The 144,179-nt window shown below is 41.0% G+C and overlaps 1 protein-coding gene and 1 long non-coding RNA gene across 2 annotated transcripts; one reads left to right on the forward strand and one right to left on the reverse strand.

Annotated features, from left to right (window-relative positions):
- Positions 1–49,270: 49,270 nt before the first annotated feature.
- LOC140075334 (uncharacterized) lies at positions 49,271–114,617 on the reverse strand. Its single transcript, XR_011849395.1, has 3 exons — positions 114,562–114,617; positions 87,242–87,328; positions 49,271–49,606 (listed from the first exon to the last, which is right to left on the reverse strand). It is a non-coding gene; the product is annotated as an uncharacterized lncRNA (long non-coding RNA).
- SFRP2 (secreted frizzled related protein 2) lies at positions 112,149–117,334 on the forward strand. Its single transcript, XM_072121043.1, has 3 exons — positions 112,149–112,812; positions 113,400–113,480; positions 116,621–117,334. Exons 1-3 carry the CDS (start codon positions 112,311–112,313, stop codon positions 116,923–116,925), a joined length of 888 nt encoding a protein of 295 aa, XP_071977144.1. The 5' UTR covers positions 112,149–112,310; the 3' UTR covers positions 116,926–117,334.
- Positions 117,335–144,179: the final 26,845 nt, after the last annotated feature.

Consider the following 144,179-nt stretch of genomic DNA (forward strand, 5'->3'; position numbering starts at 1 on the left):
TTCAAATACTATTGCGGAGAACACCGTTCTGCACGTGTGTCTCCGGGACATCTTCGATCTGCTCCGGAGACACGCGTGCAGAACGGTGTTCTCCGCAATAGTATTTGAAGAACAATATGTGTAGAGAACAACTTGCAGATGTTGCCAAACATCTTCAATGTGTTCTTCACACATATTGTTCTTCAAATACTATTGCGGAGAACAATGGACTCTAAGGGCTGCAATTAACTCTGAAGGCGTCTCCCTCAGGGCCGATTCTAGCATATTTGCTGCCTGAGGCGAATATTAAAATGCTGCCCCCCCCCCCCGGCTCCCTGTTAAGTAAATGCTAAAAACGTTAGTAGCAATTAACAACCCTACAGACAGCTCCCTGACACTGTGTGACTGACTACAGGATCTGAGAGGCATTAGTGGCATCTAGTACCTTATAGATGACAATCTCTTTTATGAGTAGAACTTTATTCCGGGTTCTCCAATCCATGACGTATCAAGGATGAATTCATGGCCAGATATCTTCAGCACCGTGCAGCATCTCCACCCGGCGTCCCTAAAAATACCACAGTCACTTACAGTATAAAGTCTCCTGGATAACAACACTGTGCTCCTAAATAATATATACCCCTCACAACACAACTGACCGCACTCTCCCCACATATAACACATCCCTTCATTATACAGGCGGTCCCCTACTTAAGGATACCCGACTTACAGACAACCCATAGTTACAGACAGACCCCTCTGACCTTTGGTGAAGCTTTCTGAATGCTTTATAGTCCCAGACTGCAATAATCAGCTGCAAGATGTCTGTAATGAAGCTTTATTGATAATCCTTGGTCCAATTACAGCAAAAAAATTTTAAACTCCAATTGTCACTGGGGCCAAAATTTTTTTTATCTGGATCTACAATTATAAAATATACTGTTTTGACTTACATACAAATTCAACGTAAGAACAAATCTCCGGACCCTATCTTGTACGTAACCCGGGGACTGCCTGTATATATATATTAGTCTACTGGAATTATAGCATGCTAAGCACCAATCAATATACAACACCCCCAATGTATTAATACAGCCCCTCCCCCCACCAACATTTGGTTTACATGATGCAAAGTAATCTGTATCCTATAACTAATAAATATATAGCACCCCCTAATGAATATATATATATATATATATATATATATATATATATATATATATATATATATATATATAATAAATTTATTTTTATATATCCCTGCTCTCATATTTAAAGGCCTTGTTATTCACCCCCCAATTAAATTATATACAGCTCCCATATACAGATCCCCTACAGCTTAAATAAAATCTTGCCCCACATATACAGTCCCCTCCCAGCTTAGTAATATACTGTATCCCATATACAGCCCCCAAGCTTAGTAATATACTGTACCCCATATACAGCCCCCCAGCTTAGTAATATACTGTATCCCATATACATCCCCCAGCTTAGTAATATACTGTATCCCATATACATCCCCCCCAGCTTAGTAATATACTGTATCCCATATACATCCCCCCAGCTTAGTAATATACTGTATCCCATATACATCCCCCCAGCTTAGTAATATACTGTATCCCATATACATCCCCCCAGCTTAGTAATATACTGTATCCCATATACAGCCCCCCAGCTTAGTAATATACTGTATCCCATATACAGCCCCCCAGCTTAGTAATATACTGTATCCCATATACAGCCTCCCAGCTTAGTAATATACTGTATCCCATATACATCCCCCCAGCTTAGTAATATACTGTACCCCATATACATCCCCCCAGCTTAGTAATATACTGTATCCCATATACATCCCCCCCAGTATAAAATAATTATGGCCCCATATAATATATATTGAATCCTTCCCCAGTATAAAATAATTATGGCCCCATATAATATATACAGCATCCCCCCAGTATAAAATAATTATAGCCCCAAATAATATATATAGCATCACCCCCCCCCCAGTATAAAATAATTATAGCCCCAAATAATATATATAGCATCCCCCCAGTATAAAATAATTATAGCCCCAAATAATATATATAGCATCCCCCCAGTATAAAATAATTATAGCCCCAAACCCCAAATAAAATATACAGAACCCCCCCCCCTAGTATAAAATAATTATGGCCCCATATAATATATATACAGCACCTCCCCCATGTATAAAATAATTATAGCCCCAAATAATATCTATAGCACCCCCCCCCCAGTATTAAAACAATCATAGCCCCAAATAGTATATATATAGCATCCCCCCCCCCCAGTATAAAATAATTACGGTATAGCCCCAAATAATATATATATATATATATAGCATCCCCCCCAGTATAAAATAATTATAGCCCCAAATAATATATATATATATATATGTATATATATATATATATATATATATATAGCATCCCCCCAGTATAAAATAATTATAGCCCCAAATAATATATATATATATTTATATAGCATCCCCCCCAGTATAAAATAATTATAGCCCCAAATAATATATATATATATATATATAGCATCCCCCCAGTATAAAATAATTATAGCCCCAAATAATATATATATATATAGCATCCCCCCAGTATAAAATAATTATAGCCCCAAATAATATATATATAGCATCCCCCTCAGTATAAAATAATTATAGCCCCAAATAATATATATATAGCATCCCCCTCAGTATAAAATAATTATAGCCCCAAATAATAAATATATAGCATCCCACCCCAGTATAAAATAATTATAGCCCCAAATAAAATACATAGCATTCCATCATCCCCCCCCAGTATAAAATAATTATGGCCCCATATGATATATATAGCATCCCCTCCCCAGTATAAAATAATTATAGCCCCAAATAATACATATATAGCATCCCCCCCCCCAGTATAAAATAATTATAGCCCCAAATAATAAATATATAGCATCCCACCCCAGTATAAAATAATTATAGCCCCAAATAAAATACATAGCATTCCATCATCCCCCTCCCCCCAGTATAAAATAATTATGGCCCCATATGATATATATAGCATCCCCCCCCTAGTATAAAATAATTATGGCCCCAAATAATATCTATAGCATCCCCCCCCCTAGTATAAAATAATTATGGCCCCATATGATATCTATAGCGTTTCCCCCCCCCCCCAGTATTAAATGTTTTCTAGCCCCATATAGTACCCTCCCTCCCAGTATAACATGAAACCTCCCCACATTTAATTAAAATACATGAAAAATAATAAAATACATACTCACCTGCAGGCAGCTGCTCCCTCGGCGCGCGGCTCCGGTCTTCACGCGGCTCTCCTGTGAGCCGCGGCTCCGCACAGTGACACAGGCGCCGTGACGTCATGACGCCTGTGTCACTGTCTAGAACGGAGCGACGCAGCTGCCGGAAAGGCGCTGCGTCGCTCCGCATATAAATCGCGCCTGTGTCTTAAAGAGACAGGCACGATTTATTTAGCTGATGGGCGATTCGGGCGTTAATGGACGCCTGAATCGCCCACTTTAGAGCGGTAAATTTCGCCGCCCTTTACAGGGACCCGCATTCTGCCGCCTGAAGTGAGATTTTCATCTCGCCTCATGGCAGATGCGGCCCTGGTCTCCCTCGTTAACCTGTAATCAATGAAGTATTTAAAAGGTCCTGAGGCTGAAAAAAAAGAAAAAATCCATCAGAGAGATGGCAGACATGTTTGGAGTAGCAAAATCAACAGTCGGCTACATTCTGAGAAAAAAGGAATTGACTGGTGAGCTTGGGAACTCAAAAAGGCCTTGGCGTCCACGGATGACAACAGTGGTGGATGATCGCCGCATACTTTCTTTGGTGAAGAAGAACCCGTTCACAACATCAACTGAAGTCCACAACACTCTCAGTGAAGTAGGTGTATCTGTCTCTAAGTCAACAGTTAAGAGAAGACTCCATGAAAGTAAATACAAAGGGTTCACATCTAGATGCAAACCATTCATTAATTCCAAAAATAGACAAGCCAGAGTTAAATTTGCCGAAAAACACCTCAAGAAGCCAGCTCAGTTCTGGAAAAGTATTCTATGGACAGATGAGACAAAGATCAACCTGTACCAGAATGATGGGAAGAAAAAAGTTTGGAGAAGAAAGGTAACGGCACATGATCCAAGGCACACCACATCCTCTGTAAAACATGGTGGAGGCAACGTGATGGCATGGGCATGCATGGCTTTCAATGGCACTGGGTCACTTGTGTTTATTGATGACATAACAGCAGACAAGAGTCGCCGGATGAATTCTGAAGTGTACCGGGATATACTTTAAGCCCAGATTCAGCCAAATGCTGCAAAGTTGATCGGACGGCGCTTCATAGTACAGATGGACAATGACCCCAAGCATACAGCTAAAGCTACCCAGGAGTTCATGAGTGCAAAAAAGTGGAACATTCTGCAATGGCCAAGTCAATCACCAGATCTTAACCCAATTGAGCATGCATTTCACTTGCTCAAATCCAGACTTAAAACGGAAAGACCCACAAACAAGCAAGACCTGAAGGCTGCGGCTGTAAAGGCCTGGCAAAGCATTAAGAAGGAGGAAACCCAGCATTTGGTGATGTCCATGGGTTCCAGACTTAAGGCAGTGATGGCCTCCAAAGGATTCGCAACAAAATATTGAAAATAAAAATATTTTGTTTGGGTTATGTTTATTTATCCAATTACTTTTGAGCTCCTAAAATGTGGAGTGTTTGTAAAGAAATGTGTACAATTCCTACATTTTCTATCAGATATTTGTGTTCAACCCTTCAAATTAAACGTTACAATCTGCACTTGAATTCTGTTGTAGAGGTTTCATTTCAAATCCAATGTGGTGGCATGCAGAGCCCAACTCGCGAAAATTGTGTCACTGTCCAAATATTTCTGGGATTCTGGGAATAAAATATGTAAATATGTTTCCCAGGGTGGGATAAGGAAATTTTACCTCAGTGCTACCTTGTAAGACAGCTCCCTTTACTTTGATTATGACTTTAGGGGCGCCTAGTGACATGGCCTTCATACGCCTGGCAAATCATTCCTAAGCAGTTTGGTTTCTACCTTTATCTGCATCTACGGTCTCTCACCTAGCCAAACTAGCTGTCTATTGGAATCTGTGGTGAGGAGTCTATGAATTCTAGATTGAGGCAACATGTGTCTACATTTTAGGTTATTTAGAAATAGGTTTCTAAACCAGAACACCCCTATAAGCCAACATTGAGAATCACAACGAGCCATAATTCATTTTGGGCACCAGCCATTAAAAGTGCATAAACAACGTGACTTTGGCGCCTTAAAAACAACTTTTTACGGATGGTTTCTGAGACATGATCTGGAGTAACTTTACAATGTTTAATTGAAAATAAACTATAGCAAAAAAAAAAATGCTTACTGGAAAATGATTTAATTCCCTGTCCAAATTCATTCTTTTCCCTTGAAGTAATGGTAATTAGCACTTATCCTTCTTAAAATTACATTCCCGGCTGCCAAAATAATTTGACCATTAAAGAAAAAGCTTTTAGAATTTGAAGGCTCCAAAAGTAAACAATAAAAATACAGCAAAAAAAACTCTAGTTATCTGGCAGTATTTATTTTGCCGATAATGTATTGACATTAAGAAATGTTCATGATGAAGTGTCAAATTGTTCCATTATCCTAAAACTGCCTCAGCTTCAGCAAAATTTACTTCCTTAAACCACACGGGATCAGCTGAACAAGACACACACTGCCACTGCCAGTCCTATTGCCATCTTTCCGAACAAAAATGTCATGAAAAAACAGCAAGTCGTTTCCTCAAGGCTTTTGGAGCTGAACCGTAGTGTCACAGCCAACTTGCTATTGCTGCCCAGTAGACATACTAAAAAAGGTCAGTCAGGCTTGAAGAAATAATACTACCACACACACAACGTAATAATAACCACACGCAGATAATTTATGCATAGTGTGGATATAACATATAAGAAGCACTCATCATTTTAAGAGGCTAATGGGGAAGAAAAACACATTACAGCATAAGAATAACTGAATATGACCTGTATTGGGATACGGAGTAAAGTATTTCAGGGGAAAGTGATGTACTGAGAACATACAAGCAGAGGTTTGTGCGGTGGGACCTCGGAGTTACTGACCTTATAAATCTATTTATGTTTCTTTTTTGCCACATCCTTTACCCACACATTTTTGGCGCATATGGGCAACTATTTGGCACATTTTACACTAAGCAGGGGTAACCACATAATTCGCCTTGAACACAATGACTACAGTAATAACCTACACATAGGCACATTGACACGCTATTACTATTCCACAATTAAACAATAAAAGTTTTTTTCTTGTGTGAACTTGTATGTATTTTTTTTTCTATATTGTTTATTGTTTTCTATGGTTTAACATGATGTTTCACTTACTCATGTCAAAACAGAATGGTAATGTTAACTCACAATTGTTCCTCTGTTAATCCATGTAAGTTGAAAGTGAGACAAGGTTTAATTTATATCTACCATGTCCACCCCAGGCTAAGGCAGTTAAGAGTTAATGGAAAGTTACGGACAATCCACCAGCAATGGCAGGCTATGCCTTAGCAGTGGGCCAAACATGCTCACAGAGATTTATATCACATTGAAGGCCCTGTTCTACTATGAGGTTCTCAGGATTGGTATCAGTAGTGAAGAAGTACTGGTGGAGATCACCATACTGGAGGTCATACCATACTAGCCATAGTGTCACAGATAGGGATGCTGTAATTATGGGTCCATTTACATATATCAGTTGCCATCAGTTTTTTAACTTTAAATCAGAATGAATCATTGTAAAACTGGAACAAAATATTCAGATTTGAGGATAAAAACCCTAACAGACTGTGCCTCCATGCTGCTAAATTGCCAGTTCAGAGGTTCATTCTGACCATCTTGTTGTATAATTCATTTCAAGGAATGAATGACTTGCGATATTGCACATGTAGTGATGTTGATTGCTTCCGGTGCTCCATTGTTTTAGAATTATGCTAAGCGACAGGTTTCTATTCTTGGTAGTTATAGACTTAAATTTCTTAAGGCATCGTTTTTGCCAGACTTTATCGAAGGGACACAGCATTTCCCCTATCATTCATTTGGCCTCCAAATTATACCCCCTCCCCAACAGATGACAGCAAAAAAGGACACTTGCCATTGCTGTTTCATACAACAGCTTCAGTATTTTGGTGCATATGTTAAACAACTTCAGCCTTCTCAAAAGGTACAATCTGCACATTGCTTTCCTGTACACCCTATAGTGCAGTTTGCACTGTTTTTAGTAAATGTGCCCAATCACCGTAAGCACACAGCTAAAATAACAAAGCAGTGGCTTCAGAAAAACTCTGTATCCATTCATGACTGGTCCAGCCATAGCCTTAACCTACACAAAATTGAGCATCTCTGGAGAGACTTAACCCCTTAACAACGCGCGCTGTAATAGTAGCGTCATCCCCCTTTCTCTAGAACTGATATAAATATAAATAAACAGTAAAAATCATAACCACATAAACACATTAGCTATCGCCGTGTCCAAAAATGCCCGATTTATCGAAATATAATAACGGGTTTTCACTGCGTTTAACCCAGTAACGTAAAATAGAGCCCAAAGTTGAAAGTTGAAGTTGAAAATAATGACACCACCCACAGCTCTGTACACTGAAGCCTGAAAAAGTTATTAGCACCGGAAGATGGCAAAATCCCCCCCAAATTTTTTGTAACTGAGGTTTTAATTTTTGTAAATGTATGAAAACATTATAAAACCTACACAAATTTGGCATCCCCGTGATCGCACTGACCCAAATAATAAGGTAAACATGTAATTTCAGTCACACAATGAAAGCTGTAAAATCCAAACCCAAAAGAAAATGGTACAAATGCGTTTTTTCACCGTTTTGGCTGCATTCGGAATTTCTTTCCTGCTTCCCAGTACACGGCATGGAATAATAAATACCGTCACTGTGAAGTGCAATTTGTTATGCAGAAAATAAGCCCAAACAGAGCTCTTTACGTGTAAAAATAAAAAAGTTTTTGAAGATGGGGAGTGAAAAATGGAAATGAAAAAATAATAAAAGGGCCCGGTCCTTAAGAGGTTGTTCACCATCCACCTCAAAGGAACTGGAGAGGATCTGCAAGGAAGATGTTTGCTATTTTTGTGGGCGTGAAGTGCAATAAATACATTAATTAAATTCTTTCTATTACCAAGGACATACATAATGAACTCCACTGTAAGTGCCAAATTTCCACTTTGCTGCAGCAGGATGACATCCCCAGAATCTGCAGAAATAATTAACATACTGTGAATTATAACCTATAGCGAAGATCAGTTTCTGATTACGGACCATGTGTCCTATAGCAGTAAAATGGATATTGGGGATGGGAACATACATACAGTTCATTGCCAGTCAGTTACCTGACCCTGATATCTTTGCCATGCTTAGATAGAAATGAATTGAGTGACAAGTTGCAAAGAGTAGATACAATTCATACACGTACGTTCTTGCTGTTTCAGCTCCGCTGAAGCAAATCCAAATGTTTGGCTTGTTCCTGAGTGTGATATCATTGCAGGAAATTAGAAACATGGGAAAACATTCAAAAACAGCAATGGTATAACTTGAACAAATACACAGAATATACTTTTTATATATGATATGTATTTTTAAAGGGCCTCGAAAAGCATTTAGACTGGAATATGACCTGGAATAGAAAATCTCTGACATGTTTTCAGTACTAGATATGTCCTGAACTGTAGCCAACATCTAACCTGAAAACTGGACCATACCATTATTCAATTTTATTCAGCAAGTATTAGATTCAGCTTCTTGCTTAGCGCTGCATTTTATGTTACACAGTGTAAATAATATTCTGCATAGACAGATAATGTATATAATGTTTGCTTTACAATTATGAGAATCTTGGTATTATAGTAGTAGTTATACATTTTATGAAACAAGGACAGAATGGCATGAGGATCAAAAAGAACAGAGTTAGCTGTAGCCAAAGATAACTCAATGATGTGAGGTATTAACATCCACCCAAGCTTGTCACTCACCGACACCTCTGTCAATATCTGGTGTTAGTGCACCTGTGACTGGGAATTAATTGGTTACATTGTGGAAAAGGAGAACACCACAGCGTATATTGACTCCTAGGGGTTCGCTTAATAAAACGTAGCATACTGTAATAATATACTTTAAGTCATAGCAACCAGTACCCTGTAAATTTGCAAGCAAATGCATCTGAAAATGATCTGTAGTCTGGATGAGTAAATTGATATAATACTAACTGCATAAGCACAAACGAATCCAGATCAAAATGTTCACAAGTAACGGGGCACATTTACTAAGGGTTGCGCACTGCACTTTTGTCGGGTTGTGCACGTTCTTCATGGCTAAAATGGCTTGCACTGGTATTTAAGAAGTCTCTGCGCTGCGATTGTGTTGCACGCGATCCTTGTGTGGCGCAGCTTCGCTTGCTTCCATGCGACACAAATTAGGGGGTGTGCCATGAGACAGTCCGATTGATTCGGACCAAGCACCGTATTTAACTTTCAAATTGTGTCACACTCCCTATGTTACAGGTGCACCACAAAAAAGTGATCTCTGTTGGACCAGTGCGGGGTAGCGACAGAGTCATACTCGTTGTACGGAGCTTTATAGACAGACAATGCACTTTTAGTGAACTGAAGTGACCTTGTAAGTTAATGTACCCGAAGAGACAATAGCACATTCACTTACCGTTTTACAGTAGCCATGAAGAACGTGCACGGTCCGACAAAAGTGCAGCGTGCAACACTTAGTAAATGTGTCCCAAGCACCACAGCTACAAGCATGGCATGCCCTTCAGTGCTCACATTGCGTTATGTTGCTGTTTTCCTAATCAGTTTTTATTTACTGAATGTAGTACATTTTTTAAAAATCTGCCTATGACAGAGGCTGACATTTTCTCTTCTTTTCCTCTATTCTGTTAAGAGCATTTAGGCTACAATAGATTGGAGCCAGCTCATTGCGGTCTATGGAAATATGCTCTTTTCATGGGGGTTATACAATCTGTGACATCATCTATTGTCAGTAGTGATGTAATGATGAGTCAGTGTTATCTTTATATAGGACATTGTACAGGGAGGAGGAGGAGATAAGCTGTGACATCATCTATTGTCAGTAGTGATGTTATGATGGGTCAGTGTTATCTATATAGAGGTCATTGTACAGGGAGAGGGAGGAGATAAGCTGTCGCATCATCTCTTTTCAGTAATGATGTAATGATGGATCAGTGTTATCTATATAGAGGTCATTGTACAGGGAGGGGGAGGAGATAAGTTGTGACCTCATCTATTGTCAGTAGTGATGTAATGATGGGTCAGTGTTATCTATATAGAGGTCATTGTACAGGGAGGGGGAGGAGATAAGTTGTGACCTCATCTATTGTCAGTAATGATGTAATGATGGGTCAGTGTTATCTATATAGAGGTCATTGTACAGGGAGGGGGAGGAGATAAGTTGTGACCTTATCTTTTGTCAGTAGTGATGTAATGATGGGTCAGTGTTATCTATATAGAGGTCCTTGCACAGGGAGGGAGAGGAGATGAGCTGTGACATCATCTATTATCAGTAGTGATGTAATGATGGGTCAGTGTTATCTATATAGAGGTCATTGTACAGGGAGGGGGAGGAGATAAGTTGTGACCTTATCTTTTGTCAGTAGTGATGTAATGATGGGTCAGTGTTATCTATATAGAGGTCCTTGCACAGGGAGGGAGAGGAGATGAGCTGTGACATCATCTATTATCAGTAGTGATGTAATGATGGGTCAGTGTTATCTATATAGAGGACATTGTACAGGGAGGGGGAGATAAGCTGTGACATCATCTATTGTCAGTAGTGAAGTAATGATGGGTCAGTGTTATCTATATAAAGGGTCATTGTACAGAGAGGAGGAGATAAGCTGTGACATCATCTATTGTCAGTAGTGATGTAATGATAGGTCAGTGTTATTTATAGAGAGGTCCTTGTACAGGGAGGGGGAGGAGATAAGCTGTGACATCATCTATTGTTAGTAGTGATGTAATGATAGGTCAGTGCTATCTATATAGAGGTCATTGTACAGGGAGGGGGAGGAGATAAGTTGTGACCTCATCTTTTGTCAGTAGTGATGTAATGATGGGTCAGTGTTATCTATATAGAGGTCATTGTGCAGGAAGGGGGAGGAGATAAGCTGTGGCATCATCTCTTGTCAGTAATGATGTAATGATGGATCAGTGTTATCTATATAGAGGTCACTGTACAGGGAGGGGGAGGAGATAAGTTGTGACCTCATCTATTGTCAGTAATGATGTAATAATGGATCAGTGTTATCTATATAGAGGCCATTGAGCAGGGAGGAGGAGGAGGAGATAAGCTGTGTCATCTCTTGTCAGTGTTATCTATATATTCACCAAAAAACTTTTTATCCCATTACTGGGAAACATTCTACATTATTGATTGACTTGTGGGCAGATTTGCGGGCAGAGCATTGGAAGTGTCCTGTGTGGTCACATCCTAATTAGAGATGAGTGAACATACTCGTCCGAGCTTGATGCTCGTTCGAGCATTAGCGTACTCGAAACTGCTCGTTGCTTGGACGAATACTTCGCCCGCTCGAGAAAATGGCAGCTCCCGCCGTTTTGCTTTTTGGCGGCCAGAAACAGAGCCAATCACAAGCCAGGAGACTCTGCACTCCACCCAGCATGACGTGGTACCCTTACACGTCGATAGCAGTGGTTGGCTGGCCAGATCAGGTGACCCTGGGATAGACTAGCCGCTGCCCGCGCTGCTCGGATCATTCTGTGTCTGGATGCCGCTAGGGAGAGAGCTGCTGCTGGTCAGGGAAAGCGTTAGGGTGTTCTATTAGAATAGTGTTAGGCAGGAGTGATTCAACAAGAACCCAACAGCCCTTCTTAGGGCTACAATAACGTTATACTTTTTTTTTTTTGTTTGCTTGTGGCTGGGCTTGCTGGCACTAGTAGTGCAGCTAGTACCATATTGTGAGGAATTTGCAGGGGGACTTGCTACCGTTGTGTTTAGCTCTTAGTGACACACATATCCACCTCAAACACCAAAGTGGGAAAATTTATTAGGGGTTTGATTTCAATTAGGCACAGTCTGCCATTTCCTTTTTATTTTACGTTTATTTTTTCATATCTCATCAGTGTGCTTTCATACTTGGCTAGAAAATAGCCAAAGGAGAATCCAAACGGCTTACTTACGCCTACAATAGCGTTATATATATTTTATTTCTGGTTGATCTGCTGGTGGCTGTCCTTGCTGCAGTGCATCTACTAGCCAATTGTCAGGAATTTGGAGTGAGACTTGCGACCGCTGTGTTTAGCGCTTAGTGACGCACATATCCATCGCAAAGACCGAAGTGGGAAAATTTATTAGGGGTTGGATTTCAATTAGGCACAGTCTGGCAGTTTCTTTTTATTTTACGTTTATTTTTTCATAACTCAGCGTCATCTCATCAGTGTGCTTTCATACTTGGCTAGAAAATAGCCAAAGGAGAATCCAAACGGCTTACTTACGCCTACAATAGCATTATATATATTTTATTTCTGGTTGATCTGCTGGTGGCTGTCCTTGCTGCAGTGCATATACTAGCCAATTGTCAGGAATTTGGAGTGAGACTTGCGACCGCTGTGTTTAGCGCTTAGTGACGCACATATCCATCGCAAAGACTGAAGTGGGAAAATTTATTAGGGGTTGGATTTCAATTAGGCACAGTCTGGCAGTTTCTTTTTATTTTACGTTTATTTTTTCATAACTCAGCGTCATCTCATCAGTGTGCTTTCATACTTGGCTAGAAAATAGCCAAAGGAGAATCCAAACGGCTTACTTACGCCTACAATAGCGTTATATATATTTTATTTCTGGTTGATCTGCTGGTGGCTGTCCTTGCTGCAGTGCATCTACTAGCCAATTGTCAGGAATTTGGAGTGAGACTTGCGACCGCTGTGTTTAGCGCTTAGTGACGCACATATCCATCGCAAAGACCAAAGTGGAAAAATTTATTAGGGGTTGGATTTCAATTAGGCACAGTCTGCCATTTCCTTTTTATTTTACGTTTATTTTTTCATAACTCAGCGTCATCTCATCTGGCATAGCAGTGTGCTTTCATACTTGGCTAGAAAATAGCCATAGCAATAGGATAGCATTGTTTGGTTTTAAAAACTAAAAAACACAAAAAAAAACTAAAAAACACAAAAAAACACAAAAAAAAGTTAAAAAAAAATTAAAGTTATAACTTTCATTTTCAAAATGTTTAACCCGAGGGCTAGGGGTAGAGGACGAGGGCGGGGACGTGGGCGTCCAACTACTGCAGGGGTCAGAGGACGTGGTCCTGGGCGGGGTGAGACACCACCTGCTGATGAGGGAGCAGGGGAACGCCGCAGAGCTACACTCCCTAGGTTCATGTCTCAAGTTACTTGGACTCGTGGTAGAGCACTGTTGAGGCCAGAACAGTGCGAACAGGTGATGTCGTGGATTGCCGACAATGCTTCGAGCAATTTGTCCACCAGTCAGTCTTCCACGCAGTCCACCCATGTCACCGAAATCGGCACTCCTCCAGCTCCTGCACCTCAGCCTCCCCCCCCCCCAGTCTGCCCCCTCCCATGAAAATTTGGCATTTGAACTGGCATACTCTGAGGAACTGTTTTCTGGACCCTTCCCACAGTCACAAACCACTTGTCCAGTTGCTGCTGAGCAATTTTCCGATGTCCAGGTTTTCCACCAGTCGCAGTCTGTGGGTGATGATGACCTTCTTGACGTAGTGGAAGAAGTGTGTAAAGAGGTGTCCGACGATGAGGAGACACGGTTGTCAGACAGTGGTGAAGTGGTGAAGCTGGGTTGAGAGGCCGGGTGAACACAGTGCTTCTGAGACGGAGGAGAGTCCTCGACCAGAACAGGTTGGAAGAGGCAGTGGTGGGGCCAGACGGAGAGGCAGGGCCAGAGCAGGTGCATCAGCGCCAAATGTGTCACGTAGTGAAGCTCCCGTGGCGAGGGCTCCCGCGGCGAGGGCTAGATTTTCAGAAGTCTGGAGGTTCTTTAAGGAAACACCGGATGACCGACGGACTGTGGTGTGCAACCTTTGCCAAACCAGGATCAGCAGGGGTTCCACCACTAATAGCTTAACTACCACCAGTATGCGCAGGCATATGAATGCTAAACACCCCACTCAGTGGCACCAAGCCCGTTCACCTCCGGCCGTGCACACCACTGCTCCTTCCCCTGTTTCAGCTGATAGTCAGCCCCCTGCCCAGGACCCTGGCACAAAAACCCCATCGTCGCCTCCACGATCCTCCACAGCATCCACCAGCGTTCAGCTCTCTATACCCCAGACGCTGGAGCGGAAACGTAAATATAGTGCAACCCACCCGCACGCCCAAGCCCTTAATGTCCACATCTCCAGATTGCTTAGCCTGGAGATGCTGCCCTATAGGCTAGTAGAGACCGAGGCCTTTCGCAACCTCATGGCGGCGGCCGCCCCTCGGTATTCGGTCCCCAGCCGCCACTACTTTTCCCGATGTGCCGTCCCAGCCCTGCACCAGCACGTGTCAGACAACATCATCCGTGCCCTGACCAACGCCGTTTCTGACAAGGTCCACCTGACCACAGACACGTGGACGAGTGCTGCCGGGCAGGGCCACTATATATCGCTGACGGCACATTGGGTTAACTTGGTGGAGGCTGGGACCGAGTCTGACCCTGCGGCTGGTCATATACTGCCGACGCCGAGGATTGCAGGGCCTACCTCGGTCCAGGTCTTTCAGGCCTACTATGCCTCCTCCTCCTCCCACCCCTCCTCCACCTCCTCCTCCGAACTACCATCCGTGGGCATGCCGCCATCAGTCGGTAGCTCTAGGCACAGCAGCAGTGCCGTCGCTAAGCGACAGCAGGCGGTGCTCAAACTGCTGAGCCTAGGCGATAAAAGGCACACCGCCCAAGAGCTATTACAGGGCATCACGGCGCAGACTGATCTGTGGCTGGCACCACTGAACCTGAAGCCAGGCATGGTTGTGTGTGACAACGGCCGTAACCTGGTGGCGGCTCTGCAACTCGGCAGACTGACACATGTGCCATGCCTGGCCCATGTGTTAAATCTGATAGTTCAGCGTTTCCTCAAGACATACCCCAATCTGTCTGATTTGCTCACGAAGGTGCGCCGCATCTGTGCGCATTTCAGGAAGTCCAGCACAGATGCTGCCACTCTCAGGGCAGCGCAGCGCCGCCTCCAACTGCCCGCTCACCGACTGTTGTGCGACGTGCCCACGAGGTGGAATTCAACATTAACCATGTTATCCAGAGTTTACCAGCAGCGCAGAGCGATTGTAGACTGCCAGATGTCAACTTCCACCAGAACTGGTAGTCAGGTCAGTCATCTTCCTCAAGTCTACAATGAGGAGTGGACGTGGATGTCTGATATCTGTCAGGTGCTGAGTAACTTTGAGGAGTCAACACAGATGGTCTGTGGCGATGCCGCCATCATCAGCCTCACCATCCCGCTGCTTGGCCTGTTGAAAAACTCTCTGATCAGCATGAAGTCGGAAGCTTTGCGCTCGTCACAAGAGACGGGGGAAGAAGATTCCCTTGTTGATAGCCAAAGCACCCTTAGGTCTGTTTCTCAGCGCATATCGGAGGAGGTGGAGGTGGAGGAGGATGAGGAGGAAGAGGAGGAGAATGTTGGTGAGACACAAGAGGGGACCATTGTTGAGTCCTTCACTGTTCAGCGTGTATGGGCAGAAGAAGAGGAGTTGGAGGAGTTGGAGGAGGAGGAAATGGACAGTCAGGCCAGTGAGGGGAGTGAATTCTTACGTGTTGGTACTCTGGCGCATATGGCAGATTTCATGCTAGGCTGCCTATCCCGTGACCCTCGCGTTCAAAGAATTTATTCCAGCACCGATTACTGGGTATTCACTCTCCTGGACCCACGGTACAAGCAAAATCTTTCCACTCTCATCCCTGGAGAGGAAAGGAGTGTGAGAATGCATGAATACCAGCAGGCCCTGGTGCACAAGCTGAAACACTATTTCCCTTCTGACAGCGCTAGCGGCAGAGTGCGTAGTTCTGCGGGACAAGTAGCGAGGGAGAGTAGGCGAGCAGGCAGCTTGTCCAGCACTGGCAAGGGTACGCTTTACAAAGCTTTTGCCAGCTTTATGTCACCCCAGCAAGACACTGTCACCTGTCCCCAGTCTCGGCAGAGTAGCGCTGATCTTTACAGAAAGATGGTGAGGGAGTACGTAGCTGACCATACCATCGTCCTAAATGATCACACAGCTCCCTACAACTACTGGGTTTCAAAGCTGGACATGTGGCACGAACTGGCTCTGTACGCCTTGGAGGTTCTTGCCTGCCCTGCCGCTAGCGTGTTGTCCGAGCGGGTTTTCAGTGCAGCTGGTGGCATCATCACCGATAAGCGTACACGCCTGTCGACTGACAGCGCTGACAGGCTGACACTTATTAAGATGAATAAAGCCTGGATTTCTCATAATTTCCAATCTCCACCAGGTGAAGGAAGCTCAACCTGAATAATTTATGCACTCCTCCTCCTCCTCATTTTCCTCCTTCTCCTCCTCTTTGTACACTAAAGCAGAGGAAACTGGCTATTTTTTGACAGGGCCCACTGGCTCTAGCTATAGTACTTTATGCATTTAATTTTTCTGGAGGGCCACCTACCCGGTCCTCTGTTTTAAACAATTTTTGGGAGTGCCACATACAGGCACTCAATCTATTCAATTTTTCTGGAGGGCCACCTACCTGCTCCTCTGGTTTGAAAACTTTTTTGGACTGCCACATACAGGCACTCAATCTATTTCATTTTTCTGGAGGGCCACCTACCTGCTCCTCTGGTTTGAAAACTTTTTTGGACTGCCACATACAGGCACTCAATCTATTCCTTTTTTCTGGAGGGCCACCTACCTGCTCCTCTGGTTTGAAAACTTTTTTGGACTGCCACATACAGGCACTCAATCTATTCCATTTTACTGGAGGGCCACCTACCTGCTCCTCTGGTTTGAAAAGTTTTTTGGACTGCCACATACAGGCACTCAATCTATTCAATTTTTCTGGAGGGCCACCTACCTGCTCCTCTGGTTTGAAAACTTTTTTGGACTGCCACATACAGGCACTCAATCTATTCAATTTTTCTGGAGGGCCACCTACCTGCTCCTCTGGTTTGAAAACTTTTTTGGACTGCCACATACAGGCACTCAATCTATTTCATTTTTCTGGAGGGCCACCTACCTGCTCCTCTGGTTTGAAAACTTTTTTGGACTGCCACATACAGGCACTCAATCTATTTCATTTTTCTGGAGGGCCACCTACCTGCTCCTCTGGTTTGAAAACTTTTTTGGACTGCCACATACAGGCACTATCCAAATTAAATTGTCTCCATAGCAGCCTCCACACGTTGTCTCCATTGCTACCTCCAAAAGTCGTCCATATAGCTGCCTCCATACATCGTCCCCTTATCAAACGAGGTGTGTCAGGCAGAAATTTGGGTTGTTTTCATGGATTCCACATCAAAGTTGTTAACTTTGTCGCCACCCTGCTGTGTTATCCACAAAATATACAGGCAAACTTTTATCATTTACCAATATTATTTCAGCGCTTCTTGCGCATCTGTTTACATTCCCCTCACCCGCCATATCCTAAACTTATAAGAACGCTACTACACTTGATCTTATACAAAAGGTTCTTAGAAGTGCTGTTTGGGGAGTAGCCTAGAGACAGGGGCTTGGATTGGCGAAAGCTCGCCTGGCAGCGGAGCGCCAGCTCCATGCGCATCATGCGCTTCTTGCGCATCTGTTTACATTCCCCTCACCCGCCATATCCCAAACTTATAAGAACGCTACTACACTTAACTTGGTGCAGGCTGGGACCGAGTCTGACCCTGGGGCTGGTCATATACTGCCGACGCAGAGAATTGCGGGGCCTACCTCGGTCCAGGTCTCAAAGGCCTAGTATACCTCCTCCTCCTCCCACCCCTCCTCCACCTCCTCCGAATTACCATCCGTGGCCATGGCGCCATCAGTCGGTAGCTCTAGGCACAGCAGCAGTGCCGTCGCTAAGCGACAGCAGGCGGTGCTCAAACTGCTGAGCCTAGGCGATAAAAGGCACACCGCCCAAGAGCTATTACAGGGCATTCCACATCAAACTTGTTAACTTTGTCGCCACCCTGCTGTGTAATCCACAAAATATACTGGCAAACTTTTATCATTTACCGATATTATTTCAGCGCTTCTTGCGCATCTGTTTACATTCCCCTCACCCGCCATATCCCAAACTTATAAGAACACTACTACACTTGATCTTATACAAAAGGTTCTTAGAAGTGCTGTTTGGGGAGTAGCCTAGAGACAGGGGCTTGGATTGGCGAAAGCTCACCTGGCAGCGGAGCGCCAGCTCCATGCGCATCATGCGCTTCTTGCGCATCTGTTTACATTCCCCTCACCCGCCATATCCCAAACTTATAAGAACGCTACTACACTTGATCTTATACAAAAGGTTCTTAGAAGTGCTGTTTGGGGAGTAGCCTAGAGACAGGGGCTTGGATTGGCGAAAGCTCGCCTGGCAGCGGAGCGCCAGCTCCATGCCAAGATCCAACTAACATAGTTTTAACTGCAGCACCTTTAATCTACTACTAGTTCACTGCCTCCATACATGGTCCCCTTATCAAACGAGCTGTGTCAAGCATAATTTTGGGTTGTTTTCATGGCTTCCATGTTAACTTTGTCGCCACCCTGCTGTGTAATCCACAAAATATACTGGCAAACTTTTATCATGTACCGATATTATTTGAGCGCTTCTTGCTCACCTCCTTTGGTTCCTCTCTGCCACCCATTGGTTTGAAGCCTGAGTCCATTTAGGGTATGTCGCCATGCCACTCTCTAGCCTGCCGCTGCTGCCGCTGCCTCTGCATGCCGTCCCCTATAGTGTCAGGGTCAATTATTGGATGTTTTACATGCTATCTAGCTTCATTCTGTCACTTTGTCATGGCCATGCTGTTGCCCATAATTTTGGCATAATGGTGCGATTAAGCAGCCTCAGAGGCATCCATGCATGCTGCCCCTGCTGTTTCCTGTCCATTTCCGTGGTGTTTCCATCCTTTTCTGAGGTTCCCAGGTGTTTGGCCAAGCTTCCCTGTGCAGAGCCTTGGTCCCCTTGAAAAATGCTCGAGTCTCCCATTGACTTCAATGGGGCTCGTTATTCGAGACGAGCACTCGAGCATCGGGAAAAGTTCGTCTCGAATAACGAGTACCCGAGCATTTTAGTGCTCGCTCATCTCTAATCCTAATTAATTGTCCCTCTATGACTTTATAATATTTGTCTGTTTCTGTCTTCTGCCAAAAAGAACCAGCGGTGGAGAACTAACAGAAGAAGCCAATCTTTCCTTGCCGCTATCCTGTCCTCTCTGCTTTTGTCACCATATCCGTGCCCTTGCCCCATTATTACAACTGTCCAAGAAAATCCATAGTGGAATGACTGCAAAATTTATGGAGCGATAATTCTGCAGCCGCTACAAAGTGACAATAAGCAGCTGAAATTCTGTTGGGGTTGTATGCTGTGACATGCAAATTGTATAAAAGTCCCTTTTATGGATATCAGAAGCAGAACTGCAGTATAAAAATGTTGTGGGACATTCATTGAGTGACCTTCTTTGGTATTTGTGGCTTGAGGAAGTGAAATGGGCTGACAGGTTCCCTTTAAAGGGTTCCTTGGTGCTATAAAATTTTCAAAATTTTCTGCTAAATTTATATTAATAAGTTAGCAGCAGCCTTGCAATTGGCATTACAATGACACCAGCGCACACAAGAGGGGTCCTGTGAGTTACTCATGGCGGTTTCGGAAGTAAAAAGGAGCTGAAAATGTCCCTTCAAGTGACAAATTCAAATACAAGGTGGCTCAGTAGATGGAACTGCTGCCCTGCATCTGCACAGTCCTGGTAGCATTTGTCTTCTGGCGATTCCTATAAAATTGACATTAATGTGTGAGTGCCCACGAAGACAATGACTTTTACTAGTGATTTTAATACATGCACAGCACTAAGTAGTGTTATTTGCATCATCATTGTATAAAGTGCTACTGTATAATCACAGCCCTTTTATTAATAAAAGTGAATGCAGTGAGTCATTTCATACAATTCTAGCCCTCTCCAAATGACTTTAGACCTTCCACTGACATCATCACAGCAGCTGTTTTTATCTATGTGTGGTCTGTTTTTTTATCATGATATACTTATCCAAAAACATGCAACACTAACCTTTGACCCTCATCAATAGGAAACAACATTTTCTCATTGTGAGCATCTGTTTTTTGCATCTCCTCGTTTTTGTCTTTACTAATTACGCTTCCTTTTGATTTTCTTCCATTTGCTATGATCTTATGCCCCATGTAAAACCCATGGAGTTTATAGAGTTCACTGTTCAAAGCATTATGGTCTTGTGCAACAACATTGTATCTTGTACAAAGATTTAAAACAGAAGTCACCTGCAAGATTTTAATGGCATATCCCTCCTGTGTGACTTGATACTGTATATGGACCAACAAACGAACAAAGCACTTATCCATGTGTCAGCCATACTCTGTAATAAGCTGCTGGCAAAGTTTAGGCCTGCTTCACACACAATTTTTGCATTTTGTTTTAATTGTAAAAAAAAGGTCACATGGGTTTTAATGGCATTTTCAAGTGTTAAAGAAATAGAATAGAAATATAGTAAAAAAAAAGCCAAAGCTAGACTACGCTGCCACAGAAGCTGCCAGCAGTATTCCAATATACAGATGGCAGGAGCTGAGTGTAGACATCAATGTATTTATGAAATCTGATGAAGAACTACACCCCCTGTGTTCCCAACCTTCTTTCTTCAACCCCCATGACCCTATGTGGCACCCTAGACAAGAACCTCCCCTTTCTTACAGTTCTTAGCTATCCATAAGTATAAGGAAGGGACGACAGTAAGAATAAAATTTAGTGATGGAATTTGCATGAATCCAAACTTTCTGGTGATTCGTGGCAGGGAGGTTGTGGAACTGTGACCAACCTCTTGGAGCCCTTTACTGTATGGGATGGTCACTTCTTCCCAGTCTCAGCAGAATTTATTTGAAGACCTGAAGGCTCTCAAAAAGAAGCCACAATCCTTCTGCCGCAACTCAGAAAAGGTGCAAGGCCATGCTGGAAAGGACTCCAGAAGGTAGGGTAGGGCTTCATGTCCAAATATATTTTTTACATTATTTTAGCACATAAGTTAAATCACATGTTTAAGAAATGTTCTTTTCTCTAATAAAATCCAACATACATACAAATGATTTTATTTTGCTTAATTGGAGTTACAATGTTTTTTAGCAGTCATAAAAACCATGTTAAAGTTGGAAATAAATGTATCATGCATGTAAAATTTTATACATTTCTAAGATTTTTCTCTGGTGTAAATCTCTTCATAAATGAGCTACCTGACTGATTTATCTACTTATGTCTAAATTGTGTACATAAAGGAAAAATTATTATCAAAGACCATTTAATCTGTTGTGGTTTTCATGAACATGGTCATGTGACCATGCTTACATCCACCATTATATTACCAACTACAAATAAAACTATGTATGCAGGGTATGGCACAACTTAACATGTAAAAGATACAGATGGGATAGGTCAATTAGCATTTATTTATTCATTCAAAATATGGAAACAGTAGGGATGGAATTACTCATAATTAGAAAATTACCCATTGGAGCAGGAGTCATCTCTTAGCCATTGGTGTTCCACAATAGATATCAACTTCAGCTATTATATACATTTTCAGCTGTAATATACAACATTTTTTGGGCAGTAACCTTGCCTTTTCCAACTCCAGCAGTCATCATGATGACACATAGATAAATAACTATACATTTTCTTTATAGGTGAAATTTGAATTTATACATCATAGTATATAAGGCTGGAAAAAGTCCATCCAGTCCAGTCCAGTCCAAAGAGTCCGCTATAACAACCTCCTGCGGCAGAGAGTTCCATAGTCTCACTGCTCGTACAGTAAAGAACCTTTGTCTATGTTGATGGTAAAATCGCCTCTCCTCTAGGCCACAGAGGATGCCCCCTTGTCCTGATCACAGGCCTAGGTATAAAAATACTGTTTAGGTATACACTCACCGGCCACTTTATTAGGTACACCATGCTAGTAACAGGTTGGACCCCCTTTTGCCTTCAGAACTGCCTCAATTCTTCGTGGCATAGATTCAACAAGGTGCTGGAAGCATTCCTCAGAGATTTTGGTCCATATTGACATGATGGCATCAGTTTGACAGGTGTACCTAATAAAGTGGCCGGTGAGTGTATGTACATTGTAATGAGGTCTCCCCTCAGTTGTCTTTTGTCTAAAAAAATTCAACACAATTAAAGAAGAATTTGGTGGTGAGAAATGGAGCCTAAAAGTCAAACATTCATCAGGCTTTACTTCATTGCAATCTTTATTTTCGCCTATAACTTTTTTAAATAGACATAGGAAGATGTTTTTATTACAATAGCAAAAAAGTAAACAGAACTTTGCATATAAACTATATTCATTATTTACCTTAATGTTTTATTCTAATCTTTAATGTGAAGTATGCAAGAACATATTCCTGGCATTATGATTTGTAAGATTGGAATTTCTTCTCGCTCTGTTCTCCAGTAATCCATGAAATGACTTTCCAGAACAACACCCAGCGAGACTTCTTCAGATTCCCTGACAGCATTTTGTTTTATTATACACATTTACGGCACATGTGTTGCTGGATTTATTTTGTTTCCCTGTCTCTCTTTGAAAAAACATGAATTGTGAAGTTTAGCTACGAATATATTTCCACACATATCAATTTCCAGACTTAGGTATTGTAAATGTTGAAAAGAAGTGTGATGAGAATTAATTTGCACTGAAATATTTCTGTAATTGAATGATTGTTATATGTGTTTGCAATGGAGAAAGTTTCTTACATTTTTTTAGAAATATAACCAGATCCGGCTCCCTTATAATGATGATAATAATAATAATAATAATAATAATAATATTATAAATATAATACATTTATATGGCATCATCAAATTGTGTAGAGCTTTACAAATCAAGGGGTATATATACAAACAAGGAACCACTTAAAACAATAGAAGTGCAAAAGCTTACAATCTATGAGGAGAATGGCCCAGAATGTATATGCTTGTCAATGGTTCAGCCATTCTTAAAGGGGTTCAGAATAGATAAAATAAATAAATTTAAATAAATTTAATAAATAAATGCTGCTTATTAACTGCCATATTATTTACAGAAGTGAAGAGTGAACAGGATTGGTTAGTGAGGAAAGTGTTAAAGTTACTTGCAGTTAGGAAGTGTGAGAGCCCTGCCTGTAAAGATGGCGTTTAAGAGCAGATTTGAAGCTTTAAGTATTAGTCTGATACACTGTGCTAGAGTATTCCAGAGAACTGGTGCAACTCGAGAAAAGTCCTGGAGTCACGCATGCAAGGTTCGAATAAGAGGACAAAGATCAAAGAAAATTGGTTGGACAATAGAGTAAGATAAGGGAGGAGAGTTAGGGAGGTTCCTTACGGTGCAGAGCTTTGTGGGTGAGGATGATTAATTTAAACTTTTTTCAGAAGGAGACGGGCAACCAGGGCAGTACCTGGCACAGACTGGAAGAATCCATGTAGCACCTGCACTGATAGATAAGTCTGGCTGCTGCAAGGAAATCTACCATCAAGTATGTCCCTCATTTATCATGATGGATTTTGAATGTAGATTTTCTTTAAGAACAGATTGTAAAGAAGAAAGTTAAAGGAAATCTACAACCAGGATGAAAGATTGTAAACTAAGCACACTGACATACCAGTGTGGGCCCCCTCTATCAGGATATGTTCTTTGTTTAGCTTTCTTAAGCACTTGTTTTTATGAAAAGAAAGTGTTAAAAATGATGTAAATAAGCCAGAGGGCTCCAGACTCCATTGACATCTATTGAGCCGGAAGCCCCTGAGGCTCAATTGCATAATTTTAAATCCCTTTTTCCATAAAGACAAGCGCTTAAGGAGATAAAGGAAGAACAGATCCTGCCAGAGGGGCTACACACCAGTTTGTCCATGTGCTTGGTTTACAAACCTTAATCCTGGTGTTAGATGTCCTGTAATCTTTGCCATGGCTAATTTAAGAACCACTGTACAGAAATGAAATATTGACATAAAAAACATTAATTGTGTTTGAACATAATAAGTAATTAACAGACTAAATAAATTATTTAATAATTAATGATTTTTCATTAGGTGTTACTCCACTGTTCCACTGCAGTTAAGCTTTTTTTTCTCTATCCTCCACCATTTCTCAACTATCTGTGTTGTTTTTTGCTAGACTTGTGACTATAAGCACCTATGAAAGGATACAACAAGTTGGAATTGGTGAGAGGTCATTTTTAAGGGATAAGACTTTGGGCTGTTGTGTCATGACTTTTATGTAATATTTCTGTCATGCAAGGCATGGAGCAAGTCATTGTTTTGCGACTTTTCATCCCTTTTGTACTACACATGCTACTTTTTTTTTTAAAGGGAACAAAGTCAGCCAGGACAAGCAAATCTTTTTTAACTTGTGTGAGATTTTTGGCACAGATTTCAATTGTTACCTAGATTTCAATACCGCCGTGCCAATGCTGTGAAGGAATTACTAAGAGTTTGGACCTTTTGTGTGCTAGCTGTAAGATTATTAAGACTGGCACAAAGGGGCACATTTACTTATCCTGTTGCGATCCAGCGGCACGTTCTTCAAGAAGGATTCGGGTCTTCCGGCGATTCACTAAGGTCACGCGCCCGATGTCCACCAGGTGTCGCTGCTGCACCAAGGTCCGCCAGAGTTCACCATCCTATTCCTGGTGCATGTAAGTGTGTGTCAAGCAACACTTTTTTTTTTAAATAGCACGATTTTTCCGAATCCGTCACGTTTTCTGACGGCCACACCCCGCGTTTTTTGAAGCGTGAAACCTGGCACCGATGCGACACAATCTGATCGCGTGCGCCAAAAACCCAATTCTTTTTATGCATTCTCTCATTATTTATACACTTTTTATTGCATAGATATTAAATCTCACCAGTGGGACAGATCCTTTTTCCTATTTTGTGTTTTAAAATATAGAATATCAAATTAAACAATAAAGAAAAAAATAACATTATTATTAAGCCTTGAGTCATCTTGCAGATAATCTACTACAGTGAGTGAATAAATTGGTGTCATGGTTGGGTGAGCCACATTTCTGGTAAAATCTTAGCCTTTGAAGTGGAAAAATTCCAATTTAGAACTGAAAGCCAGCTCATTGTGACTAAGTAAAGTCTGTTTTTCAACATGACTTGATCTTATCATAACAGACGACATCTTTGCTTAGTAGGGTAACAAATTGGTTCTGGTGAAAAATGCAGTCACATCCTTCTTTGGAGACATAAACTTATTCTTTGGGTCAATCCATCCCTTCATTAAATAAATTGTTGACAATAGGTTGTTGTATACAATGTATATATAATAGTACCGTATAAACCATACATAGCTATGCATGCTAAATGTTACGTGAATACAAAATCAGTAACATTTATACAATGTATATATAATAGTACCGTATAAACCATACATAGCTATGCATGCTAAATGTTACGTGAATACAAAATCAGTAACGTAAAATCAGTAACATTTAAATTTTGAGTTATATACAAGAAAATGTCCGTAGATGAGTTCTTCTTTACAGAACAGTTAGCAGTCATCATTTTAGACTGTTGAGTACTGGCCATGACAGGATAAAGACTTTGACATCACAGTAATGTATAATAATATACATTATTAAATAAATCTTTCCCTCCTCCTTCTTTGGTCTTTCTTTTTCTTATATAACCCTTTCACAACCTGCCAACATATATTAAGGATAGATGTCATCTAGACCACACTGTGAAAGCCGTACAAACAGAGCCCATCAGAACATGTCACAACTACCATGTATTGCCAATTCCACCACATTTGGAATTTTTTTCCAGCTTACCAGTACATGACACCAAATATTTATTGGTGACAATGAAATGTACAATTAGACTTTCAGACAAAATACCCTCATTTAGCTTTGTAAACTGGAAAACCTTAAAGATATGGCTAGTGGAAAGAGTAGAGTAAAAAATAAGGATGCAAAAAACATGTAAAGTCTTAATTAAGAATTTAAGCAGTTTCTATCAATCAGCTTTCTGTTATGTACTCCACAAACAGCCCAGAGATAAAGAAACCTGAAAGAGTGATGATTTAACACTTGTTCGACAGTCCCTGAAAAGTCTAATATACGCTAGGTATGGATAGAGCTAAGCTTTCACCTTATTTGTCTGACCACTGAATGCTTTCAGATACATTGCTCACTGCATGAGAAAGAACAGAATAAAGGCACAGACTAACCGTATTCCTCAATGAAGTATATTACAACGTATACTATTATCGAAAAGGAATTTTTTTTTTGTACAAAAGATTTACATTTAAAAAAATTTATTAAAATGTAATAAAACCTATATAAATTTGCTATGCCCAAGATTGTATCAATGCACTGAATAGAGAGGAGGTGTCATACAGAGCCCACAAGAGAATGGCACAAATGTGTTTTTTCATCAATTTCACTGCATTTGGATTTTTTTCCGTCTTCCAAGTAAATGGCATAGAATATTGAATACAGACAGTAGGAAGTACAATTTATTTTGTAGAAGGAATTAACCCAAAAAATTATAGTGTACCTAAACTTTAAAAAACTACTTACATTACTAAACATAAAGTTTGATCATTATAAGGAAATGAAAATATATGTTTGTAATATTTTATATAGTCAAGGTTTGTTTTTCTCAAGGGAATATAGAAAAATTACTTTCCAAATGCTAAGCTTGCAAAACTTGGGAGTTTTATGTTTAAGACTGTTAAGAATGTTTAAGACATTATAGATGTTCATAATGTTACACTTCCTCGTGAAAGTATATTATTTTCTGTAAGAATTTGGCTTAAAATCTGGACAATTCTCAAGGGATCCATTAAACTATATTATTTGCCTACTTGTGATGGCTGCTCCAGCTCTTAAACATGGTTAATTGGACTGTACGAGATGACTTACAAATGCGCCCTTTGCTGCATGTAAATTGCAAGATTACTTAAAGAATTAGTAGACAATAAAACTATTTTAAATAGATAACAGACATTTAATTGTTAACATATGAACACAGTAAAACATCTATAATGTTTCCTATATAATAGTACATCTTCAAAAGGTTGTCGGTGCTGTAAGTCCAGTTTTCAAATTACTTACTTGGCCATTATTAGTTGTTAGAGAGGAGCTGTTCGGGACCCTAATCTTTGATCACAAACTATACCTCACTCTGAAGGACCAAGGACAACAGACTACCCTTTCATCTTGATGGGGAAGTGTGTATTTATTTATTTCACCCATGGTGGCACTGTAGGAAGTGTTCAAAATGATTCTTTTTCATATTTTTTATTACGGTAACTTGATAGTTACAATAGAGTTTCAATATTTGCTGATGATACTAAGCTCTGTAAAGCAATTAATACCAAGGACGATAGTTAACTATGGAGGATTTTATGAAAACTGAAGGAATGGGCGGAGACTTTCTGGAGACCAAAAATATCACGGGTTATGGGGAAAAAACATTTGTTTATTTCTTATAGGTTGGACCTGATGGACCTGCTTCTTAATATATTATAATAATATCTTACGTGTGGTTAGCTGACTGCTGGGGTCCAGTATGTGGCAAAAAAGTGGACCACAACTTCCACAAGATGCTCTATACAGACTGGGACTTCCAAAATTACATAATTACTGTAAGAAGTTCTAAAAAGACTTTCAGGACAGATTATAGGAAGAGCCATTCTAGAAAGTCTTATCCAGTGGAAACATTTATAAATGTCTTAAAAAGTATAATGGATAATTCAATCGGATCAGAAGCAAAGTATAATAAAGTGACTATCTCTTTGGAAATTACATGTATGTCATTTAAATGTTACCAAACAACAACCAGATTAATCACTGTGACAGACGAGAACCAGCACTGTTCACATCCTCTGAACTGGAACGCCAAATAGTTTTCGTGTTAATGAAGATGATGACAGCCAGGCCTTCATTTTGAAAGCCCCTGTTTATACCTTCTGTTTTTATAGGCTACATTGTCCTGCACTTTCCAATCCAAAGAGCCCTGCATTAAACATGAGCCAGTTCCACATGGAATTTCAGGAAACTGTGTGTTCTTGACAGACAAGCTGTAATGATGATGAATGGTGGATGAGAAAGCAACCATGACATGACTCAGTGCTACAGTGGTTTTCTTTACTTTCACTAGCCTGAACCATTGTGTATATCTAACTAAAGGAAATGAAAGTCAACCATTAAACAACATGTAATTGGATTAATAAGGTAAGCCGTTAGATATATTCTATTATTCAAAACTTGTAGTCAAGGGGATATGTTGTTTCCAAGAAAGAGAAGTAAAGATAAAGGTTAAAAGTTTTCTGCAAATAGATTTACTATACTATACTTTACTATATTGCTCTGAAGCCTTTCATATGCTTGACACATTTAATGTCAAGTCATTCCCAAAATAGTATATTTTGACTTTTAAGAGTTCTAGGAAATGTTAAAGATCTCTGGGAAAAGGCTCATTGCATAGATATGTCAAGGTGCAACATCTTGTAGGATGAGCTGATCTACTGACACATTTTTACTCCTCAAGGAAATGGCCATTTTCATTTAAACAAGCGTCTATAAACCTGGTCTGGTTAATAACATGGATTTTTTTTATTGACTCATGACCATTTAATAATTGCAAAGGTATTCACTAATGCATATTATGACCAGAAAAGGAAAGAATCTGCTCATTGTCTTACAGTGATTTCCCAGCTATGTAATGCATTCATAGAGCCAATGTAAACTGTGTGGGGGCCAATTGGGGACATTTCAAGGTGATGGAGCCATGCTAGGGGTTGTTAAAAAGTGTAGGTTTCAATATAAGGGGCATTAGAAAGTGTGGGAGCAGCATTATGGGGGCATTAGAAAGTGTGGGAGCATTATACTGTGGCCACAATGTCATCATAATGTGGGGGCAACAATGGGGTCTTATAATGTTTGGGGTCTACAATATGAGGATCATGATACTGTGTGGGGACAACAATGAAGGCATTTTAGAATGTCGTGTAGAATGGGGGCATTTGACACTGTGGGGGAACAATATACCATGTAGGGCCAAGATGGAACATCAAACAGTATTCACTGTAAGCGCATTACACTGTGTACAGAAGTAGGGGTTAGGTAGGTAGTTAAGGTAGGGGTTAAGGCCATCATTTAATACATGTTAATGTTTGGAAGACTTTGGTGTTTTCTGTAGCCGTTGTGTTTGCTCTGGTCTGAGATGTTTAGTGGTGGCTACAGATTACTACAGATGACTACAGATTTTTTCTGCAAGATAGATTGTAGTTCCTAATGGTGGCATACAATGTTCCATTCAATGTACTGGGAATCTGGAAAAAAATTCCAAATGCAGTTTGCGCCATTATCTCATGGGCTCTAGTTTTACATCTTTCAATGTTTTGTTCAAATGACACATTCCTTTTATTCTTTGGTCAGTACAATCACAGATACCAATTTTATATAGTTTTTTTTTAATGTTTTACTAAATTAAAAACTATGCAGACATTTGAATATTTTCTTTTTCATTACAGAATTCACTGGATGGGGTTATCATTTTCATATTTTGATAGTATTGGAGACACTTCCTGAATGTTGCTCCCTTAGGGATAGGTAATCAATATATAAAAACTGGAAGTCAATCAGTTAGGCTTTTTCCCTATAAATACCAAGAACATGGTAAGTCTACAGCCTACTTACATACAATACAAAATAATACATTTTCGAAAGTTGACCAAACACTTGCATAGTTGCACAAGTACATGCATGGCTTATCCCAAGTAAGTAAGCTGCCAGATTCCACTAGTGGTATTGTAGGTTTCTCCCCTATGCATAAAGTAAATGTGTGTATCAAATGCAACAGACCGTCCATGACCATTCATTACCTCAACCTCATCTATTAGGAAAGAGTTGGGACAACACCATATAAATTGGTGAGCTAGCCTTGAACTATTGACTCATGTTACCTTCACTTTCCACCCCAATGTGAAATTATATAACAGTTAAATAAAGGGGAAAATACTAGTGGTCACACTACTAAGATTAGCACCTGCTGACAATTAACCATATGGCCAAAGATCCTTTACTACTTGTAAAACACAGAGATCAAAGTAACAGTAGAAGAGCAGTGGGCAAGCTAATAGTACACAGTGTTTGCCTACATGATGTCTTGGGTATAAGCATATAAACTGTAAGATTTTAACCAAAAATTTTCCATCTGCAGCCTCCGATGAGGTAAAAGACAGAAGACTTCACTTTACATGTTATGAAAGCGGTGCTAAACATTTACCGGTAATAGATGTATGTTAGTAAATTACCTAATATTTTGCCCCCTATATTTACGCACACATTACAAAAAACATGAAGTAAAGTAACAACCTCCTTTAAAGGGGATGTCCATAATGTAATAACACAGTTGGAGCATGTACTGTTATCTACACAGACTCACATACTTAGACTCACTTGTTTCAGCCATTGTAAGTTTTTTTTACATTTGTATTTACATTCTAAAAGAAGTAATCTAAAAAAAAAAAATCCATCATTTCTCCTAATCTGTGATAAATGAAAACTATTAAAAAGTGTAGTTTGTAGAGATACAAGAATCATGAAAATCATAAAATCCTATATTAATAATTATTAGCAAGGTTCCAGCAACTGACACTTTTATCATGGAACGAAACCAGATTGCCCCAGCATAGGCAGTGCACTGCTGGGAATATGTGTTCTAGCTCTGCCAGACAGCATTTTACTCTACAATACTCAATAAACCAGGCAGGTGTCCAATCTGTAGGTGTTTCCACGTTGTTGAAAATATGGAAAATCTTTCAATTCACACAGCCACTTCCAGCACAAAGACCAACTATAGCAAAGAGGTGACAGTGAACAGCAGTGGCTCATGTCAAGTCGCTCGCTGGACATGCTTTATAAAGCAAGGCCTGCGTTCAATTAATGTTCGCTTGCCAAGTAGTTTATCTAAATGTGAAAAAAAAGGTCTGAGTAATGCTAACACAGTGCCCGGCTTTATTTCTTGCAGGTCCTGAACTGAGGGACTAATTAGTTTGGTTACTAAACAACTTTTAGAACATTTCCAATAATGGTCGGACATTTTTTAGGATGTTTTATATAAAACTCTCAAGCCTAATATTATAGGGACCTTAAATAAACATGAAACACTTTACTTACTTTCGAGAAACCCTATTTTAATGATGCTGTTCTCATTCACAGCCAGATGTAAAGTTTATTTTTTCCTCTTCTGGAGTTGAGCGCCAAAGTAAAATCACCCAATTCCTTAGAAAATGTCAAACATAGATCAACATTTGAGGCAAAAGTGCAGCAAACATGAAGACTTTAATCAGCGATCAATGTAAATCTGTGTAATTATGAGACTTATTGGCGTAGTCTGGTCCTACAAATCTGTGATGTAAATGAGCCATTTCAGATGACATCCAAGCAACCATGAAATGAGTAAAAGGAGAGGGGGAAGGGGGCGAGCTATAGGTTTAAATATAAAATAGCCGGATATTTTCTTAGCAATGCAGTAATGGACTTTGATGCTTTCTTTAGCTGAACTCTATTTACAATTGACTAACGTAAATAACCAGATAATTATCTTAACTAATAACAAAAGTACACAAGTTATATTTCTGACAAATGCAACCTAAGCATGGAGTCTGGGAATAAAACAATCCGTATGTTATGTGAACAGAGAGCTTCCGCTGACTGATGGGAGGGCAATATAGCTTGGGGACTCCACCGAAGGTAAATATAATAACCAGATTCATTCAATTTATTTTTTGTGTAAAATAGGTTACATAAGTTTCCAGTTACAGGTGGTCCCGTGCTTAAGGACACCCGACCTACAGACAACCCCTAGTTAAAGACGGACCCCTCTGTCCACTGTGACCTCTGGTGAAGCTCTCTGGATGCTTTACTAAAGTCCCAGACTGCAATGATGAGCTGTAAGGTGTCTGTAATGAAGATTTATGTATAATCCTTGGTCCATTTTACAATTTACAATTTCAAAAGATTTTGAAACTCCAATTGTCACTGGGGCCAAAAAAAAATGTCTGGATCTACTTTTATAAAATATACAGTTTTGACTTACATAAAATTCAACTTAAGAACAAACCAAAGGAACCTATCCTGTACGTAACCCAGGGACTGCCTGTACTTACAATCCTTACTTACAATGTTCTCTTTCCTTGTCGTTGTTAAAATGTTTTGGACCTGTTTTACAGCACTTTTTAAGTTTACAAAATACTATAGTTGCTGTGTTGTCCTATAGTTTGGGCACTAGTTACCGAGTGCCCAAACTACAAGCAAAATCCACTTATTTATTGTGAAGTGCCAGCATGGAATTTTAAGCAGTAACTTATTGCTACCTGTTCTTCGACATATTTCAATCCTATGGGCCACCTAAGGTAACCAACACAGTTGAACATGTGGCATTTGGCTTGCATTTTGAAATGCAAGGGCAGCCCTCGTGGGCGGTGCTCAGCCCAATCGCATATGCCTTTTCAAAGAAACATATGCGATCGGTAACCATTCACATTTAAACAAAGCAAAACAGCATGTGCTCAGGCCGAGTACCGAGTACAAGGTAAATGCCACATGTGAACGTAGCCTCAGTGTTTCAATACTTGATAGTCATATCATTCCTGCTTGATCTTTACCTGACCAAAAATTAGCCATGTCTAGTGTTTGTGAGACCAGCTGACCATGACATGTTTCACTTTTATTTTGCTTAATAATTTTAAACTAATTTACGGATATTGCTCCCAAGAGTGTACTAAAAATTGCAAAAGTATTATTACACCCATAATATTATGATATTGCAGTGCATTATGGCTGTCACTTAGGCTGCCAGTAGGCCTAATGTTGGGACAACACTAGCAGGCTTGGGGGCCTTCACTAGGCACCAGGTGTCACGGCAGCACATTGGTGTCCCCCAATTGCAGTACAATAGGGGAGAATTGTTCACAAGCAAGGCGTGACCTCACTCATGTATAAACGTCATATTCTTAGTTGTGTTTTTGAATGAGCTTTTTTGCATGCTTGACTTCTTTATGCAGTGGGTACAGAATGTATTCAAATCCCTTTAAATTTTTCGCTCTTTGTGGTGCTCATTAATGTACACTATGCACCCCATCTTGACAGAAAAAAACTGAAATGTAGACATTTTGCTAATTTATCAAACAAGAAAAACTTAAATATCACATGGTCATTAGTATTCAGAGCCTGTGACACTCATATTTAATCCACTCTGCCATAAAGCCCCGACTGTTGGAGTGCTGCAGGGATAGTTCACCTTCCAACAAGACAAAGGGCTTATTTACTAAGGGTCGCAGATCACACCTTCATCGGACTGTTGACGGTTTCGGGATTTGCACAGCTTTAACAGGTATTTAACAGGGGTTTGTGCTGGGATTGTGTCGCACGCAATCTGATTGTGGCACAGCTGCGATGGCTTTCGTGCAACAGAAATCAGGGGGTGGGTGCCATCGGACGGTCCGACTGATTCAGACTGAGCGCGGGATTTAAGATTCAAATTGTCTCACAAAACAATGCATTTAAATGCACCAGGAAGAAGAAGGTGAACTCAGGCGGACCTGAGCGGGGAAGCGACACAATCGTGGCACAGTGCATTATTGTCGGACAATGCACTCTCTGTGAACTCCTCAGACCGGGTAAGTAAATGTGCCCCAATGTCCCTAGTTCACAGCTAAAATAACAAAGCAGAGGCTTCTCTCTGTGACTATTCTGGCCCAGCCAGAGCCCAGACCTAAACTTAGCATCTTTGGAGAGATTTAAAAATGGCTTCCACCAATGTTTATCATCCAACCTGAGGGAACAGGAGAGGATCTGCAAGGAAGAAGCAGAGGATTCACAAATCCAGGTGTGAGAAACTTGTTGCATCATTCCCAAGAAAACTCCTGGCTGCACTAGCTCAAAATGAGCTTCTACTCAATACTGAGTAAAGGATCTGAATACTTATGACCATGTAATATTTAAGTTTTTCTTGTTTAATAAATTAGCAAAAATATCTATTTGCCTGTTTTCTTCTGTCAAGATGGGGTGCAGAGTGTACATTAATGAGCAAAAAAAACTTTTTTGATCTTATCAATTGGCTGCAATGAAACAAAGGGTAAAAAATTTAAAGGAGTCTGAATACTTTCTGTACCCACTATGGGTTACAAAAATCTGCCCCCAAAAAAATACATGTTAAATAAATGTGAACAAAATATCCACCACAAAAAACACATACATATTTATGGTGCAGTTCCCAAGCCCCCCAAAAAACTGCCAAAGAAAACTATTTGTGAACTATTTGTGAATTTGTGTAAACTAAATCCGGTATCTCACATTTTCTTTTATCTTCCTGATCTTGGTCCAGACATTGTACATTACAGTTAATGGAATTTGTCTGCTACCAGCTAATTATGATCATTAATTTGATCAGAACTTTGGATAAGGTCATTATTTAGCATGCATTCATTTGTTAATTTGTTTTTATATTTTATGAAGCTTACTGAAAATAAAAGACGACTCTAAGAAAAAAACGGGCACAATGGTGTTAGAAACAAGTTCACACACTGATAACATGCATTTAGGTCAAAGAAGAATTACAATACAGTATAGATATTAATTTACTTACCCGGTCCTGTCACGTTCCTGCGGTGCTTTGTCCGACGAGGATTAAGGTCCGGCCTGATTGACTAATGTCGTGCGTCCAATTTCCTGCATCCGTCGCTTCTGCGCTGTAGTTCACCTGCTTCTTCCCGGTGCAGGTGAGAGACACCGCAGTTTGTCCAAATCATTCGGGTTGTCCGGCGGCCACGGCCCCTGATTTCTGTTGCACACATGCTAGCGCCGATGTGCCACAATCCGTTCACGTGCGCCAAGATCCCGTGGCAATTCGGCGCAAAACGGAGATATTCGGGAAACCCGACGAAAGTGCGGCATTCGTGCCCCATAATCTTTCTAATGGTACTGTATGTTACTAATAATACAAGTAATACAAGCTCAGTTGATAAGAGCTTGTAAGTTCTTTTTTTTGCGTAATAATTTACACTCTGCACCCCATATTGACAGAAAATAGTCAAAAATAAAGATATTTTTGCGACTTTATTAAATAGGGTTTTCCCAAGAAAGAAAGTTCTGAAACAAGTGATGTTTATATAATAAAGATAATTTTTAACTCCCTTACTTTACAATTTTATTCAGTTTTGTTGCTGTTTTATCTCATACCACTCAGTGATGGTCAGTGTAAAATTCCAGAGAGTGGGCAGGGACTCTCTAAGCAGACACTTCATGATTCCTCTAGTGCTGTGAGATGCTGTGTGCTGACAATGTGGTTATTGGGTCCAGGTTTATCTACACTCTTATTTAGCTTCTGAACATTCAATATAAAAAGAGAGATGAGACAGATCAGAGATGTTGAGATGCATATTACACATGACATTCTCAGCTCTGCTATAACAGCCATAACATACACATAGCACTGCTATATGCCTCCCTTCCCCTAACCTGGATAAAGACCTTACCTGCCTGTAGTTTGTAGACTTGCTTTCCTCATGATGTGCTGTTTGCAAGCAGGAAGTGTGTGTGTGAGCTCATCTTTGAATGCAAGGGTGGGGGCTGGATGCAGAGAGGAGCTCAGTGCAGCGTCAGACAGGAAAACAATATGTCCTCCCAATCCTAAAGTCGTTAGATTAACGGTTGGAACTGATAATGACAGGTTGGAATTATATCTGTGACTTGCTGTAATTTTTTGTTGATATTGAATATTGAATTAGACAATGGGGCTCATTTACTAAGGGTTGAGTATTGCACTTTTGTCGGACCGTGCACGTTCTGCTAGGCTAAAACTGCTTGTCTGTTGTTAAGAAAAGTCTGTGCTGAGAGTCCCACGCAACTCTTTTCCATGTGACAGAAATTAGGGGCGTGCCGTCAGACTATCCAACTTATTCGGACCGAGTGCCGTATTTAGCTTTCAAATTGTGTTGCATGCCCTATGTTAAAGGTACACCACAAGAAGGATGGTGAACTCTGTTGGACCATTGCGGGGAAGCGCCAGATTAATGATTTCTGGCGCACAATCTTAGTGATTCACCGCACACAGCATTGCAGATAGACAATGCACTTATAGTGCACTGTCCGAATTTGTAAGCAAATGTGCCCCATTGTGTAATTTTGTCATCCTAAGTATATTTAAGACTCTAGTCTTTGTGGGAATACCCCTTTAAGGATTGCTTAAGTATTTCTATGTAGAAGTACTTCAGTTATAGTAACAGACTGATCTTTCCTCTTCCTCCAAAAAGATATAGAAGTATTATGTACTAATGTAATTTTTTATAAAAATCAAAAACTCGATGCTGCACAGTAATCTTGCTTTCATCTCACCGTTATTAGGATGTGTCTTTGCATCCCTACAGGGAAAAAATTAACTGAATCATGACACAGATTACTGCTCTGTGCAAAAGTCTAGCAGATTTCAGTGGTTTTGACCATACAAAACTGCAGACAGTGTCAGGTAGCAGCCCGGGAGATCTATGTAACCATCCCTTTGTGTGTGTTGTCAGTAGCAGCAGTGAAAAATGCCTTCATATTCCAGGGTAGTAGCTGGACTTGGTGCAAAAATGTGTGAGGTCTCTTCACTGAACAAACCCCAGCCCCTCCACTCTTCTCCGAGTAAGAACAGTAGCAGGGTTCTGGTTAAATATTTGAGGGGCTGTGGAGGAATTTGTTTGCAGAGATCAAGTAACAAAGTAGAAGGAGTAGACTACCCTAGTGCTCCAAGTCCTGGAATATCAATACATTTCTCACAGCCCTGCTGCTACTACCATGGCAATTAGGCAAGATTAAGGGTGGTGAAGGAAGCCCCACCTAATCTATTTTGTTTTGTTAAATAAAGTAAATCCTGCCCCCAGAAATAATAATGCTTCTCCTGATATCTACAATAACATTATTTCCTATAAACTAATGCTGAATTTAAAAAAAAATAAGCGAATGTTGAATCACAGAATACATAACTCAGCTGCTGCAGAACCACATAAAATATGCCTCATATATTCTGCAGAGCCTCATAATACCTCAGCTCTGCAAAACATCCTAATACAAACCTCAGCTGCTGTAGAATTTGATAACACCTCAGCTTCTGTAAAACAGGGTGTTTGCCACAGCAAGTACCCAGTGTTTTGCATTGTTGACATGCAAAACACTGGGTGCCCATTACTGATCACATTAGTTTAGCAATTTTACCAAACCCTTCCCCCAGGGGTTTCCAAATGCAATGCAAGCGACACATGTGACTGCACCATGTACACACCTGGCTGCTGCAGAACCTCATATTATACACCACAGCTGCTAAAGACATAATAATACGCACTTCAGCTGCCGAAGATCCTTAACAACTAAACTGCCTTTAGAAACACAATTCAAGAACAGTGGGATGGAGTTTCTTGTGATTAAGAAAAGCTCCTCCCTACTGAGCTTGAATTGTTTTTTTAAACCCAGCGTGTGAACTTCAGAGCACTGTGTGGGATCATATTTAAAATTTTATGGGCCCCAGGTGTGAAAATTACAAATGATTTATACTAACCTAAGGCTGCATTCACACGGCCGTATATACAGCCAACTTATATACGCTGTATACACGCACCCCATAGGCTGGTAATGGGCACATGGTGCCGTACGGAACGGGACAGATTCGATTAAAGGCATTGTCTGACTAATATAAAAATTTACCAGCCGGGCTGGAGGTGGGCTTTTAAAAATATAACGCTTTATTCACCTGCTCCAGGGCTCCCCCGCCCAGCAGCTAAATATTTATATCAAATATAAACTCCTTTTCTGAACCTTTACTCATCATTACTTTTCACAGATCTTATGCAAGGCCATTGTTCTACACGTACATTGTGCACAGACAATTCTATGAATGTGGACTTTTAGGTCGTTTTTATGTATGAGTTTCAAGGAGAAGATTCCTATAAAGTTATTTATTTCACCTCAGCTTGTCTGTTATTCATTAGAGAATAGATTACACAACCTTAAACATGCTGAACTTTACTTCCTAGACAAACATCGCATTGGAATGCGTTACTGTATGTTAAAGACATCAAATTCTCAGATGTTGTATATTATTTGATTTACATTTTTTATATTATATCTTGATTAAATTATATCAGATATGTTCTAATGATGAAGGCAGATGACGGATAAAATAAATGAAATGGCTTCCTAAATATAACACATTAAAAGGATTTTCCTGGAAAACAGCATGGGACCATGGTGCTTGTTTGTCAAGAAAAGTGAAACTGGGCCTGGAATTTGTTGTCTTTATTGTAACCAAATCCATGACCCTAGCGCTGAAAGGAAAATGTATTAGACTTGCTTCACATGGGCGTTTAATTTTGTGGAATGTACCAAAAGAATGATTACGGTACAGGGTGGTAGTCTAGCATGGAGGCAGTGATTATGATGCCTATAAAGCTATGAGGGTTGGTCCCCAGCTTGCATTGAGTCCAGGAACTATGGTCTGTATGGTACAGATGGAATGAACCTGTCAGAAGCCTGAATGGGTTCATTCCAGAATGGGGCTGCTCTATTTAATGCAGAGTTAGTTACTTTTGCTTTGCTGGGTGTATGTTCTGTGGAAAGCCGGGTGATTACATATCATATTTGTTTTTGACCCTGTTATCCTGACTATGCTTGTGTCTGTATATGTGTTTCTCCTTGAAGGGAACGTTGACCAGTTTTCACCTGTGGGTTAGTGCAGGGCCAAGCAAGTAGGCAGGGGAAGAAGTTAGTTCAGTTAGTTCCTGCACAACAAGTGCTACAGTCTTTAGCTAGCCTTTAAAGGGTTTCCCGTGGGCCACTCTGGTACTTCTATTTTATGGAGGCAGGAGGGGGTCACTGGATTTGCTGTGGCCAATGTGTGGCCTCCCCAGACCTGGGATCAAAATAGAAATTAAATCAGGTGGTCAAAGGAAGTGATGTCAGGCGGTTTGAGGAGGCCATTCATTAGTTGAAATGCGTCCCCAGCAGAGAGCATGGTCAAAAACCAGTAATACTCAAGTTATGTGGGAACTGGAAGTTGGAGCAGTGTAAGTATGCTCTTTTTATGCTCTTTTTATTTTAGCACCCCTGCCCTGGCCCTAATGGAATTTTCCAGAATTCATTGAAAACTCCTTTTATTTGTTTTTGATGGTTACCAGCAGTTCTCCTATGAAGTAAACTACCGAACCCCTCCTAAAAAATAGCAAAATTGTGTCTATTTTTTTTCTGAAGTCATTAGAGGGTGGCAAATCGGTTGCCATGGCATCCTACAGTCTTTTAGATATATAGTGATCTCCAATAGCCTGTAAATGACAGGCTATTAGAGATCATCAGTAAAATTACAGTAGCATTGCAGTATATAGTATGAGCAATCAGATCCTGCAGGGTTCAAGTACTGTAGAGGGTCTGAAATAATTGTAAAATTAAGGTAAAAGTTTAACTCACCTCCCTATAAGAACACATATATAAATAAACAGTAAAAAGCATAAATCTGTTAGGTATCACCACGTCCCAAAATGCCCGTTCTATCAAAATATTAAAAAAGATTTTTCCCGGCCGTGAACATCGCAACATAAAATAGGAACCAAATGTTTCCATCCATCAATATTTGAATAAAAAATGATTAAATGGTCAAATGGGTCCCGAATTGATCTAAGTTAAAACACCAGCCTGTACTGCATATACTATTGCAGGGAATAGTTGTATATGAAATTATAAGGCGCACCATCAATAAATGCCTGCTAAAACGTCTAGGTTCATATATAAGGCACAGCGGAGTATAAGGCGCACCTGATTATAAGGATGAATGACCAGCAGGTGGCAGACCTGTATACAGTTCAAGGCAGCTGTTGTCTGTAAATACAGTTAATATATAAGGCGCACTGGACTATAAGGCTCACCTTTGATCTCTGAGAAAATCTAAGGATTTTTTGTGCGCCTTATAGTCTGAAAAATACGGTAAGTCACTACATAATGAGAATGCAACAAGCACCTGCATGGTGCATACTATATAAATGAGTACAGCCATCTCAGTGCCCAGACCATCAAGGAAGGATTATATCTTACTACATATTTCAATCCAATGAAAGAAGATCTATATATTTCTTTAATACACTTATAAAGCCCGGGTGTGTGCCATGTGCCAACACTTTAAAAAAAATAATCTTCAAATTTCTTCCAAACCCGCTGTGTTATGATTTCATCTCATGAAATACAACACCTTTTCATTAAAAGGCATAAAACAAAATCCTAGTGGATCTTTTCCAGGCTCAAATAATAAGCAGCTATACTGGTGATACTTAGAACAGTGAGAGCTGGACAACTGTCAGATGGCAGGTTCTTGGAAGGATGTTACAATACTTTCTTTTATGAGGAAAGGCAAGGTCAAACTGCTGGTTAATTACGTAAGATTGGTACAACATAAGAGCTTTCAACCCAAATGTGTTTTCAGTCTAATTATCCACGTAGTAAAGTTCTGAGGATGTGCAATAAATCACCGTAAATAACACTACAAGTGTGGAACTAGTTACTGCTGTGATGTACTATGCATGTACATGAGTCAGAATCAGCCCAAACGATGATGCAGGTTCATTGATCTGCTTTCTTAAGTATTTCATATTTTTACGTCTCTCGGCATAATGTATTTGGCGCTTATTTCGCTGAAAGATCCTATTTTACTGTATGCATTCACTTGCTGGCATTTGGTTTTATGGCAATCATGTATGTTGGCAACAGATTCAGTAAACTGTGCCAATGTTAAAGGCATCTGGCAAGCTGGTTTTATAGACCTATTGAATAATGCATGCTAATTTTATGTGCCGAACCTACAACCTCTTATTTTATCAACAAATCCGAGTTGTGAATCTACTCAACCACATAAAAGGTGTCATGATAGATATTGGATTTTCATTTCATTTTAAAACCACCTGGGGTAACACTGCACAAATCTTCTGTGTTAAGCTTTGGCCTTGTTCCCATCGATGTTGTAAGAATGAGCTGAATAATGAGATCACCCTTTCCCTGGTTACAGAGAACTAATAATAAGGAATACTTTACATAAGTCATAGAAAGGGGTTTTTTTTTTGTTTTTTTTTAAAGGTGTTGTCCAGTAACAACATTTTAGCCCCTATCCACATGAAAGGGGCTAACTTGCTGATGGGTTGGGGTCTCATTGATGGGACCCCCATGGATCATGAGAGCGGATGTCCGTTGTAACCCAGATGATAGAGATTTCAGAATGCCACACTCAGCTACTGTATCTCTGTCCGTTCCATAAACAATGAATGAGCAGTGAATTAACGACTTGCCACTCCTTTCTATTGACATTCAATAGAGGTGCAATAGAATCTTATTCTCCTGATCCTGTGGACAGGGTTAACTTGTTGTTACTTGAAACTTTAAGTTGATTGTATAACTAAGAGCACCTTGGAAGTCAACTGGTTTTAAAGGCATCTTCCATCGATGGCTAGAGGTCCAACTGCTGAGACTGTGACCCAGGGAGATTGGGGCCATAGGAGTCTACTTTTATCTCATGCAACCTCATAAAGCAATTGGGGTTTCAGTGGCTTATTCTCTATCCTGATAATAAATGACATCAATGGGGCAATCTGTTTTGGCAAAGCTTGGAGACAGTTTGAAATCTGTCCAGCTCGTCTTTGAAACTCCCAGCATTTTGCTGCTATCCCCTATTATTTTTTCTTTTATAGGCAAATTAATATTAGGAAATGATTGACCAACTTTGTAACTCATGAAGGAGACAGTCTGGCCATAGTTAGTGTTTCTTGTTTATGAGACAAAGAGAGTAGGGTATGGAGAACTTTTTTGATGGGCATATGGTCTAATAGGTAGTGCAACAAAGGGACAAGGTTTATGAGACAACCCCTTTCATGTTTCCCAAACATGTTAATGGCCATAGATATTTTAAAGGAAATCAACCACTTGAAAAAACTAAAAACAGATAGAGATACTTAACTCCGCTCCTCTTGATGTTGATCCCGGCGCTGTCCTAAGTTTGACATGCTGGGATCACCTATAAAAGAAACTTATAATTAGCAGCACAAGATGTCACCACTCTTACTTGGCGTTACCTCGAATCTCCTATGCTCCCAGCTTTGGAGAGGGAGGTCCGAGGGTGTGTATAATTAGCAGCCTGGAGTGCTGGACATCTTGTCTCCGCGCTGCTAATTATAAGTTTCTTTTATAGGTGATTCCGGTGTGCCAAAGTTAGCGAAAGACAGCGCTGGGATTAACATCAAGAGGATCGGAGGGGAGTATTTCTAGCGGGATCAACATCAAGAGGAGCGGAATGGAGTATCTCTAGCAGTTTTTTGTTTTTTTAAGTGGTTGAATTCTTTTAATTACCAGTTGCCAACCATAAATAAAAATTTATTTTTAATCTAGATTACAAATAAAACCTTACACCTTTCCACTTTGTTCCACATTTCTTGTATTTTTCACTTTAGGTGGTAAAAATGTTTAATTTAAACATTATAGTTTTAAGTAAAAAAAACATCTTATTCTCAGAAGTAAATCATTGAAAGTTCTACAGAGCAAGGAATATCATAAAGATTTTCTAGTAAACTTCTCCATCTTCTCGTATAATAGATTTGATTCATGTCTATTTCAGTCCATCCATTAGAAAGAGATCAAAGTACCTGTCATTTTCCTTCAGATGCTTATAGCAATGATTTATTGAAAAACTCTATCATCTTAAGAAAAAGTACAAGAGGTTAGAAAGAAAAATATATAGATGTAAAATTCACATTGCAGGAAAACGGTGTCACAATGGTGGTCAGGTTATAGTTGAAATAATTCAGTCAACTATTTTCAGCTGTTCTAGAAGGAATGTACGTAAAATATGAAAAGAAAACAAGGGGAAGACTCATGAAATTGACTGCAAAAGATACTTATCTTACCCATAAAAAATTACTACCCTAAATTTAATAAACCTGTGTTTGAGTTCCACCATTGAACTTATCTCAAGGTAATTATCTTAACTACCTTGGCCTTCTAATCCAGTAGTGGATTATAATAGAGGTGGTTTGGGCAGTAGTTGGGGCCCAAGCCTTCTAGGGGGCCCATGGTACCAAAACCACCCACCAAATTTTATACTGAGAAGGGACTTCACTCATGAAATATGTTCCTACTCTCAATACATATGTACACAAGAGTCATTTCAGGACCAATGAAGGTACTAAAAACGCAGAATGAAAAAACACAAAAAGGACACATCTTCCATTCCCCAAGAAGCTTCATGCTAGTACCATACGTAGGATGTCAATTTCAGACTTGTAGGGGCTGTAATATTCATACAGCCCAGGGCACATTGCAGTCTTATTCTCTCCATGCATACAGTATTAAATTACAGTGTGATTTGTGATTAAAATTAGGTCTTTCATAGCATTGTTTCATTTGTCTTAGCAGTGGCTGCCTGGCACCTGACTTTACTTGTTAATACATAATTGAACTTTGTTATTTCTATCCCGCATGCATAACTTTACATTTTCCCAAATTAGTCACGTGCAAAATAATTGATCTCTGTGGTGACCCATAAGTAACAGAACGGAGGACTGTCCTTTGAGGCTTCACACAGGAGTGCACCTCAGTGCTCCAATCCAGCTACAATTCTGGAATATAGTTGTGCTCTTTACAGTCCTGCTGCTACCAACACATACAAAGTTATGTTTACACTGCTCATGCTTATGATACTTAACATTGTCTGCAGCTTTATATAGCCAAAAATGTTGCTAGTTTCTAGGCTCTTTTTCACCACCTTCTTAAATTGGCAGCACCTTCATTATGGGCAACAGCCTGTTATTATTGAGTCTATACATATCAGATATAATGTTCTATAACAGTACAGACTTTTGGATGTGAGGAGTTGTCTATTTTCACTTTTATATGACAGCTCTGTGGTGCCTTCTGTATTACACAAGTGGCATTTAATCATCATCCATAATCATGTGATCTGTAAGCTAACTAGTAAAAAGTCTAGAGAAGAACATAAACATTTCTATTTTGGATTGCTGCTTCATCAAGGAATTGGTTATCCATTCTTATCAACTATTATACCCCAAAAATATATTTTTTCCTCTGCAAAGGTCACATGTTTCTTTATCACTGCAGCAAGAAATATTAGGGGGATTGGTTATACAAGAATCTATAGCATAAGTCCTCAATATCTGATTGGTGGGAGTCCAAACAATGTGTTGTTGAGCGGCACCGTGCATATAACAGTAATCGGGTGCAGGTCTTCTAAGAGGTCTGGCAGCAACCCCAAAGCATATTGGAATACAATTGAGAAGCAGCACTCCGGTATCTCTGAAGAAAAAGTTTTATTCCACCAAAAATGTGCGACGTCGCACATTTTTGGTGGAATAAAACTTTTTCTTCAGAGATACCGGAGTGCTGCTTCTCAATTGTATTCCAATATGATTGGTGGGAGTAATACCCCAGGCACCCACATTAATCATATGTTCCCCATAGCAGACACACAGGAAATGGAACAGGAAGCGGGCAGTTCTGTTTCCTGTATAGAGGTCAGACCCGATTACTGCAGATCAGCTCCATTTCACTTGTATTGGAGCTTATCTGCAATGACTTGATATCAGCCCCCACAAACCAGCCACAGGAACCTCTCTCAATTGATACTCAATTTCTTTATCCCAGAAAACCTCTTTAAGTTCAATTTGTTTAGCAGTAGGTCAACACTATCATAATTGCCTGATCTGTATGGTGCTTTGAATTTTCCATGGAGATACCCTGATAGTAATGACAGTAAATTAGTTATGGATCTAATCATTAACCAATAATATGGTCCATATTCCTAAGTGTAGAAGAGTGGTGACTGATTATTACATGCTATAGCAGCTGTACCATTAACAGCATGGACTCCCTCTAGATAATGCTGGAAGTACTTCAGTCAGGAATGTATGGATTTCCAGATGTGCAGGTAATATATTCCGAGGTTCCGCTAAGCCTGTCTTTTATGAGGTCTTTAGGTAAGAACAATTTAGTAATCTGCAGTTCATCTCCTGCTCGTCCCTCGTGACCTCCTCATTTTGCACCACTGAGACACATACTACTTTAATAGAAATCTTTTAGTTGGGTTTTATAAGCTCTCCTCTCCAGGAATCCCATACAGCAATGAAATGGAGCTCTGCTAAGGGGAGCTTAAACTAATTGACAACATTCAGATGCATCAAACAAGCTTCAGTTTTAGGCATCCTGCTAGAAATGATTCAAAGTCAAATTCTTGTAACAGATTTACTATTCATTCACAATCAAGGAGCTATTATTTATACACCGCAAGCTAATTTCAGTGATCAAATTCTTGTATACCATCAAAATCCATCATGATAAACCAGGGACACTTACTCATAGATCTAGGCACTGTGGTAATATTCTTATTTGTTAACCATCCTTTGTTGTCCATCCTAATCTCCTTCCTTCTAAAAACAGTCTTTAGAATTATGCTAAGGGCTCTGGGAGGCATTACCAGCAGTACATGTCTAACCCAAGCCCCTGCTCCCTCTCCCTCTGCCTGTGTTATCTAACAGCAGCAGGAAGTAAATGAGGAAGAGAGACATGCTCTGCTCATTGTAACATCCTGTGAAGCTATAGCACTGAGGGTCTCTGGAAACATCTAGTAGTGCCCCTCTGACTTATTGCCATGTTTTTAAAAGTTGATTTTAGAAGAAGGAGGCCATGGGTAACAAATATATGATTACCACAGTCACAGTGCCTGTATCTATGAGTAGCGCACAAAAAATCTTTTGATTCTCTCAGAAATCAAAGGTGCACCTTATAGTCCAGTGCGCCTTATATATGAACCGCACTTACAGACAACAGCTGCCTTGAGCTGTGCACAGGTCTGCCACCTGCTGGTCATTCATCCTTATAATCAGGTGCGCCTTATATATGAACCTAGACGTTTTAGCAGGCATTTATTGAAGGTGCGCCTTATATTCCTGTGCGCCTTATAGTGCGAAAAATACGGTAAGTGTCCCTGGTTTATCATGGTGGATTTTGATGGTAGATTTTCTCTAATGTTAATGTTTTGTTTACATCAGCTGAAAGGACATTGTACCTCTATATTTCCTGTTAGTGAGTATGTTCACTAAAACATGCCAACGTTCCAATTACAGACGGCTGTACTGTAAAACTTATCCATAATCAGAAGTTAGATAGTTACATAGTTAGTGCGGTTGAAAAATACATACATTCACCAGCCACTTTATTAGGTACACCTGTCCAACTGCTCGTTAACACTTAATTTATAATCAGCCAATCACATGGCGGCAACTCAGTGCATTTAGGCATGTAGACATGGTCAAGACAATCTCCTGCAGTTCAAACCCAGCATCAGTATGGGGAAGAAAGGTGATTTGAGTGCCTTTGAACGTGGCATGGTTGTTGGTGCCAGAAGGGCTGGTCTGAGTATTTCAGAAACTGCTGATCTACTGGGATTTTCACGCACAACCATCTCTAGGGTTTACAGAGAATGGTCCGAAAAAGAAAAAACATCCAGTGAGCGGCAGTTTTGTGGGCGGAAATGCCTTGTTGATGCCAGAGGTCAGAGGAGAATGGGCAGACTGGTTCGAGCTGATAGAAAGGCAACAGGGACTCAAATCGCCACCTGTTACAACCAAGGTAGGCAGAAGAGCATCTCTGAACGCACAGTACGTCGAACTTTGAAGCAGATGTGCTACAGCAGCAGAAGACCACACCGGGTGCCACTCCTTTCAGCTAAGAACAGGAAACTGAGGCTACAATTTGCACAAGCTCATCGAAATTGGACAGTAGAAGATTGAAAAAACGTTGCCTGGTCTGATAAGTCTCGATTTCTGCTGCGACATTCGGATGGTAGGGTCAGATTTTGGCGTCAACAACATGAAAGCATGGATCCATCCCGCCTTGTATCAACGGTTCAGGCTGGTGTTGGTGGTGTCATGGTGTGGGGAATATTTTCTTGGCACTCTTTGGGCCCCTTGGTACCAATTGAGCATCGTTGCGATGCCACAGCCTACCTGAGTATTGTTGCTGACCATGTCCATCCCTTTATGACCACAATGTACCCAACATCTGATGGCTACTTTCAGCAGGATAATGCGCCATGTCATAAAGCTGGAATCATCTCAGACTGGTTTCTTGAACATGATAATGAGTTCACTGTTCTCTAATGGCCTCCACAGTCACCAGATCTCAATCCAATAGAGCATCTTTGGGATGTGGTGGAACGGGAGATTCGCATCATGGATGTGCAGCCGACAAATCTGCGGCAACTGTGTGATGCCATCATGTCAATATGGACCAAAATCCCGAGGAATGCTTCCAGCACCTTGTTGAATCTATGCCATGAAGAATTGAGGCAGTTCTGAAGGCAAAAGGGGGTCCAACCCGTTACTAGCATGGTGTACCTAATAAAGTGGCCGGTGAGTGTATGTCCATCAAGTTCAACCAAGAAAGCTAAGGAATGGGATAGGAAAGGCTATTCCACAGATTCACATTCCCATTGGGGGGAATGTATCATACCCCATTGCTTCTGTGCTAGCTTATGATAAAGGCAAAGCCCCCCCATGTCACAACAGATAAATAAAGAGGCATATGCCTCTTGATGTATCCGTTGGGTGGCCGCCAGCAAAACTATGCCAGGTCAGACTTGGCAAAGTTTAATGTTAAAACCTGTGAACAAAAAGTACTCCGCTGGTTTTTAAAAATAGTATTCAGCAGGCAGCCAAGCCGCTCCACCCCCACAAGGCATTAGTGAATTAAGAACTCAACTTAGAGATTCTGCACCTTCATTTTTGTAATAAATGCAGGTCCCCTGTTGGATTTCTGAACTAAGAAGTTGAAACATCATGGAGATATGTAAGATTATACATGGGGAAAAATTTTATGGAACTTCATTAAAAAGTCTGAAGAAATTGCCCATTGAAAGTGGTTAAGGAGAACCTTGTGGTGACCTAAATGCAATCATTTGCCATGCAAGAACATCTTGTACCTCTAGGAGGCAATGTCCTACAGGATGAAGATCAGCAGCCTCACAATCATTTTAAACTACGGCCAGCCACTCTTTATAGGGAGAATATGTCTTCCATGGTGACCTCTGTCATACAACTTGAGTGCCAAATTTTTACTTTAACTAGTCTTTTGCTAACTGTTAACAAAATGTTTCATCCTTGTATAACTGTCATATGAAAAGAAAAGTATAGAGTTGGTCAAGGGGGACAGGTCATGGGAATGAGTTGTGTCTCTGCAATAGTTTTGAAGCTATAGCATACAGCATACAGACTGTTTATATATACTGGGATTTGTCATAACTTAGAAACCGATTAAGATAATTCATATATGTTTGATTATACAGCCGCTAATGACTAATTCTTTGAAGGGGCATAAGTCAGGGATGTCTCTCTGATGACTCCATAATGTCTACTCAATGTTCTTTAACATCTTTATACCTCAAACACAGTACTCGCTGTTTTTCCTGTTATTTTGACCTTTTTCTTCATGTAAATTATAATATTCACAATTGTTATTTTTATCCCAATTTGTGGTTGTTTTAAAGAGAAGTCTTTTGGGAAATGATGATGCGTAGAATGAATGATGAGCATTTCTGCTAAAGTAAACTTATTCTGTAATAAATAAAATATTGTTTCAAATGTCTCAAGTGGTCTGAGCGTAAAAATAAAATGGAATAAGGAAATTATCTACTTATATTTGTACTGTCTAATGCAATAACACATTTAAAACATAAGACACATCGGTCAGAATTTATTTATTATTATTTATTATCATAAAGAATTATAGAGAATAATCTAAACATACACATAAACATTGTTTCCATTCAATCCAATTACTGGTTTCACATGTTATGTTATTTAATCACAATCTACGACACAATTAAAGAGCCATAACCATCTTAAACATTTGAGCTATGTCTACAATAAATGTCATAAAAGAGTGATTTCACTTGAACCATCACTTTTGGGAATACACACCTGCCACAGGATTGATAGAGTTTAGTTGACAAGGGGCTGCCTATGGCTGAGTCTATGAAAGTTGAGAAATTACTTGATTAATACTTGCTAGCTTCTTTCCATTGCTGTCAATGACACTTTATGTAATTGTAGCTCAGTTGACAAGACTATGCAAAAGGATTGCCACATCTCCAATGAATTATGGGAAACCAGCTATGGCTATCCAAACTTTCTCCTGAGGGCCCAAACTTCACTGCAAATTGTTGCGCGGATTCCAGCACGTTCAGGCCTCCATTAATCATTTGAGGTGCCTCATCCACTACACAGGGATAATAAAAAAAATACATTGAATTGTATTTTAATGAGGAGACTAGGGCCAGATAAACAGACAAGGCACTAAAACTTGAATCTGAACCCATCAATCTTACTCCCAACTACTTAATTGAACCACCCTAGATGGTGGCCAGTAACTGGTCAGCGATCCCTCCCAGTGCCCACATGCAAAATGTGAAGACAAAGACAAAACAGTAAAAAATAGATAAGACTAGTCGCCAGAGCCAGGTCACAACAAACAGCAAATTAATTACAAAATCACAAAATGGTATAGTAGTCTGAACAAAAGCCAAAGGTTAGGATACCAAGAAAACATTGATCAGAGAAACAAGCAAAGAATAGAGCCAACTTGAAAGAACGCTATAGACGGCAACCTGGGAAGAGTGGGCAGGACTCTTATGTGATCTCAGAGCCCTAGCCTCAATAGTGGCTCACTATTCTCACTATTCAGAGTTCCAGATAACACAGTGAGCAAGTAACTAGTGTGAGAAGCTGTCAATCATATTGGGTTAAGTAATGATAAACCAGAGCTAATACTGCAACACAGCCAGCTAAAACCTGTGTTCACATTGCAGTTGTTAATAAAGATACAATCAGCACCTTCCCAAACTGCATACCAGAGGATGATGCCAGAAGGTCCATGTCAGGACAATGTTGATGCTTCTTGTAGTGTCCTTCTATGTCAGGAATGGGATAGGAAAGGCTATTCCACAGATTCAAATTCCCATTGGGGGGAATGTATCATACCCCATTGCTTCTGTGCTAGCTTATGATAAAGGCAAAGCCCCCCCATGTCACAACAGATAAATAAAGAGGCATAGGCCTCTTGATGTATCCGTTGGGTGGCCTCCGGCAAAACTATGCCAGGTCAGACTTGGCAAAGTTTAATGTTAAAACCTGTGAATAATACTTATCCCAGCAATAATACACAGTATTCCCCATCTACAGGACTGTCTGCCGCCCACCAGATAACAAAAGAACATACATATATATTTGCATGCAGTTAGAGACAAAGGTGCACATTTACTTAACCGTCCAGAGGAGTTCACCAAAAGTGCATTGCCCTACGATAATGCACTGTGCCCCGCTTTACTATGTTCGTGCGCCCGATATCCTGCATGTTTCGCTTCCCCGCTCCGATCTGCCAAAGTTCGCCTTCTTCTTCCAGGTGTATGTAAGTGCTTGATATTACAGCTTAATTTGAAAGTTAAGCTGTCAGATCGTCTGATGGTCTGCCCCCAGATTTCTGACGCATGAAAGCCAGCGCAGATGCGTCAAAATCCAATCACGTACGATACAATCCCCTGTTAAATACCTGTCACAGCCGTGCAAAACCCGAAAATGGCGGAAAATCCAACGAAAGTGCGGCCGCAGACCCTTAGTAAATGAGCCTGAAAGCCTGAAAATCATTGCAAAAGCATCCATATTTACATGGAAGTAACATAACATGGATAACATACAAGAGGTCTAACAGTAACTCTTCCTTTTACTTCCTTTTCAATTCATGTTGTACAACTGTAATATCTGTATGTAACCTTACCTTAAAGCTCTGGTTCTTTAACCTAAAAAAAATGTTTTCAAATTGAGTGTCAATTTAGCTTAGAAAGTTACAACTATCACCAGGCAGACTATGGGCTTTCCACTCCAAGTGCAGGTTCTCCCTTTATCAGTCCTATTGTGCTATTAGGGTACATGGAAATTGCCTTCTTTAGCAGATATCACTTTATTAGGGACTTGCTGCAAGTCCCTAAATGTAATATGGAAGCAAAATGAAGGTCCAGACTGTCTATTTGAGAGTGATTAAGACTTATTTACTTTATACCAAAAAATTCCATCCATAGGTTTCATACAAATTACACAAAGAAAACAAAGTAATTTACCATCATTTCCAAAAAACTTTGAAAAACATGTAAAATCAGAATCATGGAGATAAAATATGTTGCATGTAGAAAGAAAAAACATTTTTTACGCTTGTTTTTGTTTTTGTTGTCCAAGCTACAGTGGTGGGTCCTTTTCATGTCAATGAAAGTATCTGGCAAACTAAAAAAATAAAGCATCAGAAATATCAGTAATGCTTTCCACCGGTGTGAAAATTCTGAAAATATTCAGTTGTGGCTCCGCGATTTTAAATATGCAAATATCTAAATGCATTGCTAGTGTGTGTGAGAAATGGTATATATTACCTTTTCTGGAGGTTGCTCTGAGCTACCGCCTCTAACTCCTACCAGCTTTATATCTTTGTTCTCCTACTGCGATTTCTGAGTTAAATTTTTTGCACTTCTCCATTTTACTTATGAAGTATCTAAATTGTTTTATGGTATATATTTAATATTTGCAGATATTGTTGCAGGAACCTCTCTTGGCAAATTAACAACCAGAAACTAAATATATTTTCATAAATATCAGTAGTAGTAGTAAATGTCAGTAGAAAGCATTGCCCCTACACTGTCTGTCTACATGCCTCTAAACTTAAACAACTATATGCAAATGACCTGAGATGGGTCCTATGGGTCATTATCATATTCAAGCTGTCCAGTTTATTCATGAGTGGGAGGCACAGCCACACCCCCAATGTTTGACTGACAGCCTGTATAATGGCATGACACTCCTGGTGCTGGCTCCTCTATGTACTTTCTGGTTCTGACTGTCACGTCCTCTGCACCCTATGTATATATGAGATACTCCTATACATATGACTGACAGCCTGTATAATGGTGTGACACTCCTGCGGCGGCTGCCTCTATGTGCTTCCTGGTTCTGACTGTCACGTCCACTGTACCCTATGTATATATGAGATAATCCTATACATATGGCTGACAGCCTGTATAATGGTGTGACACTCCTGGTGCTGCTTTCGCTATGTGCTTTCTGATGCTGGCTGTCACGTTCTCTGTACCCTATGTGTGCATGAGATACTCCTATACATATGACTGACAGCCTGTAACACACCAATCTGCTTTTTATCTTATCTTATGTTGTCATATCAGTCCACTGACAAAAGTACTCAGTGCTCCGAACCGTGCCCTTACTACATGTGCTGGGAGTCAACTGAGACTTACTGGTAACTGCAGTGGTCGGTGCTGGCACTGCTTGTGGGATCCACCATCTTTTAATGCCAATTGGCGCCCCCTGTTACATCATCAGAGGGCAGTTATTGGTTGCAGTGACAGCTCTGGGCCTGTTGAAGGTTTCCATAACTGTTTATAGGCATACTGTATTAAAGTCTTACAGTTGTATTGCGGTATATTGTATAAGTGATCAGACTCCCTAGGTTACTTGAACCCTAGGGGGCCTAAAATAATAATACAAAAAATTAAATAAGTTTAAAATATGGAGAAAAAATGGGGCTCATTTACTAAGGGTCGCGGATCGCACTTTTAGAGGAATGTGCTCAGTTTTTGGGGATTGCATGGCTTGAACAGGTATTTAGCATGTGTCTGCGCCGGGATTTTGGCACATGCAATCGATTTTTGATGCAGCAATTCTGGCTTCCATGCGACACAATTTGGTGGGTGGTGCCGTCGGAAGATACAACTGATTTGGACTGAGCACGGGATTTAACATTCAAATTGTGTCGGAACTCCATGCACTTACATACACCACAAAAAAGATGGTGACCTCTGTCGGACCTGAGCATCACATGCAGGATATCGGGCGCACGATCTTAGTGAATCACGGCACAGTGCATTATCGAGCTCCAGCTGAGTACGAGCTGCCAAAAATTTAAATATATGAATAAAATTTAAAAGCAATTCAAATTCAAATCACCTTCCTTTCCCCAGAAAGCATATAACCAGTTCCATACACTGAAGTATAAAAAAGTTACATGTGTCAGAATATGGTGTTGCAAAGTTTTTTCTTTATTTTAATGTAAGGCTTCTGAATTATTTTATACAAACTGTACAGAAAGTATTCCTTTGTTTCATTTTAGTTAATTGGTAAGCTCAGAATGGTTTTTCTTTAGCTCATTGATATAGACTATGCACCCAATCTTGACAGAAAAGAGTCATATATGTAGATTTTTTGCTAATTTATTAAAAAGGAAAAAGTGAAATATCACATGGTCATGAGAATTCAGAACCTTTGCTGTGAAGCTCATATTTAACTCACATGCTCTCCATTTCCTTCTGATCCTTCTTGAGGTGGTTTTACTCCTTCACTGGAATACAGTTGTGTTATTTAAACTTTAAAACTGATTGGAAATTATTGGGAAAGGCATACACCTGTATACATAAGACCTCTTAGCTCACAGTGCATGTCAGAGGACATGAGAATCATGAGGTCTAAGGAGCTGTCCGAGGAGCTCAGAGACAAAATTATGGTAAGGAACAGATCTGGCCAAGGTTACAAAAGAATTTCTGCAGTACTCAAGGTTCCTAAGAGCACAATGACCTCCATAATACTTAAATTAAAGACGTTTGGCGAGACTACAACTCTTCCTCGACCTGGCCATCCAGCCAACTAAGCAATTGTAGGAAAAGAGCCTGGGTGAGAGAGGTAAAGAAGAACCCCAAGATCAGTGTGGCTAAGCTCCAGAGATGCAGTAGAGAGATGGGAAAAAGTTCCACAAAGTTAAATATTACTGCCACCAGTCGGGCTTGATGGCAGAGATGTAGACTAAACTTTTTGCTGTTTATTTTAAGTGGCATGTCTAGAGAAAACCAGTCACTGGTTTCTTTTCGTTGCAATGAAAAACTCTTTCAGAGTGCTTTGGACCCCAGACAAGACAATGGCCATATGTACAAAGTGGCAGTGGCTTCAGAACAACTATGTGACCCTTTTTGACTGGCCCAGCCATAGCCCTGGCCTAACCCCAATTGAGGGACTTGAAATGGCTTCCACCAATGTTCACCATCCAAGCTGAGGGAACTTGACATGATCTGCAAGAAAGAATGGCAGAGGATCCCCAAATCCAGGTGTAAAAAAACTTATTGCATCATTCCCAAGAAGACTTATGGCTCAAAAGGTGCTTCTACTCAATACTGAGTGATATTTACATACCTAAACCATATAAATTTGGTATTTCCGCAATCGTATTGACCCAAAGAAAAAAGAGGATGTGTAATCTGGACTGCACAGAAAAATCCATAAAAACAAAGCCTATTAGAACACCACATTTTTTTTTTGCCAATTCCACAACAATTAGAATTTATTCTCCAGATTAACATTACATTAGCAAAGAATATTTAACCCCTTAAGGACCAGGCCCTTTTTCGTTTTTGCGTCTTTTTTTTTCACACCCCACCTTCAAAAATCTATAACTTTTTTATTTTTCCATGTAGAGAGCTGTGTCATGGCTTGTTTTCTGCGTAACAAATTGCACTTCATAGTGATGGCATTTAATTGTCTATGCCATATACTGGGAAGCGGGAAAAAAAACCTGAATGCAGTGAAAATGGTGAAAAAACGCATTTGCACCGTTTTCTTGTGGGCGTGGATTTTACGTCTTTCACTGTGCGCTCCAAATGACATGTCTAATTTCTTCATTGGGTCAATACGATCACATGGATACCAAATTTGTACAGGTTTTATAATGTTTTCATACATTTACAAAAATTAAAACCTCCTGTACAAAAAAAAATTCTTCATTTTGCCGTCTTCTTGCGCTAATAACTTTTTCATACTTTGGTGTATGGAGCTGTGGGTGGTGTCATTTTTTGCGACTTTTGATGAAGTTTTCAATGCTTTTATTTTTAGAATTGTACGACCTTTTGATACCTAATGTGTTTATGATTTTTACTGTTTATGATTTTATCTGTGGGGGGGCTATCACAAGGCTCACAACTAATTGGCCATCAAAGAAAGAACCTACATAGTAGCCATCTAGATGGATGTCATTACTATGTCCGTTCTCCAAGAGGGCTGATTCACCAGAACCATTGACACGACTCCGGATCCACTCATTAAGGCGGAGTTTAGCTAGATTGTATCGACACTATTCTGACTCCTTAGCATCAGAAATCAAATCTATCCCCACATGCATCCGAATTTATTTATTCACAGATCACTAGGTATATTTGTGCCCCCCATGTATCACTTCTGTTAACTTCAATTAGGCTAAAGCATTCACCTGAGGACATCACATGGCATATTCTAACCTTCCAGAATGCAGTCAAATATGACATCATGGAATTAGTAAAGAACTATCATAAGTAACTTGGGGAATCAGATAAAACAAGCAAATGGTACATAATCATTGAGGCTTGAAGTTTCATGTTTGCCAGTGTAAAGATCCATCGTAATTCATGCTGACAACCCAATCTATCATGGTCCCCTCCTCTGATAAGGGCTCTTCCTGATAATAGGATTAAAGAATACAATCTGATCCCTGTTGAACTAAAAAGTAAAGTACAGACCTATTTCATTGACATTTAAGTTGAATACAAAGTTCTTATATTCATCCACTGTACCCCTCCACAAAATCAATATGTTATCTATGAAACATAGCCATGATGTTATAAGATTTGTCCACAGTTCCATTCCCTCATAGAAGATGATCTCCTTCTCCCAACAGGCCAGGAAGAGATTGGCATATGTGGGAGCACAAGGGCTCCCCATCGCCACTCCCTTGAGCTGTTGGGAGAATTTGCCATCAAAAACAAATGTATTGTCTTCTAGAACAATGCAAAGGAGTTCCAGGACAAAGTTATTATGTTTTTCACACTGGATGTCTTTGGTATTCAAAAAAGTCTAAGCATCTTGGTATCCTTTCTCATGGGGAATCGAGCTATAGAGCGCCTCCATGTCCAATATATCCAAATGTATATCAGGGTCTACTTGTAGACCCTCAAGACGTCATAGAACGTCCTTTGTATCCTTGAAGTAGAATGTTTTTGTAGGATTTTTAGAGCAAGTCTTGTCATTAAAAAAATGTTTGCACATTTTTATATATTGATCTCTACTCATAATTACATAATTTCCACCTTTATCTGCAGGCTTGATAATTATGGATTTGTCATTCTCCAGATTTTTCAAACACCACCACACATCACGTGTTAAATTTCTATCTATGAGTTGTTACAACTCTTAAAACAGTGTCTATTAGGGTATCATCATTTAGAGTGGGAGTTTTGTGGATAAGGGTTTAAATTCTGTAAATGGACCTTCTCCCGGTGTTCTATGACCCTTCCCAAACAGAGCCATTAGAGCCATTATACATTCAAGGTATGTTATTTCCAGTTTGCTGCAACATGCAGATCCTTGTCCTTTCTGCCAGTGAAACAGTTACTGTGCACTAGCTAATCTCTACTTAGGCCTAGAAAAAAGCATACAGCTGCCTATAGTAAAACCCAAAAGAAAGAGTTCAATAACTCATTGGAAAGGGGCTGCATTTTCTTTCTGTATGACATAAGCCAGAAATGATGAGGGAGGAAGGGTACTCGATTTGTACATATTTTAGAGAAAATATTGAATGTTAATTGCCAAATGCATCGCCTGTTTGTCTGCTTTAAAAATTATCTAGGTTTTACGGGTGCCTTTATTTTTTAATCTGTTTTATTGCTATATTTTGCAGTTTGTGACCGTCTTAAAATTTCTAGCTGAAAAGCAGATATCTAGTTATTACAGTTTAAGTGATATTATATGGATTTATTTTTGTGAACGTGTGAGTGTGGGAGTAAACCGGAGGACCCGGAGGAAACCCACACAAACACAGAGAGAACATACAAAGTCTTTGCAGATGTTGATCAGCGCTGCAAGGCTGTAGTGCTAACCACTGAGCCACCATGCTGCCCATCAATCTCCCTATTATCTATTTATCTCCTATAAAATTCTCCCATATTACAGTTTGTTTTATCATACTACAGGGAGCCTCTTGGTGACTGTGACTGGCCATAAAATAGTTTTATTTTGGGGCCCCACTTTTAGTTTTGCCCAGGGCCCCACTTTGTCTAGAACCGGCCCTGCGTCACTTAAAGGAAACTTGTATAACTGTCATCTGCAATGCTGCCACTGTAGATGGCATTGGGGTGCCTAACCTAATTCAATCCCTCCCTGTGTGTCCCCAGCCTAATAAATCTTCTCAATCACTGATTTGCTTTGTGACAATACCCCAAAGTTTAAAAGACCACAGCAGTCCACAATTTGACCTGCTTGAAGTAATAAAGACATCAATGACAATCCTTAAATTCTTAACATACCCTGTTTGTCAGGTGAAATCATAACAACCTATGTATGTAGAACACATGTTTAAACAATAAGAAAACTGTAGAAACACTGCATACTGTAATAATAAAGGGGGGTTATGTTAGAAACCCTCCATACTGTAAAAATGAGGGGGCAGCTAAATAGAGATATTCTTTACATTTGGCTTTTGGGTATAATCTTTTGTCCAGAGCTCCCCCTGATGTTATCAATCATATATTTTGACTTGCGTTAACTTAAACCTCTTTGATGGACTTCACACCAAAAGTGTTGTTCAAATATATACAGTAATGTTATATCTAATATGCCCAAATGTGGCGCAATGGAACAGTAGGACACATGCTTCACCTGTCACTTCTTTCCTTGACCATAAGTAAGTGGGCAGATTCATCCTAGAAGTTCTATTAGGATCTGTCTGGCTTTACCTGTGTCATATTTGGCTTTCAGGCAACAGGTATTACTTTTAAGATTTTCTACTTCCACAGTTTAGTGTTATAAATATTAGTTTGAAAAAAACTGATTTTGCTGTTGTCGTAATCTATTATGGTAAATGTGTTTGTCTCGTGATTCTAGATTTTCTTTCACATATATCATTTTTAATTTATTAATCAATCAATATAAAATTGACCAAAAGGTTGTTAACAATTTTTCTTTAATTTGTGTTATTGGCAATGATATATTGATCTTCTTAAATACATGTGATTATCTGTCATATTTAGCACCATTGTTTTTGTTGATAATTGCAGCATGAGGCAAGCCTGTTCAGCATAAAATCTTCTTCACTGCGAGGAGTACAGTGTCTTTAGGGAAATTTAACGTGAAATGAACTTAAGTGGTGATGGGAGATGTGTCATGAGTAATGGTAAAATGAGATAAGAATAATACGTTTAAAAAAACCCCACTTTATTGGCTTTTTAAGGCAATCATTAAAGGGTATTCCCATTTCAGTAAATTAATGTTATTGTTTGTATACTACTGTCATGGCCATGTGCCTTACTCTGCCCCCGTCTCCTAGGGTGCGTGCGCTGTCTCTGTAGAATTTAAAGGGCCAGCACGCCGATTGGCTCCTGGCCAGCTGCCTTTCCTGATAAATTCCAGCCCCTTCCTGTGTCCCCTGCCGGATCTTTGTGCCTAGTGAGAGAATGCTGTTTCATGCGTTTTGCCGTGTTTCCGAATTCCCATTGTGACCTTGATTATGTTATTCACTCCGATCCTGTGATGCCTGTCCTGACCTACTGCTATGTCCCCGACTCTGACCCTGTGCTGCCTGTCCTGACCTACTGCTATGTCCCCGACTCTGACCCTGTGCTGCCTGTCTCAACCTACTGTCTGTCCTCAACCAAGAGTTTGCCTGACGAATTTGTACTACGCCTTGGCTGCCACCGCGGACAAAGTCACGCCTGTGAAACGACCTGTTGGTACCACGCCACAACTAGTCCAACCTGCTTTGCGGCAGGCTCTGGTGAAAACTGGGTACCACTTAGACTCCGGTCCCAGGTGTCAGCTTACGTAATTGTCCGCGGTGGTACTGAGGATCCACAACCACCGATCCTGAAAACTACTTTCTAAAATACTTTCTGTATCAATTCCTCACAGTTTTTTTAGATCTCTGCTTGTTGTCATTCTATAGAAAGCTTCTAAGTTTACTGTCAGTGGACAGAAATCTGACCATGGTCACACAGGTGCACGGCTCGTTATAACCCACAGCTCTGATTACTCTCTATAACATAACGAGCCATGCACCTGTGTGACCATGGTGAGATTTCTGTCCACTGGATGTAAACATAGAAGCTTTCTATAGAATGACAGCCACCAGAGATATAGAAAAATATGTGCAATTGATACAGAAAGTATATTGAAAAAATTTATAATTTTTCATCATACAAACAATAACATTAATTTTCTTAAATGAGAATACCCCTTTAAAGGTACTTCTTCTGATGTGATGCAATTGCAGTACAAAGCGGGATCTGAAATGCTCAGAAACAATGGGGCAGATTCTCTGCACTGGATTCTGCAGTTCCTCCGCCGTCCACCAGGTGGCGCTGCTGCGCTGGAGTCCGCTGGAATGCCTCGAAATACACTGGCCTATCCAGGATGAAGGTGAGTGAAATTTTCGCGACACAATTTTTTTTTTAAATGCGGGGCAATTCAGGTACAATCGGCGCAAATCGGAAATATTCGGGTAACACGTCGGGAAAACGCGAATCGGGCCCTTAGTAAATGACCCCCAATGACTGTGTTAAGGGCTGTAGAGGGAGCTGGCTCCCTCTGCCACACATCGGCACCCAGCAGTGATCTCATGGTGCTGATGGTGCTACACAGCAGCTCAGGGTCCACTGAAGGGCTGAATGTTCTAACAGGCCTTATGGCCTATTAGTCCAGGCCGAAAGGGACATAATAATGGACTGCACTACATAGTTAGTGCAATATATAAGATCAAATGATCTCATTTGAGTGTCCTCTTCTTGGACAATGTAAAATGACAAAATGTAATAAAATAAAGTTTTACATTTAAAAAAGTCTAAAATAAAGTGGAAAAATAGACCTTCACACAAAAAAAGTCAAATCACACACATTTTGTACCTCTACGCCTGTACCAACCCAGGGTACAAAACTGTAAATTCATTTATCCTGTATGACAAAAATACACAAAAAACAATGCCCAAATTAACATCATCCACCCATTAATTCATCCATAGCACAAAAAATTATATTTTATTATATTAAAATAAAGAATAAGAGGGGGCGTGGCTAGCTGATGGCGAGTCAAGACACACGATCTCAGTGCTCCACTCTGTAACCCAGATTTACCAAGGCAGCAGGCATCCAGCGTTACTCACCTCAGCTATGACGTGGGCAAGGGCAGCAGGAATTCCGGAGGTAGAACGGAAGAAAAACGGGAGCCTGGGACCCTTGTCATCCAAGATGGCCGCCGACACTGCGAGCTCCAGTGCTTCCCCTCCAAAGACACAGGGGAGCGTGATGTTCTCCCAGCCCGCTCCTACTCCAGGAAGAAGAAGGTGAACTCTGGCGGGCCTCAGCAGGGAAGCGACAAATGCAGGATATCGGGCGCACAATCTTGGTGAATGGCACTAGAGTTCATCCTCGTCAGACAGTCCGGATCGGGGATTGCAACAGAACCGGGTAAGTAAATGTGCCCCATAGTGCTGCTTAGCATTTAGCACTTAAAGGAGACCTACCACTTGAAGTGGTAGGTGTAAGAAGGCAATACCGAGCACCAGCTCAGGGTGAGCTGGTGCCGGAGCTTATTTTTGTTAGTGTTTTAAACCGCTGTATCGCGGAATAGCTTGCGCAGACAGCAGATTCGTCGGACGAGGGACGAGGAGCTGCGCACCGAAGATTTTCAGTAGGAGGAGAAAAGACGCTACCGGGGCGTGGAGTAACTGCCTCGTGTAACCTCAGATGCGGCTACTCCACGCCCCAGTAGCCGCATAAGGAAATTTGAATATTGGGGCAATAAAACTTTTCCAAACATTGCGGGGACGTGAGGATTACCCGTTAAAAGGGCTATCCTCACGTCCTATTGATCCACCTACCACCCGATCTACCTTTATAGGTAAGATTCAAGGTGGTAGGTTCCCTTTAAGTCCATGTCTTGTCCTTGTCTACCCCGTCTCTTTTTCTTTTTTACAAAGCGATTCTACTGCCAATTTATTTTTTGCCGCATTTAACGCTAGGGGCTTAAATAGCCCAGGGAAAAGAGGGCAAATTTTATACGGCTTTAATAAAAAAAAGTGCAAATAGTCGTGATTTAAGAAACCCATTTCAAAGCTTCCTGCGTACCTACGTGTCACAACAAATTCTACAATGTATGGGTCCACGCACCGAACCCAGTACAGAAGTCCAAAGGGGTCTCCGTGGCATCCCACTCCTCCTTCTTCCTGCAGGTCTTGGACCTGCCCTAGGGTAGACCAGGAGGGCAGATTCCTCTGTCCTAAGATCTCTGTAGCAGGTTCTGTATACACTTTGGCTAACGTTTATTTCCCCAATACAGGGCAGATTGCATATGGTATCCAACTCTTGGAGGAACTGTCAGACTTTTCTGGGGGTTTGGCCATCATCCTTGGTGGCGATTTGAATGTACCACTTGACCCAGATCTCGACACCTCTGAAGGTAAGTCCTCAATCTCTTATGCGGCCACCCGTAGACTGAGGCAGGAGATAACTAATTAAATTAAATTAATTAATTAATTCAAATTGATCTTTGGAGGATACTGCACCCAGCACAAAGGGACTATAGTCATTACACTAGTGTCCACAACACATATAGTCATATTGACGTGGTTCTAGTTTCACATTCCCTTCTTGATCTTAGCCCTGCATGCTCCATAGATTCTATTTTATGGTCTGACCACACACCAGTACTGGGAGCTATTAGGCCCTACCTTCAGAAGAGGAAGACATTCTCTTGACGGCTTAACGATCATTTATTAAAAGATCCTATATGCCAGGTCGAGATCAAGATGCCCTTAGAGGGATTTAAGGCTGGCAACTTTATTGACCATAATAACACTCAGCTCATATGGGAGGGACTGAAATGTGACTTACATAAAACCCTATTATCTATTTTGACCTCCCTTGAATCTGCAAACAAACGACAAAGGACTGATGCCTTAAGAGCAGAACTCTCTTCTGTTAGACAACAAATCTTGCAAATCCTAGATCAGAAAACCTTATGTGCAAGGGATGGCTTGCGTTATGGCCTTTTCGAGTATGGCAACAAATGTGGGAAATGGCTCTCCAGGGCCCTTCATCCTAGGCTCCTCTCCACACGGGTTATGTCCATCAACTCCCCCTCCAAGGGTACATTGCATAACCCTTATGGAATCCTTGAGGAATTCAGGGAATTCTATGAATCCCTCTATAATATACCAAAGCATGTAGATGCATACAAGAGGGAGGCCATAGTCCAAATATGCCCAGGGCTTCGAGAACGAATTTTCACCAGAGGAACTCACCCAGGTGATAAAAGACCTAAAAGTGGGCAAGAGTCTGGGCCCTGATGGTTTTTCTCTGCGCCTCTATAAACTGATGAGAATGGATGTCATAGAAACTCTCATAACCTCCTATAATGCGATAGCAAAAGGGGCTACATTCCCCAAAGAATCCCTAATGGCACATATATCCGTGATTACAAAACCTGGGAAAGACACCACCCATTGCGCTAATTTCAGACCCAATTCCCTCATAAATAGAGACATAAAAAATTACTCTAAGCTGTTGGCACAGTGTCTGCAAACACTAATTCCTGGCCTCATACATAAAGAACAGGTAGGCTTTGTCCCAAGGAGGGAGGCCAGAGACAATACAATTATAACGGTGTCTCTGATGCATGCTTTTTGCCAACAAAAGATTCCCTTGTGTTTGGTTTCTGTTGATGCCGAAAAGGCATATATCATATCATCATCCGATATATATATCATCATCAGATGGCAATGGTCAGGGTGAATGGGGACCTTACTGTCCCATTGATATAAGTAATGGAACCCATCAGGGGTGCCCTCTCTCACTACTGTTATACATCTTAGTGATGGAATCTTTGGCAAATGCCATTAGAGCTAAAGAATCTATCAAGGGTATTCAACTTGGCGGGTTCCATCACAAAATGGTCATCTTCGCGGATGATTTACTATTATTCATCACGCAACCACATTCTTCACTTCCAACAGTTATGGCAGAGTTTAAAATCTTTTCCGGACTATATAACTTCAAGGTAAATCTCACCAAGTTCAAACGTCTTAATGTTAGCCATTCTGACACTCTGGTGGGAGACATTAAGGCTGAGTTTCTCTACCGTTGGGCTAAGGCTGCCATTACGTTCCTGGGTATACAAACAGATATGTCTAGTCCTTTTCAGGTTAACTACCAGCCCCTTTTAGCTTCAATTGAAAGGGGACTCCTCGATTGGAAACTCTTACTACTCTCCTGGTTCGGAAGGATTAGTGTAATTAAAATGGCTATCTTGCCAAAAATATTCTCTTTCTTTTAAACAATTCCCCCTACATGTAGATCCACCTTTTTTTAGTAGACTTAAATGGGTGATATCAGGCTTCATATGGGACTCTTCCAGGCCCCTGATGGCACACAACCTCCTCACCAGGTCTAAAGAGTTAGGAGGAGCGGGTCTGCCTGATATGGGCTTGTACTATGAAGCTTCATTGATAGCTTGTCTAACCGATGCAGTCTTAAGTTCTCCCTCCAGGCACTGGTTGATGCTGGAATCTTCTTTAAATCCGGTACCCTTGTTGGCATCCCTCTGGCTCTCCACCACTAATCATGACACATCCTCTTCCCGCAAGTCCTTATATAAAACACTCCTTGGTGGTTGGGACGAGTTGAGGAGACGACATAATTTGACCTCCATACCTGGCCCTATGTCACCAATATTTATGGTCCCAGGTGCCCTTTGCTAGACTTGAACCCTGATCTTTTTGGATTCCCATCGGCCTCGGTGGTGCAGGTGCATCATCCATTGGAGGGTCGTGACATACACTCCCTGGAAGGGTGGTTTCCCACAGCCATGAGAGGTAGTAGCTGGTTTATGGCTAATCAATTGAGTAGTTTCATACAGTCAGGGAATTGACATTTGTAGAGCAGATATTTACTAACACTACCCCTCCTAGACATATGATTTCTGCAGTCTACGGGTGGTTGCTGAGAGAGAGGACCAAGAAAGTGCCAGTCCCATACAGACAAGCATGGGAGAGAACATTGAATAAAACATTCTCTGAGAAAGAGTGGGATAAGGTGGCTGTCTTGATGCATAAACTCTCTGTTTGGACACAAATTCAGGAGACAAATTTCTAAATTGTGGCCAGGTGGTACCAAACCCCATGAAAGTTACATAAGATGTTCCCATTGGAACCTGACAACTCCTGGAGATGTAGCTGGGAACATGGTTCCATGCTGCATATATGGTGGTCCTGCCCTGGGGTTAGAGACCTGTGGGGAGCGGTCTTTGCACTTCACAATAAACTTTGGTCAGATACTATTTCACTACTTCCAGAGCTTGGACTATTGTCTATGATTCCTGGCTCCTTTTCAGCAATAAATAAGGGCTTTTTGAGGCACTGCATTTCTGCCACTTGTCAGATTATTCCCAGACTCTGAAAGTCAAGTGTTTGCCCAACAAGGGCTCAGTGGGCAGAAGCCCTGAATCACATCATGAGAATGGAGGAGATGAGAGTCATGGAGGGACTGGTGGACTCACAAATCGATAGATTCACTAAGATCTGGTCTCCGTGGATCGATTTCCGCAGTTCGACAGAATTTGCCTCCTGGTTAGTGGGAGCTGGTGCAGCCCGTTGATCTCTATTATGTCATCTACATTACAGGTACAACTAAGCAGTAGATAACTTGGAATCAATTTAGATTTTTTTTCATTCTCTTCCGCCCCTCTTCTTCCCTTATGTGCTCTCTCCCATAGTTCTCTCCTTTTTTCATCACCCCTCACTCCCGAGTGTGTTTTCTTATGTCTCTCTGCATCCTATATGTTTAGTGTGATACGTGTTGTTAGTATCAGTTCTTTAGAGGCATATTTGATACTTTTTTTATGCATCCCATAAAGAGAATTAGCCTTTACGTTGACAGTAATCTTGTTTTGTACATTGTGAGGCTATACATATGCAAATTAGCTCTGCTTTTGGATGCCTTTGTTGCTTTAAGAAATGTATATTGATTCAGTTTGTATTTGAAATCCTTGCAAATACTCTTGCGAACTTTGTCATTTACTAATCTCAAAAAAGTTTATGGAATACAAAATAAAGAATAAATAAAGAAAATACTAAATAGTGAACTTGTTTTCTTCCGCTGACAATTATTTGCTTTTTTGTATTTTTAGGACAATAATTATTATATTTGATCATCAGCTTTTCAGTGCTCATATCTTAAAACTTCAGAACTTGTCCACACATTCATCTGTACATAGTACAGATGATAAGAGAACTGTGTTCCCAGACAACACCAGCATAGTGAAGAAAGTTGTCAAGCATTACAAGACAGATGTTAACCAAACAGTTCTCCTGACATCTATGTTCTCTGTCTCCCCCAAGCAGAAACATTATTTCAATAAGGAGTGATAAGCAGCTGCCAGGCACATCTGGCATCACCTATTTTAAGGGGAAAGAAAGGGTCAAACAAGTTAATTTTTAAACTATTTATCCTTAGTTGGCAATTAATTGGAGCCTACCAGCAGTTGTGGCCTTACAAAGCTGCAGACAATGCTTGGAAACATCCCTGGAGAGCTGTGTGTGTTGGTAAAAGCAGAAGAACTGTGATTATACTCCATGATTGTAGATGGACTTGGAATACTCAGGTGCCCTGGTGTGTGACATCTCTTCACTAAACACTGTAGAGTCCCTCCCCTTTCCTATGAGTCCTGATCTTCAAAGTCTTCCAATATTTCTGTTACATACAGGTCAAAGAGGTGGAAACTGAGCCCTAATGAAAATCTGTACTGACACCTAAAACTACAGTATAATGCATAGTTCTGGTTTCTTCGTTTGGAGAAGCAAGAGTCTATAGGCCCCCCTAAGGCTCCTGGGCATAGGTTTAACTACACCCTTTTTATTCCCTCAAGTTAGGCCCCATAGGTTACTGACCAAATAGTAGGTTACATAGGTTTAGACACACTCTTTACATCAATGTTTTGGCTATACCTAGAAAAAGGCGAACCAAGATTCTACTTTAAAGTTTGTAAGTTTATCGTCTTATAATCTTTGAAGCATCCTTCAAATTATGTAAATGGAACCAATGGCAGGGGCAAGTGCAAAGCGCAGAGCAGATAAGGACAACACTGGCAGATCTCAAATCCATCGTATCCAGCATTTAATAAATCAGATCAATGTGCATGTGAACCTAAGTAAAATCAGTGATATCTTGGTACTAGGAGGACACGTATAATAAGATTGAAACCCAACTCTTAGTACAACTTTGAAATTTCAGTTTGGCAACGGATACTGACGCCACATGTACTGGAAAAGAACAAGAGCATATTTGAAGACAGATTGCAGAAAGACTAATCATTCTGAACATTTCCTTTATAATGTGTTGCAACACCTCATATAATATCCACAATATTCCACAGTAAAGACAGGAATTCATACTTTTCTGATTGTGTATGGTAAATTTATATATATACATATATAACTAAAAACAGCATTCTTTTTCGAAAATGAATACATGTAAAATGTGCTCCTAACATGGTTATGATAATATAATTACTGGACTTTGCAAAGGCATTTCACACTGTCCCACATAGATGCCTGATTGGTAAAATAAGGTCTAGTGATTTTGAAGGAATCATTTGCAATTGGATTGAAAACTGGCTCAAGGATCATATCCAGAGAGTTGTGGTCAATGATTCCTACTCAGAATGGTCACCCCAGAAGTGGTAAACCCCAGGGCTCTTTGCTTGTAAAAACTGTGAATCTGTGGAATAGCCTGGCTCAGGCGCTAGTCACGAGGACAGCAGAGAACTTCAAGAAGGGTCTACATTCCATCTAAATAACTTTGATGGTTATGCTATAATACAGAATTGTTTCCCTTTAATCCCTTTCTCATCCAATTCCTTCCTTAAATAGTTACATAGTTTATAAGTAGAGATGAGCGAACATACTCGTCCGAGCTTGATGCTCGATCGAGCATTAGCGTACTCGTAACTGCTCGTTGCTCGGACGAGTATTTCGCCCGCTCGAGAAAATGGCAGCTCCCGCCGTTTTGCTTTTTGGCGGCCAGAAACAGAGCCAATCACAAGCCAGGAGACTCTGCACTCCACCCAGCATGACGTGGTACCCTTACACGTAGATAGCAGTGGTTGGCTGGCCAGATCAGGTGACCCTGGGATAGACTAGCCGCTGCCCGTGCTGCTCGGATCATTCTCTGTCTGGATGCCGCTAGGGAGAGAGCTGCTGCTGCTCAGGGAAAGCGTTAGGGTGTTCTATTAGCTTACTGTTAGGCAGGAGTGATTCTTAAAGAACCCAACAGCCCTTCTTAGGGCTACAATAACGTTATAATTTTTTTTTTTTTTTTATTTGCAGCTAGTACCATATTGTGAGGAATTAGCAGGGGGACTTGCTACCGTTGTGTTTAGCTCTTAGTGACACACATATCCACCTCAAACACCAAAGTGGGAAAATTTATTAGGGGTTTGAGTAGAATTAGGCACAGTCTGCCAGTTTCTTTTTATTTTACGTTTATTTTTTTCATAACTCAGCGTCATCTCATCTGGCATAGTAGTGTGCTGTAATACTTGGCTAGAAAATAGCCATAGGAGAATACAAACGTCTTAATTACGCCTGCAGTAGCGTTATATATATTTGATTTCTGGTTGATCTGCTGGTGGCTGTACTTGCTGCAGTGCATCTACTATCAAATTGGGAGCAATTTGGAGTCAGACTTGCGACCACTGTGTTTTAGTGACGCACATATCCATCGCAAAGACCGAAGTGGGAAAATTTATTAGGGCCCGGGGTTGTATTTCAATTAGGCACAGTCTGCCAGTTTCTTTTTATTTTACGTTTATTTTTTTCATAACTCAGCGTCATCTCATCTGGCATAGTAGTGTGCTGTTATACTTGGCTAGAAAATAGCCATAGGAGAATACAAACGTCTTAATTACGCCTACAGTAGCGTTATATATATTTGATTTCTGGTTGATCTGCTGGTGGCTGTACTTGCTGCAGTGCATCTACTATCAAATTGGGAGCAATTTGGAGTCAGACTTGCGACCACTGTGTTTTAGTGACGCACATATCCATCGCAAAGACCGAAGTGGGAAAATTTATTAGGGCCCGGGGTTGTATTTCAACTAGGCACAGTCTGCCATTTCCTTTTTTATTTTACGTTTATTTTTTTCATAACTCAGCGTCATCTCATCTGGCATAGTAGTGTGCTGTAATACTTGGCTAGAAAATAGCCATAGCAATAGGATAGCATCGTTTGGTTTTAAAAACTAAAAAACCCAAAAAAAAAAAAAAAAAAGGTAAAAAAAAAATACAAGTTATAACTCTCATTTTCAAAATGTTTAACCCGAGGGCTAGGGGTAGAGGACGAGGGCGGGGACGTGGGCGTCCAACTACTGCAGGGGTCAGAGGCCGTGGTCCTGGGCGGGGTGAGACACCACCTGCTTATGAGGGAGCAGGGGAACGCCGCAGAGCTACACTCCCTAGGTTCATGTCTGAAGTTACTGGGACTCGTGGTAGAGCACTGTTGAGGCCAGAACAGTGCGAACAGGTGATGTCGTGGATTGCCGACAATGCTTCGAGCAATTTGTCCACCAGTCAGTCTTCCACGCAGTCCACCCATGTCACCGAAATCGGCACTCCTCCAGCTCCTGCACCTCAGCCTCCTCCCCCCCAGTCTGCCCCCTCCCAGCAAAATTTGCCATTTGAACCGGCATACTCTGAGGAACTGTTTTCTGGACCCTTCCCACAGTCACAAACCACTTGTCCGGTTGCTGATGAGCAATTTTCCGATGCCCAGGTTTTCCACCAGTCGCAGTCTGTGGGTGATGATGACCTTGTTGACGTAGTGGAAGAAGTGTGTAAAGAGGTGTCCGACGATGAGGAGACACGGTTGTCAGACAGTGGGGAAGTTGTTGTCAGGGCAGGAAGTCCGAGGGGGGAGCAGACTGAGGGATCGGAGGATGATGAGGTGACAGACCCAAGCTGGGTTGAGAGGCCGGGTGAACACAGTGCTTCTGAGACGGAGGAGAGTCCTCGACCAGAACAGGTTGGAAGAGGCAGTGGTGGGGCCAGACGGAGAGGCAGGGCCAGAGCTGGTGCATCAGCGCCAAATGTGTCAACTAGTGAAGCTCCCGTGGCGAGGGCTCCTGCGGCGAGGGCTAGATTTTCAGAAGTCTGGAGGTTCTTTAAGGAAACACCGGATGACCGACGGACTGTGGTGTGCCACATTTGCCAAACCAGGATCAGCAGGGGTTCCACCACTACTAGCTTAACTACCACCAGTATGCGCAGGCATATGAATGCTAAACACCCCACTCAGTGGCAACAAGCGCGTTCACCTCCGGCCGTGCACACCACTGCTCCTTCCCCTGTGTCAGCTGATAGTCAGCCCCCTGCCCAGGACCCTGCCACAAAAACCCCATCGTCACCTCCACGATCCTCCACAGCATCCACCAGCGTTCAGCTCTCCATACCCCAGACGCTGGAGCGGAAACGCAAATATAGTGCAACCCACCCGCACGCCCAAGCCCTTAATGTGCACATTTCCAGATTGCTAAGCCTGGAGATGCTGCCCTATAGGCTAGTAGAGACCGAGGCCTTTCGCAGCCTCATGGCGGCGGCCGCCCCTCGGTATTCGGTCCCCAGCCGCCACTACTTTTCCCGATGTGCCGTCCCAGCCCTGCACCAGCACGTGTCAGACAACATAATCCGTGCCCTGACCAACGCCGTTTCTGACAAGGTCCACCTGACCACGGACACGTGGACGAGTGCTGCCGGGCAGGGCCACTATATATCTCTGACGGCACATTGGGTTAACTTGGTGGAGGCTGGGACCGAGTGTGACCCTGCGGCTGGTCATATACTGCCGACGCCGAGGATTGCGGGGCCTACCTCGGTCCAGGTGTTTGAGGCCTACTATGCCTCCTCCTCCTCCCACCCCTCCTCCCACCCCCTCCTCCGAACGACCATCCGTGGGCATGGCGCCATCAGTTGGTAGCTCTAGGCACAGCAGCAGTGCCATCGCTAAGCGACAGCAGGCGGTGCTCAAACTGCTGAGCCTAGGCGATAAAAGGCACACCGCCCAAGAACTATTACAGGGCATCACGGCGCAGACTGATCTGTGGCTGGCACCGCTGAACCTGAAGCCAGGCATGGTTGTGTGTGACAACGGCCGTAACCTGGTGGCGGCTCTGCAACTCGGCAGACTGACACATGTGCCATGCCTGGCCCATGTGTTAAATCTGATAGTTCAGCGTTTCCTCAAGACATACCCCAATCTGTCTGATTTGCTCACGAAGGTGCGCCGCATCTGTGCGCATTTCAGGAAGTCCAGCACAGATGCTGCCACTCTCAGGGCAGCGCAGCGCCGCCTCCAACTGCCCGCTCACCGACTGTTGTGCGACGTGCCCACGAGGTGGAATTCAACACTGACCATGTTATCCAGAGTTTACCAGCAGACTGCCAGATGTCAACTTCCACCAGAACTGGTAGTCAGGTCAGTCAGCTTCCTCAAGTCTACAATGAGGAGTGGACGTGGATGTCTGATATCTGTCAGGTGCTGAGTAACTTTGAGGAGTCAACACAGATGGTCAGTGGCGATGCCGCCATCATCAGCCTCACCATCCCGCTGCTTGGCCTGTTGAAAAACTCTCTGGTCAGCATGAAGTCGGAAGCTTTGCGCTCCTCACAAGAGACAGGGGAAGAAGATTCCCTTGTTGATAGCCAAAGCACCCTTAGGTCTGTTTCTCAGCGCATATCGGAGGAGGTGGAGGAGGATGAGGAGGAAGAGGAGGAGAATGTTGGCGAGACACAAGAGGGGACCATTGTTGAGTCCTACACTGTTGAGCGTGTATGGGCAGAAGAAGAGGAGTTGGAGGAGTTGGAGGAGGAGGAAATGGACAGTCAGGCCAGTGAGGGGAGTGAATTCTTACGCGTTGGCGCATATGGCAGATTTCATGCTAGGCTGCCTATCCCGTGACCCTCGCGTTCAAAGAATTTATTCCAGCACCGATTACTGGGTGTTCACTCTCCTGGACCCACGGTACAAGCAAAATCTTTCCACTCTCATCCCTGGAGAGGAAAGGAGTGTGAGAATGCATGAATACCAGCAGGCCCTGGTGCACAAGCTGAAACAGTATTTCCCTTCTGACAGCGCTAGCGGCAGAGTGCGTAGTTCTGCGGGACAAGTAGCGAGGGAGAGTAGGCGAGCAGGCAGCTTGTCCAGCACTGGCAAGGGTACGCTTTACAAGGCTTTTGCCAGCTTTATGTCACCCCAGCAAGACACTGTCACCTGTCCCCAGTCTCGGCAGAGTAGGGCTGATCTTTACAGAAAGATGGTGAGGGAGTACGTAGCTGACCATACCATCGTCCTAAATGATCACACAGCTCCCTACAACTACTGGGTTTCAAAGCTGGACATGTGGCACGAACTGGCGCTGTACGCCTTGGAGGTTCTTGCCTGCCCTGCCGCTAGCGTCTTGTCAGAGCGGGTTTTCAGTGCAGCTGGTGGCATCATCACCGATAAGCGTACACGCCTGTCGACTGACAGCGCTGACAGGCTGACGCTTATCAAGATGAATAAAGCATGGATTTCTCCTAATTTCAAATCTCCAGCAGGTGAAGGAAGCTCAACCTGAATAATTTATCCACTCCTCCTCCTCCTCATTTTCCTCCTTCTCCTCCTCTTTCTACAGTAAAGCAGAGGAAACTGGCTGTTTTTTGACAGGGCCCACTGGCTCTAGGTATAGTACTTTATGCATTTAATTTTTCTGGAGGGCCACCGACACGGTCCTCTGTTTTAAACAATTTTTGGGAGTGCCACATACAGGCACTCAATCTATTCAATTTTTCTGGAGGGCCACCTTTCCGGTCCTCTGTTTTAAACAATTTTTTGGGACTGCCACATACAGGCACTCAATCTATTCCATTTTTCTGGAGGGCCACCTACCTGCTCCTCTGGTTTAAAAACTTTTTTGGACTGCCACATACAGGCACTCAATCTATTCCATTTTTCTGGAGGGCCACCTACCTGCTCCTCTGGTTTAAAAACTTTTTTGGACTGCCACATACAGGCACTCAATCTATTCCATTTTTCTGGAGGGCCACCTACCTGCTCCTCTGGTTTGAAAAATTTTTTGGACTGCCACATACAGGCACTATCCAAATTGAATTGTCTCCATAGCAGCCTCCACACGTTGTCTCCATTGCTACCTCCAAAAGTCGTCCATATAGCTGCCTCCATACATCGTCCCTTTATCAAACGAGGTTTGTCAGGCCGAAATTTGGGTTGTTTTCATGGATTCCACATCAAAGTTGTTAACTTTGTCGCCACCCTGCTGTGTTATCCACAAAATACACTGGCAAACTTTTACCATTTACGGATATTATTTCAGCGCTTCTTGCGCATCTGTTTACATTCCCCTCACCCGCCATATCCTAAACTTATAAGAACGCTACTACACTTGATCTTATACAAAAGGTTCTTAGAAGTGCTGTTTGGGGAGTAGCCTAGAGACAGGGGCTTGGATTGGCGAAAGCTCGCCTGGCAGCGGAGCGCCAGCTCCATGCGCATCATGCGCTTCTTGCGCATCTGTTTACATTCCCCTCACCCGCCATATCCCAAACTTATAAGAACGCTACTACACTTAACTTGGTGCAGGCTGGGACCGAGTCTGACCCTGGGGCTGGTCATATACTGCCGACGCAGAGGATTGCGGGGCCTACCTCGTTCCAGGTCTCAAAGGCCTACTATACCTCCAAATCCTCCCACCCCTCCTCCACCTCCTCCTCCTCCTAATTACCATCCGTGGGCATGGCGCCATCAGTCGGTAGCTCTAGGCACAGCAGCAGTGCCGTTGCTAAGCGACAGCAGGCGGTGCTCAAACTGCTGAGCCTAGGTGATAAAAGGCACACCGCCCAAGAGCTATTGCAGGGCATTCCACATCAAACTTGTTAACTTTGTCGCCACCCTGCTGTGTAAGCCACAAAATATACTGGAAAACTTTTTTCATTTACGGATATTATTTCAGCGCTTCTTGCGCATCTGTTTACATTCCCCTCACCCGCCATATCCCAAACTTATAAGAATGCTACTACACTTGATCTTATCCGAAAGGTTCTTAGAAGTGCTGTTTGGGGAGTAGCCTAGAGACAGGGGCTTGGATTGGCGAAAGCTCGCCTGGCAGCGGAGCGCCAGCTCCATGCCAAGAACCAACTAACATAGTTTTAACTGCAGCACCTTTAATCTACTACTAGTTCACTGCCTCCATACATCGTCCCCTTATCAAACGAGCTGTGTCAGGCAGAATTTTGGATTGTTTTCATGGCTTCCATGTTAACTTTGTCGCCACCCTGCTGTGTAATCCACAAAATATACTGGCAAACTTTTATCATGTACCAATATTATTTGCGCGCTTCTTGCTCACCTCCTTTGGTTCCTCTCTGCTACCCATTGGTTTGAAGCCTGAGTCCATTTAGGGTATGTCGCCATGCCACTCTCTAGCCTTCCGCTGCTGCCGCTGCCTCTGCATGCCGTCCCCTATAGTGTCAGGGTCAATTATTGGATGTTTTAGATGCTATCTAGCTTCATTCTGTCACTCTGTCATGGCCATGCTGTTGGCCATAATTTTGGCATAATGGTGCATTTAAGCAGCCTCAGAGGCATCCATGCATGCTGCCCCTGCTGTTTCCTGTCCATTTCCGTGGTGTTTCCATCCTTTTCTGAGGTTCCCAGGTGTTTGGCCAAGCTTCCCTGTGCAGAGCCTTGGTCCCCTTGAAAAATGCTCGAGTCTCCCATTGACTTCAATGGGGCTCGTTACTCGAAACGAGCACTCGAGCATCGGGAAAAGTTCGTCTCGAATAACGAGTAGCCGAGCATTTTAGTGCTCGCTCATCTCTATTTATAAGGTTGAAAAAAAGAAATGTCTATCAAGTTCAACCAAGGAAGAACTTGATAGACATTTCTTTTTTCAACCTAGACGGGATGAACCAACAAGAGATGTGGTATGTGCTCTTCATAGTTATAAAGACTATGGCTGCTGACATTTTAAAAGCGGCAGAGAAACTGAGGACCTCAAATATGAGGAATCAACGGTTATTCTATTTCAAATCATTGCCCCTGCAAACTTAGCAAAAGCTTAGCAACCTCAAGCCGCTCTTAGATGCACTTAGACCGTCCATTATGCCTTTTCAATGGCTCTACCCTTTTGGGTTATGAAAAATACAAAACAAGAAGACATCCATAGGCCTGCAGATTTGACTACAGAGTGGCACCTACTGGAGATAGCGCCATTGGAGCTTCCATCATGACTTCCATTCAATCGAGACCTCCAGCTGCCTCCCCTACCTACGCTTCCGCCATGGAACAAAGTCTGGGTACCCCACAAAAAGGGAGCCAAGTATTGAGAATAATTAAAGAACATCTACCACCAGGATGGAGGATTGTAAACCAAGCACAATTACATACTGGTATGTGCCCCCTATGGCAGGATCCAATCTTCTTCTAGCTATTTATTCCCTTGTATTTAAGCAAATGTAAGTATTTAAAATGTATGCATTTAAGTAAAAACAATGCAAATGAGCCTGAGGGGCTCTGGGCTCCATTAACACAGGGTGTTAACAAATACTTTAAAAAAAAAAGTGGGCATAAGAAGCTAAAAGAAGAGCAGATCCTGCTTGAGGGGGCACACAACATTATATTTGTGTGCTTGGCTTACAATCCTTCAACCTGGTGGTAGATGTCCTTTAAAAAACATAAAGCTGGAATACTACTGCTCCACGAAACCCATTTTGAGCCAAACAATTCCTACAACAGCCTTTTTCCAAAGCCTCAAGAGGAATGAGCATTGCTATGAATAAGTGAATTCCCTTCAACCTTCTATCTGAGATATCAGATCCAGAGAAGAAGGTACCTTTTTATGAAAGGGCAAAATGGATCAGAGATAACCATTGCCAATGCCTAAGCACCTAACTCAGACCAGTTTTTGTGGGTTGCCCAGCCCATTAGTAAACTCAAAATGTTTATGAATGGAATATTATTGCTAGGAGGAGATTTGAATGTGGCACTACAACCTTCATTAGATTTGACAAACCCTGGTATCACCTCTAGTAAAAACTAGTTCGGATCTCTAGAGCTTTAGCAGACCTTGAGCCCATTGATATCAGGCACACACACTATCCCAATTCTAAAGAATACACCTACTTTTCAACCCCTGATGGTACATATCAGCATGGTGGCTCAGTGGGTACCATTATAGCCTTGCAGCACTAAGTACCTGGGTTCAAGTCCCAGGGTCAATATCTGCAAAGAGTTTGTATGTTTTGCCCCACGATCCGGGCTTTGAGAGTCCCATAAATTTAAAATAGCAGGAAAAATCATCTCATTGGGTACATATCTAAAGTGTTGGTTCAATTAGATACTCTTTTTTCCAAGGATGGAAAAGTTACCAAACTCTGCGGCAGCTACAGCCCCATTTCCCTCCTGAACTGCAACTGTAAATGGTGGACAAAAGCCATAGCATCATGATTAAATCCACTCCTCCGTGGGTTGATAGGCTAGGAGCATAACTTGTTTGTTCAAGGTAAGCAAGGAAATGACAATACATGTAGCAAGCTTGATCTGGCACACCTTCAGTATCTAATCGTCCCCTCCACAGTAAGTCTACGCTGGGGAGTCTCTTAGGCATAGACTTTTTCATATCACCTATGTTACCACTTTGTGATATTTCTTGACTTTACGATATGTTAGTTGTTTTATGCAATGTATGTTACAAGTAATTTCTGGATTTACAATATGCACTACTGTCATATGATTGATATTTTTGCTTATATTGCTACTGTACTTAATAAAAACTGTTTCAAAATAAGAAATACACCTATGGTAAATGACTGCTTTCCTCCAGCACATGCAGAATCCTCTTGTACTTCCAATATCATTTTCCTGGGAAAGGAAATCTACCATCATGAATTCATTAACTGAAGTATCCCTGATAGCAGATTCCATTGTTTTCTGAAAAAAGGCAAAAAACTGTTTCATCAGTCTTGTGACTTAGAAGCTGTAAGTGAGTTCTTAGAGCCTTCTCCTCATAGTTCCCTAGATGTAGGTAGCTCTAAAAGCTGGCATGCACCAATAGAATGATCAAGAACTACACCTTAGTATTCCATTCCAAACAATATTAGATCACACAAGGTCTTTTGCCACCAAGTCATACAAAAAAAGAGTTAGAAAGGTGTTTGAAGGTGGATTTTGAATCAATATTTGACCGGTCGTTACCATGTCTTCATATTTTGTCTGTTTAAGTTCCTCCTAGCATACCAATTTTTTTACTGTTTTATTTTCCTTTAAGATATCAGATTATATGACTATCACCGCCAGTCAAAAAAGTCAAGAAAACACCATTTAGCTGTTGTTTTACTCAACTTCATAAATATAGAACAGATGAAAGAGAAACTTTATTTAGCAAGAGAACATGTGAACAAGATAAAGTCTAAATATATCTCTTCTGCAAGATATATGTGTCTCAGACAGACAACACTTGTGTCCACTATGGATTTACAGCTGCTCCTCACCCAGCATGAAACCTTTCTGCCTGTTAACATAAGTCCAATGAACACACCAGTCCACAGAAGGAGCTACATGGAAATGGCTTAACGTCCACTTATGGGTTACTTTCTATTTTGTTATAACAGTGTCTTCTTGCACATCATCCTAAGTACCATATATTCCGGCGGATAAGACGACCTGGTGTATAAGACGACCCCCCTACTTTCCTGTTAAAATATAGAGTTTAAGATATAATTCGCAGTATAAGACTACCCCTTTTCCAACGCATACACTGGTAAAAATTAAAATTATGCCCCCCTCCTAGAAGCCATAATTAATGTCCTGCCCCCCCCAGTAGCCATAATTAATGTCCTGCCCCCCCCCAGAAGCTATAATTAATGTCCTGCCCCCCAGTAGCTATAATTAATGCCCTGCCCCCCAGTAGCTATAATTACTGTCCTGCCCCCCAGTAGCCCTAATTAATGCCCCCCCCAGTAGCTATAATTACTGTCCTGCACCCCCAGTAGCCATAAATAATGTCCCCCACCACCAAACAGGGCCCTATATATTTAAGCTAAATAAAAAACATAATTCTTACCTTATCCCGCTCCTCTTCTTGCTGCCTCTCAATAGGGGATCCGGCGCAGGCGACGGCTGATGACGTGTCTGCAGGTCAGGTGCCGGGTCATAGACCTCAGCAGACCCGGCGCAGGCAGACGCGTCACATAGCCTGCGTCAGCAAAAGTGATGGGTGTCGACGGCGGGTAAGTAGTGTGAGGTGGGTGGGATGGGGGCAGTTCGGGGGCCCGTTCTAATTTTGAATTATGACAGCTCCGGGCCCTCCCTGATCCAGCGCACGGACCAGATGCAGAACAGTCCGTGAGCTGTAACAGGCAGGCCCGCGGCTGTCACAATTCACAACATCTGCCCACTGTGCTGCGCCGAGTTATCAGTGCAGCGCAGGGGTCAGGTGCGGGCCTCTGACTGACCGGCAGCGGAGCTTCGGTGGATCGCGGGAAAGGTGAGAAACATTACCGGCGTATAAGACGACCCCAGACCAGACAGAAGATTTTTCAGTGTTCAAAAGTCTTCTTATACGCCGGAATATATGGTATTTCTTTGGGATCATACACACAATGTACATTAACCCTGTGATCTTCATACTTAAGTAGGCCTAACCTTGTTTACAAGAACAGTCATCTTTTCAAACCAAAAGATAGAGACTTTTCAGCGTGTGAAAAAAACTGCATTTTATTGCACAACCTCAATACCGTTCCCTGAAACGAAAGCCCTCTATTACAGGGTCACAGGCTCTACAATAGTTGTCACAGAAGAGTCAGTCGACAGTACAGTGGCCGGCTCATGGTGTCTGGTGGGACTGGTCTTTTTGTCTGATTTTGAGAACAGAGGTCACTAGCTGATCTAGTGTTCTCCTACCATGGGAATTTATAGCCATCAGATTAGACTAAAGTCAATACAATAAAGACTGCTGGCAAAAACAACAGATGGAATTGTAGTGTTTTTTACCCTTGCCAACCCTTTTAAAAAAACACAATGGACCGAAAATAAAGAGGGGCCAGGTCACTGAACTCATTAGCTTTGTGCTGGTCAATGGATTTTCTTTACAATCTGGTGCTGATTTCTTTTATAGTTTTTGTATTATGTTGTGTTATTAAAAAGGACAAAGAGAAATCCATTCTGTGCTTGACAGACCTTTGCTATGTTTACATGTATGTGTGGCTTGTGTGGTCTTCACATTCTTGGCTTTGCCAGAGGAACTAGTGAAATTCCATCCAATGCTAGATCACTGCTCTGCTTGTTTATTCATTGAGGGCATTTGAAGCATTGATGGGGACAAGTGATGAAACCTTAAGAGATGAGATAGTGATGTGTCTGGGGTGATTGACGGCTGCTGAGATTTGTCACCATATCTCACTCTGTATGCTAATGAGCAGGCTTCCTGATACCTGGACCTGTGTTTGTATTTTATCTCATGATCTGCTTATGGTAAGGAAGTAACCCCTGGCATTCCTGTTGATAAACTTCCACAGCCTTCAGGAAAGTGCATTGTGAGTTCAAATATGGCTTTCTTCAAAGGGCAAAAAGAAGTGCACTTGCAGTGCAGAAGAGTGATTGATCTGTCAGATGTTTACTTGCTTGTGCATGTGTTGTTTACATGGGGTGGCTTCTGGTGTCTGTTTTAAATATTCTGTAATATGTCTACAGTACACTCTTACTAGTAAAAAAAAACTAGTTTTTTTACTAGTTTCCTTTTGCACACATTTTGGTGTCTGTTTATGTTTGTGTGAGATTGTATTCCTAATAATTCACTTTCCTTCAAATGTCACAGAATATCAGACCAAAAACTATGGTACTTTGATCATAGTATCCTATTGTTATGAGTAAGTAAGGATCAGAAACTTAGGCCAAGTACACACAGGGCAAAACTAATGCAGGTAAGAAGCTGAAATGTACCAGCATCCAACATGATAAAATAAAAAAATGTATTACATGGTGACTTGCACTGTTGGTTTAGACCTGCAAAATAGCAAATGACCCACACCCATATAATTCAGCCTGAAGGGAAATCCACAGGGGTGCTGCAGCCAACACAGCATGAAGTAAGTATTTTTGTTTAGCAACTTGGAGGAGCAGAATCTGTGTTTTGCTCTATTTGGCCTTGGCCTAAGTCATCTTCAAATTGGCCAAAGAACAGATGGTACTTTCGCTGCAGAAATGTGTGCAGCAATTTCAACAGTGGCAGAAGATAGCTTAAATCAGGTTTTTCTAAGCAACAGTTCAATCCTTGCATTGCAGGTTTGTAAAAATCTCATCTATTATGCTGTTAGTATAAATAACTGTGGGTTACGGTGCTTTCAGACTTGCGTTTTTCATGTCCGTATGCTATTTATCATTTTCACGTGTAATATGATTACCCATTGTTCTCGATCGAAAAACAACATTTACCTGCCAGCTGTAGATCAGTTCAACCAAAGCCCTCTCCTGTGTCCACACTCCTGCTCTGTCCAGTGCACGAAGCAATCGAAAGTCAACGGACTATAGCCACCCAGTACAAATGGTAGCCCGGCACAATTCAGGACTCCCAAGAAGTGAAAAAAAAGGTCTTCCTGTATTGAGATGTTTGGTCATAGCAGTTGCTGTGTAACTAAAAATAACCCCATTTCTAGTCAAGGGACAGCACATGGATGTCCTCGGTATGTGGTCAGTAATTTTCTCAGATTATGCGAGATACCAGGTTTTTTTTGCCATCTTTTTGCCAACAATTTGTTTTCATTTTTGCAGACATGAAAAAAATGGATGACATATACACCTGAAAAAAAGCATGGGCACTTCATTGACTGCAAACAGTTGTGAAATGGACACACAAGTCTAAGGCCCATTTCACACTTGCGTTTTTCAGGTGCGTGTTTAGTGCGTGCTTTTGTCGTGCAGAACTTGCATTGCACTCTGACCCATTGTAATCAATGGGTTTTTTCAGACTTTCATTCTTTTTCACGCACGTTTAAATCTCAGCATGCTCTACTTTTGCAAGTTACGCACGAAAAAACTGAAAACTGATTGATCTCTGATGAAAAATGTCAGTGTTTCATTGACCAAACCCTGATCGCACCCTGATGCAGATCGCATGTGATCTGCAACGCAAGTGTGAAAGGAGCCTAAAATTGCTAATTGCAATTGCATTGTGGATATCCTGCATCCAATCCACTCCACCTGTCCCCTGTCTAAGGGCGTATTCAAACCAACTTATCTACTTTATATTCCCAAAGAAGCCCTCGATATCTCATTAGTTTGTTTTCATGTCTGCAAAATAAAATGGATGGTTGGTAACAACTACAATGCAAAACAGCTGTTTCTCCGGAATCATCTTAGAAAAAACATACATGAAAAAACAGTCATGTGAATAGCTCAACACAATTATTACACAGTATAACAAAACCCAAAACATGGAATACAATTTACAACTTTATTTACCTGAGTACCTTATAAGCAAGTTTAAGTTCATCTGTATACAAACAGAACCTTTTTCCTGGGTCACACCAAGTACAACTGTACATTGGTAAGCAAATCCTATACAAAAAAGCAATTAATGACCCTCAGACCTTATGCTGTGGGTGAGGGGGGCTGTATCTAATGAATTAAATCTATAACCATGAGAGGGCTGTTTTGGATGAAAAACTATGGAATAGTTTAAGGAAAAGGAGACTTTTCATTTCAGAATTTTGTAATGCAGCCACACAAGTGTTCACTGCTAAGGGGCCTACTGAGGCTCTGTTGTCCAGGGGCCCACTGAAAGCTGGAGCCGACCCAGAGCTCATGGGCGCCATATACAGTTCTGTGCTTGAGGCCTCAAAGATACTTTTGTTTCCTTCCCGCTCTATACAAATGTGGATGGTACTGGTCTTTTGCAAATCTGATTGTAAATATGTGATTTGTTCCCAGGCCCAACAACACTAATTGGAGTAAAATGGTTCATTAGGAGAAATAATGTACATAATGAGTAAATCACATCAGTAATTTCATGCATCATGTTATTCCAAAGTGTGAAAATAACGTGAGCACAATCACTTAGTTTTTACATAAATAGGAAACCTTTCATCAGCTCCGCACTCATTTTCCACACAATGACAATGCTGGCAAATATATCTGTCACTAATTGTATGTCACCTTACTAACGACAATCAACATCCACAGGAAATACTTCAGTCTTCTGTATGGAAAATCAATATACTGTAGCCACATAGGACTCTAAAAAAATCTTATTCTTTAGTGCATTTTTATGTCATTTATCCCATCTTAGTCTGCATACTCAACAGGAGGTTGGTGAATCTAGGTTGGAGACAGTCCTATGTATATTGTGAGTGTTGGTGACTTAATATGATTTATATTACATTACTGAAGTGGCAATATTATTTTATTTTGTTATTACAGAAAAAAATATTGTAACAAATGACACGGAAATATGTATTTTAACACGTAGGCGCTGATCCAAAAATAGCATCCAGACTCCTGACAAATTAGACAAATTTTACAACAGCATACAAAATTTGGATAAATTAGACAGACAGCACAACAGTAAGAGCAAACATTTTAGAAAAGATGATTCCTCCATATACCACATCTACTGTACCTTCCGGGTGTATACCCCATCCCCCACAAGGACTGAGCAAAAGTGGAGCTAAACCATTCCTCCACATTTTGTCAGCCACTAAACCCTATATTTCACTTTTCTGGAAGTAAGTTGCCGCCTTTTGATGTTTTAGCCTGAATTAGAGATAATGCGATCTATAGAGTACGATATCTCTCTGCAACCCTACATACCCAAATAGACCTGTTCACCACAGTTTGGTCTCCTTTGGACCTGTTGACTGGTAGTTTATGCAACTCTCCTGAAATACATACAGTATCTTCTTTCACTTAGCATGATGTCCTGTTTGGAAAATGTACTCTCATCACTTGTATACAGCATATCCTGCTTCCATGGTCTCAGTGCTGTGGATATGTGCAGTGAGCAATGTTTTTGCCTTCTGTTTAAACACGTGCAGTAAAACAGTGAAGTGGTGAAGATTAATATTTATCCCCTATCCACTGGATTTATCTGCTATCCATAAGATCAGCAGAATGGGTGATTTGCTCCAGAGCACATGTACTTGCAGGTTTAGGCCGTGCTGTAAGCCACATGTAGGTCAATAGTTCACAGAACCTAAGCGGAGGGCGCGGCCGGCTGGGAGTGGGCCAGTGTGGGGCATTACTGTCCCCGCTTTGGCGCACTTGCTGCCGCCAGCTGGCGTAGAATAAACGCTGCACAGCAGCATGTCCGGATACATCAATAGGCAGAAGCCTAGGCACAAGCGCCGGCCTATGATAAGTATGCCCCATAGACTTTAATAATCTGAAGGGGAAATTAATCTCACCACATACCGTATATACTTGTGTATAAGCCGAGTTTTTCAGCACAAAAAATGTGGCTCGGCTTATACACGTCTTCTGTCTATCGCGCTGGGCGCCGCCATTGCTCTCTCCCGGGCGCCGGGAGAGAGCAATGGCGGCGCCCAGCGCGATGTACAGGAGACGGGCACGGAAGCCAGAAGAGGACCCACGCAGATAACGGGGGAGCAGTGCTGCAGATCGGGGCCACCGGAGGGTGAGTATAGAAGTTGTTTTTTTTTTTTTTTAATGCTGGGCTGGGCTGTATACTACTGGGGGCAGGCTGGGCTGGGCTGTATACTACTGGGGGCAGGCTGGGCTGGGCTGTATACTACTGGGGGCAGGCTGAGCTGGGCCGTATACTACTGGGGGCAGGCTGGGCAGTGCTGTATACTACTGGGGGCAGGCTGGGCAGTGCTGTATACTACTGGGGGCAGGCTGGGCAGTGCTGTATACTACTGGGGACAGGTTGGGCAGTGCTGTATACTACTGGGGACAGGCTGGGCAGTGCTGTATAGTACTGGGGACAGGTTGGGCAGTGCTGTATACTACTGGGGACAGGCTGGGCAGTGCTGTATACTACTGGGGACAGGCTGGGCAGCGCTGTATACTACTGGGGGCAGGCTGGGCAGTGCTGTATACTACGGGGGGCAAGCTGGGCAGTGCTGTATACTACTGGGGGCAGGCTGGGTAGTGCTGTATACTACTGGGGGCAAGCTGGGCAGTGCTGTATACTACTGGGGCCAAGCTGGGCAGTGCTGTATACTACTGGGGCCAAGCTGGGCAGTGCTGTATACTACTGGGGGCAAGCTGGGCAGTGCTGTATACTACTGGGGGCAGGCTGGGCAGTGCTGTATACTACTGGGGGCAGGCTGTTTACTACTGGGGGCAGGCTAAGGTGGCTGTATACTACTGGGGGCAGGGTGGGATGGCTGTATACTACTGGGGGCAGGCTGGGGTGGCTGTATACTACTGGGGGCAGGATGTATACTATTGGGGGCTGGCTGGCTATATACTGGGGGGGGGGGGTCTGTGACCAATCCATTTCCCACCCTCGGCTTATACTTGAGTCAATAGGTTTCCCAGTTTTTGGTGGTAAAATTAGGGGTCTCGGCTTATACTCGGGTCGGCTTATACTCGAGTATATACGGTATATGTACAATGATACAGATAGATAATACATATATAAACACATACAAACATATACACTGACAGTGTAAAACAACATTTATACCAACATAAGAAGACTTTAGTTTTTTAAACCCATGAGGCTGATCAATTTATTAAATATTGTTAAAGGTGACAGCAGGAATGATCATCTAAACCTCTCACTTCTAATTCTCAGCAAACAATACTTAAGGCAATTTGCAGTGTGTCTATATCTGATGTGAGTGGGTGTGATCGAATCCTAGTAATTACATTGACATTATAATTAGGGATTGGGGATAGAATTGGGTGTAATTTATCATATGACTTTTGGAATTGAAGAGTGTACGGTGTAAAATTAAAGATATGGTACATTTGAAAAAAGCTCCAATATTTTCACTACAGTAAGTACAGCAAATAAAAGGACAAATTAAATTTATATTACACTCTTCACTAAGTGTTTGAATTATATTCTCAAATAGAGCAACACTTTCAGGTGGGAGGAAAAATCTATTGGTGTTACTGTACGCTTTGGGGTTACGCTAGTCTGACTAGTGTCCGATTTTCTTGAAAGGAAACACCGAAACTTGGTTCTTCCCTCCATTTCCCAATGTGTAGCCTCGGATCAGAAACTGATAGCCCCAAAAATCTCTGATATTTGAATATATTCTGTCCCTGCCAAAGGACCAGTGTCCGAATGCTCTCGCCATATTAACAGTTGTGGGGTTTTTCCTCCTTCAGAGTCTGGGAGATGTCCTGTTTTTTCCAGTAGGTATCAAGAAACATCAGAGATGAATAGCAACAATGTTTAAGTGTGTATCGCCTTCATGGATGTCACTTTTAGTCGATTTTGTAATGTGCAAAAACACAACTGGTAACTATATTCTCCCTATGGTCTCATTAACCTTAACCCGCTTTATACATTGTTTCCCTGTGTAAGTCCAAGGCAAAATACTGAATGGTCCTCTGTTCCAGGTGACACTTTTACAGCCATTTATTCCAAAGAGTTAGAGGCAGAATTAGTTGATTTAAATGGCTAATAACAATTGATTTACATGCCTGAACCTATCTGTATACATATCAAGGATAAAATATTCTTGCTAGGGGGTTTTAAACTTAAGGTAAACTTCAGGAAGGTATAAAGAAATATTGAGATGACAACAATTTTAACCTGAATGTATGTAAAACAAACTCTTGTGGTTTTAGTTACAGTAATTTAATGAGACATGCCAAACAATTCAGAATTAGTGATTTACTTTATATATGTTTTCCCTCAATGTAAACAAAACAGTTTATGGAATAGAGTAATCGAAAACAGAGATTTACATATTTGGACAAGCCTATTTTTTTATTTCTTGCATTTCTTCTTTCACGAATGTACAGTTTAATATGTTAAGAATCATATAGTGGTTTATTCATATCATGAATACATAGCGCCCAACATATCGCGGAGGTGAAAGGAAATTTTTATCATCTAAACCCCACCATTTGCTCTGCCTCTTACTCCACACCCACAGAGTATATTAACCCCTTAGTGTCCCCCATCACATTCTCACATTGTGATTCCCTCTCATATTGTATCCCCCTTCCCCCAATCATATTGTGGCTCCCTTATTTTGAGGCCCCTGGCTCCCCCTCATATTGAGCACCCCCAGATCCTCCTTGTTGCTGCATACCCACCTTTCCCCTTTCCCCCGCAGCAGTCCTCTCTTCTCCTCTATTTCTGCTTCCTGCCTTTCTGACACCAGCAGGCAGGTTGATGTCATATCATTGTGCCTGTTGGCCTCTGCAGAGCACAGCTGCAGCAGAGGCACAGTGCAAAGAGGACTATCGCCCCAGATTTGGGAAGGTTGGGAGGTATGTTAAGGATGCAAGAACATGATTTTGATGCAACACAAAACTATGAGTAAAATGAAAATTGAGAAGTTTCCTCTGTCCTTTAGGCCCCTTTCTCAGTTGTGTTTTTCACGCGTGTGTCCTGCACATGCTTTTGAAGTGTGGAACTTGCATTGCACTCTGACCCATTGTAATCAATGGGTTTTTTCAGACTTGCATTTTTTTTCACGCACACACGCACATTTTTTTTAACGCACGTTGAAATCTCGGCATGCTCTACTTTTGCAAGTCACGTGCACCATACAAGTCTATGGAGATGCATCAAAAATGCATAGCACTCTGAGACACTTGCAAGTGCAATGCGTTTTTCACGCATCAATTGCCATAGAAAAGACAGACCACAGTCCTGAGTCCTTTTCACGTGCGTTATCTGCACATGAAAAACGCATTTAAAATGCATTGGAAACGTGCATGAAAAACTGAGACACTGAACAAACTCTGACTGAAAACTGATTGAACTCTGATGCAAAATGTCAGTTTTTCACTGACCAAACCCTGATCGCACCCTGATCAAACTCTGACATGATCTGCAACGCAAGTGTGGAAGGGGCCTTATAATTCACATTTGGTTTTGGCATCAAAATTACATGAAAGAACTTGCAAATGTGTCCTCGCCCTGTTTTTTTTTAACTTTTTTCCATCTTACAATTTATTTCAGCACACGTTATATTGTGTATTTGGTGCAGCACCTTGGCCTAGTTTAGAGTCAACTTTTATAGGGACTATCATTAGATTTTTTTTTTACATGCTGAATTGCATTTTTGCCACAATTTTGGGTGTTTCATGGCCAAAAAACGCACCATATCCATAATGCATGACATAGATGTTAATACCGACTAAGGACTGTTTCAAACGGTCAAAGTATAAAATATTGACCTTAGGCTGGATTCACACAAACATGTTCTGGCTGAGAAAGTACATTTGAACTAAGTTTATCAAAAATGATGTAACTTTTAAAAAAAATACCAATAAATACTAAATTGAAGTAGTCTCAGTGTATAGCCATAGCCACTTGCTTTAAATTAGATCAGAAAAATAAAGCAGTCTAGCTTGGTGCAATTCCGAAAAAAGGATCACATTGATCATAAATACTAAAAAACAAGTAAAAGTCCCAAAACTATGTAAAAAAAAATATATGGGATAGACAAATAACTAGAAATAATTAGCTCATATAATATATATGAGTAATGCATACACATATAGCTGTATCCCCCTATACCTGTACTCCAGAGATCCTCCTTACCTATAGTAGGCTCAGATGCTATCGACCGTCCTGTCCTCCCTTATGCTAATAATTACGCTGCCCGGAGCACAGCAGCTGCTTTTTATTCTGAAAGTAAAAACATAACAGTGTGTGAGACTTTCACATAATAATGCACTGTTTATATGAAAAGATAAGATCCAGAAAGTGGTGTTCTTGTTTCCTTTAGCATTTCACAGGAAAGCAGTTATATTAGAAATATAATTTTAAAGGGGCTGCAAACTTAGCTTATTTTAAGTGGGTTTTAGTATGTTAAGTACGTGGGAAAAGCTACCCAAGGGTCATAAATATCTCATTAGTTTCATTCCCAATTAAGCGTGAAACAGTGGCTGTTTATTGGAGTGAGCGCGTGCAGAGGGAGCTGGGGCCTGGTTGGGGGAGGGGAGGTATTCTGTGGCAATACTGTTGGACATGCTGCCATATATGTACTGTAAGCAATGTAGGGTTCTAGGGTCACATGTTTCACATAAGAATTACCCATTAAATGTCTTGTATACATGTTTATAACATTTAAGTTGCCAATTTTGTATGTATTTAAATAGATATTCTTAAATACGGTAATGATTGACAGAGACTTATATTTAACCCCTTAAGGACCAGGCCCTTTTTCGTTTTTGCGTTTTTATTTTTCACTCCCCACCTTCAAAAATCTATAACTTTTTTATTTTTCCGTGTACAGAGCTATGTGATGGCTTATTTTCTGCGTAACAAATTGCACTTCGTAGTGATGGTATTAAATATTCCATGCCGTGTACTGGGAAGCGGGAAAAAAATTCTAAATGCAGTGAAAATGATGAAAAAACACATTTGCGCCATTTCTTGTGGGCTTGGTTTTTACAGCTTACACTGTGCGCCCCAAATGACAGGTCTATTTCATTCATTAGGTCAATACGATCACGGGGATACCAAATTTGTATAGGTTTTATAATGTTTTCATACATTTACAAAAATTAAAACCTCCTGTACAGAAAAAAAATTCTTCATTTTGCCGTGTTCTTGCGCTAATAACTTTTTCATACTTCGGTGTATGGAGCTGTGAGTGGTGTCATTTTTTGCGACTTCTGATGACGTTTTCAATGCTTCTATTTTTAGGACTGTGCGACCTTTTGATCACTTTTTATAGAATTTTTTCTATTTTTCAAAATGGCAAAAAAATGCCATTTGCGACTTCGGGCGCTATTTTCCGCTACGGGGTTAAACGCAGTGAAAAACGGTTATTATATTTTGATAGATCGGGCATTTTCAGACGCGGCGATACCTAATGTGTTTATGATTTTTACGGTTTATTTATATTTATATCAGTTCTAGGGAAAGGGGGGTGATTTGAATTTTTATGTTTTTTTAATATAATTTTTTTTTTTTTACTTTTTTTTATTTTTTTTTTTCACTATTTTTCAGACTCCCTAGGGTACTTTAACCCTAGGTTGTCTGATTGATCCTACCATATACTGCCATACTACAGTATGGCAGTATATGGGGATTTTGCATACCATCTATTACAATGTGCAGATCGCACATTATAATAGATGGCCTAAAACATGATAGCCTCGGATCATTGTGTGATCCGAGGCTGTCATGGCAACGGATCGCCGCTCCCCGGTGACGTCACGGGGAGTGACGATCGGAGCCAAGATGGCGGCGCCCACGCGCCGCCGGCTCTTTAATGCCGCCGGCAGCTTTGCCGGCGGCGATCAAAGGGTTAACACCCGCGATCGGTGCAAGCACCGATCGCGGGTGTTAGCGACGGGCATTTGCTTCATTATGAAGCAAATGCCCGGTGAGTATGAAGAGGGCTCAGCCCGTGAGCCCTCTTCATACTCCCCCATGCGCAGTAAGACGTAAGGGTACGTCTTATTGCGCTATGGGGTTAAAGGGTTTCAGCAGGAAAAGAAAAACATGCTTTGTCCATGAAACAACACCCCATATTCATTGGATTAAATGCAACACCATACTCACAACATGGACCAGTAGGACAACGTTTCCACGAGGAAACAGTAGTATTTTTTGCTAAATCCCCTTGAACCTTCTATTTCATATATTTCTTCATTTTTTGATAGGAACCGTTTGAACCAGAAGGCTGCGGTACAATGCGGTCCATGATAGGATGAGGATCATAAAGGGAGCAGCATGTAAATCATATTCATTTGTATGGACTTAATACAGATGCCCACTCCTTTTTAGTTCCAACATGACCTATTTTTTACAGTGATCTGTTTTGAAACAACCTTTTTTTATTTTGTATCTATAATTTTATATATAAAGTATGTTGCTAGCAAAAGACATCCTAGTAGTATAAATTTTGTTTTAAAAAACGTTGTTTAGAAAAAATGGTGTCATGTGCAAAATAAGTTTCCTGCCACTGATGTGTCTTACAATCTGTGAGGAAATTAAAGGCAGTTCCCGACTTAAAGGACATCTACCATCAGTTTCACGGATAGTAGACTGATCCTACTTAAAAACTCCTGATGAATCTTTCTTCTCATAACTTATTGTTTTATACCAGTGATGGTGAACCTTTTAGAGACCGAGTGCCCAAGCTACAACCAAAATCCACTTATTTACTGTGAAGTGCCAACATGGCATTTTAAGCAGTAACTTATTGCTACCTGTTCTTCCACATTTTTCAACCGTATCAGCACCTGAGGCCACCAATACATTTGAAAGAAGAAGGGAAGAATGATTGGTCCAGCAGGAGGACCTCCAAAGATAATGCAGCCCTGTCCACACCTTCTCACTTTTCCTGCAGTTCCAAACAGCCAATGAAGGGTCGCTTTAAAACAGCACAGAGAGCAGCATCTCTTAAGTTGCTTGGTGGATTTGTTCCTGGTGAACTCTGTCCTGGGGTGATAACCTGAGTGCCCACAAAAATGGCTCTGAGTGCCACCTCTGGCACCCGTGCCATAGGTCCGCCACCACTGTTTTATACCCTCTACGCCTGCAATTTCTACAACATAGTGTTGTAAAAAGTGTAATTGGTTAACAAGGTGCAGCTGATGATGCGCTGATAAACATTGTTCTGTTTTTATATGTGTGAGCACTGGTCTATTACTTGCTAGCGATATTCATTCATTATGCACCACACCCAGTAGTCTCCTTTCTGGTTCACTAATTGTTAACCTGTGGTGATGGACAAATTCTAGCATTTGAACCAGGAATATAACATCATAAAGAAGGTACTGGGAATTTATCCTCAGTGCTAGTTATAGTTTATGCTGACCAAGCTTGCATACATACATTCTGTTTGCTGACATATAGCATCTTCTGACCCCTTGGCGTGTCTTTGTGGTTATCCCTTTGTCTTTCGATGTGGTACTTCATTGTCCCCTAATCTTGTCTGCTTCTTCTTCTTATTTATTAATTTGTTTGTCTTTAAGCAGAGACTGTCGCCCAGTCAGTGGCCACTGCCTAGGTTTGCTTTGAATAAGTAGGTAGGGAAGGTTTGGTTGGCCTTGTTTTAGGGCTCACAGTCAGTGTCCCTCATTATGTTTCCAGCCTGCCCCTTAAATATTAATTATTGGAATAAAATAATAAAAACGTTTATAAATGTCACTTTTTTAAAAATAATGGCCAGAGAGATTAAATAGTCATATCTAGGCACTATTATTTTAATAGAGGGTCACTAAAGAGGCACACAATATATAACATATTGGGCAGTGGTCAAAAGACTAGTATCACAGAAAATGCTTCTATTCTGAATATATTGAGGGGAACCATAGATGGTGGCTTGTGTTATACAGTATGGTTCAATGATATGTAGAAAATATAGTATAATAATTTCATTAAAAGCATCTACCATGTAATATCTTATATTATTGGATTATTGAAAATAATAATCATACAGTGTTAATAATTTCCTACATATTAACAGACTGGCTTTGGTAAGTGCTGCATCCACCAACATCAGAATCTTGTATTTTGTGGGAAGCTAACTGCCCCCAGGAATGAGAGTAATTGGAAACAACATAAAAATTATTTTTATGATCAATAAGTCAGAAATTTCAGAAACTGGAAGTAATTCCTTTTTGTAACCACAGAAAAAAATAAATCAGGAAATGCTGCAGGCTTTGTAAAGAGTTGGACTTCTTCTCCAGCTTTATTGTAGTAGTTTAGGTTCATCAAGATAATCAGTTTCTCCCAGCTTTTCCAAAGTGGAAATTTTAATGAAATGTTAACTAATTGCGATCTGGCATTCCAGATGTAGTCATGCAATGTAGTTTTCTTTTGTTGTGAATAGTGATTAAACACCACAAATTAATTTTGTCTTTAGTGCTTGTTTGCTAAAGGGGCATACCCTGAGGGGTTTGCAAAGGAGGTGAGTTGTCTTAGAGGCCCATAAGATATCATTTACCAATGAGAGACAAGTACTAGAAATATTACATTATAGTTAGAGGGCCTGCTACAGAAGTTGTATTTGGGCCCACTTACCATAATATGGGTGGTTCGGGGGCCGCCAGACTTGTCCACCATTGCCAGGTTCATGCTGCCAGTGAAGGAATCAACTGTATGTGTTTCTTTAACCCTTTCACGACCTGTGATGTAATAGCATGGGCGCCGCCATCTTGCCGAGGATCGTCGCTCCCCGCGACGTCATCGGGTAGCGCCGATCCGTAACCATGACAGACTCAGGTCATCCGAAGACCCGAGGCTTTCTCATTTTTACCATTTCATTACAATGTGCTCTTAGGAGGAAAATCCCCATATACTGCCATACAGTAGTATGGCATTATATGGTAGGATCAATCGGACAACTTAGGGTTAAAGTACCCTAGGGAGTCTGAAAAATAGTAAAAGTAAAAATTTTAAAAAGTTTAAAAAAAATATATAAAAAAATCAAAAAGTGATCCAAAGGTCATACAATCCTAAATATAGAATTGAAAACTTCATCAGAAGTCTCAAAAAATGACACCACCCACAGCTCTGTACACTGAAATATGAATAATCTATTAGCGCTAGAAGATGGCAAACTTAAAAAAAAAAAATTCTACTTGAGATTTTAATTTTTGTAAATGTATGTAAACATTACGAATTTGTCACCCCCGTGATCGCACCGACCCAAAGAATAAAGTAGACCTGTCATTTGGGGTGCACATTTTCACTGCATTTTTAATTTTTTTCCCTCTTCCCAGTACACGGCATGGAACAATAAATACCATCTCTATGAAGTGCAATTTCTTATGCAGAAAACAAGCCATCACACAGCTTTGTACATGGAAAAATAAAAAAGTTATAGATTTTTTATTGTGGGGAGTGAAAAATAAAAATGAAAAAACAAAAAGAGCGAGGTCCTGAAAGGGTTAAGGTACAATTGATGGTGCACTTAGAAGCAGCTGCAGGAACATTGGCAGGTAAGTAACTTGTTATTGCTTTACTGCTGACCACAGCCTGGGCTTGCTGAATGTAAATAAATATATATGGGATGTTCTGTAAATGCTTAAAGGAAACCTAGCATTTGATTTGATGCATTATGAAGCAAACATACTTTGAGAATGGTGTAACTACACTGATGCAGGATCACATCTTGGTTAATCCCTGAGATGAGTGGTATGCTGATCGTGCTGTATATAAATATAATGGAGTGTTCTATAAAAAATAATTTAGGGGAGTTTTATATAGATAAATTAAGTGAGCAAGGTACTGTATAATATTCGGAAGCTCTATAATATTAACTAGCTGTAGCTCCAACAAAATAGAATCGGTTAACAAAAATATTTTATATGTATCCATAGACTGGCTCAGACCGTCTCTGACTGACTATGTCACTGACCGTCCCTTTTTTATAAACTTTTTTGACGTCTCTGTTGCTGGCAATCTCTTTTGGTGACTATCTGTCGCTAGCAGCCTCAATCAGTGACTGTCTGTCACTGTCAGTCTCTTTCAGTGACTGTCTGTCGCTGACAGTCTCTTTCAGTGACTGTCTGTGGCTAGCAGTCTCTTCCAGTGACTTTCTGTCGCTGATAGTCTCTTTCAGTGACTGTCTGTCGCTGGCAGTCTCTTTCAGTGATTGTCGCTGGCAGTCTCAGTGGCGGTCCGTCACTTGCAGTCTCTTTCAGTGACTGTCTGTCTCTGGCAATCTCTTCCAGTGACTGTCTGTCTCTGGCAATCTCATTCCAGTGACTGTCTCTGTCCCCAACTGTCCCTCTGTCTATGGGGAGATTTATTAGTAGTGTCTGAGAGCAGAACTGCTCCAGTTGCCCATGGCAACCAATCAGAGTTCAGCTTTCATTTACCCACAACCTGTTGGGATGGCTTTCTCAGAAAAATAGTGGCAGTTGGGAATGAAATATCGTGGGACATAGAGGTCAGCTTTCATTTACCCACAGCTGTTTATAAAATTACAGCTGAGCTCTGATTGGTTTCCATGGGCAACTGGAACAGTTTTACCTCAGACATTTCAGATAAATCTTCCCCATCTCTGTATCCCTACCTATCTTACCTCACACATAAGGTATTATAGTATTATGCTCATTGCCTGTAGCCAATCAAAGCTCATATTAATGACTTGTGGCAGAACAGCAACCAATCATGGCTCAGCTTCCAACGACCACAGCATCAGCAGCAGACAATGGCTCCTGTTTATGGTGGTTAATAAGTGAATTTTGGAAGACGCTGGGTGCAAATTTCGTCTCAAACCCATGTCTATGATGTTCCTGAGTCACATGCAGCAGCTGTGTAAAATTTGGTGACTGTAAACAGGATGGTATTCCTTTAGAGGACATACATACATCCATACATACACACACTCAGCTTTATATATTACATTTAGTAGATGCAAGTCTGAACTGGTATATTTTATAATTATAACTCAAGACAATTTTTTGTACCAGTGACAATTGAATTTTAAAAAAGTTTTAAATGTAATTCGAAAAAAAAATTATCAATAAAGTTTTATTATGTACACACTACAGCTGATAATTGGAGCCGGGTACTAAAGTTACGCTTCACCAGAGGTCACAGTGGGCAGAGAGGTCCGTCTGTGCATAGGGGTCGTCTGTAAGTCAGGTGTCCCTAAGTAGGGCACCACCTATGCAGGCGGTCCCCTACTTAAGAACACTCGACTTACATACGACCCCTAGTTACAAACGGACCTCTGGATATTGGTAATTTATTGTACTTTAGTCCTAGGCTACAATAAACAGTTATAACAGTTATCAAATGTGTCTGTAATGAAGCTTTATTGTTAATATTGATTCTTATGATAACCCAACATTTTTAAAATCCAAATGTCACAGAGACCAAAAAAGTTCTGACGGGGATTACAATGATAAAATATACAATTACGACTTACATACAAATTCAACTTAAGAACAAACCTACAGACCCTATCTTGCATGTAACCCGGGGACTGCCTGTATATAGATTAATTCCAGCGATATGCATTTTGTATATGCATAGGATACAGTGTATTTCTGTTACATGGGGGTGACATGTGTGAAGTATGGATAATTGAGTGAATGTGTCATAGTTCTAAATTGCTGGTACATCGTTTTGGCTGTTGGTTATAGCTATGCAGGATTTTCTTTCAGAAGAAATAAAACAGACATGTAAATCTATGTGTCAAAAAGTGCTCTCTCTGCAAAAAATGTAAGCAGACTCTGGGCAGCCATGCAAATGAGGAAATTCAATGTCATCACCTCTACTTTCCAAATTCTCATCCTGGACCCTTCTTTGGAAAGGAATGCAGTTCTGTTTAGAAAGTGGACTTCCAATTTGGCTTGAAGTGTGGCTGTATTCATTACCCACCTCTCCTGCTGCAGACTATATACAGTATATAATGAGGGGAGGCTTCTAGAGCTGTCCGGACCTGCTCACATTATCTATTTCTTTTCTCAGTCCAGACAAGATATATCTGTTTTATAACACTGGACTACAATGCTTCATAGTTGATGCTTGTGTAGATCTTGTTTCATATTGTTTTTTTATTGAATTTACAGTGTAAGTTACCAAACCACTCAATTTTGGTATCTTGCTCCAGTTTTTAGAGTGCATTAGGAGCTCTATGGATTTCTATTGCACATTACATTTATTATAGGGGCTAAGACAGTGTGATAAATGTGGCACATTTAAAAGGTTGCCTATTTGGTGCAACTAGTTCCTAACTGTTTCCGTTGCCACTGGTGGACAGCAGTAGTTGTGTACCTAAATTTGTGACTTTTTGAAGTCTCACACCTCATAAATCTGTCACTCGTATCTGGATTCACACAGTAGACTTAGAGGTTTGCCCATGAAAGAAAATTCTCAAATTGTAATCCCCTAGTTTTTTTACAAAATAATTTTTCACCTCTTACTTTGAGCAATAAAACTATTGCAAAAAAAATTGCAGTGATGGCCAGAGTAAGATTCAGCAGTCTGGGTGGGCACTGGCTGAGCAGACACTTCATGATTCCTTTGTGCTGTCAGATGCTGTGTGCTGACAATGTGCTTAGATTTTCATGGGACAGGTTTTAGCTACACTTTCATTTAGCTTCTGAAAAATCTACTTATATCTGACACATACTGTAGAAAAAGAGATGCGACAGATCAGAGTCATGAGATGGCAATAAGACACAATGGGGCATATTTACTTACCCAGTCCAGTCGCGATCCAACGACGCGTTCTCCGGCGCTGATTCGGGTTCTGCTGGGATTCACTAAGGTCATGTGCCCGATGTCCACTAGGTGTCACTGCTGCGCTGAAGTCCGCCGGAATTCTCCTTCTCCATCTTGGTGTATGTAAGTGTTATTTTTGCAACACAATTTTTTTTTTTTAATTTCGCGTTTTTTCCGAATCCGTCGGGACTCGATGGCCACGCCCCCCCCATTTCTGTCGCGTGAAAGTCAGCGCCGATGCGCCACAATCCGATCGCGTGCGCCAAAATCCCCGGGCAATTCGGAGCAAACCGGAAAATTCAGGAAACCGTGATTCGGACCCTTAGTAAATATGCCCCAATGACACTTTCAGCTCTGCTACCTCACCTAATCAATAAAACGCAGTTAGCTTGGCTATGCCCCTCTTCCCTCAGATCCAGAGCTTATCTAGTCTGTAGATTTTCTGCTGTCTCCTCTGCAAGCTTCTGCTGGACATGATGTGCCTCTATCTGTAGTGTTGTCTGCCTCTTGCCCCTCCCCCGGCTCATGCAATAAGGAAGGAATCTGTCTGACCATAATCAGGAGTGTTTAATTGTATCCAGGGACGACCAGAATGTAAACACCAGGACTGAGAGAAACAAGTTGGAATGATTATCTGTGAAATGCTGTATTTTTGAGTATATTTAAGAATTTTGTCTTCGTGGGAATAACCCGTAAAGTGAAAAATGGCAAATACCTAATGTAAAGGTGTACACGGCTGTGTTAATGGTCGCTCAATTCTTCAATCTCATGAAATTAAATACTGTTGTGTTGTGGCTAGTAAACTTCAGCACAATCAGTGTGGTTGAGAGATGTACAGTTCTCCCAATGATAACTATTCCCTGCATAGGTTGCACTTCTAGTATTGGCAAGATTGAGATTTTAGCCAACATCTATCATGTATTTATTGCATATCTTTTGAATATGTCATAACTAGTATACATGAGAATACCTCTTTAGTAATACCCCATTTATATGGCCATGGCACATAAAAATTTCCTCTCAAAGTGTTCCCCACTAAATCCCTTTTCCTGTGCCCCCTAATAGAGCACCCTGATTGTGGCTCCCACACTAAATAATTCCCCATCAATGAACCGCAGAAATAACAGGTTCTAAGTGCTATGGCCTGGTAATTGAAAATGTATGTATACTTATTCTCTGAAGAACTGTTGTGAATCATATAGCAGACCAGATCACAGCCCCCATCTATGGCTATCGGTAATGGCGCAGTGAACACATGATGTGCCAAAGCAGCGTGACCAAGGACATGTCCTATATTTTGGCAGATTTGTGGTGCGGCCACACATCTGCCTATGGAGGGAGGAGGGATGAAGAGCGCTCGCCCCACCACCGTCCTCCTCTGGTCCTGTGCTCCGGTGAGCACACAACCATGGGAATGTACCCTTTGTGTGTGCAGCACATGAATCATTTGTCAGAATAAAACCAAGGCTCACAACATTAGATTATTACTGAACCCAAACGTTGCCGTTACAATATGCACATGTAATGTCATGCAATAACATCATATTTGCTTAAATACGTGACCATGAGCAATTTTAAAATATTAAAATTACAGGTCGTACTTTTTGAGATCTTGTAGCATACATGAATATCTTCAATACAAATTCAGCAAATTGTGGATAATTCCAAAACCAGAGAAGCATCTCATTGGTCTACACCTTATTCTATAGAAGGTTAATGATCCCAAGCACACGGCCAAGGTCGTAAAGAACTATCTTTAGATAGAAAAAGAACAAAGTATTCTGCAGCAAATGGTTTGGCCCCCACAGAAGTCTGGGAAAAGCAAGCCAACAGCAAGCTAACGGAGAAAGAAGCAAGCAAAGCAGCTAAAGTCTGTGGAAGAACCTCAACCAGGTACAGTCATGCAAACTTTTATAACACTCTCTTATTTTAAAAGTTCTTCCTATAAACTGCTATACGCTAATTTTGGTACACTTCCCAATATGTTCTAATGCATGGAAAAACTATTAATACATTTATCACAACTGAAAATTTCTATCCAATCAAAGAGTATCACCACAACGTATTTTATCCATTTGCCTGTATGTGCATTTGATCTCTTGTGACACATCTATGACATAGGAATGTTTCTACTAACACAATAATACAGCGCGCAGGAGACAATTGTTCTTACGGACCAATATCTACATTTCCACCCTAACTGGAGATGAGCTCAAACAAAGCAAAAAAGTCAGTTTATAAAAAATGTTTTAGTACTCCTGTGACCAATCTGGTTCTAAAGTCAACATTAACCCCTTAAGACACAGTCATAACTTTTTTATATTTTCATGTACAGAGCTGTAAAGTTCTTGTTTTCTGCATAACAAATTGTACTCCCTAGTCACAGTATTTAATACTCCATGCTCTGTATTGGGAAGCCATAAAAATTATAAATGTGGTGAAATTGACAAAAAAACGCATTTGCATTGTTTCCTTGTTGACTCTGTTTTTACGGTTTTCACTCAAGACGTCAAGATGACACCTCTGCTTTATTCTTTGAGTCGGTACGATCATAGAGAATACTACATTTATAAAAGTCTTAATAATTTTTTAATAGATTTTACAAAAAAATTTCAGAAATAGATTTTGGTGTTTAACCATATTCTGAGGCTAGTAACTTTTTCAGACTTCAATGTACAGACCTGAGTAATGTGTACTTTTTGTGGGACAAGCTGGCATTTTTATTGCTACCATTTTGGGGACTTCAAGCACTTTTTATTAAATGTTTTGTGTGCTTTAATATGGCAAAAATGTGGTGATTAAGTTCCGATTCAGTTACAGGGTTCACCACTGGTAATAATTGTTTTTATATATTGATTTTTTTTTAACATTTTTATTTCTGATCTAGGTAATGGAGGATGTTTGGAATCTTTTTTTTTTCCTTTACTGTTTATTAGACCACCTATGGCCTATCACGGGGTCTGATCGCTCATACCATATAGTGCAATACAGCTGTATTGCAGTACAGGTGGTACCCGACTTAAGAACACCCGACTTGGTCACTTGTTGATCACTTTCTGTACTTTAGCCTTAGGCTTCAATGAACTGCTATAACAGTAATCAAAGATGTCTACTGTACAATGAAGCTTTATTGTAAATCCTGGTTCTTATGAAAATCCAACATTTTTAAAATCCAATTGTCACTAAGACAAAAAAAAATTGACTGGAGTTACAATTATAAAATATACAGTTCCGACTTACATACAAATTCAACTTAAAAACAAACCTACAGAATCTATCTTGTACATAACCCGGGGATTGCCTGTATATGGTTAAATATTGCAGATCTGTATGAGGCTGACATAGACTGTTGCAGATCTGTCTGAATGACAGTCCCTGATGACCTGATCAGGAGGGCACAATCAGGGCTGGACTGGGGTACCTGGGGCCCACCAGTGAAATTGATTTTGGAGGCCCACCTACTGGTACATAGAAATATTCTGACATCAGGAAATTTGGGGAAGGGCTAATGAAATAAAGCATAAATTAATTTCTCCTTCCCTCTCTGATGGTGCTCGGTTTCTGTATAAAGGTTGCAGGGGTCACATTATGTCAGGACATTAATGTTAGAGATGGTATAAAAATCTTCCAGGCTTTCTGCTGGTGGCTGGGCTGTTATTAGGGATGTAAGTGTGCGGTCAAATGTACTACCATGTACCACTCGAGTTGTTTAAATGCAAGACACCAGTTGCCAGTTACCAACCGTATGCTTTTGCATAGAAACGCATATGCGATCAGGCCATAGCACGTCCCAGTGCGTTTTGATTCCGCTTCTAAATGGAGTCAAAGTGGTAAGTGTGAGTGTACCTTAAGTGTTAGCACACCAAACCAATCTATAAAGAAGAACATTTTGAAAACCTTTAAATTAACTGATGACAATAACCTCACACTCCGGTGTCCCTACACCACATAGACAAGTCATGCCTAGCTCTCAGCTTATGTAGTAATGTATCCATAGGGGCAATGAGCCTTCTCACACTAGAAGGTTAGTCACTGAGCACAATACTGATTTGACACAGGAATAAGTGGCATCTTGTACCTCACACGTGACATGTTTCCAAAATCACTGTAAAATCTGGCAGATGTCGGCAGCTCCAACACTGCACTCCTAAAATTCTTACACTTACTTAAGGTATAATGTCACCTGGATAACAGAAATGTCCCACACTTTTATGCAAAAGAATGTACAAAGCAAAACTATCCACACTGTCTGCCCCCCCCCCAAATACACCCCCATAACAGAACCACTCTGTGCCTCATGCTTATATATAAAAAAAAAATTATTGTGACCCCCAAATACATATCCATATTACTATACTATGATATGCGGTGCCTCCCAAATAATTACATAATATATGGTTGTTTTATATATAATTCCCTTTAATAAATGAAGTTACCTATTTAATGCCCCTTCCAATTTTTTTATACATTGCCCCTATAAAGAAAGTGTAATGTAACACTTTTCTCATTCTTTTTATACAGTGCCGCCATATCAATTATGTTTTTCAAAATGTACTACTAAATGTTATTACCATGTCCTAATTATTATCATTAACACACAGATTAAAAGTAAATTTTTTCCATGCTGCAGCAGCACAGGAAAAAGGATCACAAACTTTTTTTATACTGTTAATTGTTTTGCATTTTTCAAACTATTATACACACTGAACCGCCCCATTACATACACTTAGGCCCCCATTGTAAACACTGAGCCTCCTCATTACATACACTGAGGCCCCCATTATATGCACTCAGCCACTTCATTGCATACACTGCGCACCCATTATATACACAGAGACGTTTACGGTTGGTAGGCCTTCTTGTCTGATGCTGTGGAGCTGAGCTTCTCTCTCCCTCTGCTCCATACAGCGGCCCCTTCCCCTGTATTTCAGGACAAGCTCACACTGATACAAACTTCCTGCCAGCAAAAAAGTGTGTCTCTTGGGGAAACATTGGAGACCATAGAGCTTCGAGACAACCAAATATAATAACACATTACGGAGTACAAACATTCATATGGAACAGTAGAAGTGAGGGCCATACTCGTAAGGGCTTACAGACTATGAGGATGACGGGGTTGACACAAGAGGTAATAGAGATTGTATAATGGTCCAGTCATTCTTATAAGGGAACAATATAAAATAGTTTAATAAATAATTTAATAAATAAAAAATATGCTGCTTGAACCAGCCATCAGCCGCCATCTTATTTACAAGATCCAAGATGAGAGTGACTGCAGAGAAACCTGGAGATTGGTATATATTTGGTGTTTGCCAGATAACAGATGGGAGATAGGACATAGGATGGATTAGTAAAGGGAGAGTTGAAATTTCATGCAGTTAGCGAGTGTGATAGGTTGCCTAGAGAGATGGGTTTTAAGAGCATGTTTGAAACTTTGGAGGGTGGCTATTAGTCTGAGAGTCTGGGGAAGGGCATTACAGAGAATTGGTGCAGCTTGCGAGAAGTCTTGGAGACGTGCATGAGAGGTTCGGATTAAGGAAGAGATTAATCTAATATCATTTGTAGATCGAAGAGCATGAGTTGGGTGATAGACTGAGATGAAAGAAGTGAGAGATAGGAAGGTGCAGTATTATTCAGAGCTTTGTGGATAAGGGTTAATATTTTAAAGTGAATATTAAAGGAGACAGGCAGCCAGTGCAGTGATTGGCACAAACTGGAGGCATCCGTGTTGCGTTTTGTCAGAAAGACTGGCTGCTGCATTAAGAATAGATTGTGGAGGAGAGATTTTAGTGAGTGGAAGACCAATTAGTAGGGAGTTTCAGTAGTCTAGTCAAGAGTGATCAGTGCAACAATTAGAATTTTACATTGAGCCCCTCATTGCATACATTGCGCCCCACATTATATACAGTAAACCTCACATTATTTACACTGAGCTCCCCATTATATATACTGAGCCCCACATTAATACACTAAGGCCCCCCTTCATATACACGAAACCCTCCATTATATACACTGAGCGCCACTATATATACAATGAGCCCCACTATATATACACTGAGCCCCACATTATATATGCTGAGCCCCCTCATTATATACACTGAGCCCCCCTTTGTATACAGAGCCCTCCAATAATACACTGAGCCCCCTCATTACATACCCCCATCATATACACTGCGCTCCTTATTAATTAAACACAATGGACCCTCCTGAATTTCACACACCCACTGCCTCTCTTTCTCTCCTTCTCTGAACTGTGGCTCAGAAAAAAAAATTGTGTACTCACCTGCTCCACAACCTGTCATCCCGAGTCCTGTCTTCTAGCTTCTGCAGGTGGGCGGCAAGGGATGCGCTGCTGCTCGATGACATCATCATGTGGCTGTGCATCGGGAGTCATTCACACACCGTCTCACAAGCAAGGTTAACTGAAGTAATGGTGCTCGAGTGGCTGATTTTGGCCACATCGAGTACTTTTGTAAACACAGACAGGGTCTTCCAATGGGTACAGATGGAGACCCCTGCCATAGCACCAGGTTTCGGGGCCCACAGGCAGGCCCGGCGCCAGCACCGGGGGGGGGGGCAGTATATTCCGCAGGTGGAGGGGGGAGTCAGTGTATTCTGCAGGGGGAGGGGGGACAGTGTATTCCGTAGGGGGAGGGGAGGGTCAGAGTATTCCGCAGGGGGAGGGGGGGCAGCGTGTCTGCATGGGATGGGGGTGTCGGTGTGTCCGCAGGGGGAGGGGGGGCAGCAGGTCCACAGGAGGAGTGGGGGTCAGTGTGTCCGCAGGGGGTGGGGGGCAGCGTGTCCGCAGGGAATGGGGTGTCAGTGTATTCCGCAGGGGGATGGGTGCAGCGTGTCCGCAGGTGGAGCACAGGTCAGTGTGTCCACAGGGGGTGGGGGTCAGCGTTTCCGCAGGAGGAGCGGGGGTCAGTGTGTCCGCAGGGGGAGGGGGGCAGCGTGTCCGCAGGCGGATGGGAGGTCAGTGTGTTCACAGGGGGAGGGGGGAAGGGTGTCTGCAGGGGGAGGGGGAACAGTGTGGCCACTGGAGGGCGGCCCATGAAGGGGCCCACTAAGGCTCTGTCGCCCAGGGGCCCACTTAAACCTGGAGCCGGCCCTGATCACAGGTGCATACACCGGTCCACCATTGAGCCAGTCTGACCCTGGGCATGATCACTGTGAAGATGCTGAGGGCATTTAAAGGGTTAACACCTGAGATTGGTGGGAGTGTTTGCTGCATTAGGCAGAAAACAACCCCACTGTATGATGAGCGGTCAGCCCATGAGTCCTCTTCATACAGACTTTGTGATGTGAATTTGTGACATAATTGTACATTACATAATATTGTTTGCACATACTATAGTTGCACATAGTTTAGTGTAGAAAGATAATGTATAATTTGTCATTTATTCAGTTATAGATTAAAAAATATTAATCAAGACTTGTGGGCTGTCCTTTCAGTGATTGACAGCTATCACTGCATACATTCAAACATCGAGGTCTGTCTGTCATTCACAAAAAGAATAAAAATAGCAACAACAAGATGAATGAATGAATAAATTCCAAAATGAAAAACTATACTGTAAAATTACAATAAAAATCATAATACTGTTATTATAAAAATATTATAAAGCAGAAACTTTTCATACAAAACTATGTATCAATTTGCTTATCTCCTTCCCTGTAAGATATTGCTTGTAGACTAACCTGCATTATTATTGTGACTAGTTCACTTTAACTTCAAATTACCATTAAAAGCCATTTATTAAAATCTATTACAGACAAATGAATCAAACAGTATTAAAATCAACTAAATACATTAAATAAAGTGTAATGTCACAGTGACACCAGTAGACAAGAAGGATATATGCAAGGAACATTTTTACACCATTGCAACTCATTTAGGCAATTGAAGTATGCTGACAGCATACAACATAATAGCTAAAACTAAGTAAAATATTATAAATTCTGCATTTTATTAGAAAGCTAAACTATGCACAAACTATCTAATCGGGAGATTAGATTGCTGAAACATATACGTCTAAAAGTTAACAAAAACTGATGCATTTTGTGTCATCCATCTCCATTTATTTGACGTATACGTCATACACGTAACATCAGTATGCTTCCTTTTCTACACTTTTAAAACATATAGGTTTTTTTGTCACTGTGAAATAAAGTTTTAACAATTCAAAATACAAAGAAAGTGATAACAGGAGTGGTCTCTCATTTTGCTACACTTTGGGGCACTTCCGTTGGGTTTCCCGAATTTTTCCATTTCGCCGCATTTAACTGGGGTTTTTGGCGCATGCAATCGGCTTTCACGCAACACAAATCGGGGGCGGGTCGTCGGACGATCCAACGGATTCGGTCAAACGCGCTGGATTTAACAATTCAAATTGTGTCGCAAGCCATGCACTTACATACACCAGGAAGAAGAAGGTGAACTCCGGCAGACCTCAGCGGGGAAGCGGCACGTGCTGGATCTCGGGCGCACGATCTTGGTGAATCGCACCAGACTTAATCTTTGTCGGACCGTCCGGATCGGGGATCGCGACAGGACCGTATAAGTAAATGTGCCCCTTTGTCTACTCACATCACCCATTCCCAAAGCCTTTGCATTGAGTAAAAACAATACCTTGGCAGTAATTTCCCTGGAACAATGGAAGCTGCTGTGATGATGATGATGATGATACACAGGGTGTGTCTACCAAACAGGATGTGTCCAGACTGCTCACTTCAGCTTCCCGCACCTTCTGAAGCCACGTCCTCACCAAGATGGAGAATTTTAAGATCCATATAAAAGGATGTGGCGTATTGATGCATACACTTGAACCTTTCTGCATACGTCATCCATAGCCACCAATGTTAAAAAATACGATACGATACGCTTTTGATACGGTTTGAAAAAGAACATGGAAAGCTCAGCAGCCCACGTTTTTTCTGAACCGAAAAAAAGGATACAGACGCACAGGACAACAAACGTACACCGTTTAGACATCTGTCATATCCATAGACATTAATGAATATGCCATAGCATTCGTCTAGATACATTTTTTTGCTGTGAGAATGTTTATGCAGTATTACAAAGAAAGGGGTAGACTATATACATCTGCTCATCTTGAATCACCTATCTACCTTATCCCCATGCAATCCTAATGCAATCTAATCGAAGCCTTTAATATAAGCAGCCAAAGATATCCGGTAATGAGCACACAGCCTCCTGACCCACCATTGGACAGGAAATCAAGAAAAGCAGCTGCTGGTGAGTCATGTGACCCACGGCTCCAATGGGTTGAAAGAGAAAGTTTGTGCTTTGGCCGTGAGCTAGGTTCACATTCAGCAGCTAACTCATGTCCCCATTGCTTTCTATTGGGCGCAGCCATGTTGTGGTGCTGACTGCCCACAAATGCCCACACATTGGGCAAGTCCTATTTCTGCACATGTTTGCAGCCCAGGTAGTGATTTACTATGGACATTGGCAGGGTGAGCAGTATAACGATCAAGGTCACAGGGGGTGCGACCATGACCAGGCCCACAGGGAGCAGACATCTGCAGATGTTGTGATATTGAACTGTGACAGCCACCAGCAGCACCAGCACCCAGCATGCCTGGGCAAGTTCAGAGACCCACAGTTGCTGGAATTATGTCAGGGGCATCCACTCCCTTCGGTGGTCCCTGATGGCAACAAAATAGAATAGTTCTCAAAACGGCCGCTCAAGTATTATTCCTGGACAGTGAAATAGTTAATAGCATCCTTGCAACTTATAAAGAGTGCAAAATGGTCAGGGACTTCCCCTACATTCATTGCACTCTCACCCAGGAAAGAAACGCAGCAGTGTCAGGATGTAATTGCACTGCTGCGCTTCCTTCTTCCACCACTGTCCCAATGTCTCACAGCAGAAAGAAGAAACTAGAGGATGCAGGACTCAGCAATGGTGCGTAAGGGATATTTTTACTGGGATGATGTGGGGGTGGATGTGCATGTGAGGTATTAATATGGGGTCACATGTGGCTATTGGCCACTGCAAGGTCCCTGTGACTGTTGGCTACATTGGGTGCCCTGTGACTACTGAGATGTTGGCCAGGTAGAAGATAAAAGAGTCCCCTCTGATCAAAGACATCATTTATCACAATTTGGCAAGCTGTGTGCAGCGCTGCGTAATCTGTGTGCACTATATAAATAAAGGAATTAGTATTTCCCATGAGCTCACAATTCTGCACCATCTCCCTTGGGCAGTGACTCTCTGTTATATACTTCTATGAGGGCGACCTACAGAGACAGAGTTTTGGCCCTGTTGTAATCTTTGTTATGGTCACTTTAATACTTGCTGCCCTTTTTTGAATATATATGGCTAATCTGTGGAATTTTGTTTTTAATCCTGTATGCATTTAGTAAATTTGGTTCTGATCCTGTATCAATATTGTAATCTTGGTTCTGGTTCTCTAACTACCGTAAGTAGTAAGCTGCTTGGTTCTGGTATTGTATCTATGAAGTTATTTTGATTCTGGTACCATATCTTACTACACAGGGGGCTGCTGTCCCTTACCCTCTACCCCTAAACACTACTGCTTTGTGTATATATTATAAAAATAAATTCAAAACAGTATCCAATCACATTGATTCCCCATTTAATGGTGCCTATGCGGCCATCTACATGTCAATATATTCACTTATTGGAATTTAAAATAAGTATTTCTAGCATTCTCCTATTTCTTTGTGGTATATTGTCCAAATTCTGTTGTGTAATCAATCCTTTTGAGGTAAACAATTACTTAAAGGGGTTTTCCCACGAAGGCAAGTTAGGCCCTTTCTACAGGATAAGACCTATGTTGCTGAACAGTAGGGGTCTCAGTGCTGAGACCCCCACTGCTCCACGGACTAATGGAGCAGACGGCTGCGCATGACCGTTCTGCCGCACTCGGTAGTGAGTATTAAAGAAACTTTAGTAAGTTTACCAACTCAAAGTGTTTTTAGTCTTATAGTAACCATTGTGAATCTAAATCATATTCTCATAGAAGTCACTATCTACAGAATATGAAGCCAGCCCAAATTTTCGAGGAAGTGTAATAGGATAAAAAGGATCAATTGCCATTAATCTAATGTGTATAATTAGCTTTATAATGACTCATGTAGTACAAAATACAACTTTTTATTAATACTGTATGTTGACACAGATAAACTCCTCAGGGCGCATTTATCATACACTGAAGTATTGTGCACCAGCATACAAACCCCACCTATCCACCTCACGGATATATTGGGTGGCTCAACCCATCTCCTTCTGCCGTCCTGTGCTGCCCCCTTCACATCCACTTGGTAAAGAGGTGGTGTAAGGGGGGAAACAACTGCTATTTCTGGCGGGTTCTCAAGAAATTATTCATTGCTTGTACATCAGATAACTGGCCTACAAGCCTTGATAAATCTCCCCCCTTGCCGCTAGAAGTGACTGCACATCTGGAAAACCAATCCAAAAGTGGATGTCAGTAAAAGAACAGCTCCAACAGACTGCAAGACATAACATTACACCCCTGCTGAGGGGTTCCTGTAAAATACTACCTCACAGAACAGCATCCTGCAACTTTAACACTGATAAAGCTAAAAACACATTACAATGAAAGCTTAGCTATGTTCAGGGTGTTGTACACAGAATTTACCTACAGAACTAAGCCATTATTAGCAGACTACTGTGTAGACAGGATAGATAAATCCAAAGAAGAGGTAGCAGTGCTGGATTTATTATTGGGATGCTAGCCACAGGATCTATGGTCTTTATTTACCAGTCCTGCTCTGTTTTTTTTAGATAAAGATAAATAGACCTTTTTATTATATTTTTATTATTTATTTATTTTTTTATTACAAGTTGAATTATGTTACAGTTATTGTTTAAAAAATTATGCAGCTCCATAGACCTTGGGCCACATTTATCACAGCTTGTACCCCTTGTACAATCCGTGATTTTGTCGCAATTCCAGTTGGGCGAGGAGGGGGCAGTGCTAGCCCGTGCAGTGGGCATGGACGCTGCTTATAGATCAGGCACAGTCTATGGCCCAATTCTACACCAGGTTAGACCTGACATAGAATTTCCCTGCGCTGTGGAGGACAGTGGGGGCACTATTATTAGTGCACCAGCTTATGATTAAAGTGCTCCATTACACATAACTACTTCATCTAGTTATGTTTTGAGGTATTTAGCTGTAAATGTATAGATCTGCGACATGTGTCTGGTTACACATCTTCTGATATGTCCGTTTTAGTAGTCGCTGTATTGTGTAGCTCCTATGTTACTCCTCCAAGACATTTATGAAAATTTTACTAGTTGGGATACTGACACTGTCCAATCAGTGCTGACAATGTTTTGACAAGGTAAATATTGACTTGGTCATACAATTCTGGAAGCCATAACATTTAGGAACAACAATGCTCAAATCAAATGAGTTCAAGATCAGTTAGTTCGTGGGAAATATAATTATTTACTACAACAGACATACCAGAGAAAGTGCTAAAATCATAAAATATGTGTTAGGCCTTAGTGGTCCAGGACATATGTGTCCAGTAAATAATAGTGCTTTACCCAGTATGTTCTCTCCATGTTTGCATGTGTTTCCTCCGGGTCCTCCGGTTTCCTCCCACACTCCAAAACATACTGGTAGGTTGATTAGATTGTGAGCCCCTTTGGGGACAGGGATCGATTTGGCAAGTTCTGTGCATTGCTGTGTAATCTGTGTGCGCTATATATATATATTTTTTTTTTTACACTAGATCCAATCCAACATTTGCATCCTCAAGCAGGTCTATGTTTCAAGTTATCTGTTGGCAGGAAATTTAGGTGATCGTGGATGGAGGTTTTAGCATATGATATGTCAATTGTGGACCTAACGCCTTAGCTAATCACATTTTCAATATCTTGCTCTCAGTGAATGGAAACAATAATTACATTTAGAATCACTGAAGCTGAATGTGAGGTCTCATTTAAAAAAAAAATACTAGGAATAGTAGAATAAGTAATTCCACATTATTCTGCCAGAATGTTTACATTCTATTCCACTCCACCATTTTTTACCAAAAGTACATGACATTGTGAATGTAATTATATGATACAGAAATCCAGCAGAATGTGCTAGTACCATAAGTAAAACGTAACTTTTAAGAATTAAATTATTAAAAGTTTCGTTTTAATTATGGTACTAGTACATTCTGCTGGATTTCTTACCGATTTTTGAAAAGTGAGTTAGCCAACTAGGCAACCTTTTTTTGTCTTATTCGGATTCATAATTATATGATACATTACAAACATTTGTACATGCAAATAGTATGAGAGCTACTATGCAGTACATGTGCTCTTTCTGTCTAATAAACGCAGTACAGAAATTCCATCCAAAATAAGTGGCAGGCACATGTAAGCAGACTCTGCCAATTCATTATATTGGAAAGGCAGAGCATGTCTCATTCAGTTATGTAATCATTATATTCTGGGAGTTATTACCCTTTGGCACCCTTTTTGGCACGTTTTCCACTGCTTTTCCAGCAACTTTCCACTGTGCATGCCTAAGTGACACTTGAATGTATGTGGTATTCTTATGACTGTTCATCCCTGCCAACTTCAGACACTTTGCTCCATTATACAGCAGCCTTTAGCTGGCACACTTAACTCTGTGAAAAACTGTCTGTGTCAGACAACAAGTGGGCATGTAACGGCCATGGGTATTTCTTAGGGCATATTTAATGCAAAATGTATGTTAACAAGTTACTTCACTTTGGTGCAAAGCTACCCATGTGTATAAAATAGATCTTGCCCAAATGCTGATAGTTATTCCCCTTACTGCCTCCATATACATGCAGGCCTGGCTCCACAGCTTAGCTCCACAATAACAAAGTGATCAAATGTATTGAAATGGAACTGCCTAAACCTTTTTTCCCCTGATATTTGTAATCAGCAAAGATTCAATAAGTCTTTATATACATTAGACGGTTGACCTTTCCCTAAGAATTTGGCAATTGCTCTAAACATTAAGGTATTTTTCCAGGTTGTCCAAAAATCATAACTTTCTTGTTCAAGGTGGTGCATGGTATTGCATATGCGCTCCATTCACATCAATAGACTCAACCAAGGGACAGGTGTGTTGGTGTTTCGCTGAGGCTTTTGTAATGGGTAACCCTATTATTCTAGGGTGTATTGCCCTTTGATGCACATAACAGTGAAGATCGGCTATGTGCCATCTGTTTTTGAACGGTCAGGACACAACTTTTTTATTTGGACCGTTACTTTTAACAGACCGAAAAACTGATCCATTGATAGTAGAGCGTTCTTCATGGATCACTTATAGAATATAAAAATCCGATACTGGGTTAATGCAAGTAGCCTAAAACTGCAGATTTTCTCCCATGAGATGAAATGCAATGTACCCGTTCTTTTTCCTTTCCCCTAAATCTTCTGAGCAGGAATACTAGGGATGTTTCCATTAGGGTAACCTAATGTGTATGTGACTGCCTTTATCAGGGAGGCAGGTCTGATAATATCATGCAGAGCTGCAATAACATTCAGATGTCCTGCAGTTGCCCTCCAGACTAATCAGCAGACACATGCTGTTTTACGACAGCCTGTTGTCTGGAGTCCATTCATATAAACTACAGCCTGCACATGGCTGACAGTGTAGCCTGTGGATCTATTATCTAATTGCTCCTCTGGCTAAAAATATATATATTTACAGTATACTGTATATAATGCAATTGGTGAATATGCCATTTCCTCATATATCCAGCACCATGTGCAGGCAACTGCATTCTACTGGGCCATTGGCACCCTGTGAGCCACCTCTTGTATGACAAATATGACAATGGTAAGATAAAATACTTCTGTTATACAACGTTCAATGTATTGCGGTACATTTTATGTTTTTCTGTCTAAATCCATCTAAAGAAAAAAAGAAGACACTCATAAAATATTTACCTCTTGGGCAATAGTAGAGCCCCACTGACTCATGTGAGGGTTGTATTAGAACCTTGTAAAATTTAGTTTAAAGGGATTGGCCAGGCTTCAAGTTTTTTAAAGCTGAGTAGTAAAAATAAGAGACTTGCCTCCCTCTACCACTCTGCTTCCAGCCCCTTCATGCGGTCTTTAAAAATCTGAAGCCTGGACAACCCCATTGAACTATAATAAAGTCCTAAAAATAACACAAAATGTAAGATAAACCATAAATAGAAAGCAGATTCCATTAAATTTCCCATCATTTAGTTGCTATAACATTAAAATAAAGACATCTTTATTTCTATAGCCCCTTCATATTCGTCTGCTTTACAAATCATGGGGTAAATATAGAGACAGAATACAACATTACATAGTGATAACATAGCCAGGTGACACAATTGGGGTGCGGGCCCTGCTCACAAGAGCTTGTAGTCTATGAGGATGAAGGATGTATAGGAGCTTGTACAATGGCCGTCCATTCTTTATAAGGGATGAAATAAATAAAAAATAATAACAATAATAAACAGAAAAAAGGGTCATTACTAAATCCCTGGCTTTTATCTCCTCTGTAGCAATTAAGCCATAAACTAATTACTCACCTACAGTGAATGGATGATATAATCACCAAATAACAAGGGAAATGGCAAGTTCCTGTCTCATCAGTAATAATTTAATGCATTTAACTTCATTTAATGCAATTTTGGAGCTAATATCAATTGATTTGATCTCTTGGCTAGTACTACTTTAGCTAGAGTCCCTGTTATTAGTGGAAGTGTCAGTAACAACACTAAGGAGCTAATATGCTAATACCCTGAAACTGACAAGTCTCAGGCAAGTATCAATGTGCATAGACATAAGTGCTGCAGCAGTCACTAAAGAGGAAGCCTCCCCAAGTGTCATTTACAACAAGTCTCAGCCTCATTATAATAAACAATTGCTGCCCACAATCACTTAAAAGAGAGGCACATAATGGGCATGATAAGAGTTTATCTAAATAAATGACTGAGGTGTGCCTCACAACAAACACTGCAAAGCAAACACCACAGCAGCCCCTTTAAGAGTCAAATCCAGTTTACAAGTATGAGTAAATGTATTTATGAAGTGTGAGGCTCCCCTGTAGCTGCAGTCCTCCTGCCTCAGCTCCCTCTATTAGACAATGCACTTGTGAGTTCTTTTGCGAAGCTTTGTTCACATTTACATACACTGTTACATTTCTTTTAAAGCTGCCTTGCCAAGGGAGAATTCCCAGAGGAGCAACTGAGCAAGTAAAGCAGTGGCCAATCCTTTTCTGATGGTTGTCAGCAGCCTCCTCCCCCTCACTGGACTAGCATAAAAAATCAAGAAAACTCTTGTTTGCAGAGCATCTGATGAGTGTGGTGTAAGGTGGAGGCTGAGATCTGCATGCAGCCTGAGGAAGGCTGGGACTGTCTCTCCAGAGGAGCACATTCATCTCACCAGGCAGCAGCAGAACCCCTTGCTTCTCCTCATCCTCACTCCTAACCATGTGTTACCAGAAGCCTCTCTACTTCGTCTTCCTCATCCTGCTGGCATCCCACTGCATGGACTCAGTGAAAAGCTTATTTCCATTTGGGCAAACTGAATTTTCCTATAAGAGGAGCAACTGCAAACCCATTCCTGCTACTCTGCTTTTGTGCCATGACATTGAGTACCCCAATATGAGGCTGCCCAACCTCCTGGGTCATGAGACCATGAAAGAAGTCTTGCAGCAAGCATCCTCCTGGATCCCACTCATCCAAAAGCAGTGCCACCGTGACACCAAGAAGTTCCTGTGCTCCCTCTTTGCACCAGTGTGCATTGATGATCTGGATGAAACCATAAAGCCCTGCCGGTCACTGTGTGAGCAGGTGAAGGACAGCTGTGCCCCGGTCATGTCTGCATTTGGCTTCCCATGGCCAGATATGTTGGACTGCAGTCGCTTCCCCCCAGACAATGACTTGTGCATCCCACCAGCCAGCACTGACTATGTGCCAGTCACTAGAGAAGGTAAGGTGCCCCCACTGTATATGCCAGGTGATGTGCCCATCCATTCACCTTCTACTAGGGATGCTACTGTGTTTTATTCAGATGTTGTTTTATACCAGGCCTGATGAAGAGCCCAGAGTTACTCAAAAGCTTACAATTATTATAAACCCTTTTAGTTAGTCAATAATATACAACTCTCATTTCTTATCTGTCTAGCCATTGGCTAACACTGTACAAAGAATCTATAACATCTTACATATATACTGTATATTCTCATGATTTAATATGTGACAGTAAATAACGATGTCCCCGGTATATGTTCAGTTTATATGCGTGTAACAGTAATGGATATCACCCTAATTTCCTTCATATGTCTCCAATAAGGATGGCAGAGAGTTGAGAGAAAGCAGCGCCCCCAGTGTGTGCCAACTGCTGAGTGCACCTGGCAGGACTTTGTAGATAGCTCCTGAGTTTTCTATAGCTGCGTTACTGTATATCACACCACAGCTATATACCGTATCTATAGCATGTTACTGTATAGAACTGAGCGCCCCCTGCTGCTTCCAGGGCATTACCCCACCCTAATACATTTAATTGTCTTTTCACAGCGCCAAAAGTTTGTGACGCCTGTAAAAACGGCATCGAGGATGACAATGACATTGTGGAGAACCTTTGCAAAAATGATTTTGGTAAGAATATTCATAGTGATGATATAAGGTATATGAAGAGGGGTACATTTACTAAGGGCCGTGCACCAATTTTCACATAAACTTTGCAAATTATTTCTAGTGCAAACTGCTCGCACAGCTATTTAAGAAGTGTCCATGCCACATACGCTCTATACCCGATGTGACACAAAGTTTTGCATATAGGGGCGTTCTGGTCCTCAGTTGGGCTCTGCACCAGATTTAACATGCAAAGTTTGACAGAAATGTGAACGGTCCATGTTTAAGGTTAAAAGTAGGTGCATTCTCTTGGAGCAGTGCAGGAAGCGCCAGATTCATGAAAAACTGGCATCAAAAATCCTGAATCTGGCGCCCCCTGCACACTATACAGGCAAACTGGATATAGTGCAGTTTGCTCCGTTCTTAGTAAATGTGCCCTATTGTCTTTTTTGGACATTTTTATTCTGGGATTACCCATGGGAGAAGAATTGAGAATAGCAGCCTAAGTACCTATTTTACTATCTGAACTGTGTTTCTGTGTGTTTCTATCTATCTATCTTACATCTATCCATCCATTTGCATATCATGTATATCTATTTATATATCCTTGTATTAAAAATCTGTCCTTCTACTGATTAACTGTCCAGCTGTATATTATCTATCTATCTATCTATCTATCTGAAGTAAAGTCCAAGTCAGCACAATCTTATAGGCTCCTTATAAAATTTACTTTATTTATCTTTCTATCTATCTATGTATTATCTAACTCTCTATATTTACTATCTCATATCTATCTCTCTATCTAAGTATCTATCACCTATAACTTTAGATAGATGCCAGACAGACAGGCTTTAGAATTGATTCATTGTTACAATTTAGTGTAAACACCAAATTTTAGGGATCATTAACATACACCTGTAATTGACTATATGTAATGTATCTACTGCCCTCAGTCTATCTATGAAACATAACGGTGACCCAAATGCAGCCTGTTTAGCAATGGCCCCTGCCAGTTTCTACAGACTTAAAACTATTCTAAACTGAATGTTTAATAAATGTGACCTGAAGTGTAAGAAAGAACGATGACAGTGAAGCACATTCATACCCCGGCTCCTGACGTCTGAGAAACATCTATGTAGAATGAATTGGTGGTGAAACAAATGAGGCTGCGCTGCGCAGAAAGAGATCCCTATTTTGTAGCCCTGCAGTATAATTTGTTATTGTAGCGTGATTGACAGCCGGTGCGGCTTGTTTGGATCTGGGCGGTGTACGCAGCAATTAGGATGTAGATGTGAGCTGACGTGAGGCCGGGCCATTTTATAAACAACACTTTTAAACCTTTCACTGGGTCCTTTAAGACAGGAAACAAAAGGTATTGGTAACATAAATCAAGCGGCTATGACTTTCGGATGGGAGGAATAACAAGCAGAACCTGGCTGTAGCGCACTTGATGGATGATGTTAGATGTTGATTAGTTGGATGCGAATGATAAAATAAGTTTACGGTTGACTTCTAGTATAGCCATAACTTACGTACAATCGCGGGTCTTGTATGGAGCGCCCTGGCCTTGGGGTGTACAGGATATTAATCTTGACAAATGAAAACAAGCTGTTATTTTATTATAAGAAAAACTTACAAAGGATAATGACTGTGACTGGCTCATATAAAGTAGACAGACAATGACATTTCCATAGCAATTATGATGTGGTAATGGCAGAATACTTCACCACATAAGTGACTTATTCTTTACATCACAGACTCCGTTATATGTAATATAACTGTTTGTCATGGGATATGTTAAACAATGGCGAGAACCTTGTAGGCTTCAGGGAATGTACATTGTGTTGTTTCCAGATATATATTGTATATTATACTGACAATGGCCTGCCTCAATATAGAATTATGAGTTTTAGAAAGTGAAAACGTGGATTCACCTGTGTTTAAAACTTTCGGAGGAGTAGGACAATCATAGCAACAAAATCTGCTGTGTGTGAATAGAGTTCAAATGGGTTGTACTAAGTTAGCAATTCTCCTCTTTTCTGTGGACAGCTAATTGGTGAGGGTCTGATTGTTGGGAATCCCATTGGTCATAAGAATTGGACCCCCAGCAATCCGCAGAATGGGCGTCACATTCTCACTATTGGAGCAAGCATGGCCAAGCATGCCTGACACTCCATTTAATTGAATGGGGACGTTGGAAATTGCCGAGCACATCACTTAGATATCCGGGACTCACTTAGATAGTGAATGGGAGTGTCGGAGATACCCGAGTGCTCAGAAGTTTTCCATACTATTGAATGGAGCAGCAAAAGAATGGGGCTCTGTTATACATATTGCAGGGTTCCTACTCTAATGACTAATGGCGTTCCCAGCAGTCGGACCCTCACCAGTCACCTTGTTGTGCTCTATCCTGTATATAATGGATAACTTGCTAACTTGGTACAACCCCTTTTAAGGAATCTGAAATGGCTAAAATTATGGCACGGATGATGTGTTAGTCATGTATATAATGCTGCAAATCTGGAAATATTCAAACAAAAGTCTGACTCATAAACTCAGTTTGGATCCCCACCAACTTTTTTGCAAAAAACACAGTACATCTATATTGCATACCACCTCAATTTGCTGTGAAATCGCAGTCAATTTGTTGTTCCTCATAAGAGGTAATTTCTGACTGACTGTCGAGGTCTACCCCCCATGGTCACCAGTTCTCAGAACCATTAGCATACATGCGTGTGGATTATATTAGCAGCTGCTTATATGAATTATGGACTTTTGGTTTAATGTTCCTTTAATGATGTCCCTGGGTAAGTCTTTTATGATGCAGCCCCAGTTACATGTCTAAATAACATGAAATATTTACTGGATGAGAAAGCAGGGTTTAGTGATTGCTTCCATGTCCAGGCCATTTCTACAAAGCAGTACATTGAGGGCAGTGGACTGGTCCCAGAGGGACACCATGGGGGTTTGACATAAAGTGACTTTGATGCCCTTTGTGGTTTAAAAATGGAGCCACCTGCTGTAATTGTGTCAGGGGCTGACAGTTTCATTAGCAGCACGTCCCGCCCTAGGTTGGCTGCTGAGGGGACTAATGGAAGTGTCTCTCTCAATCTCTTTCTCACTAATCTCTCTGCTTGCCTCCCCCTTCTTTTTGCCCTCATTAGCCCTGAAGATAAAAGTGAAGGAGATCGCCTACATCAATGGGGACACCAAGATCGTCCCGGAGACAAAGAGCAAAACCATTTACAAACTGAATGGGGTAACCGAAAGAGATTTGAAGAAGACCGTTCTGTGGCTTAAAGATGGCCTGCAGTGTACCTGCGACGAGATGAATGACATTAACGCTCCCTATTTAGTGATGGGACAAAAGCTCGGAGGGGAGCTGGTCATCACCTCAGTCAAACGGTGGCAGAAAGGCCAACGGGAGTTTAAAAGGATCTCTCGCAGCATCCGCAAGCTGCAGTGCTAGTTCCTCCATTCATTAACTCTTTCAGCACTGGGGCTAGTCTTTTTGCACCTTTATCCCTTTTTTTGGGGACCCATCCTTTCTGAAATATAACAAAAGGTCTTGGGGCGATGGCTTTTTTTTTATGATGACGAGTATTATTATTTTTATTATAATTATTATTATTAAATAAAAAAAACTTGTAAATAATATGAAAGCTGAAAAAAAAATATTCAAAAATATTTTTTATGATGGCCGCCAATTAAACTGTAGAAAAAATATTTACCGGATGCAAACATCGGTGACTGTTCCCACCTATATTTTGTTATGTTTGACATGTGACAAGATTGTTAGAATTTGTAGCAATTGGAGATTGCAATATTTGTAGAAGTTTGCATCACATCTTTTAACAAATATACTTTAAAAAAAATGACCAGTTTTTATTTCTTTTATTCAGCTATTTAATTCCACATTTCTTTATTGTGTAATAAGTGTTAAATTGGGTTCACAATGGAAACATTGTAATTTATCAGACCCCCTTTTTTAAATCAGTTTGACTCAGCTCACATCGGTGTTGGGTTTTTGCATTAAACTTTTGGGAGAGCGTAACGGAACCAAAAAACCAAAGGTCTTCTATCTGACTTCCGTTTTACATTGACTTAGCTACCTGATGTAGAGAACTATGATTTATTTTTTTTCCATTAGTGAGATTCAGACATGGTGATATCTGAATATTGAGAGTTGGTTGGTAAGTGTTGACTGAATCATCTGTACATAGCAGAGGGTATAATAGAAACAGATGAAATCTTGTGACACATTGTAAATGTGGAGTCGGCCAACAACACCATAATGAATGTGGAGTCAATTCGGACACTTTGCGCCAAATTAGTGACGCAATCTAAAATCACAGTCTAAAATCCTGCATGATTCAAGTGCCAAAAAAAATGAGCTGGCAAAACACATAATAAATGTGGCCACTTATCTATAGTTTTCCCCTAGCATTTCTCCATGATAATGTATGTTGGCCTGTAATGTCTGTGTTCTGTGATAGAACAAGGGCTCGTACCTCTGCAAGCTAAAATCATAGAATCACAGAAAAATGTCCAGCCCTAACCATACAAAAGACTAATTCCCAAGCCTGTTACAGCTCTACACCTAAGTACACAATGCTTCTGTATCTATGGACTGGGTTAGACAGAGAATATGGCCATATGCATAAATTTCCCATAGTCTTCTACAGCCATCTGTTTTCCCTTTTAACTGTTTGAAGGCCACCATGGTTGCATTCAAAGCCTTTTCTTGTGCAAACAGCCTGCTCAGGGCCATCACAGCCATCCTAGAAATCTTTTATTCCAGCTGTTAGCACAGAGAATACATTAAAACACAGATGCAGCAGAACTTAATCTGCCATTTGGCATACACTGCTGAGATATCATAATGTCACTTCATGGCTTTATGCAGGACTGCAGGTTTAATACAATTAAATAGGATTAAGTACATCTGGTAAATTTAGCTTAAAAAACATTTAAAGTGGAAAACATACAGTTCAGATATGTCCCAGTTGTAGGTATCAATGATACAGTGTGTAATCTTGTTCAGTCATCTCAAACTGCATATAAGTGAACTTACCACTCACCCACCCCACATGCAAGGAATTTTTTTTCCTATGTAAAATTCTCTTTGTACTATACATAGTATCTGAAATAGTTGTATAAATTGCTGTAAAACTATTGCAAATAATGAAAAAGACAATATATTCTTGTATATAAACTCCTAAATATCCCCTCTTTTTTGTGCTCTTTACAATAATGTATTTATCATTGTTATTGATCAGTTTTTACAGCATTTTATACTGATTCTATTTTATAAGAATGACTACAATAATTGAGAATGACTATAATAATTGTTAAGTAAAACCAGTAAATCTGGTTGGGTCTTTTTTATGTAATTGTTAGGTGCCCCCTGCTGGCTATCTACATTACTGCATATGGAAACAGTCCTTCCTTCAGTTGCACTGACTGGGTTGATATGTTTTAAAAAGAGAAAGTTTTTACGTATGCAGCATTGTTTGAAGATCTTCTGAGTAACAATAAAAATCCAATTTTAGAGAAAATTCATTTTTTATCTTGATGCAAATGAGTTTCTTAGTTGCATACCAGTTTTCTAAAATTTTTTGGGACACCTTGGACCAACCATACTGGGGCATACTGGGGCACATTTACTTACCGGTCCGAAGGATTTTCCCGAAAGTGCATTGTCCGATTCACTAAGATAGTGTGCCGATATCGTGAATGTGTCGCTTCCCTGCTCAGGTCCACTGGAATTCACCTTCTTCCTGGTACATGTAAGTGTTTGATCTTGCAAAACAATTTGAAAGTTAAATCCTGTGTGCAGTCGAATCAGTCGGATCGTCCAACAGTACGCCCCCCGATTTCTTTTGCATGAAAGCGAGCGCAGCCGCACTACAATCCCCAGTTAAATACCTGTCACTGTGGCGCAAAACCCGAAAGCGTTGGAAAATCCGACAAAAGTGCGATCCGCTGACCCTTAGTGAATAAGCCCCACCGTGCAGAAATAAGGCGCTGAAAGAAGAAAATGGGTGCACCATCCAGCAGTTGTACTGGAAGCTCATTTACATAAATGTTGCATTGAGTTTTCTGCAAAATTACAAATCAGTGGCAAAAAAAAAAAAAGCTTATAAGTAGCCTTCACAATGTCCCCAGGGGCAATTCAGAAGCTGGACTTCCTTTAAACGGGTTATTGGTAGTGAGTTGTCTAGAGGGGCATAAAATAAAAAAAAATTGCTATACTTACCTCTCTTTGGCACTCCAATCTAGTGCAGTGCCACCCTTCAATGGTCTCTGAGCATAGGCTCACTGGTGACGTCATGATGATTGTCGCGTGCCCACTACACAGGGCGCAGCCAGATGCTGTAGTAAATAAATGCAGCCAACACAGCATCATTTCTGAGCCTCTATATAGAAACAAATTTATCAGGGCTTCTATTTCAGAAAACTGGCGTAGAAGCCCTCAGATATAAGCAGCAACTTATCCGCAGGGGTGGATTAAGACTGCTGTGGGCCTTGGGCTGTATGAATATTATAGCCCCTACCAGTACGGAATTTACTCTCTACATATGGTAATAGAATCCCAGTGCTTGGGGCCTATGGAGGAGCTTCAAAAGTCCTTAAATGGCTCTTGTACACATGTGTATTAAGAGCAGGAACAGATGTATGAGTATTCATATGTGAAGGTCCTTCTCAGTATTAAATTTGGTGGGTGGTTTGGGCCCCCTAGAAGGCTTGGCCCCCGGGCTACCACCATTATTATAATCCACTACTGGCAGTTGCTAGCAGACCATGAGGTAGCACCTGCTGTGGAAATATACGCAGTGTACCTGTCCACCGGATACATCAAGAAGCCAGAGACTCTTGATGTATCTGGCAGCGCTGGACAGTCAGTGACGGCGGTGACCGGTCAGTAACATGAGGCTCCGCACTGCACTGGAGACAGATGAGAATCTATTCATGACAGATCCCCTCACTAAGCTGACACCAGCTACAAGATCCAGTGTCACAATTGCCATCATGGGTGACCGTGGACCTGCCTTACTAAAGAGAGATCAAATTAGTATGCTCCTACATAAAAACATCATATAATGCAAACAATACCTGGGGAGGATACCTGTTGCCCAATTACTGCTTCATTACCTAATTTGACCTAATTTAGATCCATTTCCCAGAGTAACAGACACCACTAGTGATGGCATGAACTTAAAGGGGTTGTACATTTCAGCAAATAATTGATATTGTTTGTGTAATGAAAAGTTATACAGTTTACCAATATTCCCAATTACCAATACAGTTTACCAATTGTTCTGTAACAATGCATCAGGTTTCCTAGATCTCTGCTTGTTGTCATTCTAGCTTTTTTGTTTACTTCCGGTGGATAGAAATCTGAGCATGGTTACATGGTCAGAGCTGTGTGTTACAATGAGTAAACACAGAAGCTTTCTATAGCTAGACAGCAAGCAGAGATCTAGAAAACTATGAAGAATTGGTACAGAAAGTATATTGGAAAATTGTATAATTTTTCCTTACACAAAGCATACCAGTTATTTGTTGAAAGTGGACAACCCCTTTAACCTTACTTAGAATTCTGACTTATTAAGTAAATCTCCACCACTATGTCAGATCATTCCGCTACTTTACTAAAGAGTATCCGTCAGACATTCAGACATTCAGTGGTTTGGAAGTGATAATGACTGTTGGTACATTTTTTCTTCGAAGTTAACACAAATCCACAATTTTGGCAGTATGATGCGTCCCAGTCTGGTTTGAACATTTTGTTTCTGTGCACAAATACGAGACATAGAGGGGTTGTCCGGGTTTTATAAAATATATATGGAGACCGGAAGTAGTTAGATCAAAGCACCTGCCATCCATACTGTTATGCTTACGTTAGAGCATCTGTAGGCCCTGGTAAAAAAAGCAAATGCAGGCTGTTATCTGCCCAACCACAAGATCAATGGGGCAAGAGGACAAAAAAAACTGCAGGAAAGGCTAAACTTAGGATAGCACTCCCGGACATAGGTAATTATTGTAATAGGCAAAGTTCTCATAGATGACAAGAGCAATTGATGTGTGGGAAAAAAAATTATAATCGGAGGGACACTTGAACTTAGAGTGAAAATAACCTCTACAATACCATGGTCACATTTAACCAGGGAATTTGAAGGTATATAACTTGGTGATCTTAGTTATCTTTTATCACTGGCCCAGCTGCCGGGTCTGAGCTGTGTAAAACTCAGCCCCTGAGCAGGTGCTATATATAAAGGAAATTTACCATCAAAATCAGGCATGATAAAACAGGGACACTTCATCATAGATCCATGCACTGTAACTGTTGTAGTCTTATTATATTTGTTATCCTTGTCCTCCTTCCTTCTAAAAATCAACTTTTAAAATTATGCTAATGAGCCTGGCTTTACAGGAAGTGTTCACTGCACAAGTGCTGAGAAAGCTGGGTGGAGGGTGTCACAGTGATACAGCCTGTAAAGCCAGATTACATATGGGTTATGGTAGTCCCTCGGGCTCATTGGCATAACTATAAAAGTTCATTTTAGAATAAAGGAGGCCATAGATAAAAAATATAAGATTACCAAGCTTGATTTTGATGGTAGATTTAATTTTAATATCCACTGCGGATATTATTAGGCCTAATAGAATTGAGAGTTGAAACTTGGTCCATGTCGGACTTGCTCTGTTGGATGCCTTGTGATGGCAATTTGAACATTTAAGTATGTTCTAGATGTGTGTAGACCTACATGACTTAAGTCACTATTCACTTCATATCTAGTGAGTATGTTCTCGGCAACCTCATACTCATACTTGTATACTGGTCAACATCTGCAAAGACTTTGTATGTTCTCTCTATGTTTGCGTGGGGTTCCTCCGGTTTCCTCCCACACTCCAAAAACATACCGGTAGGTTAATTAGATTGTGAGCCCCATTGGGGACAGGGACTGATTAGGCAAGCTCTGTGCGGGGCTGCGTTATCTGTGTGCGCTATATAAATAAAGAAATTATTATTATTATCTGCTAACCCATGAGCACATTTGCCTTATATATTTAGAATCGGGAAAGGAGCTCTGCATAGCTGCTTCATGTCTCCACCAGTCTAAAGAAAGATCTGGTTGCTCCACACTTATGGTTTTCACACATCATCACAAATATTTTAGTTTTGTCAATTACATGGCAGAGACTTGTTGAAATGTTTTAGAAGACTGAGGGAAGGCCTTTTACCAAGCCCAATTAGCCACAAAGTGCTTGGGAAGCTGAGAATCCCTGGTGAAAAAGTTGACATTTTATATGGCCAGCAGAGCAGCCTCATTAACTTCAGACGCTCTTTGTCATTGCAATAGCGTCATGACTTGCAGTGAAAGGGATACAGAAAGCATTTCACAAAGAAACTTGTTAAATGAGTGATTGATGAAAATGAAGTAATGACATAAAGAAAGAATATGCCATTATTAGAGACTGAAGTTATGTGTCAATCCTCTGCCCAGACGACATTATTGCAACCATATGCAACCGTAGAAGGCTGAGAACACCAGTGTTAAACATATTATTGGGGTTTGTCTGCAATTTATTCTGCTAAAAAATCATTAGTTAGTAAAATATTTTAATTTATGATTTAGGACACAAGAAAACCACACACACAAAAGTGATTCATAATGTAATGCAACATCTTATTATAATCCGCTCAAAAAATGTCATGTTTTATTATTATGTAATTAAAGGACACCTGTTATCAGGTCTGTGTCACTTATCCTGTCACTACACCCTATCGGAGCAGATCACAAGGATCCATCCCAGCCTTTATCTAGTCAATTCATACACTAATCATTGTAAAATCATCTTTTCTTTATTATGTAAATGAGGCTGGTCACATGGTCAGAGGCAGTGCTGTCACCCTTGTTACCCCTCCCCTCTCCTCCCCCTGCTCATGTCTGTGTGTAAGGTATAGTAAAGCATTGCTGGTGTCTGTGCTTTACCTGCTGACATGCTGCATCCTCCTAATATACATGTGTGAGACACAGACATCAGCTACACATGAACCTGACATGTTCTGCTACCTGGAGCTGTTGTATCTTTTACCTATACACAAACTGCAGGAAGTGTGGCCACCAGCAAGTACATGGAGCAGCCATTACACCATTATACCTCATACCATTATACAGGCCATCAGTCATATGTATAGGAGTATCTCATACACACAGGCTGCAGGGGCCACCAGCACCAGGAAGCACATGAAGGAGCCATTACACCATTATATCTCACATCATTATACTGGCTGTCAGTCAAGCACTGGGGGTGTGGCTGTGCCTCCCTCTCATGAATAAGCTGGATAGCTTGAATATGTTAATGACTCATTGGACATCTCACAGGTCATTTGCATACAGCTTTAGGACCTCATTGCTTAGGTTTACAGGCATGTAGAGGGACAATGTAGGGATAGAGGCAATGCTCTCTAATGGCAGTTTATGAAAATATATTTAGTCTTGCGGGGACAATTTGCCTAACGGGTTCTCTTTTAATGATCCATAGTAGATAAGAAGCCATGTTTTTACACGGATCAAAAAATAAAATAATTTTCAAAACCAAATAATAAAATACAGGGCTGACCTTGAACTATAACTGATGCCTGGCTCAAAAAGGAAAGCAATCCGAAAGAGAAACTACTTTGGACCAGCATCAGGGTGTTAATGCTGTCCAATGCACTCACAATGCTTGCACCCCCTATTGTTGCAACCCCCGGTATGTTAATAGGACAGAGCCATACTAGACACAGGAGGAGGTGAGTTTAATATTTGTTTTTTTTTAATTAACCCTTTTTTATGTTTCAGTTCCGTGTATGTGGTAGACTACATCGCTGACCATTGATGACCAGATTTTTTTTTTTATAAAATTTAAAAGAGGATGTATTGGGGAGTTTTTATTCTAAATTAATTTTTTTTTTAATTTGTGTGGGTTTTTCTATTTGAATTTCATCTAAAAGACAACGGGGCACATTTACTTACACGATCACCAGAGTTCATTAAAAGTGCATTTTCCGCCGGTGATGCACTGTGCCGCGCTTCACTAACATCGTGTTCCCGATATCCTGCATGTGTTGCTTCCCTGCTCCGGTCTGCTGGAGTTCTCCTTCTTTTTCCTGGTGCATGTAAGTGCATTGTCTTCCGACACAATTTGAAAGTTAAATCCCACAGTCAGTCCAAATCAGTCGGATCGTCCGATGGCCCAACCCCCAATTTCTGTCACATGAAAGCCAGCACAGCTGTGCCACAATCCGTGAAACAAAAGTGTGCGCCACAATCCCAACGCAAACTCCTGTTAAACATACAAAGCAATTTAACCTTTTTCCCAATAATAAGCATTTCATTGTAAACACACATAATCAGGAGAAACTCCTTCACACGGTGCTTGAATTGCATTCCTAAATACAATTCAAGCACAGGATGTGAATGAAAACACCAGGAACCTAAAGGTGCCGACTAACTTTAAGATACTGGCCCATTAACATATGCAGTGCCCTCCATTATTAACAGGCTTGTCCAGGTTTCTATATTCTTTTACCAGTGTTGTAGGGGAAGGCACTGCAATGGAATTATAAACCAAAATTAACCTGCCTAACTGTATCATGTGCAGATGCACTGGAGCAGGGAATATGTTAGTGTTAATGTTGATGTGTTATTGTTACAATTGTTGTTATTGAATGCCCCTATAGTATGTTAACTTCCCTTTCCTCCCTTCCACATGTTACCTCTTCCTCCCCCCCCACCTCTTCTACCAAACCCCATAACCCCTCCCCCTATCTATTTTATAGTATTTTGTAAAAACCCAATATAATATGTATTACAAAAATATATTTATACACACAACCTGCTACATATATTCACTTATTCACACAGCTATGCTACATCCTTTCACTGAAACACATACAGCTTTCTACATTTATTTACATACACAGCTCTGCTACATCCATTCCCTTAGACATACTTAATGCTGCTACACCCATTACCTCCAACAAACACAACTCTGCTACATCCATTCCCTCAAACACACAGCTCTCCTGAATCCATTCACCCTCACACAAATCTCTTACACATACCTAGTTCCAGCAGCTTAAGAAGAAAATGCTTCCTCCCATCCCCTGGCTCTGTCCCAAGCAGCAGCATGAAGAGGTTCAAAGACCTGAAGCATGTGATCAGCCATCAGACATCACTATGGTCCTTGTCCCCATTCATGCTGCTGTTAAAGTCTGAAATCAGAGAGGCTAATAATCTGTGGAGCACGTGGTGGCAAGTGTGCCCGGCACCTGCTCCACTAACACCTGATCCTTCCCTCATTTTAAATATAAACTCCCCACTATCCTGCTCTGCCCTAGGCACCTTGTCTATAGTGCCTAGTGCCAAATACAGCCCCTAGAGGAAGCGACGGCGAAACGCGCGTCGGGGTGCTGTGGCGTTGGTCAGCTTTACTCTTTTATACGTCTTGTGGCTTCATACTACACCCTGGTGGGTAATACAATTGGTTACAGCCCATTTTGTGTATACTATTGTTTGTTTAGTACTTGGAATGTATTTACTATGTATTGTAATACTCTTGACCACCGCCACACTTTTTGTGATTTTTAAGTTTGTTTTTAACCGCATGTTTTTGATGGCCGATTAAATAAAATTATATATTGTTTTGCATGGATTAAGTTTGGAATCACGTACTTACTAGTTAGTTATTTTGGTATCCTATATACTTTCATTGGTATTGCATGTCTCTAATAGTAATAGGAGCTTTACATTGAGGATTGGGTTATCTTTGTTTGGTATTCATAGTGCCAAATACCTGCCGGTGAATGACAAATTCCCACCATAGTCTCTTGTGTTCTAGTGTCAGACACATAATCCTTCTGGTCAGCAGTTCTGTCTGACTGCCTTCTAGGTGCACTTGTGTTTAGTATTTCTTAAATTAGGCAGGGATTAGGCTATCATCTTTAGCAGGGCTTTTTTTGGTTGTCCCATATGTCAGTAACAATTGAACTTAATTGTAGATGCTAATTACGGAGTTTATTCACTTTTTTAACTTGGTTAGCCATGCAGATGCTTTTTTTATGGTATGGTATACCTACTCACAGTTATGACTTGCTTGTAGTGATTTATCTCTGCCACCATTCACCTTTGCCTTTATTAAGGCTTGCCTTTACTAGAGGCTGGTAGATTCGGCAAGTATAGGATTAATCCAGTACCTGGATCATCGTTCTCCTCTTTAGTCACAGGGCATAACCGTTTTTTTCCTTTTCACCATATATTGTCTGGGCTTTCCTCTGCTATGCCCTGCTCACCTTAGTCTTGTCTTATTTCCTGGTCCTGCTCAGCTCTGTCTCGCCTGCCGTTTGCTTATCTTCTGACTCCTTTGCCCCTTCACACTCCTCTCTTCCTCCAACTTACTTCATTCAGCATCACCTCTAGGTTGCACCAAACTGTGCCTAGCACCAGCAGGTACCCCCAATAACATTAAACTTTCTAATATACTTCATTAAGAAAACAACTTCCACCTCAAATAGATAAGAGGTTAAATATTAACTCTTACCAAAGAGGAATATTTTCCTTAATGATTCAGAAATGTAACTATCCCGGAATGGTCCGTAAAGATAGGACACAGGAACATATTTCTTTAATAAAATATATTACAAAGTATCCACAATACATCATGTATGAAATTTTGTCAAAAGTTTAGTTACGCTTTAAATTTTGAAGCTATTCTGTGTAAATTATGCAATGTACTTGTAAAGTTACTCTTCATGCTATATATAACAACTTGCATTATATTGTATGTTACATTGACAGGGCTGCTGTGTGTGTTCTGAACCCTGTCCAGTCATTCTGAGTTTTTCACTTATGTTTTAATGATAATGTTTCCAATCACTATAGAGAGATTTTATGTAATAGTACTCTACATCTCCGTGGTGTTACAATCCCTTGTAGAGGTACACCACTGAGCAAAACAAGCTTCTGCAAAGCTTTGAAGCCCCCTCCATTACAGATGACTTTAAAGTCAGAAGTTGGAAACAATAGCTTAACACATTTTTTTTCTTTGGCTGACATGAAAAAGGGTTTCCAAAGTTCTGTCTCCACATCAAGCTAAAATGATCAGATTTCAGAAACATAAATATTTTATTTAAATGGTTTTTATCCAAGTTTAAAATGAGGAGATTTTTTTCCATTTTTGGTTTCTAAATGTCAAGCAATATCCTACCATTTTAAGAATGATCAAAGGCCTTCTTGTGTCTTACCAATGAAATATGACTGTATAACAAATTATATATGATATATAAAGCTGAGTGTATGTGTGTGTATGTATAGGTGTGTATGTCTGCTAAAGGAATCTGAACCGTCACGTTTACAATCACCAAATTTTGAACAGCCGCTCTCTGTGACTCAGGGAATGTCATAGACTCGGTTTTGAGCTGAAATTCTAACCCCATGCTTTCCAGAATACAGTTATTAACCACCATATACAGGAGCTATTAGCTGCTGCTGTGGCAGTTAGAAGCTGAGCCGTGATTGGTTGCTGTTTTGCATTAATATGAGCTCTGAGCTTTAATTGGTTGCTAAAGGCACTGGGGCAGATTTACTTACCCGGTCCTGTCATGATCCCGCAGAGCGTTGTCCGACGAGGATTCGGGTCTGCCGCGTTTCATTAAGGTCGTGTGTCCAATTTCCTGCATGTGTGGTTTCCGCACGAAGGTCCACCGGGGTTCACCTTCTTCTTCCCCTTGCTTGTAAGTGCATGTCTTGCGACACAATTCTAAATGTTAAATCTTGCATATTGTCCGAATCCGTCGGGTTGTCTGGCGGCCCGCCCCCCACCCCCATTTCGGCCACATGCAAGCTGGCGCCGATGCGCCAAAATCCAATCGCGTGCGCCAAAATCCCGGGGCAATTCGGTGCAAACTGAAATCGTCAGGAAACCGGACGAAAATGCACCCCGCGGACCCTTAGTAAACGAGCCCCAATGAGTATAAGACAGCTCATGTGTGAGGGAAGATGGATAGGGATACAGAGATAGGGGGAAATTTATCAGGAGTGTCTGTGGAAAAACTGTTGCAGTTGCCCATGGTTACCAATCAAGGATCAGCTGTGGGAAAATTAAACTTGGGCTCTGCTTGGTTGTCATAGGCAACTAGAACAGTACTGCTCACAGACATTTCTGATAAATCCCCATAGACAGAGTGACAGACAGAGACAAATACAGAGATGGTCAGAGACAGTCACAGTCAGAGCCAGACAGATACAATCAAAGAAAATCAGAGGCAGTCGGAGAAAGTCTAAGACAGTCATATACAGAAAGTGTCAGAGACAGTCAGAGACAGTCTTAGAAAGTCAGAGACATTTAGAGACAGTCAGAGACAGAGACAGTCTGAGAAAGTCAGAGACAGTCAGAGAAACCCAGAGACAGAGATGGTCATAGACAGAAACGGAGACAGTCAGAGACATCTGGTGGCGAACATTACACAGGTTGCGTAGCAACCTGACGCTGTGCCTCCGGAAACATCTATAGACTGATATCCCCCAGCGGCGAATGCTGCACACAGCTAGCGTAGCAACCTGACGCCGTGATACCGGAAACACATTGAGAAGTGGACACCCTCCCGACAGCACTCCACTCCCGAACAGGCAACCTTTATATAATTTTATCATTTTATTGATCTAACTAAGTAATAATGTTTTAAAGAAAATAATCTTATGGTTATTTTTAATCTATCATACAATAGGCTGTTTTTTTGACAGTCCATGTTTTTTACATTTCCGGTTAGGAGCCTTAGAGACAAGACTCCTTCCGGTCCTTTAAGAGTATTTAAGGAAAGCATTTTACTGTTTGTTATATGCCTGACAAAGGCTTGGTTTACAAGCCGAAACACGCTGCCAATAAAGACTTTTCTTGTGCAACCACACTGAAGATATCACGTCTCCATGAGCGCCTTTAACATCCGAAACCCCTGAGCTTTTGGGTCCTATACCACAGTCCTAGACAGAGACAGTCAAAGACAGACAGAGACAATCAGAGACAAACATGGTCAGACAGTCAGAGATGGTCAGAGACGGTCAGAGACAGACAGAGACGGTCAGAGGGTCAGTGCCAGAGAGAGTTGGAGATATAAACAGATAGACACAGACAGAGACACTCAGAGACAGAAACATTCAGAGTTAGTCAGAGAGAGAGATAGATACAAATAAAATATTTTTTGTTAACCCATCCTATTTTGTTATAGCTAAGAGCAGTTATTTACTATCTCAAGAAACACCGGGAGCTAAAGCTACTCAATGATAAATGTAAAAAGTTAACATAGAATATCAAGATTTTAGTGATACCGAATATGACTCTGGCGTGACATCAGCAGGCAGCAACACGCTGCCTCATAGGGTGGGCAAAGAGCATACATATTCCCACATATTCCGGGAAGATGCAGGGAGAAGACGAGCAGCGGGGAGAAGGGGACGCCAGGGGTGAGCGTCAGTCGTGATTACTAAGCTTATTATTTTATCATGAAATGGGGCACTGCTAGCCTTTTTTTTTTTAACTGTGTTTATTGACTTTTCTGAATTAAAAAAAACCCTAACATAGGGCCTACAACATAAACAATAGGTCAAAGACCCAAAAGAGGGTGAGCCAAGGGGGGGGGATCTGTTTGGCTCTGCTGGACATTTTATTTTAAAGATGGGTACTGCTGGACATTTTATTTTAACGGAGGCCTCTGCTGGACATTTAAAGGGGTGGTCCCACGAAGACAAGTTTCTTAAATGTACTAAGGATAGCACAATAGCACATTCTCCACCATTTTACAGATATCATTTCAACCTGTCTCTATCAGTCCTAATGTACACAATTTTGGTTGCCCCTCGACAGACCCTAGATCTTCTTAGTTAAGAGTCATTTGACATCTTGTTCTTCTGTCTGAAGTTGCTCTCTGCACCATAGTCCCCACCCTTGCATTTCAGGATGAGCTCACACAGACACACACATTGGGGCAGATTTATCAAGCAGTCTGAAAGTCAGAATATTTCCAATTGCCCATGGCAACCAATCACAGCTCCCCTTTAAAATATTCATGAGCACTGGTGAAATGAAAGCTGAGCTGTGATTGGTTGCCATGGGCAACTGGAAATATTCTGACTTTCAGACTGCTTGATAAATCTGCCCCATTGACTTCCTGCCGGCATACAGCACATCACATCATGAGGAGAGTAAAGCTACAAGCTACAGACAGATAAGATCTTTATCCAGGGGAGGGAGGTATATAGCAGAACTGTGTGTATTATAGCTAAGATGTAGCAGGGCTAAGAGTGTCATTTTGTTTTTTATCCATCTCATTTCTTTTTCTATTTTTCTATTGTTAGATACCAATAGAATGTTCAGAAGGTTCCCTGATAATCTAAGCAGCATCTGATAGCACAGAGGAATCATGAAGTGTCTGCTAAGAGAGTCCCCGCCCGCACTCTGGAATCTTACACTGACCATCACTGAGTGATAGTAGCTAAAACAGCAATAAAACTGAGTAAAATTGTAATGTAAAGGGGTTAAAATGCTCTTTATTGTGTAAACGCCACTAGGGGATTGAACCTGGGCATTTAATCATAAAGGATGATTTTCTGCTAAGAGGAGCAAAATTTTAAATAACAACTAATTACACATTAGCTTATATTTTGAGTATGAATTATGCTGATTCCTGGAATACCCCTTTAATCATATCTAATAATTACTCATGGATTAGTACAGCATTGAGAGATTTACTGGGTACTCATAAATGGTGGTCTGAGACCTGCCTATTCCAGTCATCAAATTTGTAGGTAGACTGCCATGGATCATGAAAAGTTCAGTGACAACTCAGACTTGTACCTGTCAGGAGCTCTTTTCTAACATAATAATAATTCTTTATTCATATAGCTCACACAGATTACGCAGCGCTGCACAAAGCTTGCCAGATCAGTCATCACAACTAGTTCCATCAGATATGTTCAAAAGGACATATTCCATATCTCTTCACCTCTGTATTCACCTCTGTAGGTTTGTGTTCATAGGTCAGCAGGTTAACCTTACCCAGTTAATTTGCTTAAGTGAACTTGTGAAAATGATTTCAGTGACACGGTGGAAATGTAAAGCTTGCTCTTTTGTGGTCCTATAGTTAAGTATCCACATATGGAGCTATTTTTTAGGGGTTTTCAGCAGACTAAATGGAGTTTCAGCCTTCAATCCTTACACTTCTTACAGTCAACTTATTCTTCGTAGATACAAAACGTAGCCTGACAGATATAAAAAATTACATCCAAATTTAAGGACCTCCAGATTCACGAGCAGGACTCATATGAAACATTTTCATGGGATGCTACTGCAATGTATTAAACAATTGCCAGATTTATTAGATTTCCTCAATAGATAAGGCAGAACACTGGGAATAGTTTTCCCTTCAAACCTTTCGCTTGGTCACGCTTTTCAATATATTTTTATAAGTCTTTTTTTCTCCTTCCAGAATTATATTTTTTGCAAGTAATCTCTGGAATCTCAAGTTGTTTGGTAAGATCGCTATTCTATTATAATTGTGCCCAGATGCTGCACTGTTTTTACTGTTTCACTAGATTTATTTCATTGTGATGATATAGGAATCCCATCATGTATCCTCAAATGATAGTAAAAATGGAGTTCATGTGTTGATCACCGACATTCTCTCTATCATCTGTTTCATGCTAACTTTTTCATTCTTTATATCCTGTCTCTTTAATCACACAAACGCATAAAAAATAAAATGTTCATGGTAAACATATATAAAGGGATAGGTGAGCTATGTGTTAAAATATTGAAATCAACTCAACTGTGCCATCCCTTCCAGCTCCGCTCACCAGTTCTTAGAGCTTCCATTTAGTTTTTGTGAATACATGTGCCTTTGGAGGCAATTTAGCAGCCCTAGTGGTGAACCGTACACCTACAATGTAGATGTCACTTACCAACGCAGGCAATGAGTGCAGATGACTTAATAAGCATGGCTCTAGATCAGTGATGGCGAACCTTTTAGGGACCGAGTGCCCAAACTGAAACCCCAAAGCCCCTCATTTATCGCGAGGTGCCAACCAAAAATACAGCAGTAACTTATTGCTCCCTGTTCTTCAACAACATTCAATCATACTGGCCTCCTGAGGATACCAACATAGTAGAAAAAAAGATGGAAAATTTGCTTCATTTGCATCAGCTTTATTCCAGTGTCCCTGTGTACACAGAGAATCATGGGGGTAGCAGGAGGTCCTCCAAAGATAATTTGGCCCTGCCTACACATTCCCCTTTTCCTACAGTTCCATGTACGTATCACTTTAAAATGTCACTGAAAGCAGCATCTTTTAAGTTGTTTGGAACTGCAGGAAACTTCTTTGAGTCCTGTCTGGTGTGCTGGGGCGATGGCCTGGGTGCCCACAGAAAGAGCTCGGAGTGCCGCCTCTGGCACCCGTGTCATAGTTTCGCCACTGCTGCTCTAGATACTACAGAGCCTAAGATACAAGCACCAGAATTGACTTTCCTCTTCCAACCTTTAAAAGTGAATAAAAAGTTATTCTTCTCAGCTCATTTGTACCTCTTACAAAGTGCTCTGGGCCTCAGATTGGCCAGAAGCTTCACCTTCCAACAAGACAATGACCCTAAGCACACAACTAAAATAACAAAGCAGCGGCTTTAGAACAACTCTGTGACCATTCCTGACTGGCCCTGGACCTAAACCAAATTGAGCATCTCTGTAACAACTTGAAAATGGCTGTCCACATGCGTCCATCATCCAACCTGAGGGAACTGGAGAGGATCTGCAAGGAAGAGGCAGAGGATCCCCAAATCCAGGTGTGAAAAACTGCATCATTCCCAAGAAGACTCCTGGCTGTACTAGCTCAAAAGGAGCTTCTACCCACTACTGAGCAAAGGGGCTGAATACTTATGACCACATGATATTTCAGTTTTTCTTAATAAATTAGCAAAAATATCTACATTTCAGTTTTTTTGTGTAGATGCAGTGTAGAGTGTACATTGATTGGCTGCAATAAAACAAAGAGTGAACAAATTAAAGGGGTCTGAATACTTTCCGTACCCACTGTAATTTTGTAGGCAAATTTTTTAGCTAATCTGGGAACTTTTAACATATTTCATCTATGTTGAAGCCAAACTTTTTTTATCACAATATTTTGAAGCACCCACAGTACAGAAATGTTTTATCAGCCCAAGATATGAAGAACAACATATGAAATTGAAGCCAGCTTGCTGTTCCGGGAGTGTCTGAAGAATTGCACCAGAAGTTTTGGCTGGGTTCACATCACATTATTTGCCATACAACATATGGCTTAGACACAAAGCTCCCAACCATCCTGGATTTGGAGGGACAGTCCCTTTTTTTGGAGCTGTGTCCCTAGTTGTCCCGCCTCCTGCTCCCAGTCCTGACACACTAGAGAGGCTTCGGGACCAGGAGCAGGAGGCTGGATCAGCTTTTGCTGCCTCCACACATTGCGTAACTCCTCCCCTGCTTGACCCGACCCCTCCTCCGAGTTATCACTATGTCATGGGAGAAGAAGAAAGAGGACTGCAGGGGAACAAGTTCAGGGCCCACAGTATGAGGGGAGGGGGCCATAATAGGAGAGGTAAAGGGACCACTGTATGAAAGGAGGGGGTCACAATAGGAGAGGTAAAGGGACCACTGTATGAGAGGAGGGGACAACTGTATGAGATGAGGGGGCCACAGTAGGAGAGAGGACAGGGGGCCACAATATATTAGGAGGGGGCCACATTATAAGAGTACAGGGGGCCATAGTATTAGAGTGGACAGAGGGGCACAATATGAGGGTAACAGAGGAAAGGATGCCACACTAAAAGTGGGGGAACAAAAATAAAGAGAGAGTAAAATTGAGGAGTGGGTATTATACGTTGCATTATGGGTATTATATGGGTCCATAGGGCAGTTGGTCACAGGGATGGGGCATTATACTATGTGGGGGCCAGTAATGATATTATACTGTTTGGAGTGGGGCAATGGGCGTGGTTTATAGGTTCCTCTTTCTCTAGCCCTAAAGTTGGGGAGTTATCTCACTGTATGCTTATACAGTGGGATATGTAGCCCGGGGACCCCTCCTCTCGCCGCACTCCCGGATGAGCAGTGTACCTCGGCAGGCGCCTGAGATTGGCTGCTATGTACAGGGTTGTTTCCCCAGTGTATGGACAGTGACATCACCGGGTTCCCCCTCTCGCTGAAACTATGTGTGCGCTCAGTACGCCTGGAGGAGGGATTCAATATGCTGCATCCATTCCCCAAAGGATTCCTTTGCCTCTCAGCTGAGCGCATACAACTCTCAAAGGAGGGAGCAGAATGAGAAGATGCGCTACGTCTTTCAATCCTGCTTCAATCTGGTCACATCTTTACCATACAGAACATTATACTATTAGTCAAATGACAATGCCCCCCAAAATATTTATATATATGTATATTTTTGGTAATAGTATTATGATATTTATGATAGTATTTATACTATACTTATTGTAACAAAAATGTATCTGGGTTAGCAGATTTAAGGATTCTGGCTTTTTGTTGCACAAAATTTTTGCGCCATTTTATTTGTTTCAACCTGCTCCCTATGAAAAGTGAGTGGGGAAAATGGGTGGGTGGTCCCCTACCTTACAGACGACCACTACTTACTACTCCTCTGGCCACTGTGACATCTGGTGAAGCTATCTGGATTTACTTTAGTCCCAGACTGCAATGATCAGCTGTAAGGTGTCTGTAATGAAGTTTTATTGATAATCCTTAGCAGAAAAATTTAAAAACCGATTGTCACTGGGACCAAATTTTTTTTTGTCTGGGGCTACTATCATAATATATACTATTATAAAACATACAAATTCAAATTAAGTCAAACCTAAAGAACCTATCTTGTATGTAACCCGGAGGCTGCCTGTACTTAGATTAGATAAGCTAATTCATCCAAAATATCTTTTCTCTATTTTAATCTTGTCGGTCAATAAGAAAAATGTTTCATGACTGCTCCAAGAGCTACACCAAAAAAATGGTTGTTGAGTTTTGGACCAAAATTTATTCAATAAAGTTTTATAAAAATACCTACACAAACTGTTATAGAAATTATAGAATGCTTACAGAAAGTCATAGATATAGAAAAGTACAAAGCATTTTTGCACACAAAAAATAAAAACAAATACAAAAAACCTGTGAATAGCTTGGGTATTTAAATAGCTGCCGTTATTTTTTTAGTTATTTTTTTAGTTATTTTTTTCCTTTTTGGGTAAATAACTAAATAGTATTTTCCTGAGTTTTCTATGATGGATGTATTAGACAGTCCCTGTTGTTATCATTGCAATGTCCCTAAAAAGATTTCAGCCCAAAGATGTAACTTTAAATGTATTTTTAAAAAATATTTACATCATTAGGAGTACTTACTAATCGGGCAAGTAAGGAAGGACTATCTAAGTAAGGACCCTGCATCCACTGGACACCCTCCGTAGATAAGCTAATGTATTCAGGATTCAGCTAATGCAGCTTTTACTGCTGAGTAGTGTCTCAGGACAGAAGTGTCCAAGTTCATTGAATATTATAAAGCTACTATCTTGTGCTTGCCTTCTGTAAAGTGACCAGAAGAGGGGGCTGTTACACCACATAACTGCTTCCATAAATGAACCAGTTCGCAATAACCTACTATTCAGTGTCTCTTCTACACTTTTTGGGCCACATTTATCACTTGTTTTTTCAGTTGTTTTTGCGCCTTTTCGTTTAGGCGCACCGTTTTTGCGCCATTTTTGCGATTAAACATCAAATTAGCCGCGCAGCTAAAATAACCACCTTTCCCTCATCTATCGTTCAATTCCAGATGTTTTGCTGCGCCTAATGATATTCATCACGTGTGACTTTTGCATTTAGGCGCAAAAACGGGCGCAAAAACACTCCAGACCGAAGGTGGCGTTATCTGAGAAGAAAGCACTGAGCCCCTTTGCAGAAGAGCTCATTTCTAGCAGCAGAGCTTAGCCAGACACTAGAACATATAATAGATACATTAGATACATTACAGACAGGAGCTGCAGACTCTATTTACAGTTCATCACCTTCTATTTACAAAACATTCTGCAAACGCTGAGCTCACAGCAAGAGCAAAAGAAGTTTGCACAAGTTTGCAGATAGTACAAACAAGTGTCCCCCATGTAATTCTGCACAGTGTCTGAAGGGGATACTGTGCAGAATTACAGGGGTGCAGCAGGAGACCAGCACTGGGGGATCCCCTCCAGGAGAAGCCACTGCTGAGGAGATCACTGGGTGCAGGGTGTCACACACCTGGGTGCTGCTGTGAGTGTTATCTTCATTCTGGGCTGTGGGAGAAGCAGAGAGGAGCTTGTAGCAGGATGACATGTAAGTGCCCGAATCTAACATTGCGCCTAAACTGCGCCTAAACTGTGTTAAAGTAAAGTGATTAATAAGAGGCAGAAAATATACTTATCACAGATGGTTGTAGCTTGTGATAATTCTGGCAAAACAGTGCGCCAGAATATAGGCGCAACTACTACACTTAGGCGCACAAAAGTGATAAATGTGGCCCTTTATTTCTTATGTTATATTAGAAGCTTGAGACTGACACTGTATCAGAAATAAAATGTTCATCTTAGTCTCATAATTGGTAAAGATGCACTCAAAGTCATCCTGTCCACTGGCTGTTGGCAGGGACCTTTGTTCTTGGGTGTTGCAGCAACAATCAGGTTACACAAAGTATGGAATAATATAAAAATCAGAGGTTTATTTCAATTATTTGATAAAATGTATTACAAATTAACTAAATAAAGTGCTAAATACAAGTTATTAACCCTGTTAACTGTGTTAAACTGTAAATAAATAAGTTTTGGTTGACATGAGGTGAATTAATGGAGCAGTAATTAACCCCTTAACGCTGAAGCCACTTTTCACCTTCCTGACACGGCCCATTTTTTCAAATCTGCCCTGTGTCACTATAAGTGGTTATAACTTTGAAACGCTTTAACATATCCAAGTGATTTTGAAATAGTTTTCTCGTGACACTTTGTACTTCATGTTAGTTGAAAAATTTTGGTGGTATGTTTTGCATTTATTTATGAGAAAATCAGATATTTGGTGAAAATTTTGAAAAATTCTTGATTTTCGAACTTCAAAATGTTCTACTATTTCCACACATAATCACAACCGCAAAAAAACGTAATAACTAACATTCACCAAATGTCTACTTTATGTGGACATGGTTTTTTATGCATACTCTCATTTTTGTAGGACTTTATGGGACTTTGAACGTTAGGTGCGATTTTTCACATTTTCATAAAAAGCGCAAAATCCTGCTATTGAGGGACCTGCTCAGGTTTGAAGTCACTTTGAGAGTGTGAAGTAAACCTCCAAAATTACCCCATTATAGAAACTACACCCCTCAATGTACTTAAAACAACTTTTATTAACCCTTTAATTGTTTTACAGTGGTTAAAAAAAAATCGGATGCAATTTTGAAAGTAAAATTTTTTTGGCTAAATGAATGTGTTTTTTAAAAAATGTACAAATTCTCAGTGGATAATATACCAAAATGCTTCAAAAAATTTGATACCCAATTTCTCCCGTGTTTAACAATCCCCCATATATGGTGGTAACCTGTTGTATGGGCACACGCCAGGGCATTGAGGTGGGAGCTGCGCCATTCAGAGCAGATTATGTATTGTCACTTTTTATTGGCTATACAATCTTTATCTTTTTGGCAATTTGGACATATAAGGGCTTATTTTTTGTGACATGAGATGCACTTTACAAATATTTCATTTTAGTGGGTCATTAGCTTATTGATGAGATTTTATTAACTCTTGTATGTATGGGTGAAAAGAAAATTGTCAATTTTGATTTCCTTTGTTTTAGTATTTTTTTGGGGGTCGTACACCGTACACTAAAAATACTATATTATCTTTATTCTACAGATCACTATGATTACGGTGATACCTGATTTATATAGTTTTTCATTTATTTTTAAAATTTTGGCGAGTTTTTCGGGATTTGTTTTTACGGTGTTAACCAAACAGGTCCAATAATGTTTCTGAGTTATTGTACAGATTTTTACGGATGCAGCGATACCAAATATGTGGGGGCTTTTTTGCGATTTTGTGGGTTGTTTACTTTATTACATGTGTATAGGGAATGTTTGTGTTTAGGGGACTTCAACTTTATTTACCGTATATACTCGAGTATAAGACGACGCGAGACCCCTAATTTTAACACAAAAAACTGGAAAAACCTATTGACTTGAGTATAAGCCGATGGTGGAAAATGCATTGGTCACAGCCCCAGTATATAGCCAGCCAGCCCCCTGTAGTAGCCAGATAGCCTGCCAGCCTCCCTGTAGTAGCCTGCTAGCCTCCCTGTGGTAGCCTGCCAGCCTCCCTGTGGTAGCCTGCCAGCCTCTCTGTGGTAGCCTGCCAGCCTCTCTGTGGTAACCTGCCAGCCCTCCTGTAGTTGCCTGCCAGTCCCCCTGTAGTAACCTGCCCGTTAAAAAAAATATATATATGGCACTCACCTTTCCGACGGCAGGGCAGCGGCAGGTCCGCGGCAGCTCCCTCTGCAGCGCCTCTTCTTTTTTCAAGCCGGCGCCAGGTCTCCGGCAGCTCCATGCGCGTGCCCCGGCGCACAACAATGTTGTCAGCAGCGGCTGACATCATAGTTATGAGCCAGGCCGCGCGCACGGAGCCGCCGCGGACCTGGCGCCGGCTTGAAAAAAGGGAGAGGGAGCAGAGGGAGCTGCCACGGACTTGCCTCGGACGTGCCGCTGCCCGGACCGTCGGAATGGTGAGTACTGATTTTTTTTTTTTTATATATATACCCGAGTATAAGCCGAGTAGGTAATTTTAAGCACAAAAATTCTGCTGAAAAACTCGGCTTATGAGTATATACGGTAATTAATTCTTTTTATTAAAATGTGCTTTTATTTAATGTGTTTAACTTTTTTATTTACTTTTACAGGTTGGCTTGAACAAGTGATCCACTGATCGCTTGTTCAAGCTCTTCTTCACCTTACACAGTGTAATGCAGATGTATTACACTGTGTAATGTAACACAGCCGGGTGCTGCCAGAAGGCGGTAAGGGGTTAAACAGCTGTACATTTCCAAATTCATCAACGTAAGAATTTGGTAAACATTTTAATATACAAATTAAGCATTGGTGGAGTGCAGGATTATCAACATTTTTTTACTTACCTTTATTATGAATTCTCCAGCTTTGTTATGTTCTTGATTGGCGATCTTTCAGTGTCTCTTCTCCTTCTTTTTTCTTCCTCTCATTGCTGTCCGTCCAGCCCGGCCCACGGATAGGAGGAACACGTGACGTCCAGTGTGCGCTCCCGCAACGTAGCCTGTTTTGTGCTGTGAGCGTTCACAGCTGCATCTCCGCTCAATAAGCACCGCTCTAAAGCACAGTGCATACGTAGAGGTACGACACAAAAAAAATGGCGCCCAGCCAATCCCACCTACTCCGGAGGAGACTGGGTGAGATAATTCACCTGGTACTGGCCATTGGGTGGTGGGTGGTAGCAATTTTAAGAACAAATGGCCATATTTGTTATTTTTAAGCCAAGGTGGCCAACCCCTTTAAAGGGATATTCCCACGAAAAAACAAGATTCTTAAATATACTAAGGACAACAAAAGAACACATTCTTTAATTTGTTGTTATTAATAAAAAAATACAGCATTCCAAGACAAGTTCACACACTTGAGACTAACTCCAGGGGAGGGAGGCATAGCAGAGCTGACAGTGCATGTTATGGCTGAGATAGCAAAGCTGCGAATGTCATTGTTTTTTATATCCATCTCATGGATCACATCATTTCTCATCTTTCTTTCTATGTGGCAGATACTAATGAATGTTCAGAAGCTAAATTAAAGTGTATATAAACCTGCAACCTGATGTAATGTAACCACAGTATCAGCAAACAGCATCTCATAGCACTAGAGGGGTTATAATGTGTCTGCTTATAGAGTCCCCGCCCACACCCTGGATTTTTAGAATGACCATCACTGAGTGATAGGAGCTAAAATAGCAATAAAACTGAGTAAAACTGTAAAGTAAGGGGTTAAAAATTATCTTAATTGTGTAAATGCAACATTCCCCACCGAGGCCTAGCCTTTTCTTGTGGCCTAGAGGCAGCCAGGGCACAGAATACTGGAGTGGCTGGCTAGTGCGGCCTTGGGCACGCTGTTGTCACGGTGCTTGGTATGGGAACCTGAGGGCTGACCAGCAGGTGGTGTGTGCAAGAAATATGGAGGGAGAGGCTGATGCAATGGGTTCTCCCTTGAGAAACCCCTGAGGTGTCTGTAGGATGAGCCTCTGGGTGATGGATGACGAGCCTGTGGTGGTTAACAGCCATATCCAGGGATCAGACAGAGGTGACGTTGTGCAAATCAACTTACAGTTCTTTACTGAATGGCAGGCAACGACCAAAACGATGAACAGCAGAAAGGTCATGGTCAGGAAGGTTAAATACGGCCTGGTAGTAGATGCCGGCTGGGCTAGTTCAGATGGAACTGAGTCCGAGTGGTGGAGCTGCAGTTCTGGGCTTAAGTCTCCGGACTTGCCCTGGGTGCTAGGCAGTAGGCCTCTGCAGACTGACTGAACAGACTGAACCCTGTGCTTTTGCCCAGTAGGGGTTTATATACTCCCTGGTCAGGTGGTAGCATCTCTCCTATCCCCTTCCAGGTTGTGTAACTGAAACACCATTGGATAATTACATATCACAATTAATTGTTGTCTTGGCAGGCAGTAGCTACAGCTGTAATTACACAATATTCCATGTTCTAGAAACTTCCTAGCGAGGTGATCAATCTCCCTAACACCTCCTGACCTGGAGAGGGTGCTATTCGTAACTATCAGCCTGCCTATGCATTGGCAGGGGTGTTGCATAAACATCACTAGGGGATTGAAATTTGAGCATTTTCTTTCATGGACAAGAGTAAAACTTTTTCTGTAAAGATGGATGTACTATATTGACATTTCTTTAAATAACTTCTTTATCTCACATTTCATCTGCAGGTTTCTTAGATAAAGTAATAAGATAAACTGTGTTATTCACTAGAGCACAGATAATGCAAGTCTATAAAGCAATAAATTATAAAGGCTGTAAGTTAATATGTGACTAAAGTCTGTGGAAACGGGTTAGCTAATAAAGAAATTCTCATGCAACCAAACCTTCTTGAAAATTAACATTAAATGGGGGGACTTACTAAGACTTCTATTCTATCAAGTAGGTATTCAGAGGTTTTAGAACCTCAATTCATGACAGGTGCGATATTGACCTGCCTGCACCAGTGGCAGCAGTTAACCTCTCAGAGGCTGTGATCATTTATGACCATGGCATATAAGCTATTGTAGTACATGGGCACAATCATAGTAGGATTAATTCCAACCCCTAAGAATGTCATGCTAGACTATGACTATGACAGCATGCGGCCTAGGGCCACCATTAGTTGGGAACATCTTTTAGATCCTCAGTGAAGATGCTGAAATTAAGCATGAACAGAAAATTGAGCCCTATGTAGTTAAGAGCACTCACAATCAATGTTATTTTATAGTTAGACCTTTTCAAATGTAAAAATAGTTTTTAATTCAATAAAACTTGTACAGTATTATTAAGTTTATATATAGCATTATTGTTAAGCTGTAGACATACTGTACAATGGGAGATTTAGTTATCCTTAAAACCAGACATACTTATTCTTAAAACTTATACCAGACATACCAGTGGATAGGGGCGTAACTACAGTGGTAGGAACCATAGCAGTAGCTATGGGGCCTGTAGTGTCAGGGGGCCCATTTAATATATAATGCTGCAAATTGTACAGCATAACATGTCTATAACATATATGTAATGTGTATATGCTGTATGTATATATGGTGTGTATATAATGTATGTGTGTATATATGCTGTATGTCTGTATATGGCACTGTATAGTTGTTTACATAGATGTGTATATGCTCTATATGTGTACATGTGTGTGTAAGAATGTATAAATGTGTGTATGAATGAAGAACTGTATGTTTATGTATATAACTATATAAATGTGTGTGTATATATGAGTGTAATATGTATTTTTTTCAGCAGGAAGGAGGCCCCATTCAAAAGTCTTCTATGGGGCCCTGTCTCTCCAAGTTACACCCCTGAGTTAACTTTCAGGGCCTGATGTTTTAGAAGATTTTAAGAAGGTGTAGGAGATGTTGGTGAAGTGAGGAACAAAAGATTTTTGTATTGCTAAATTTGTGGAGTCAATTTGTGACTGGAAGAAGCTGACATGGTGGCCAGATAGAAGAAGAAAATGAAAAAAATGAAATCAAAGATTTCATCTGTCAGTCACCAGATCTATTCTCAGACAGGCTTTTAATTAAAAATGTAGTCCCAGATGTCCAGATATGCAGGATCTGTCTAGTCGGATGTCATCACAAATTATTCAAATCTGAACATGTCAGCAGATAAAAAAAAATTAAAAAATATTAGGACTGTTTGATACAAGCCACAGAACAATACTACATGATGGCTATATCAAGCCCCCAAAAATATGCATACATAATGAATCTCAACATGTCAGCAGATAAAGTTTGGAATTTTTAGGACTGTTTGATGCAGGCCACAGTTCATTATAGCAGGAGAGCAGAAGGGCTATTTCAACCTAAATATCTCCATCCATAATGAATGAGAACATGTCAGCAGATAAGTTTTAAAATGTGATGGGTGGTTGAAATAACCCTTATGGGACCTGTAGTCATCAGACAATTGATATATTTTGGGAGACATTTAAGGGCGGTGTTCCACACAGTAGTGCTCTGCTCAAAGTGGCCATGGTGCACATGGAGGCAGCAACATGACAAATTGGTGGCAGTCTAACTAATGGAAGTATAAGCAGATGCCAGCAAGCACTGGGCATCATTTAGATGGAAGCATCATAACATAATGAACATCACATGGATGTTGGATGAAATGGTGCACTCCAAGTAGGCTGGCACCTGCTTCTTCAGGTTCTACTACATGACATGCTGCAGTTGGCAGTTCCTCTGTAGGTGGAGGAAAGTAACTGAAGTTGCTTCTGCTGATGACCCAAACCCTCCATATAACTCCATTTTGCCATGAAATCTGCATTCGTTAAAAACCAAAGTTTTCCTGAGGTTTGGGTCGAATTCTGCTTTGCTCATTGTAATCTAATTATTATGTTCAACTATAGATTTAAAATCGATTAAAAATTTAAAGATTTACTAATCCTGTAAACAAAGACTAGACAGTCCACATGTGGATAAACAGTCTAGTCATTCACATGTGTTGTTCAGAGGCGTAACATGAAGTTGATGTGTTCTCTTGCGCCCCATCTGTAATGGCACCTACACCTTTCATGTGAATATATAATACAGTTATCTTTTCATATAGTGAAGTAACCTGTCAGGCTTCATGGCCCAGCAACAAGTGCTATCTCTGCACCCTCTATAGCTATGTCCATATTTATATAGCTTCTGGTGTAAGAGCCCTCACTTCACTGGGATTATTAGTAACACACCAGAACAAAGAAATCCATCCTGCAATAAATGTAAAATACTCATCTTTATTAAAAATTAACTGTAAAGGTTTTTTATTTTTCACAAATCAATAGCTCTCGGGATGTAAAACAACTTTCC

The sequence above is a fragment of the Engystomops pustulosus genome, chromosome 1 (genome assembly GCF_040894005.1).
Source record: "Engystomops pustulosus chromosome 1, aEngPut4.maternal, whole genome shotgun sequence".
In the NCBI taxonomy this organism is placed as follows: domain Eukaryota; kingdom Metazoa; phylum Chordata; class Amphibia; order Anura; family Leptodactylidae; genus Engystomops; species Engystomops pustulosus.

Coding starts and splice junctions, on each gene's coding strand:
- SFRP2 (XM_072121043.1), top strand. CDS start 112,311: ATGTGTTACCAGAAGCCTCTCTACTTCGTCTTCCTCATCCTGCTGGCA. Junction 112,813..113,399: donor TGTGCCAGTCACTAGAGAAG/GTAAGGTGCCCC, acceptor GTCTTTTCACAG/CGCCAAAAGTTTGTGACGCC. Junction 113,481..116,620: donor CCTTTGCAAAAATGATTTTG/GTAAGAATATTC, acceptor TGCCCTCATTAG/CCCTGAAGATAAAAGTGAAG.